Source organism: Pseudophryne corroboree, chromosome 3 (assembly GCF_028390025.1).
Source record: "Pseudophryne corroboree isolate aPseCor3 chromosome 3, aPseCor3.hap2, whole genome shotgun sequence".
In the NCBI taxonomy this organism is placed as follows: Eukaryota; Metazoa; Chordata; class Amphibia; order Anura; family Myobatrachidae; genus Pseudophryne; species Pseudophryne corroboree.
This window is the reverse complement of record NC_086446.1, coordinates 145,825,050-145,963,051: the sequence shown is the minus strand read 5'-3', so window position 1 is coordinate 145,963,051 and position 138,002 is coordinate 145,825,050. Positions and strand designations below refer to the sequence as shown.

Sequence of the window (138,002 nt, the reverse complement as noted above, 5' to 3'; positions counted from 1 at the left end):
TGAAATTCAAGCTGGAAAGATGATTTTAATATATCACTTGTACATTTTGTATTGCTCTTCTGATGACAATGTAGTTTGTTTTTGTCAATTACCATATTAATAATAGGGTAAAGAAAATTAAGTGGATTTTTAAAAGAAAACAATACTTTCAATATACTATTAAAACAAATTAAAATGGTAAAAGTTATTGTACTTTAATGAAAAATAAAAGAGCAAAAATATCAATCCCAGTTTTGGATTACTTTTATTAACAAAAAAAATGCATATAGCAGAGGATAGTTTTAATCTGCCTACCTCTGGGTTATGGGCCCAGCATGCTTCCATTGCAGTACTCTGCTGCACATGTAAGTGCAAGAGATCCTGAAGCACTCACTCATCATGGGAAAGTACCAATGTGTTTCTTCGTTGGTGGATGGAAGAAACATCTTACAAAAACTCTCCAGATTATTGACTTTTTAAAGTTTTTCTAGGAAACGTTTTAGATGAATGCTTATTAGCCTTTGTCAGTATGAACTTTTGCAAAGTGTCTCTGTGGCGCAATCAGTTAGTGTGTACGGCTATAAACCAAAAGGTGGGTGGTTCAATCCCACCCAGGGACGTAATTGACCTTGTTATCAGATTTTGGTGATCTTTAAGTAGACAAGTCAAAATTTCAAACCCCCTCTTATGGTGTAGGGTACCTGGCCTTCTCTGATGTAATCAGAGTTAGATTTGATTCAGTGATTTTATAAAAACAGCTAGGAAGCACAGTTTAGCAGTGGGTTGCAGAGAAAAAGAAATATGCTGGCAAAAAAATCCAATTGAGTGATTAAACAGCTCTTCATTTTCTGGCTTTATTTTTATGCTAACAAATTTGTTCTCTGAAAAGTGTCCACAAAGCCAAGTCTCTGATTAACACCTTTGTAAGGATGGTTTTTCACCTATTACTAAATTAAACTTGCTTCATTGGAAAGGCAGCAAGATGCATCCTCATTTCAATGTCTACTGAAATAATACAGGTTGACACCAGGAAACATTAACGCCACTGCATCCTTGCTGCTTTCTCATGTGGAAGTCTGTTTAATGTGAAAACAAGGTGATATCTAATTAGCACACAGGTAAGGAATTAAGAAAATCTTTATTTAAGGGTGAAAATGTTTCTCACAAAATCGTTGCTCCAATGCATCATTGAAATTCAAGCTGGAAAGATGATTTTAATATATCACTTGTACATTTTGTATTGCTCTTCTGATGACAATGTAGTTTGTTTTTGTCAATTACCATTTTAATAATAGGGTAAAGAAAATTAAGTGGATTTTTAAAAGAAAACAATACTTTCAATATACTATTAAAACAAATTAAAATGGTAAAAGTTATTGTACTTTAATGAAAAATAAAAGCGCAAAAATATCAATCCCAGTTTTGGATTACTTTAATTAACAAAAAAAATGCATATAGCAGAGGATAGTTTTAATCTGCCTACCTCTGGGTTATGGGCCCAGCATGCTTCCATTGCAGTACTCTGCTGCACATGTAAGTGCAAGAGATCCTGAAGCACTCACTCATCATGGGAAAGTACCAATGTGTTTCTTCGTTGGTGGATGGAAGAAACATCTTACAAAAACTCTCCAGATTATTGACTTTTTAAAGTTTTTCTAGGAAACGTTTTAAATGAATGCTTATTAGCCTTTGTCAGTATGTACTTTTGCAAAGTGTCTCTGTGGTGCAATCAGTTAGTGTGTACGGCTATAAACCAAAAGGTTGGTGGTTCAATCCCACCCAGGGACGTAATTGACCTTGTTATCAGATTTTGGTGATCTTTAAGTAGACAAGTCAAAATTTCAAACCCCCTCTTATGGTGTAGGGTACCTGGCCTTCTCTGATGTAATCAGAGTTAGATTTGATTCAGTGATTTTATAAAAACAGCTAGGAAGCACAATTTAGCAGTGGGTTGCAGAGAAAAAGAAATATGCTGGCAAAAAAAATCCAATTGAGTGATTAAACAGCTCTTAATTTTCTGGATTTATTTTTATGCTAACAAATTTGTTCTTTTAAAAGTGTCCACAAAGCCAAGTCTCTGATTAACACCTTTGTAGGGATGGTTTTTAACCTATTACTAAATTAAATTTGCTTCATTGGAAAGGCAGCAAGATGCATCCTCATTTCAATGTCTACTGAAATAATACGGGTTGACACAAGGAAACATTAACGCCACTGCATCCTTGCTGCTTTCTCATGTGGAAGTCTGTTTAATGTGAAAACAAGGTGATATCTAATTAGCACACAGGTAAGGAATTAAGAATATCTTTATTTAAGGGTGAAGATGTTTCTCACAAAATCGTTGCCCCAATGCATCATTGAAATTCAAGCTGGAAAGATGATTTTAATTTATCACTTGTACATTTTGTATTGCTCTTCTGGTGACAATGTAGTTTGTTTTTGTCAATTACCCTTTTAATAATAGGGTAAAGAAAATTAAGTGGATTTTTTAAAGAAAACGATACTGTCAATATACTATTAAAACAAATTAAAATGGTAAAAGTTATTGTACTTTAAGTAAAAATAAAAGAGCAAAAATATCAATCCCAGTTTTGATTACTTAAATTAACAAAAAAAAATGCATATAGCAAAGGATAGTTTCAATCTGCCTACCTCTGGGTTATGGGCCCAGCATGCTTCCATTGCAGTACTCTGCTGCACATGTAAGTGCAAGAGATCCTGAAGCACTCAGTCATCATGGGAAAGTACCAATGTGTTTCTTCGTTGGTTGATGGAAGAAAAATCTTACAAAAACTCTCCAGATTATTGACTTTTTAAAGTTTTTCTAGGAAACGTTTTAGATGAATGCTTATTAGCCTTTGTCAGTATGTACTTTTGCTAAGTGTCTCTGTGGCGCAATCAGTTAGTGTATATGGCTATTAACCAAAAGGTTGGTGGTTCAATCCCACCCAGGGACGTAATTGACCTTGTTATCAGATTTTGGTGATCTTTAAGTAGACAAGTCAAAATTTCAAACCCCCTCTTATGGTGTAGGGTACCTGGCCTTCTCTGATGTAATCAGAGTTAGATTTGATTCAGTGATTTTATAAAAACAGCTAGGAAGCACAATTTAGCAGTGGGTTGCAGAGAAAAAGAAATATGCTGGCAAAAAAATCCAATTGAGTGATTAAACAGCTCTTCATTTTCTGGCTTTATTTTTATGCTAACAAATTTGTTCTCTGAAAAGTGTCCACAAAGCCAAGTCTCTGATTAACACCTTTGTAAGGATGGTTTTTCACCTATTACTAAATTAAACTTGCTGAATTGGAAAGGCAGCAAGATGCATCCTCATTTCAATGTCTACTGAAATAATACAGGTTGACACCAGGAAACATTAACGCCACTGCATCCTTGCTGCTTTCTCATGTGGAAGTCTGTTTAATGTGAAAACAAGGTGATATCTAATTAGCACACAGGTAAGGAATTAAGAAAATCTTTATTTAAGGGTGAAAATGTTTCTCACAAAATCGTTGCCCCAATGCATCATTGAAATTCAAGCTGGAAAGATGATTTTAATATATCACTTGTACATTTTGTATTGCTCTTCTGGTGACAATGTAGTTTGTTTTTGTCAATTACCATTTTAATAATAGGGTAAAGAAAATTAAGTGGATTTTTAAAAGAAAACAATACTTTCAATATACTATTAAAACAAATTAAAATGGTAAAAGTTATTGTACTTTAATGAAAAATAAAAGAGCAAAAATATCAATACCAGTTTTGGATTACTTTAATTAACAAAAAAAATGCATATAGCAGAGGATAGTTTTAATCTGCCTACCTCTGGGTTATGGGCCCAGCATGCTTCCATTGCAGTACTCTGCTGCACATGTAAGTGCAAGAGATCCTGAAGCACTCACTCATCATGGGAAAGTACCAATGTGTTTCTTCGTTGGTTGATGGAAGAAACATCTTACAAAAACTCTCCAGATTATTGACTTTTTAAAGTTTTTCTAGGAAACGTTTTAGATGAATGCTTATTAGCCTTTGTCAGTATGTACTTTTGCTAAGTGTCTCTGTGGCGCAATCAGTTAGTGTATATGGCTATTAACCAAAAGGTTGGTGGTTCAATCCCACCCAGGGACGTAATTGACCTTGTTATCAGATTTTGGTGATCTTTAAGTAGACAAGTCAAAATTTCAAACCCCCTCTTATGGTGTAGGGTACCTGGCCTTCTCTGATGTAATCAGAGTTAGATTTGATTCAGTGATTTTATAAAAACAGCTAGGAAGCACAATTTAGCAGTGGGTTGCAGAGAAAAAGAAATATGCTGGCAAAAAAATCCAATTGAGTGATTAAACAGCTCTTCATTTTCTGGCTTTATTTTTATGCTAACAAATTTGTTCTCTGAAAAGTGTCCACAAAGCCAAGTCTCTGATTAACACCTTTGTAAGGATGGTTTTTCACCTATTACTAAATTAAACTTGCTTCATTGGAAAGGCAGCAAGATGCATCCTCATTTCAATGTCTACTGAAATAATACAGGTTGACACCAGGAAACATTAACGCCACTGCATCCTTGCTGCTTTCTCATGTGGAAGTCTGTTTAATGTGAAAACAAGGTGATATCTAATTAGCACACAGGTAAGGAATTAAGAAAATCTTTATTTAAGGGTGAAAATGTTTCTCACAAAATCGTTGCCCCAATGCATCATTGAAAGTCAAGCTGGAAAGATGATTTTAATATATCACTTGTACATTTTGTATTGCTCTTCTGGTGACAATGTAGTTTGTTTTTGTCAATTACCATTTTAATAATAGGGTAAAGAAAATTAAGTGGATTTTTAAAAGAAAACAATACTTTCAATATACTATTAAAACAAATTAAAATGGTAAAAGTTATTGTACTTTAATGAAAAATAAAAGAGCAAAAATATCAATCCCAGTTTTGGATTACTTTAATTAACAAAAAAAATGCATATAGCAGAGGATAGTTTTAATCTGCCTACCTCTGGGTTATGGGCCCAGCATGCTTCCATTGCAGTACTCTGCTGCACATGTAAGTGCAAGAGATCCTGAAGCACTCAGTCATCATGGGAAAGTACCAATGTGTTTCTTCGTTGGTTGATGGAAGAAACATTTTACAAAAACTCTCCAGATTATTGACTTTTTAAAGTTTTTCTAGGAAACGTTTTAGATGAATGCTTATTAGCCTTAGTCAGTATGTACTTTTGCTAAGTGTCTCTGTGGCGCAATCAGTTAGTGTATATGGCTATTAACCAAAAGGTTGGTGGTTCAATCCCACCCAGGGACGTAATTGACCTTGTTATCAGATTTTGGTGATCTTTAAGTAGACAAGTCAAAATTTCAAACCCCCTCTTATGGTGTAGGGTACCTGGCCTTCTCTGATGTAATCAGAGTTAGATTTGATTCAGTGATTTTATAAAAACAGCTAGGAAGCACAATTTAGCAGTGGGTTGCAGAGAAAAAGAAATATGCTGGCAAAAAAATCCAATTGAGTGATTAAACAGCTCTTCATTTTCTGGCTTTATTTTTATGCTAACAAATTTGTTCTTTGAAAAGTGTCCACAAAGCCAAGTCTCTGATTAACACCTTTGTAGGGATGGTTTTTAACCTATTACTAAATTAAATTTGCTTCATTGGAAAGGCAGCAAGATGCATCCTCATTTCAATGTCTACTGAAATAATACGGGTTGACACAAGGAAACATTAACGCCACTGCATCCTTGCTGCTTTCTCATGTGGAAGTCTGTTTAATGTGAAAACAAGGTGATATCTAATTAGCACACAGGTAAGGAATTAAGAAAATCTTTATTTAAGGGTGAAGATGTTTCTCACAAAATCGTTGCCCCAATGCATCATTGAAAGTCAAGCTGGAAAGATGATTTTAATATATCACTTGTACATTTTGTATTGCTCTTCTGGTGACAATGTAGTTTGTTTTTGTCAATTACCCTTTTAATAATAGGGTAAAGAAAATTAAGTGGATTTTTGAAAGAAAACTATACTGTCAATATACTATTAAAACAAATTAAAATGGTAAAAGTTATTGTACTTTAAGTAAAAATAAAAGAGCAAAAATATCAATCCCAGTTTTGATTACTTAAATTAACAAAAAAAAATGCATATAGCAAAGGACAGTTTCAATCTGCCTACCTCTGGGTTATGGGCTCAGCATGCTTCCATTGCAGTACTCTGCTGCACATGTAAGTGCAAGAGATCCTGAAGCACTCAGTCATCATGGGAAAGTACCAATGTGTTTCTTCGTTGGTTGATGGAAGAAACATCTTACAACAACTCTCCAGATTATTGACTTTTTAAAGTTTTTCTAGGAAACGTTCTAGATGTATGCTTATTAGACTTTGTCAGTAGGTACTTTTTGCAAAGTGTCTCTGTGGCGCAATCGGTTAGTGTGTCCAGCTACTAACCAAAAGGTTGGTGGTTCAATCCCACCCAGGGACGTAATTGACCTTGTTATCAGATTTTGGTGATCTTTAAGTAGACAAGTCAAAATTTCAAACCCCTTGTTATGGTGTAGGGTACCTGGCCTTCTCTGATGTAATCAGAGTAAGATTTGATTCATTGATTTTATAAAAACAGCTAGGAAGCACAATTTAGCAGTGGGTTGCAGAGAAAAATAAATATGCTGGCAAAAAAAATCCAATTGAGTGATTAAACAGCTCTTTATTTTCTGGCTTTATTTTTATGCTAACAAATTTGTTCTCTGAAAAGTGTCCACAAAGCCAAGTCTCTGATTAACACCTTTGTAGGGATGGTTTTTCACCTATTACTAAATTAAACTTGCTTCATTGGAAAGGCAGCAAGATGCATCCTCATTTCAATGTCTACTGAAATAACACAGGTTGACACCAGGAAACATTAACGCCACTGCATCCTTGCTGCTTTCTCATGTGGAAGTCTGTTTAATGTGAAAACAAGGTGATATCTAATTAGCACACAGGTAAGGAATTAAGAAAATCTTTATTTAAGGGTGAAGATGTTTCTCACAAAATCGTTGCCCCAATGCATCATTGAAATTCAAGCTGGAAAGATGATTTTAATATATCACTTGTACATTTTGTATTGCTCTTCTGGTGACAATGTAGTTTGTTTTTGTCAATTACCCTTTTAATAATGGGGTAAAGAAAATTAAGTGGATTTTTTAAAGAAAACTATACTGTCAATATACTATTAAAACAAATTAAAATGGCAAAAGTTATTGTACTTTAAGTAAAAATAAAAGAGCAAAAATATCAATCCCAGTTTTGATTACTTAAATTAACAAAAACAAATGCATATAGCAAAGGATAGTTTCAATCTGCCTACCTCTGGGTTATGCTTCCATTGCAGTACTCTGCTGCACATGTAAGTGCAAGAGATCCTGAAGCACTCACTCATCATGGGAAAGTACCAATGTGTTTCTTCGTTGGTTGATGGAAGAAACATCTTACAAAAACTCTCCAGATTATTGACTTTTTAAAGTTTTTCTAGGAAACGTTCTAGATGTATGCTTATTAGCCTTTGTCAGTATGCATTTTTACAAAGTGTCTCTGTGGCGCAATCGGTTAGTGTGTCTGGCTACTAACCAAAAGGTTGGTGGTTCAATCCCACCCAGGGACGTAATTGACCTTGTTATCAGATTTTGGTGATCTTTAAGTAGACAAGTCAAAATTTCAAACCCCCTGTTATGGTGTAGGGTACCTGGCCTTCTCTGATGTAATCAGAGTTAGATTTGATTCAGTGATTTTATAAAAACAGATAGGAAGCACAATTTAGCAGTGGGTTGCAGAGAAAAAGAAATATGCTGGCAAAAAAAATCCAATTGAGTGATTAAACAGCTCTTCATTTTCTGGCTTTATTTTTATGCTAACAAATTTGTTCTCTGAAAAGTGTCCACAAAGCCAAGTCTCTGATTAACACCTTTGTAGGGATGGTTTTTCACCTATTACTAAATTAAACTTGCTTCATTGGAAAGGCAGCAAGATGCATCCTCATTTCAATTTCTACTGAAATAATACAGATTAACACCAGGAAACATTAACGCCACTGCATCCTTGCTGCTTTCTCATGTGGAAGTCTGTTTAATGTGAAAACAAGGTGATATCTAATTAGCACACAGGTAAGGAATTAAGAAAATCTTTATTTAAGGGTGAAGATGTTTCTCACAAAATCGTTGCCCCAATGCATCATTGAGATTCAAGCTGGAAAGATGATTTTAATATATCACTTGTACATTTTGTATTGCTCTTCTGGTGACAATGTAGTTTGTTTTTGTCAATTACCCTTTTAATAATAGGGTAAAGAAAATTAAGTGGATTTTTTTTAAAGAAAACTATACTGTCAATATACTATTCAAACAAATTAAAATGGTAAAAGTTATTGTACTTCAAGTAAAAATAAAAGAGCAAAAATATCAATCCCAGTTTTGATTACTTAAATTAACAAAAAAAATGCATATAGCAAAGGATAGTTTCAATCTGCCTACCTCTGGGTTATGGGCCCAGCATGCTTCCATTGCAGTACTCTGCTGCACATGTAAGTACAAGAGATCCTGAAGCACTCACTCATCATGGGAAAGTACCAATGTGTTTCTTCGTTGGTTGATGGAAGAAACATTTTACAAAAACTCTCCAGATTATTGACTTTTTAAAGTTTTTCTAGGAAACGTTCTAGATGTATGCTTATTAGCCTTTGTCAGTATGTACTTTTTGCGAAGTGTCTCTGTGGCGCAATCGGTTAGTGTGTCCGGCTACTAACCAAAAGGTTGGTGGTTCAATCCCAACCAGGGACGTAATTGACCTTATCAGATTTTGGTGATCTTTAAGTAGACAAGTCAAAATTTCAAACCCCCTGTTATGATGTAGGGTACCTGGCCTTCTCTGATGTAATCAGAGTTAGAATTGATTCAGTGATTTTATAAAAACAGCTAGGAAGCACAATTTAGCAGTGGGTTGCAGAGAAAAAGAAATATGCTGGCAAAAAAAAATCCAATTGAGTGATTAAACAGCTCTTCATTTTCTGGCTTTATTTTTATGCTAACAAATTTGTTCTCTGAAAAGTGTCCACAAAGCCAAGTCTCTGATTAACACCTTTGTAGGGATGGTTTTTCACCTATTACTAAATTAAACTTGCTTCATTGGAAAGGCAGCAAGATGCATCCTCATTTCAATGTCTACTGAAATAATACAGGTTGACACCAGGAAACATTAACGCCACTGCATCCTTGCTGCTTTCTCATGTAGAAGTCTGTTTAATGTGAAAACAAGGTGATATCTAATTAGCACACAGGTAAGGAATTAAGAAAATCTTTATTTAAGGGTGAAGATGTTTCTCACAAAATCGTTGCCCCAATGCATCATTGAAATTCAAGCTGGAAATATGATTTTAATATATCACTTGTACATTTTGTATTGCTCTTCTGGTGACAATGTAGTTTGTTTTTGTCAATTACCCTTTTAATAATAGGGTAAAGAAAATTAAGTGGATTTTTTAAAGAAAACTATACTGTCAATATACTATTAAAACAAATTAAAATGGTAAAAGTTATTGTACTTTAAGTAATAATAAAAGAGCAAAAATATCAATCCCAGTTTTGATTACTTAAATTAACAAAAAAAAATGCATATAGCAAAGGATAGTTTCAATCTGCCTACCTCTGGGTTATGGGCCCAGCATGCTTCCATTGCAGTACTCTGCTGCACATGTAAGTGCAAGAGATCCTGAAGCACTCACTCATCATGGGAAAGTACCAATGTGTTTCTTCATTGGTTGATGGAAGAAACATCTTACAAAAACTCTCCAGATTATTGACTTTTTAAAGTTTTTCTAGGAAACGTTCTAGATGTATGCTTATTAGACTTTGTCAGTATGTACTTTTTGCAAAGTGTCTCTGTGGCGCAATCGGTTAGTGTGTCCGGCTACTAACCAAAAGGTTGGTGGTTCAATCCCAACCAGGGACGTAATTGACCTTGTTATCAGATTTTGGTGATCTTTAAGTAGACAAGTCAAAATTTCAAACCCCCTGTTATGGTGTAGGGTACCTGGCCTTCTCTGATGTAATCAGAGTAAGATTTGATTCAGTGATTTTATAAAAACAGCTAGGAAGCACAATTTAGCAGTGGGTTGCAGAGAAAAAGAAATATGCTGCCGAGAAAAAGAAATATGCTGCCAAAAAAAATCCAATTGAGTGATTAAACAGCTCTTCATTTTCTGTCTTTATTTTTATGCTAACAAATTTGTTCTTTGAAAAGTGTCCACAAAGCCAAGTCTCTGATTAACACCTTTGTAGGGATGGTTTTTCACCTATTACTAAATTAAACTTGCTTCATTGGAAAGGCAGCAAGATGCATCCTCATTTCAATGTCTACTGAAATAATACAGGTTGACACCAGGAAACATTAACGCCACTGTATCCTTGCTGCTTTCTCATGTGGAAGTCTGTTTAATGTGAAAACAAGGTGATATCTAATTAGCACACAGGTAAGGAATTAAGAAAATCTTTATTTAAGGGTGAAGATGTTTCTCACAAAATCGTTGCCCCAATGCATCATTGAAATTCAAGCTGGAAAGATGATTTTAATATATCACTTGTACATTTTGTATTGCTCTTCTGGTGACAATGTAGTTTGTTTTTGTCAATTACCATTTTAATAATAGGGTAAAGAAAATTAAGTGGATTTTTGAAAGAAAACAATACTGTCAATATACTATTAAAACAAATTAAAATGGTAAAAGTTATTGTACTTTAAGTAAAAATAAAAGAGCCGGAATATCAATCCCAGTTTTGGATTACTTTAATTAACAAAAAAAAAATGCATATAGCAAAGGATAGTTTCAATCTGCCTACCGCTGGGTTATGGGCCCAGCATGCTTCCATTGCTGTACTCTGCTGCACATGTAAGTGCAAGAGATCCTGAAGCACTCACTCATCATGGGAAAGTACCAATGTGTTTCTTCGTTGGTTGATGGAAGAAACATCTTACAAAAACTCTCCAGATTATTGACTTTTTAAAGTTTTTCTAGGAAACGTTTTAGATGAATGCTTATTAGCCTTTGTCAGTATGGACTTTTGCAAAGTGTCTCTGTGGCGCAATCAGTTAGTGTGCACGGCTATTAACCAAAAGGTTGGTGGTTCAATCCCACCCAGGGACGTAATTGACCTTGTTATCAGATTTTGGTGATCTTTAAGTAGACAAGTCAAAATTTCAAACCCCCTGTTATGGTGTAGGGTACCTGGCCTTCTCTGATGTAATCAGAGTTAGATTTGATTCATTGATTTTATAAAAACAGCTAGGAAGCACAATTTAGCAGTGGGTTGCAGAGAAAAATAAATATGCTGGCAAAAAAAATCCAATTGAGTGATTAAACAGCTCTTTATTTTCTGGCTTTATTTTTATGCTAACAAATTTGTTCTCTGAAAAGTGTCCACAAAGCCAAGTCTCTGATTAACACCTTTGTAGGGATGGTTTTTCACCTATTACTAAATTAAACTTGCTTCATTGGAAAGGCAGCAAGATGCATCCTCATTTCAATGTCTACTGAAATAATACAGGTTGACACCAGGAAACATTAACGCCACTGTATCCTTGCTGCTTTCTCATGTGGAAGTCTGTTTAATGTGAAAACAAGGTGATATCTAATTAGCACACAGGTAAGGAATTAAGAAAATCTTTATTTAAGGGTGAAGATGTTTCTCACAAAATCGTTGCCCCAATGCATCATTGAAATTCAAGCTGGAAATATGATTTTAATATATCACTTGTACATTTTGTATTGCTCTTCTGGTGACAATGTAGTTTGTTTTTGTCAATTACCCTTTTAATAATAGGGTAAAGAAAATTAAGTGGATTTTTTAAAGAAAACTATACTGTCAATATACTATTAAAACAAATTAAAATGGTAAAAGTTATTGTACTTTAAGTAATAATAAAAGAGCAAAAATATCAATCCCAGTTTTGATTACTTAAATTAACAAAAAAAAATGCATATAGCAAAGGATAGTTTCAATCTGCCTACCTCTGGGTTATGGGCCCAGCATGCTTCCATTGCAGTACTCTGCTGCACATGTAAGTGCAAGAGATCCTGAAGCACTCACTCATCATGGGAAAGTACCAATGTGTTTCTTCATTGGTTGATGGAAGAAACATCTTACAAAAACTCTCCAGATTATTGACTTTTTAAAGTTTTTCTAGGAAACGTTCTAGATGTATGCTTATTAGCCTTTGTCAGTATGTACTTTTTGCAAAGTGTCTCTGTGGCGCAATCGGTTAGTGTGTCCGGCTACTAACCAAAAGGTTGGTGGTTCAATCCCAACCAGGGACGTAATTGACCTTGTTATCAGATTTTGGTGATCTTTAAGTAGACAAGTCAAAATTTCAAACCCCCTGTTATGGTGTAGGGTACCTGGCCTTCTCTGATGTAATCAGAGTAAGATTTGATTCAGTGATTTTATAAAAACAGCTAGGAAGCACAATTTAGCAGTGGGTTGCAGAGAAAAAGAAATATGCTGCCAAAAAAAATCCAATTGAGTGATTAAACAGCTCTTCATTTTCTGTCTTTATTTTTATGCTAACAAATTTGTTCTTTGAAAAGTGTCCACAAAGCCAAGTCTCTGATTAACACCTTTGTAGGGATGGTTTTTCACCTATTACTAAATTAAACTTGCTTCATTGGAAAGGCAGCAAGATGCATCCTCATTTCAATGTCTACTGAAATAATACAGGTTGACACCAGGAAACATTAACGCCACTGTATCCTTGCTGCTTTCTCATGTGGAAGTCTGTTTAATGTGAAAACAAGGTGATATCTAATTAGCACACAGGTAAGGAATTAAGAAAATCTTTATTTAAGGGTGAAGATGTTTCTCACAAAATCGTTGCCCCAATGCATCATTGAAATTCAAGCTGGAAAGATGATTTTAATATATCACTTGTACATTTTGTATTGCTCTTCTGGTGACAATGTAGTTTGTTTTTGTCAATTACCATTTTAATAATAGGGTAAAGAAAATTAAGTGGATTTTTGAAAGAAAACAATACTGTCAATATACTATTAAAACAAATTAAAATGGTAAAAGTTATTGTACTTTAAGTAAAAATAAAAGAGCCGAAATATCAATCCCAGTTTTGGATTACTTTAATTAACAAAAAAAAAATGCATATAGCAAAGGATAGTTTCAATCTGCCTACCGCTGGGTTATGGGCCCAGCATGCTTCCATTGCTGTACTCTGCTGCACATGTAAGTGCAAGAGATCCTGAAGCACTCACTCATCATGGGAAAGTACCAATGTGTTTCTTCGTTGGTTGATGGAAGAAACATCTTACAAAAACTCTCCAGATTATTGACTTTTTAAAGTTTTTCTAGGAAACGTTTTAGATGAATGCTTATTAGCCTTTGTCAGTATGGACTTTTGCAAAGTGTCTCTGTGGCGCAATCAGTTAGTGTGCACGGCTATTAACCAAAAGGTTGGTGGTTCAATCCCACCCAGGGACGTAATTGACCTTGTTATCAGATTTTGGTGATCTTTAAGTAGACAAGTCAAAATTTCAAACCCCCTCTTATGGTGTAGGGTACCTGGCCTTCTCTGATGTAATCAGATTTGATTCAGTGATTTTATAAAAACAGCTAGGAAGCACAATTTAGCAGTGGGTTGAAGAGAAAAAGAAATATGCTGGCAAAAGAATCCAATTGGGAGATTAAACAGCTCTTTATTTTCTGGCTTTATTTTTATGCTAACAAATTTGTTCTCTGAAAAGTGTCCACAAAGCCAAGTCTCTGATTAACACCTTTGTAGGGATGGTTTTTCACCTATTACTAAATTAAACTTGCTTCATTGGAAAGGCAGCAAGATGCATCCTCATTTCAATGTCTACTGAAATAATACAGGTTGACACCAGGAAACATTAACGCCACTGCATCCTTGCTGCTTTCTCATGTGGAAGTCTGTTTAATGTGAAAACAAGGTGATATCTAATTAGCACACAGGTAAGGAATTAAGAAAATCTTTATTTAAGGGTGAAGATGTTTCTCACAAAATCGTTGCCCCAATGCATCATTGAAATTCAAGCTGGAAAGATGATTTTAATATATCACTTGTACATTTTGTATTGCTCTTCTGGTGACAATGTAGTTTGTTTTTGTCAATTACCCTTTTAATAATAGGGTAAAGAAAATTAAGTGGATTTTTTAAAGAAAACTATACTGTCAATATACTATTAAAACAAATTAAAATGGTAAAAGTTATTGTACTTTAAGTAAAAATAAAAGAGCAAAAATATCAATCCCAGTTTTGATTACTTAAATTAACAAAAAAAAATGCATATAGCAAAGGATAGTTTCAATCTGCCTACCTCTGGGTTATGGGCCCAGCATGCTTCCATTGCAGTACTCTGCTGCACATGTAAGTGCAGGAGATCCTGAAGCACTCACTCATCATGGGAAAGTACCAATGTGTTTCTTCGTTGGTGGATGGAAGAAACATCTTACAAAAACTCTCCAGATTATTGACTTTTTAAAGTTTTTCTAGGAAACGTTTTAGATGAATGCTTATTAGCCTTTGTCAGTATGTACTTTTGCAAAGTGTCTCTGTGGCGCAATCAGTTAGTGTGTACGGCTATAAACCAAAAGGTTGGTGGTTCAATCCCACCCAGGGATGTAATTGACCTTGTTATCAGATTTTGGTGATCTTTAAGTAGACAAGTCAAAATTTCAAACCCCCTCTTATGGTGTAGGGTACCTGGCCTTCTCTGATGTAATCAGAGTTAGATTTGATTCAGTGATTTTATAAAAACAGCTAGGTAGCACAATTTAGCAGTGGGTTGCAGAGAAAAAGAAATATGCTGGCAAAAAAATCCAATTGAGTGATTAAACAGCTCTTCATTTTCTGGCTTTATTTTTATGCTAACAAATTTGTTCTCTGAAAAGTGTCCACAAAGCCAAGTCTCTGATTAACACCTTTGTAGGGATGGTTTTTCACCTATTACTAAATTAAATTTGCTTCATTGGAAAGGCAGCAAGATGCATCCTCATTTCAATGTCTACTGAAATAATACGGGTTGACACCACGAAACATTAACGCCACTGCATCCTTGCTGCTTTCTCATGTGGAAGTCTGTTTAATGTGAAAACAAGGTGATATCTAATTAGCACACAGGTAAGGAATTAAGAAAATCTTTATTTAAGGGTGAAGATGTTGCTAACAAAATCGTTGCCCCAATGCATCATTGAAATTCAAGCTGGAAAGATGATTTTAATATATCACGTGTACATTTTGTATTGCTCTTCTGGTGACAATGTAGTTTGTTTTTGTCAATTACCATTTTAATAATAGGGTAAAGAAAATTAAGTGGATTTTTGAAAGAAAACAATACTGTCAATATACTATTAAAACAAATTAAAATGGTAAAAGTTATTGTACTTTAAGTAAAAATAAAAGAACCAAAATATCAATCCCAGTTTTGGATTACTTTAATTAACAAAAAAAAATGCATATAGCAGAGGATAGTTTCAATCTGCCTACCTCTGGGTTATGGGCCCAGCATGCTTCCATTGCAGTACTCTGCTGCACATGTAAGTGCAAGAGAACCTGAAGCACTCACTCATCATGGAAAAGTACCAATGTGTTTCTTCGTTGGTTGATGGAAGAAACATCTTACAAAAACTCTCCAGATTATTGACTTTTTAAAGTTTTTCTAGGAAACGTTCTAGATAAATGCTTATTAGCCTTTGTCAGTATGTACTTTTTGCAAAGTGTCTCTGTGGCGCAATCGGTTAGTGTGTTCGGCTATTAACCAAAAGGTTGGTGGTTCAATCCCACCCCGGGACGTAATTGACCTTGTGATCAGATTTTCCAGCGTGTTTTGTTTGCGCCTTTGCAAATGTCTTACATCGACAAACTTATTTAGTACTATTTTGCAAATAGGGTTAAATTGTTGCAACATTGTGTTCCCTAATTGCTTGATTTTTTAAATGCAACAATTGATAAAGACACCTGATAACTGCTCTGTGGAGTCTTATTTTGCGTCTACTTCTTATCTACATTTAATTCCCTACCTCTAATCAAGGCATTTTTAAATGCTGGGGTCTGCCAGGACGTGAGGCCTACCTAGACTTTAGATCTGAATTTGAATGTACTTGTGAACTAACTTAATTTCCTACTTCTAAATTCATTCCTAAATTCACTACTTACATGAATCCTGTAGTTGGGCATTTTGGGACTTCGATTGTGGGCATTGTTTTGTGTCCAGACCAGCAGCAGGTGGTGTGCATTTGCTGGAAAGGCATCGAAGACCTCCGATATGCTGCATCTCCTGATGTGTGTCTACCTCAAGTGACTGTCAGCAAATGCCTGCTAGATACCCCATTCCAAGCTGATTGTGACATCACGGAACATGCATCATAGAACAGGCATGCTAGAACATGGGTCTTCAACCTGCGACCCTCCAGCTGCTGTGGAACTACACATCCCAGCATGCCCTGCCTCAGTTTTAGCATACCTTAATAGCAAAACTGTGGCAGGGCATGCTGGGATGTGTAGTTTCACAGCAGCTGGAGGGCCACAGGATGAAGACCCATGTGCTAGAGCCAAGCCGCAGGTACATTGAATGCTAGCAAGCTGAATGTTTAAATCCTTTTTGTTCCGCAGCATTCCAATGCGGAAGATTCCATGGAACCAGAGATTATTCCATTGAGAAGGACATGCTGCCTGGATGACTGCACTGTGCAAATTAAGTCACGGAGCCAGTTGGCTTGTGGGTGGCTCTGGTGACTGGGTGGTTGGGTGGGCGGTGTGTCGGAGGTGGAGCACATGCAAATGAATGTGTATCATCCAGCTAGTGAGAGTGAAAACTCATGCAGGAGTGTGCCTGCTTGTCAGTGGGTTATGCACCTTGCCAGACGTCAAATCTACATGGAGCAGCTGGAGGGGACAAGAGCAGGTTTGCAAAATATAGATAGAAGAGCATATATGCTGGCACATTCTCCATGATTGTGTCAGCTTATGTTTTGGTGCACTGCACTTTCCTCCACTAAGTTTTAGCTATTTTGGTTAAACGCAAGTGTAGTTGCTTCTCGCCCTTTTGGCTGTGATCTTGTATCGTGGTTGAAGAGTCTGCTGGAGGGATTGTTTTCTTCATTGGCGAGAGACTGAAGATATTCCAGGATGGAAGGCTTGGGAACACTATCCGTTTTTAAGTTGTGGAAGAGTTGAAAGACCGGATTGGACTACATTCTATAGTAAAGGATATCTTTGTATTTATTGATCCTCCCTTTATATGTGTCTGTCTTTCAATAAAGCTTCGGGCTTGTGATTCCCTCACCCTCTTACACTCCACACCCATAGCCTTATTAACTGTTGTATTATTGTATTCCATTGAGAAGGACATGCTGCCTGGATGACTACACTGTGCAAATTAAATCACGGAGCCAGTTGGCTTGTGGGTGGCTCTGGTCACTGGGTGGTTGGGTGGGTGGTGTGTCGGAGGTGGAGCACATGCAAATGATTGTGTATCATCCAGCTAGTGAGAGAGAAAACTCATGCAGGAGTGTGCCTGCTTGTCAGTGGGTTATGCACCTTTCCAGACGTCAAATCTACATGGAGCAGCTGGAGAGGACAAGAGCAGGTTTGCAAAATATAGACAGAAGAGCTCTCCAGCCTAGTTTGCTGTCTGTTTCCACTTCTCTTTTCTTGAGCCGCTCCCTTCTATGCCCTTGCGCACTATCCTGACTTCTCCCATCTGCTTACATTGTGCCTTCCAACGCACAATGCGAACTACAGGTAGTGCTGCAGGGCCCACACCCTTTTACTTGCCATACAGAGCAGCTCTGGAGCTGTTACAGTGCCCAGCTTCTGCAAGAAATCAGCTTGAATGCTTCAGGGGCTGGGGCATAGCCAACATGAGCCCCACACCGAAGGAGGGTGGAGGTGTTTAATGCGAACTAGGGGTCATCCAAGCGCCACAAAAGGCCGCCATGCCCTGCATGCCCCTTTTCTCTTTTCATATGCAGACGAGGGTTGAAGCCAACTTTGACCCACTGCTTGGATGACATCACCATATGCAAATCCATCTGCTGCAGGCCTTCCCCCAGGAATGCTTGCACTAGTTGTTGCATTTGGTTTGTTGTTTGGGGGTGCTTCAGTATTAGGCAGCCTTCTGCCCTCCCATGTTCATCTGAAAATATGTGTTCTCCCTGCAGTTGTTGTCCCCAGATGAGAGTTCCCTTGTGCTGCCTCAGTTGAATCTTCTTTACTTGACAGAGATGTGCCTGAGCAGCGGCCCTCCCTAGCCCTATCCCAAATCATACTTATTTTGCATAGGAGATATCATGGTAATGAAGACTGTTATCCCAGGGTGAGGTTCATTCATTGCATTCTGGGTATGCTGACCCCTGTGATTTCCCCAAATGTGGGAAACTCGACTTCATTATTTGTGGTAGAGGGGGACTGTGTTTGTGCTTTCCTCTGGTCAGCTCTGGAAAAAGTCAGATTTATTTGTCTCAGATCTTCCTCTAGCCTTGTTCTTCTTTCGAGAGTTCCCTTGTGCTGACTCAGTTGGATCTCCTTCACTTGACAGGGAAGTGCCCGAGCAGCGACCCTACCCAGCTCTAGCCCAACTCCTACTTACCTGCCAGGTGAGATACTATGATCATGAAGGTGCTTCTCCCAGGGCAAGGCTCACCCATTGCACTCTGGGTGTGCTGCTCTTGCGATTTCCCCAAATGTGGGAAACTTGACTGCATAATTTGTGTTTCCCCTGGTCGGCTCTCGTATAATTCAGATCTCTTTGTCTCAGGTCTCTCTCCAGCCTAGTTTGCTGTCTGTTTCCACTTCTCTTTTCTTGAGCCGCTCCCTTCTATGCCCTTGTGCACTATCCCAGGATAATTATTGTAGCTGGTCTGCGGGTAACAGCTCTCAGATCCACTTCTAGAAAAAATGCAACAATGTAATTTGAGTGACAAACTGCAGAGATGAACCCTTTCTGTGACTGCTGCACAGGGATCACACAAACTCTATTCATAGGGCTGACTTCACTTAGGGGAGATGTTCTCGCCCCGCAAAGAAGTGCGAGTATATACCGCACTTACGGTACCATTGGATTTACAGATATTTTCTTGCAATACACTATGGGGGTCATTCTGAGTTGATTGCTCGCTAGCAGTTTTTAGCAGCCTTAAAACGGTGGAGTTAACATATCTCACGTGGAAGGTGGTCATGTTATTAGCCTTGGCTTCGGCTAGGCGAGTGTCGGAATTAGCGGCTTTGTCACATAAAAGCCCATATTTGGTGTTCCATGTGGATAGAGCGGAATTGCGGACCCATCCTCAATTCCTACCAAAAGTGGTCTCATCTTTTCATATGAACCAACCTATTGTGGTGCCTTTGGCTACGCGTGACTTGGAGGATTCCGAGTTACTTGATGTGGTCAGGGCTTTGAAAATTTACGTGGCCAGGACGGCTAGAGTCAGGAAAACTGAAGCGCTGTTTGTCCTGTATGCAACCAACAAGATTGGTGCCCCTGCTTCAAAGCAGGCTATTGCTCGCTGGATTTGTAACACGATTCAGCAAGCGCATTCTATGGCTGGATTGCAGTTACCGAAATCGGTCTAGGCCCATTCCACGAGGAAAGTGGGCTCTTCTTGGGCGGCTGCCCGAGGGGTCTCGGCACTACAGCTGTGTCAAGCTGCTACTTGGTCAGGTTCAAACACCTTTTCAAAATACTATAAGTTTGATACCCTGGCTGAGGAGGAACTCATGTTTGCTCAATCGGTGCTGCAGAGTCATCCGCACTCTCCCGCCCGTTTTGGAGCTTTGGTATAATCCCCATGTTCCTTACGGAGTCCCCAGCATCCTCTAGGACGTTAGAGAAAATAAGATTTTAAACCTACCGGTAAATCTTTTTCTCGTAGTCCGTAGAGGATGCTGGGCGCCCGTCCCAACTGCGGACTACTTCTGCAATACTTGTATATAGTTATTGCTTCAATAAGGGTTATGTTATAGTTGCATCGGTCCTGCACTGATGCTGCAGTATGTTGTTTTTTCGTACTTATAACTGGGTAGTTTATCACAAGTTATACGGTGTGATTGGTGTGGCTGGTATGAATCTTGCCCTGGATTAACAAAATCCTTTCCTCATACTGTCAGTCTCCTCTGGGCACAGTTTCTCTAACTGTGGCATAGAGGCGCATAGAGGGAGGAGCCAGTCCACACCCAGAACTAAAGTCTTTCTTAAAGTGCCCATGTCTCCTGCGGAGCCCGTCTATCCCCATGGTCCTTACGGAGTCCCCAGCACCCTCTACGGACTACGAGAAAAAGATTTACCGTAGGTTTAAAATCTTATTTTCTACTTTATTCTTTTCTATCCTAGTTTATTACGACCAACTCTCATCCAAGGAGTTTGATATTCTACTACCTGCATGCAATTTAAATTGCTTAAATTGTTTATATGGTTGATTTGTCCTTCACAACCCATAATCTGCAACTTGGATGTACTTGTGTCATTGAAAATCTTATAATAAAAATGTTTATATATTGAAAAAAAAAGTTATAAGACATATGCATTCAATATTTGAAGAAACAAAATAAAATAAAGCTATGTATTGGGTTTCACTAACAAGCACATTGGAAGACTTGACTACTGTTAAAAGACATGTATTACATGGTATAGAGCCACAAACCACAATGTAGTAAAATAAAAACAAACTTACATGTGTATCAAACCTATGTGAGGCTTACATTGATAGTGCAAGATCAACACTCTATCAACTGTGCAAACTAGACTGCACATAAATGCCATAAAATTTATCTGAGATTTTAGTAAATAAGGCCCGTTGCTGTCCGGGTCACACAGCCGTCACGCCCCGCCCCCATACGGTCCGGTCATGTCTGCGTTGTCCTGACTGTGCCCCCAAAATGGCGGCACAACGCCGCTGGCCCGACTCCTCCTGTCCAGTGACCGCCTCTGCCTGTCAATCAGGCAGAGGCGCTCACAGGGCAGAGATGCTGATCGCATCCTGGCATGTGCCGGTGCACTGTGGCACCAGCACACACGCACTTCAGACCTGATCTCCTGTTGTGTGAATATGCACAGCAGGGATCAGGTCTTAATTAGGCCCTATATACAGCTGTCAGTGAAGCAGTAATGTGCTGATGTCAGTGAAGCAGTGATGTGCTGCTGTCAGCGAGGCAGTGATGTGCTGCTGTCAGCGAGGCAGGGATGTGCTGCTATAAGTGAGGCAGGGATGTGCTGCCGTCAATGAGGCAGGGATGTGCTGCCGTCAATGTTGCAGGGATGTGTTGCTGTCAACGTTGCAGGGATGTGCTGCTGTCAGTGAAGCAGGAATGTGCTGCTGCAGTGAGGCAGAGATATGCTGCCCACTATCTCCCTATCACCCCTGCCTGAGTCACACACTTTCCCTGTCACCCCTGCCTCAGTTACCCACTATCTCCCAGTCACCGCTGCCTCAGTCAACCACTATACCTGCGACCCCTGCCTCAGTCACCCACTATCCCTGTCACCCCTGCCTCAGTCACCCACTGTCACCCTATCACCCCTGCTTCAGTCACCCACTATCCCTGTCAACCCTGCCTCAGTCTCTTACTGTCCCTGTCACCCCTGCCACAGTCATCCACTATCTCCCTATCATCCCTGCCTTATTCATTTATTATCCCTGTCACCCACTTTCTTCCCATACTTACCTAACCCCTTCCTATCACCCCTCCCTCAGTAACCCACTATCTCCCTGTCACCCCTGCCTCAGTCAACCACTATCACTGTCACCCCTGCATCAGTCACCCACTATCTCCCAGTCACCCCGGCTTCAGTCACCCACTATCTCCCACTCATACATGCTTCAGTCACCCACTATCTCCCAGTCATCCCTGCCTCAGTCACCTACTGACACCAGTGCAGATATTTCTGCTGCAGCCTCTCCACTCTCCAGCGTGAACGTCCTGACGACTGAGGAAATCCGCTTCCCAGTTGAGGACTCCGGGAATGAACACTGCCGATATTGCTGGCAGATGACGTTCTACCCAACTGAGGATTTTTGATACTTCCAGCTTTGCCATGCAGTTTCGAGTGCCGACTTGATGATTTGTGTACACTACCGTGGTGGCGTTGTCCGATTGTACTTGAACAGGCCTGTTCTGTACTAGAGGCAGGGCCAGTATCAATGAATTGAACACTGCCCACAATTCCAGAATGTTTATCGGGAGGAGAGATTCCTCCCTGGTCCACCGATGGTGAAGGGTCGTCATCACGGCCATGACCTTGGTGAATTTCTGAGGTGCCGTGGCCAAACCAGAAGGCAGGACCTGAAATCCAAAAACTAACCAGGCACAACACTGCTTAGCTTCCAACATCAGATGAGATTGGACATATCCAGTGTGATGCGGCTGTAGATGATTTTTGCTGTTTCTAACTTCTACATCAATGAATAAGTTTCAAAATAGAATGCATCAAGAGAACGGTGTTGGTAGTATAAAACTACCTACAGCACCTGGTATTCCTAGGTGGTCTCACATCCAAGAACAAACCAGGCCTAAGATCAGGTGATATTGGGCATATACAGTGTGGTGTGGCTGTAGATGAGCTTAGTGGTTTCTGTTAGAGTTCTTCTACTTCTAACTACTAGTACATAAATGAATAAGCGGCCGATTTATTAAACCCGGTGAAATTATAATTTGCATGGTGATAAAGTACCAGCCAATCAGCTCCTAATTGCCATGTCACAGGCTGGGTTTGAAAAATGACAGTTAGGAGCTGACTGGCTGGTACTTTATCACCTTGCACTTTATCAGTTCACCATCAGTTAATAGATCTGCCCCAATGTTTCAAAATGGAATGCATCAAGAGAACGGTGTTGGTATTGTAAAAATACACACAGCTCCTGGTATTTCCTGGTGGTCTCCCATCCAAGTACTAAAACCAGGACCAATACTGCTCAGCTTCCATGATCAGGAGAGATTGGGCAAATCCAGTGTGCTGTGGCTGTAGATGAGCTGGTGGTTTCTGTTAGAGCTTTTCTACTTCTAACTTCTGGTACATAAAAGAATACGTGTAAAAATTAAATGTACCAAGAAAAGGGTGTTGGTAGTTTAAAAACACCTAAAGAATCTGATAATACATGGATGGGAGACTGCTTGGTAGTAACAAAGTCCAATACTGCTTTGCTTCAAAGATCAAATGAGATTGGGCATATCCAGTGTGGTGTGGCTTTAGATAAGCTTTGTGGTTTCTGTTAGAGCTCTTCTACTTCTAACTACTGGTACATGGGCCCTCATTCCGAGTTGATCGCTCGGTAATTTTCATCGCATCGCAGTGAAATTCCGCTTAGTACGCATGCGCAATATTCGCACTGCGACTGCGCCAAGTAATTTAACAATGAAGATAGTATTTTTACTCACGGCTTTTTCTTCGCTCCGGCGATCGTAGTGTGATTGACAGGAAATGGGTGTTACTGGGCGGAAACACAGCGTTTTATGGGCGTGTGGATCAAAACGCTACCATTTCCGGAAAAAACGCAGGAGTGGCCGGAGAAACGGGGGAGTGTCTGGGCGAACGCTGGGTGTGTTTGTGACGTCAAACCAGGAACGACAAGCACTGAACTGATCGCAGATGCCGAGTAAGTCTGAAGCTACTCTGAAACTGCTAAGTAGTTTGTAATCGCAATATTGCGAATACATCGTTCGCAATTTTAAGAAGCTAAGATTCACTCCCAGTAGGCGGCGGCTTAGCGTGTGTAACTCTGCTAAAATCGCCTTGCGAGCGATCAACTCGGAATGAGGGCCATTAATGAATATGTATAAGGTTGTAGTTTATCCAATATGCCTTTACTACCTTACCTTACCTCCCCCCCCCTCCCCTCCCCTCCTTATTACTTCCTTTGTTCTCTCCTCCTCGTGTGTGCGTTATTTGTTTTCTCATACGTCCTAGAGGATGCTGGGATCACATTAAGAACCATGGGGTATAGACGGGATCCGCAGGAGACATGGGCACTTTAAGACTTTCAAAGGGTGTGAACTGTCTCCTCCCTCTATGCCCCTCCTCCAGACTCCAGTTTTAGAATTGTGCCCAGTGAGACTGGATGCACTACAGGGGAGCTCTACTGAGTTTCTCTGAAAAGACTTATGTTAGTTTTTCTTATTTTCAGGGAGGCTGCTGGCAACAGTCTCCCTGCTTCGTGGGACTTAGGGGAGAGAAGTATGACCAACTTCTAGTGAGTTCAATGGCTCTACTTCTGGCTGACAGGACACCATTAGCTCCTGAGGGTGCTGATCGCTGGGTACGCCTAGATGCCCACTCCCGTAGCCTGCCGTCACCCCCTTACAGAGCCAGAAGTCAGAAGACAGGCGAGTAGCAGAAGAACAGATGGCATTCTGAGGTACCACGCAGCGAGCGGAATGCTGTGCGCCATGCTCCCACACAAACACAGGCACTGCAGGGTGCAGGGCGTGGGGGGGGGCACCCTGGGCAGCATAAATTCCTCACAAAAGGCTGGCAAAAGTGGACATTAGTACCTGAGCACTGTCCTTACCCCACCAGCGTAATTAATTATTTGTTTCTGAGCGGGACAGAAGCGTGCCATTACAGCGGCGGGGCTTCTTCCTCACCTCACCAGCACATCTATAGAGCGTTACAAGTCTATCACTATAGAGTTTATTATTTCCCAGACTGTGTACTTTTGACGCTGGGTTGTGAGCTGAAAAATCCCATTTGTCCCTCTGACAGATTTACTGTAGGTCTATCCCCCATAAGCCTATGTGTCTGTGGGTACTTGGTACATGTGTGTCAACATGTCGGTGGCTGAATGTTTTTCCCAAGAGGAAACTATATTAGGAATGCAGACATATGATGGTGGCCCTGTTGGCACCACCAATAACTGACTGGGTGAAAGTTTCAGTAATATCAGAGTGAGGTTGGATAAATCTGTGTCCCAGACACAGACGTAGAGAAAAGATGTGATGTTCATGGCTATGCTTCTTTTGCCTCAGGCCCAGCAAAAATGTTATTTTGCCCAGTTACTACACACTGATACTGACTCGGATACTGATTCCTATGTCGACCATAATATTTCCTGATTAGATCCAATATTGGCAAGGAGCATTCAGTACATGATTGTGGATATTAAGGACATATTAACATCACCGAGGACCCTGCTGTTCCTGACAAAGGGGTCTATATGTATGTATATATAGATATATAATGAAAGCTGATGTAACGTTCCTCCATCTCTGTTTGAGAAAGTCTGGGCCAGCTCGACAAGATGGTTTCAAATCCCCAAAAGGTTTCCGGTTGTTTATTCATTTCCTGCCGCGGACAGAATAAAGTGGGAGTCACCCCCTGTTCTGCACGGGGCCCTGTCACAAATCCAGCGGATCGTATGCAGGAAGCTACATTATTTCTAGTTATGTAACCACGGGTACATTACTTAGACCTGCCATTACATGCGCATGGGTGAGTAGTAGTATTCAAGAATTGGTCGAATACCTTGTCATCCGATATAGATATCCTGGAGACATGGGATGCTCCTTACGTTGGATCATATCAAGGACACTGCAGCATACTTACGACTGCAAGGGATATAGGACTCTTGAGTTCACGGGCCAATTTCATGGCAGTCTCGGATAGGAGGGCATTGTGGATTCACCAAGGGAATGCTGATGCTGACTCCAAGAAGAAAGGGAGTCTCTTCCCTATGAAGGTGAAGCCTTGTTTGGCGACGGCCTAGTTAATTTGATCTCGGCAGCTCCCGCAGGTAAGTCAACCTTCTTGCCCTATGTTCCCTCTCAACGGATGAAGACGCATCATTATCTAACGCAGTCATTTTGGCCCAATAGATATGCAAGAAGTTAAGATTCTCCTTTCTTTGCAGGTAGAGGAAGGAGAAGAGGGAAGAGGTCTGTAGCCTCTTCAAGATCGCAGGAGCAGAGATCGTCCTCTGCTTCTGCCAAATCCACTGCATGACGCTGGGGCTCTCTTGCAGGAGCCCGCACCAGTGGGGGCACGTCTAAAACACTTCAGTCAGTTCTGGATTAATTTGGACCTGGACTCGTGGGTTTTACAAATAGTGTCCCAAGGGTACAAACTGGGGTTTCAAGACGTTCCCCCTCACCGATTGTTCAAATCGGCCTTAGTCAGCAGGGAGAAGGCTTTTATTCAAGCCTCTTCGCGGTCCCGAAGCCGGACGGCTCAGTCAGACCAATCTGAAATCCCTCAATTTCTACCTAAAGAAATTCAATTTCAAGATGGAATCTCTCAGGGTAGGGATCTCCAGTCCGGAGGAAGGAGATTTCATGGTTTTGGTAAACATAAGGATGCCTACTTACATGTTCCCGTTTAGCCACTGCATCAAGCTACCTGAGGTTTGCAATTCAGGATTGTCATTACCAATTTCAGACGTTGCCGTTTGGTCTGTCCACGGCTCCGAGGATTTTCACCAGGGTGATGGCGGAAATGATGGTTCTCCTTCGCAAGCAAGGAGTCACATTTATCCCGTACTTGGATGATCTCTTGATAAAGGCGAGATCCAGGGACCAGTTGTTGCAAAACATTGCACTCTCCCTGACAGTTCTTCAACAACATGGTTGGCTCCTAAACTTGCCAAAATCGCAGTTGGTCCCAATGACGCGGTTGTTGTTTTTGGGAGTGATACTGGACACAGAAGAGGTTTTCTTCCAGTGGAAAGGCTATGGAGATCCAGAGTCTGGTCAAACAAATTCTGAAACCAGCAAGAGTGTTAATCCATCAATGCATTCGGTTGCTGGGGAAGATGGTTGCGGCCTACGAGGCCATTCAGTTTGGCAGGTTCCATGCTAGAGTGTTCCAGTGGGACCTGTTGGACAAGTGGTCCGGATCCCACCTACACATGCACCGGAGGATAATCCTGTCTTCCAAGACCAGAATATCACTCCATTGGCGGCTGCACAGTTCTCACCTCCTAGAGGGGCGATGGTTCGGGATCCAGGACTGGATCCTAGGGACCACGGATGCAACCCTCCGAGGCTGGGGAGCAGTCACAAAGGGGGAAAACATCCAAGGAAGAATGTCAAGTCGGGAAAGTTGTCTTCACATAAATGTTCTGGAGTTAAGGGCCATTTAACAACTGCAGACACAGTACGCACTGGGACGGGTGCCCAGCATCTTCTACGGACTAAGAGAAAAGGATTTACCGGTAGGTATTAAAATCCTATTTTCTCTAACGTCCTAGAGGATGCTGGGGACTCCGTAAGGACCATGGGGATAGACGGGCTCCGCAGGAGACATGGGCACTTTAAGAAAGACTTTAGTTCTGGGTGTGCAGTGGCTCCTCCCTCTATGCCCCTTCTCCATACCTCAGTTTGATACTGTGCCCAGTGGAAACTGGGTGCTTTTCAGGAGCTCTCCTGAGCTTTCTGACAGAAAGTATTTTGTAAGGTTTTTAATTTTCAGGGAGCACTGCTGGCAACAGACACCCTGCATCAAGGGACTGAGGGGAGAGAAGCAGCCCTACTCTCTGAGTTGCAAGGTCCTGCTTCTTAGGCTACTGGACAAAATTAGCTCCAGAGGGATTGGTACGCAGGATCTCACCCTCGCCGTCCGTCCCAGAGCCGCGCCGCCGTCCCCCTCGCAGAGCCGGAAGATAGAAGCCGGGTGAGTATGAGAAGAAAAGAAAGACTTCAGCGGCGGCAGAAGATTTCATGATCTTCACTGAAGTAACGCACAGCACTGCAGCTGTGCGCCATTGCTCCCATACACCTCATATACTCTGGTCACTGTAAGGGTGCAGGGCGCAGGGGGGGCGCCCTGGGCAGCAATATAAACCTCTTTTTGCCAAAAATATAACAAATATACAGCTGGGCACTGTATATATGTATGAGCCCCCGCCAATTTTACAGTTTAAGCGGGACAGAAGCCCGCCGCCGAGGGGGCGGGGCTTCTCCCTCAGTACTCACCAGCGCCATTTTTTCTCCACAGTACCGCTGAGGAAGCTCCCCAGACTCTCCCCTGCTGAAACCACGGTAGACAAGAGGGTTGAAAAGAGGGGGGGGGGCACATAATTCGGCGCAAATTACATACAGCAGCACCACTGAGCAAACATTAAGTTACTGTGTTATTCCTGGGTTATATAGCGCTGGGGTGTGTGCTCATGTGCTGGCATACTCTCTCTCTATGTCTCTCCAAAGGGCCTTGTGGGGAAACTGTCTTCAGAAAAAGCATTCCCTGTGTGTGTGGTGTGTCGGTACACGTGTGTCGACATGTCTGAGGAAGAAGGCTATATTAGATAGGAGCGGGAGCAAATTAATGTGGTGTCTCCGCCGACAGCTGATTGGATGGATATGTGGAATGTTTTAAATGCTAGTGTAAACTAGTGATCAGCGGGTTCGGTTTCTCGGAATCTGAACCCGCCGAACTTCAGCTTTTTTTACACGGGGCCGAGCAGGCTCGGATCCTCCCGCCTTGCTCGGTTAACCCGAGCGCGCCCGAACGTCATCATCCCGCTGTCGGATTCTCGCGAGCCTCGGATTCTATCGCGAGACTCGGATTCTATATAAGGAGCCGCACGTCGCCGCCATTTTCACACGTGCATTGAGATTGATAGGGAGAGGACGTGGCTGGCGTCCTCTCCGTTTATAGAGAAGAGAGTAGAGAGTTAGAGACACTATTTAGTATTTACTAATTTTGGGGAGCATATTAGGACTGGAGTACTACTACTTGCTGATAGTGTGACCAGTGACCATTGACCACCAGTTTAATTAATCCGTTCTCTGCCTGAAAAAAAACGATACACAGTGTGACACAGTCACATACCATATCTGTGCTCAGCCTCAGTGTGCTGCATCATCATATGTAATACAGGTTGAGTATCCCTTATCCAAAATGCTTGGGACCAGAGGTATTTTGGATATCGGATTTTTCCGTATTTTGGAATAATTAGATACCATAATGAGATATCATGGTGATGGGACCTAAATCTAAGCACAGAATGCATTTATGTATCATATACACCTTATACAAACAGCCTGAAGGTAATTTTAGCCAATATTTTTTATAACTTTGTGCATTAAACAAAGTGTGTGTACATACACACAATTCATTTATGTTTCATATACACCTTATATACACAGCCTGAAGGTCATTTAATACAATATTATTAATAACTTTGTGTATTAAACAAAGTTTGTGTACATTGAGCCATCAAAAAACAAAGATTTCACTATCTCAGTCTCACTCAAAAAAGTCCGTATTTCGGAATATTCCGTATTTCGGAATATATGGATATGGGATACTCAACCTGTACTGTATATCTGACTGTGCTGAGTGCTCACTGCTCACACAGCTTAATTGTGGGGGAGACTGGGGAGCAGTTAGAGCAGGAGTACATAAATAATATATTTTAAGTACAGTGCACACTTTTGCTGCCAGAGTGCCACACTGCCAGTGTGACTGACCAGTGACCACACTGACCACCAGTATATTGTGATTGCCTGCTTAGGACGGAGTACTACTTGCTGATAGTGTGACCAGTGACCAGTGACCACCACCAGTTTAATTAATCCGTTCTCTGCCTGAAAAAAAACGATACACAGTGTGACACAGTCACATACCATATCTGTGCTCAGCCCAGTGTGCTGCATCATATGTAATACTGTATATCATTATCTGACTGTGCTGAGTGCTCACTGCTCACACAGCTTAATTGTGGGGGAGACTGGCGAGAAGTTATAGCAGGAGTACATATTTTAAGTACAGTGCACACTTTTGCTGCCAGAGTGCCACTGCCAGTGTGACTGACCAGTGACCACTGACCACCAGTATATTGTGATTGTCTGCTGACCACCAGTATATTGTGATTGTCTGCCTGAAAAAGTTAAACACTCGTCGTGTGGTGTTTTTATAAACGCATTCTGCAGACAGTGTCCAGCAGGTCCGTCATTACATAATATATACCTGTCCGGCTGCAGTACTAGTGTGATATATATATATATATATATTAATTTTATCTCATTATCATCCAGTCTATATTAGCAGCAGACACAGTACGGTAGTCCACGGCTGTAGCTACCTCTGTGTCGGCAGTCGCTCGTCCATCCATAATTGTATACCACCTACCCGTGGTTTTTTTTTTTTCTATCTTCTTGATACTAGTAGCTTACTTTAGGAGTCTGCAGTGCTGACAGACAGTGTCCAGCAGGTCCGTCATTACATAATATATACCTGTCCGGCTGCAGTACTAGTGTGATATATATATATATATATTTTAATTTTATCTCATTATCATCCAGTCTATATTAGCAGCAGACACAGTACGGTAGTCCACGGCTGTAGCTACCTCTGTGTCGGCAGTCGCTCGTCCATCCATAATTGTATACCACCTACCCGTGGTTTTTTTTTTCCTATCTTCTTGATACTAGTAGCTTACTTTAGGAGTCTGCAGTGCTGACAGACAGTGTCCAGCAGGTCCGTCATTACATAATATATACCTGTCCGGCTGCAGTACTAGTCTGATATATATATATATATTTTAATTTTATCTCATTATCATCCAGTCTATATTAGCAGCAGACACAGTACGGTAGTCCACGGCTGTAGCTACCTCTGTGTCGGCAGTCGCTCGTCATCCATAAGTATACTAGTATCCATCCATCTCCATTGTTTACCTGAGGTGCCTTTTAGTTGTGCCTATTAAAATATGGAGAACAAAAATGTTGAGGTTCCAAAAATAGGGAAAGATCAAGATCGACTTCCACCTCGTGCTGAAGCTGCTGCCACTAGTCATGGCCGAGACGATGAAATTCCATCGACGTCGTCTGCCAAGGCCGATGCCCAATGTCATAGTACAGAGCATGTAAAATCCAAAACACCAAATATCAGTAAAAAAAGGACTCAAAAATCTAAAATAAAATTGTCGGAGGAGAAGCGTAAACTTGCCAATATGCCATTTACCACACGGAGTGGCAAGGAACGGCTGAGGCCCTGGCCTATGTTCATGGCTAGTGGTTCAGCTTCACATGAGGATGGAAGCACTCAGCCTCTCGCTAGAAAAATTAAAAGACTCAAGCTGGCAAAAGCACAGCAAAGAACTGTGCGTTCTTCGAAATCCCAAATCCACAAGGAGAGTCCAATTGTGTCGGTTGCGATGCCTGACCTTCCCAACACTGGACGTGAAGAGCATGTGCCTTCCACCATTTGCACGCCCCCTGCAAGTGCTGGAAGGAGCACCCGCAGTCCAGTTCCTGATAGTCAGATTGAAGATGTCAGTGTTGAAGTACACCAGGATGAGGAGGATATGGGTGTTGCTGGCGCTGGGGAGGAAATTGACAAGGAGGATTCTGATGGTGAGGTGGTTTGTTTAAGTCAGGCACCAGGGGAGACACCTGTTGTCCGTGGGAGGAATATGGCCATTGACATGCCTGGTGAAAATACCCAAAAAATCAGCTCTTCGGTGTGGAAGTATTTCAACAGAAATGCGGACAACATTTGTCAAGCCGTGTGTTGCCTTTGTCAAGCTGTAATAAGTAGGGGTAAGGACGTTAACCACCTCGGAACATCCTCCCTTATACGTCACCTGCAGCGCATTCATAATAAGTCAGTGACAAGTTCAAAAACTTTGGGCGACAGCGGAAGCAGTCCACTGACCAGTAAATCCCTTCCTCTTGTAACCAAGCTCACGCAAACCACCCCACCAACTCCCTCAGTGTCAATTTCCTCCTTCCCCAGGAATGCCAATAGTCCTGCAGGCCATGTCACTGGTAATTCTGACGAGTCCTCTCCTGCCTGGGATTCCTCCGATGCATCCTTGCGTGTAACGCCTACTGCTGCTGGCGCTGCTGTTGTTGCTGCTGGGAGTCGATGGTCATCCCAGAGGGGAAGTCGTAAGACCACTTTTACTACTTCCACCAAGCAATTGACTGTCCAACAGTCCTTTGCGAGGAAGATGAAATATCACAGCAGTCATCCTGCTGCAAAGCGGATAACTGAGGCCTTGGCATCCTGGGTGGTGAGAAACGTGGTTCCGGTATCCATCATTACTGCAGAGCCAACTAGAGACTTGTTGGAGGTACTGTGTCCCCGGTACCAAATACCATCTAGGTTCCATTTCTCTAGGCAGGCGATACCGAAAATGTACACAGACCTCAGAAAAAGAGTCACCAGTGTCCTAAAAAATGCAGCTGTACCCAATGTCCACTTAACCACGGACATGTGGACAAGTGGAGCAGGGCAGGGTCAGGACTATATGACTGTGACAGCCCACTGGGTAGATGTATGGACTCCCGCCGCAAGAACAGCAGCGGCGGCACCAGTAGCAGCATCTCGCAAACGCCAACTCTTTCCTAGGCAGGCTACGCTTTGTATCACCGGTTTCCAGAATACGCACACAGCTGAAAACCTCTTACGGCAACTGAGGAAGATCATCGCGGAATGGCTTACCCCAATTGGACTCTCCTGTGGATTTTTGGCATCGGACAACGCCAGCAATATTGTGTGTGCATTAAATCTGGGCAAATTCCAGCACGTCCCATGTTTTGCACATACCTTGAATTTGGTGGTGCAGAATTATTTAAAAAACGACAGGGGCGTGCAAGAGATGCTGTCGGTGGCCAGAAGAATTGCGGGACACTTTCGGCGTACAGGCACCACGTACAGAAGACTGGAGCACCACCAAAAACGCCTGAACCTGCCCTGCCATCATCTGAAGCAAGAAGTGGTAACGAGGTGGAATTCAACCCTCTATATGCTTCAGAGGTTGGAGGAGCAGCAAAAGGCCATTCAAGCCTATACAATTGAGCACGATATAGGAGGTGGAATGCACCTGTCTCAAGCGCAGTGGAGAATGATTTCAACGTTGTGCAAGGTTCTGCTGCCCTTTGAACTTGCCACACGTGAAGTCAGTTCAGACACTGCCAGCCTGAGTCAGGTCATTCCCCTCATCAGGCTTTTGCAGAAGAAGCTGGAGACATTGAAGGAGGAGCTAAGACAGAGCGATTCCACTAGGCATGTGGGACTTGTGGATGGAGCCCTTAATTCGCTTAACAAGGATTCACGGGTGGTCAATCTGTTGAAATCAGAGCACTACATTTTGGCCACCGTGCTCGATCCTAGATTTAAAACCTACCTTGGATCTCTCTTTCCGGCAGACACAAGTCTGCTGGGGTTCAAAGACCTGCTGGTGAGAAAATTGTCAAGTCAAGCGGAACGCGACCTGTCAACATCTCCTCCTTCACATTCTCCCGCAACTGGGGGTGCGAGGAAAAGGCTCAGAATTCCGAGCCCACCTGCTGGCGGTGATGCAGGGCAGTCTGGAGCGACTGCTGATGCTGACATCTGGTCCGGACTGAAGGACCTGCCAACGATTACGGACATGTCGTCTACTGGCACTGCATATGATTCTCTCCCCATTGAAAGAATGGTGGAGGATTATATGAGTGACCGCATCCAAGTAGGCACGTCAGACGGTCCGTACTTATACTGGCAGGAAAAAGAGGCAATTTGGAGGCCCTTGCACAAACTGGCTTTATTCTACCTAAGTTGCCCTCCCACAAGTGTGTACTCCGAAAGAGTGTTTAGTGCCGCCGCTCACCTTGTCAGCAATCGGCGTACGAGGTTACATCCAGAAAATGTGGAGAAGATGATGTTCATTAAAATGAATTATAATCAATTCCTCCGTGGAGACATTGACCAGCAGCAATTGCCTCCACAAAGTACACAGGGAGCTGAGATGGTGGATTCCAGTGGGGACGAATTGATAATCTGTGAGGAGGGGGATGTACACGGTGATATATCGGAGGATGATGATGAGGTGGACATCTTGCCTCTGTAGAGCCAGTTTGTGCAAGGAGAGATTAATTGCTTCTTTTTTGGTGGGGGTCCAAACCAACCCGTCATTTCAGTCACAGTCGTGTGGCAGACCCTGTCACTGAAATGATGGGTTGGTTAAAGTGTGCATGTCCTGTTTATACAACATAAGGGTGGGTGGGAGGGCCCCAAGGACAATTCCATCTTGCACCTCTTTTTTCTTTAATTTTTCTTTGCGTCATGTGCTGTTTGGGGAGTATTGTTTTGAAGGGCCATCCTGCGTGACACTGCAGTGCCACTCCTAGATGGGCCAGGTTTTTGTGTCGGCCACTAGGGTCGCTTAGCTTACTCACACAGCTACCTCATTGCGCCTCTTTTTTTTCTTCTTTGCGTCATGTGCTGTTTGGGGAGTGTTTTTTGAAGGGCCATCCTGCGTGACACTGCAGTGCCACTCCTAGATGGGCCAGGTGTTTTTGTCGGCCACTAGGGTCGCTTAGCTTACTCACGCAGCTACCTCATTGCGCCTCTTTTTTTCTTTGCGTCATGTGCTGTTTGGGGAGTAGTTTTTTGAAGGGCCAGCCTGCGTGACACTGCAGTGCCACTCCTAGATGGGCCAGGTGTTTGTGTCGGCCACTAGGGTCGCTTAGCTTACTCACACAGCTACCTCATTGCGCCTCTTTTTTTCTTTGCGTCATGTGATGTTTGGGGGGGTGTTTTTTGGAAGGGCCATCCTGCGTGACACTGCAGTGCCACTCCTAGATGGGCCAGGTGTTTGTGTCGGCCACTTGGGTCATTGAGCTTAGTCACACAGCTACCTCATTGCGCCTCTTTTTTTCTTTGCGTCATGTGCTGTTTGGGGAGTGTTTTTTGGAAGGGCCATCCTGCGTGACACTGCAGTGCCACTCCTAGATGGGCCAGGTGTTTGTGTCGGCCACTTGGGTCGCTTAGCTTTGTCATCCAGCGACCTCGGTGCAAATTTTAGGACTAAAAATAATATTGTGAGGTGTGAGGTGTTCAGAATAGACTGAAAATGAGTGGAAATTATGGTTTTTGAGGTTAATAATACTTTGGGATCAAAATGACCCCCAAATTCTATGATTTAAGCTGTTTTTTAGGGTTTTTTGAAAAAAACACCCGAATCCAAAACACACCCGAATCCGACAAAAAAAATTCGGTGAGGTTTTGCCAAAACGTGTTCGAACCCAAAACACGGCCGCGGAACCGAACCCAAAACCAAAACACAAAATCTGAAAAATTTCAAGTGCACATCCCTAGTGTAAACTCATTGCACAAAAGATTAGACAAGGCTGAAGCTTCGGGACAGTCAGGGTCTCAACCCATGCCTGATCCTATGTCGCAGGGACTGTCAGGGTCTCATAAGCGCCCACTATCCCAGATTGTTGACACAGATACTGACACGGATTCTGACTCCAGTGTCGATTACGATGATGCAAAGTTACAGCCAAAATTGGCAAAATCCATTCGATATATGATTATGGCAATAAAAGATGTTTTGCACATCACAGAGGAACCCCCTGTCCCTGACAAGAGGGTACATATGTACAAGGGAAAGAAGCCTGAGGTAACCATTCCCCCCTCACACGAGCTGAACGAGTTATGTGAAAAAGCTTGGGAATCTCCAGATAAAAGACTGCAGATTTCCAAAAGGATTCTTATGGCGTATCCTTTCCCATCAATGGATAGGTTAAGATGGGAATCCTCCCCTAGGGTGGACAAAGCATTAACACGCTTATCCAAGAAGGTAGCCCTCCCGTCCCAGGATACGGCTACCCTCAAAGAGTCTGCTGACCGCAAACAGGAGATAACCCTGAAGTCCATTTATACACATTCGGGTACCTTACTCAGACCGGCAATTGCGTCGGCCTGGGTGTGTAGTGTTGTAGCAGCATGGACGGATACCTTATCTGAGGGGATTGATACCCTAGATAAGGATACTATTTTATTGACCCTGGGGCATATAAGAGATGCTGTCCTATATATGTGTGTATGCAAAGTACAGGTGGTGCTGCAGGGCTCACACCCTTTTACTTGTCTTGTAGAGCAACTCTGGAGCTGTTACTGGATCCATCTGCTGCAGGCCTTCCCCCAGGAATGCTTGCACTAGTTGTTGCATTTGGTTTGTTGTTTGGGGGTGCTTCAGTATTAGGCAGCCTTCTGCCCTCCCACATTCATCTGAAAATGTGTTCTCCCTGCAGTTGTTGTCCCCAGATGAGAGTTCCCTTGTGCTTCCTCAGTTGAATCTCCTTAACTTGACGGGGGTGTGCCCGAGCAGCCGCCCTCCACAGCCCTATCCCAACACATACTTATCTTGCATATGAGATCTCTTGATCATGAAGATAGTTCTCACAGGGTGAGGTTCATCCATTACATTTTAAAGTAGGAAGGTACAAATTACATATTCGAATTACATATATGTGCTGGATTCAAATGTTTTCTCCCCTTCCTTTCTCAATTGTGCCCATCAGCAGCTATTCTAATGTTGCTGCCAATGGTTGTGACACATTTTTTTCTTCTGTGGGGTACACTGGACTCCACAAGGATTCACATTGGGGTGTAGAGTAGGATCTTGATCTGAGGCACCAACAAGCTCAAAGCTTTTGACTGTTCCCAAGATACTCAGCGCCCCCTCCTCTATAACCTCGCTTCCATGAACAGGGAGCTCAGTTTGTAGTTGGTGCCTTCAGTAGCAGGCCACTTAACAGGGGGCTGCCTCAGGCATCCTATTCTTAGCTATTAGTTTTGACAAGAAAATAAGAACTTTTTTAATAAGAATCTACAAGGGCTGCAGCAGGCTAGGTCTAATAGATATATTTACAGCAGCTCCATCACTCCCAGCGGCACAGTATACTCCCGTGCCCCGGTTGCTGGGTCACTGCAGCGGAGGCTCCGGTTTCTTCCTAAGGTCAGTCACACACACACCGCCCTCCGGGATCACGAGGCCGCTGATGAAAGGGTGGTAAGGGGCTTCTGTGCCCACACTATACCGTGATCCAGCGTGGCTGTAGGGGGCGGGCCGTGTGCGCACTGGCGCGGACACTGATTACTGGGCAGCTGCTCCACTAGCCACCAGGGACAGTTAAGGAGCACGGCTCTGGGGGTTTTTCTCCTATATTAACCCCATTTTGTACTACCCGCAGTGCGTTGTGATAGGTAATAGGGCCTGATTCAGGTTGGATTGCAATCGCAATAAGCAATCCAACTGCAAAATTTGCTAAGAGCATACGCATCCGCCTGCAGATAATGCGATCGCCTCTGCCTGTCAATCGGTGCAGGGGGGGGGGGGGGGCGAGGGGGGTCAACAACACTCCATTTCCAAGTCGGAGATGGAGCGGTGCGGGGGCAGGGTTTCAATATTGGGTCGGCAACGGAGAAACAGGAGGCGTGGTCAGAGCGGCTGCATGACATCACATGGGCCGGACTCCGCCAGTGGAGCCCCAGCAACATGCAGTAGATTTTGTAGAGGCCGGGGAGGACTTCTGTTCCTGGGAACTAGCTGTGTTGTGCAGCTTTTTTCCTCTGCCCCTACCTCTGGCAAGAAAGGACGCACCTCGCACTTTCTTGTTTCTTTGTGACCGAAAGGACTGCATTTGATAATGCGGAGCTTTCTTATGCTGTGAGGGAACATAAGGTAAAAAAATTGATTTTCCAGCTGTAGCTGTGCGTGTTAATGCTTTGTCCATCCTAGGGGAGGATTCCCATCGTAACCTATCCGTTGATGGGAAAGGATACGCCATAAGAATCTTTTTGGAAATCTGCAGTCTTTTATCTGGAGATTCCCAAGCTTTTTCACATAACTCGTTCAGCTCGTGTGAGGGGGGAAAGGTTACCTCAGGCTTCTTTCCCTTGTACATATGTACCCTCTTGTCAGGGACAGGGGGTTCCTCTGTGATGTGCAAAACATCTTTTATTGCCATAATCCTATATCGAATGGATTTTGCCAATTTTGGCTGTAACTTTGCATCAACGTAATCGACACTGGAGTCAGAATCCGTGTCGGTATCTGTGTCAACAATCTGGGATAGTGGGCGCTTATGAGACCCTGACAGTCCCTGCGACATAGGATCAGGCATGGGTTGAGACCCTGACTGTCCCAAAGCTTCAGCCTTGTCTAATCTTTTGTGCAATGAGTTTACACTAGCATTTAAAACATTCCACATATCCATCCAATCAGGTGTCGGCGGAGACACCACATTCATTTGCTCCTGCTCCTCTCTAATATAGCCTTCTTCCTCAGACATGTCGACACACGTGTACCGACACACCACACACACAGGGAATGCTTTTTCTGAAGACAGTTTCCCCACAAGGCCCATTGGAGAGACAGAGAGAGAGAGTATGCCAGCACACACCCCAGCGCTATATAACCCAGGAATAACACAGTAACTTAATGTTTGTCCAGTAGCGCTGCTGTATGTAATTTGCGCCTAATTATGTGCCCCCCCTCTCTTTTCAACCCTCTTGTCTACCGTGGTATAAGCAGGGGAGAGTCTGGGCAGCTTCCTCTCAGCGGTGCTGTGGAGAAAAAATGGCGCTGGTGAGTGCTGAGGGAGAAGCCCCGCCCCCTCGGTTGCGGGCTTCTGTCCCGCTTAAACTGTAAAATTGGCAGGGGCTCATACATATACAGTGCCCAGCTGTATATATGTTATATTTTTGCCAAAAAGAGGTTTATATTGCTGCCCAGGGTGCCCCCCCTGCGCCCTGCACCCTTACAGTGACCGGAGTATGTGAGGTGTATGGGATCAATGGTGCACAGCTGCAGTGCTGTGCTTTACCTCAGTGAAGATCATGAACTCTTCTGCCGCCTCTGAAGTCTTCTTTTCTTCTCATACTCACCCGGCTTCTATCTTCTGAATCTGCGAGGGGGACGGCGGCGCGGCTCTGGGATGGACGGCGAGGGTGAGATCCTGCGTACCAATCCCTCTGGAGCTAATGGTGTCCAGTAGCCTAAGAAGCAGGACCTTGCAACTCAGAGAGTAGGGCTGCTTCTCTCCCCTCAGTCCCTCGATGCAGGGAGTCTGTTGCCAGCAGTGCTCCCTGAAAATTAAAAACTTAACAAAATACTTTCTGTCAGAAAGCTCAGGAGAGCTCCTGAAAAGCACCCAGTCTCCACTGGGCACAGTATCAAACTGAGGTATGGAGGAGGGGCATAGAGGGAGGAGCCAGTGCACACCCAGAACTAGAGTCTTTCTTAAAGTGCCCATGTCTCCTGCTATCCCCATGGTCCTTACGGAGTCCCCAGCATACTCTAGGACATTAGAGAAACTAGAATTTTAATACCTACCGGTAAATCCTTTTCTCTTAGTCCGTAGAGGATGCTGGGCACCCGTCCCAGTGTGTACTGTGTCTGCTGTTATTAAATGGCCCTTAACTCCAGAATATTTATGTGGAGACAACTTTCCTGACTTGACCATCTTCCTTGGACGTTTTCCCCATGTGTGACTGCTCCCCACCTCGAAAGGGTTGCATCCGTGGTCCCTAGGATCCAGTCCTGGATCCCGAACCATCGCCCCTCTAGGAGGTGAGAACTGTGCAGCCACCAATGGAGTGAGATTCTGGTCTTGGAAGACAGGATTATCCTCCGGTGCATGTGTAGGTGGGATCCGGACCACTTGTCCAACAGGTCCCACTGGAACACTCTGGCATGGAACCTGCCAAACTGAATGGCCTCGTAGGCCGCAACCATCTTCCCCAGCAACCGAATGCATTGATGGAATAACACTCTTGCTGGTTTCAGAATTAGTTTGACCAGACTCTGGATCTCCATAGCCTTTCCACTGGAGGAAAACCTCTTCTGTGTCCAGTATCACTCCCAAAAACAACAACCGCGTCATTGGGACCAACTGCGATTTTGGCAAGTTTAGGAGCCAACCATGTTGTTGAAGAACTGTCAGGGAGAGTGCAATGTTTTGCACCAACTGGTCCCTGGATCTCGCCTTTATCAGGAGAACATCCAAGTACGGGATAATTGTGACTCCTTGTTTGCGAAGGAGAACCATCATTTCCGCCATCACCCTGGTGAAAATCCTCGGAGCCGTGGACAGACCAAATGGCAACGTCTGAAATTAGTAATGACAATCCTGAATTGCAAACCTCAGGTAGCTTGATGCAGTGGCTAAATGGGAACATGTAAGTAGGCATCCTTTAAGTTTACCAAAACCATGAAATCTCCTTCCTCCGGACTGGAGATCACTACCGTGAGAGATTCCATCTTGAAATTGAATTTCTTTAGGTAGAAATTGAGGGATTTCAGATTTCAGATTGGTCTGACTGAGCCGTCCGGCTTCGGGACCACGAAGAGGCTTGAATAAAAACCTTCTCCCTGCTGACTAAGGCTGATTTGAACAATCGGTGAGGGGGAACGTCTTGAAACCCCAGTTTGTACCCTTGGGACACTATTTGTAAAACCCATGAGTCCAGGTCCGAATGAATCCAGAACTGACTGAAGAGTTTTAGACGTGCCCCCACTGGTGCGGGCACCTGCAAGAAAGCCCTAGCGTCATGCAGTGGATTTGGCAGAAGCAGAGGACAATCTCTGCTCCTGCAATCTTGAAGAGGCTACAGACCTCTTCCCTCTTCTCCTTCCTCTACCTGCAAAGAAAGGGGAATCTTAACTTCTTGCATATCTATTGGGCCGAAATGACTGCATCAGATAATGATGCGTCTTTATCCGTTGAGAGGGAACATAGTGCAAGAAGGTTGACTTACCTGCGGGAGCTGCCGAGATCAAATTAACTAGGCCGGCGCCAAACAAGGCTTCACCTTCATAGGGAAGAGACTCCCTTTCTTCTTGGAGTCAGCATCAGCATTTCCTTGGTGAATCCAGATATACAGGTAATGGGGGGAAGGGGATGTGTTCTGCACCAGCTATTAAATTCTAAATATTTGTATGAAGAGGCCCCAATAAATGTCCATCAGTTATATTAAATATTAATTGTAGGACGTTCGGGGGTGCTACCAGAGACAAGTAATGTTATGCAGGAAAGGAGAAGAGAAAAGAATGTCTCTTTTGCTGGCGCACAAATGATGATTTAAAAATTAACTTTTAATAAATTTGTTAAAATTGTCTAAACACGAAATAAAGTACAATAAGTTTGTATAATGTAATTATCATATATAATAAATGGAAATACATTTATTAATATCAAGGTTCGCTACCTGTGTTGTGTCTTTATTATTGATCCAAATTGACTATATCAATTAGTCTGATACTGAATTACTGGACACTATGTAATATTAGTTGAATGTATATTAGTAATTCACTTGACAAATGTCAGAACTTGGCAATAGTTCTACATATCATACACTTACAGCACTCTTTCCACAATATTTTCCCTTTATTCCAGATCAAATGGTATAATCCCCCACAGTAATTATTCCTGTTATAGTATAGTACAGTATGGTTGCTGGGAACGTCTTTAATGAAAAGAGAGGGAACATCTAATGTGTCTCCTTATGGGTAAAATACTTGCAAGCTAAGTGCTATGAATAGCATCAGCATGTAGATAAATGCTGAGTGTTAGGTGAGTAATGCAGATAAATAGGGATATCTAATAATTCTATAGAATAGTGGGTGAATTATTAGATATCCCTATTTATCTGCACCTCTAAGCACACTATTTGACTGTCCACACCCTGCTGTGCCTATTACCCATCTCCTCCACCACCCTCAACACTGACCCACACATCATTCACCCACAAAGATACAATAAAGGTAGTTTGGATAAATTAGCTAAATGAAATGGATTTAACCAATTTATCTAAATGACCATTTTTGGATGTTTTCCAGTGTTTGGGAGCAAATGGTCAATTGTCATTTGCTGCCACATATTAGCATAATTTTGTTTCAACTAGAAAAAATAAATGGACAGATAATCTAAGTGTGGATCCAGTTTAATGCTGATTTCAGAGCCAACTATAGACTTGATTGAGGTACTGTGTCCTCGGTACCAAATACCAATTAAAATAATATTGTGAGGTGTGAGGTGTTCAAAAAAGACTGAAAATGAGTGGAAATTATGGTTATTGAGGTTAATAATACTATGGGATCAAAATGACCCCCAAATTCTATGATTTAAGCTGTTTTTTAGGGTTTTTTGAAAAAAACACCCGAATCCAAAACACACCCGAATCCGACAAAAAAATTTCGGTGAGGTTTTGCCAAAACGCGTCCGAACCCAAAACACGGCCGCGGAACCGAACCCAAAACCAAAACACAAAACCCGAAAAATTTCCGGTGCACATCACTACTTAATTAGAACTTCGGTCAATGTGAATTAACCATTGGACTCAACCATGGTTATCCTTAAAACCCAGGGGTCTATTTAAGATCGATCTTAATCGATGTTGGGCTTCCAGGTTGAAAAAAACACACATTTACTAACATTTTAAAATTTATATAAAAAATCATCTGTTCGTAAATGCAGTGCACATGGTTTTGCCCAACTGCTAACAAAAATCCTGCTGCGATCAACTCAGAATTACCCCCCATGTGCACTGCAGGGAAGGCAGATTTAACATGTGCAGAGAGAGGCCCTCATTCCGAGTTGATCGCTCGCAAGCTGCTTTTAGCATCATTGCACACGCTAAGCCGCCGCCTACTGGGAGTGAATCTTAGCATCTTAAAATTGCGAAAGAAAGATTCGCAATATTGCGAAAAGACATCTCTGTGCAGTTTCTGAATAGCTCGAGACTTACTCTGCCAGTGCGATCAGTTCAGTGCTTGTCGTTCCTGGTTTGACGTCACAAACACACCCAGCGTTCGCCCAGACACTCCTCCGTTTCTCCAGCCACTCCCGCGTTTTTCCCAGAAACGGTAGCGTTTTTTCCCACACGCCCATAAAATGACCAGTTTCCGCCCAGAAACACCCACTTCCTGTCAATCACACTCCGATCACCAGAACGAAGAAAAAACCTCGTAATGCCGTGAGTAAAATTCCTAACTGTATAGCAAATTTACTTGGCGCAGTCACAGTGCGAACATTGCGCATGCGCAATAATCGGAAAATCGCTGCGATGCGAAGAAAATTACCGAGCGAACAACTCGGAATGACCACCAGAGTTAGATTTGGGTGTGGTGTGTTCAATCTGCAATCTGATTTGCAGTGTAAAAATAAAGCAGTCAGTATTTACCATGCACAGAAACAAATTAACTCACCCAAATCTAACTCTTTCAGCACATGTTATATCTGCCTCCCCTGCAGTACACATGGTTTTGCCCAACTGCTAACAAAATTCCTGCTGCGATCAACTTGGAATTACCCCCATCGATTGATGTTTTCACACTGCTCGTTCCAACCGCAAAAACTATGAAGAGGATGGGGGCATATACGCAGGGTCCATCCTGTGCATGTGCCTACATTTTCTCCGGGTGCCCCGCAGAAAATGCGAATGCCTCTGCCTGTCAATCAGTAGAGGGCGTACCTTCGCAGGTATATCGCGATCATGAGCCATGTCTCCCATTTTTGTCATTATAGGTGCTCTGTGAGCTGCTGACCATGCCCCAGCCCCTCTGTCTCCCGTGAATAGACATTGTGGCTTATTCAGACCAGATCGCTTCAATTTATTTTCACCCAGCGGGCAATCAGGTCTGCACTGCACATGCGTATGCGCCACAATGCGTAGGTGCGACGGTCCGGAGATCACAAGAAGATTGAGAAGAAGAGGGTGTTTGTGTGGGTGGCAACTGAATGTTTCTAGGGAGTGTCCGGAAAAACACTGGAGGGACCCGGCGTTTTGTGGGAGGATTTGTGACGTCACCTCAATGGCTGAGTAAGTGCTGAGCTGTGCAGCTCTTGTGCACATGTGATCACACACCTGCACAGCAAATTTTCCCTTCCGCTGTAGGCGTCAACTACCTGAGCACAGGGATGCAAAAAACACACCCTAGCGATCAGGTCTGAATTACCCACAATGTGCATATTTGCAGAGCAACAAGCTACAGGGAGCCTTCCACCCCCCCCTTCCCCATGACTATGGGACACTGGGGGGGGGGGGGGTTGTTTGGGTTAGCTGGACATTCCCAAAAAAGTGACTGTCCTGCAAAAATTGGGTTAGTTGGGAGGTATGTGCAAATACATTTATTGTTTTGCATGCAGGGTAAATACTGGCTTCTTTGACATTTAGCCACAAATGCTGCACAGTTGAATTACAGTATTACACTGCAATTAACAGTTATGCTAGGACATTCCTTCTCCCAAAATCTACCTCTCTCTGCATGTTACATCTGTCCCACAGTGGCGTGCGGTGAGGTCAGTGGCTAGTGAGGCACTACAGCCATAATGTCCGCTGAATTCTGCCGATGACCCTTAGCCAATGCCCGCTACTGCCTCTGAGCCGATACCCACTGCCACCGCCAATGGCTTACAAACTCTCCCACAATCAACTGACCCAGCCCTCCACCACTAATTTCTATCTCAGTCCGATGCCGCCAATGCCCTGCTCATTGTTCTTGTGATATATTATAAATTTTTAAAGAAAAAAAAAATGAGTGTTTGGGACTGGGAAGGGTGAGGGAGGAGGACATGAATGCACTTTTGTTGTCCAGGGCTTCCATTAACTTAAAGGAGAAGGGTCTGAATGGGTTAAAAAAAAATGTGTGAGGTCCCCCCTCCTTAGTATAACCAGCCTCTTTGAGCCGGTCCTGGTTATTTAAATACTGGGGGGAAAAATGGACAGAGGTTCCCCGTATTTAGACAACCAGCACCGGGCTCTTAGACGGGTCCTGGTTCCAAAAATACGTGGGACAAAAGATGTAGGGGTCCCCCATATTTTTAAAACCAGCACCGGGCTCCACTAGCCAAAGAGATAATGCCACAGACGGGGGACACTTTTATGTAGGTCCCTGCGGCCCTGGCATTACCCCTCCAACTAGTCACCCCTGGCCGGGGTTCCCTGGAGGAGTGGGGACCCCTTAAATCAAGAGGTTCCTCCCCTCGAGGCACCCAAGGGCCAGGGGTGAAGCCCGAGGCTGTCCCCAGCACCCCTGGGTGGTGGGTGCCGGGCTGATAGCCATAAGTGTAAAAAAAGAACATTGTTTTTTTGTTGTGGAAGTACAAGGCCCAGCAAGCCTCCCCCACTTGCTGGTACTTGGAGAACCTCAAGTACCAGCAGGCGGGGAAATAACGGGCTCGCTGGTACCTGTAGTTCTACAACAACAAAAAAATACCCAAATAAAAACACAAACACACACACCGTGACAGTAAAATTATTGAGACAGGCTGTAGCATGTGGATGCATGTAACCCTATAAAAGTGATGGATTGGGTGACTATTACAATACCCACTGTTGCTGTCTGAAAAATGATGGATTTATAGATTGCTCTGCCGAGATATGTTTTTTTTCTAAAATGCACCACAGGTATGGATGGATAGTATACTTGATGACACAGAGGTAGGTAGAGCAGTGGCCTACTGTACCGTACTGCTATATATTATATTATTTATTATTATTATTATCCTTTATTTATATGGCGCCACAAGGGTTCCGCAGCACCCAATTACAGAGTACATAAACAAATAATCAAACAGGAAAACAGCAACTTACAGTTGATGACAATATAGGACAAGTACAGGGTAAATAAACATAGCTACATCAGCAGATGACACTGGAATAAGTATCAGGTGGCAGAAGACTGCTGGATTTGGTGCAGCTGAAGATTATTAAAGTAAGAAAAGAGTAAGCACATGAGGGAAGAGGGCCCTGCTCGTGAGAGCTTACATTCTAAAGGGGAGGGGTAGACAGACAGGGGTGAGACAGATGGGGTACATAGAGAGCGTGGAACAGAGGTTTAGGATGAGATTTGGCTGGGTTTGGTGAAGAAGTGGGTCTTGAGAGCCCATTTGAAGTTTTGTAGAGAGGTGGAGAGTCTGAGGGGGAGAGGTAGGGAATTCCAGAGAAGTGGTGCAGCACGTGAAAAATCTTGGAGGTAGGAGTGGGAGGAAGTAATCCGTAGGCAGGAGAGTCGGCGTGCATTAGCAGAGCGAAGAGGACGGGTGGGAGTGTAAAGCGAGATAAGATCAGAGATGTAGATGGGAGAGGAGTGGTTAGGGGCTTTGTAAGCAAGTGTGAGAAGCTTGAAATGGATTCTGAAAGGGAAGGGGAGCCAGGGAAGGACTAGTAAGAGAGGAGAGGTGGACGTACTGCATTTGGTGAGGAAAATGAGCCGGGCAGCAGCATTGACGATATATTGGAGTGGAGAGAGGTATTTGTCAGGAATGCCAGTCAGGAGGAGATTACAGTAGTCCAGTCTGGAGATGACCAGTGAGTGGATAAGAGTCTTAGTAGCATCCTGGGTCAGAAAGGGTCTGATCCTGGAAATATTTTTTAGATGAAAACGGCAGGTTTGTAAGAGGTGCTGAATGTGTGGTTTGAAGGAGAGGGAGGAGTCAAGGATTACTCCAAGACAGCGCACTTGGGGGGTAGAGGAGATAGTAGTGCCATCAATAGATAATGAGATTGTAGGAGGTGAGGTTATGCGGGAGGGAGGGAAGATGATCAGCTCGATCTTAGACATGTTAAGTTTAAGAAAGCGCTGGGACATCCAGGAAGAGATAGCAGAGAGACAGTTGGAGATACGAGTGAGGAGAGTAGGGGAGAGGTCTGGAGAGGAAAGATAGATTTGAGTGTCATCAGCATAGAGATGATATTGGAAACCAAAAGAACTAATGAGCTTACCTAGTGAGGACGTATAGAGAGAGAAGAGGACCAAGGACAGAACCTTGGGGTACCCCTACAGTTAGTGGAAGTGAGGGGGAGGTGGAGTCATGAGAGGAGACAGAGAATGAACGGTCAGAAAGGTAGGACGACAACCAAGAGAGGGCAGTGTTACGCAGACCAATGGAGTGAAGGATTTGCAGTAGGAGAGGATGGTCCACAGTGTCAAAAGCAGCAGAGAGATCAAGTAGAATAAGTAGAGAGTAGTGTCCCTTAGATTTAGCAGCATGGAGGTCATTGCATACTTTTGTAAGGGCAGTTTCAGTGGAGTGGAGAGGACGGAAGCCAGACTGGAATGGGTCAAGCAGTGAGTGTGAGGAAAGAAAGGAAGTAAGGCGGTTGTAGACAATACGCTCAAGGAGTTTGGAGGCAAAAGGGAGAAGAGAGATGGGTCGGTAGTTGGAGAGAGTGTTTGGATCAAGGGTAGGTTTTTTAAGAATAGGAGAGATGAGAGCGTGGTTGAAGGCAGAGGGGACAGTGCCTGATGAGAGGGAGAGATTGAGAAGGTGGGAAAGATGGGAACAAGCAGAAGAAGAGATGTGGCAGAGGAGGCGGGAGGGGATAGGGTCAAGTGGGGAGGTGGTGAGGGGACAGGAACGAATGAGGGCCATGACTTCCTCTCCAGATGCATGGGAGAAAGATGACAGAGTTGGTGCGAGGGATGGGGAGGGTTGGTAAGGGATGGGAGAAGGCTGGTTACTGATAGTCTGGTGTGATGTGATGTCAGCTCTGGTAAAAGTCAGATTTCTTTGTCTCAGATCTTCCTCTAGCCTTGTTCTTATTTCGAGAGTTCCCTTGTGCTGCCTCAGTTGGATCTCCTTCACTTGACAGGGGGGTGCCCGAGCAGCGACCCTCCCCAGCTCTAGCCCAACTCCTACTAACCTGCCAGGTGAGATACTATAATCACGAAGGTGCTTCTCCCAGGGCAAGGCTCACCCATTGCACTCTGGGTGTGCTGCTCCTGCGATTTCCCCAAATGTGGGAAACTTGACTGCATAATTTGTGTTTCCCCTGGTCGGCTCTCGTATAATTCAGATCTCTTTGTCTCAGGTCTCTCTCCAGCCTAGTTTGCTGTCTGTTTCCACTTCTCTTTTCTTGAGCTGCTCCCTTCTATGCCCTTGCGCACTATCCTGACTTCTCCCGTCTGCTTACTTTGTGCCTTCCAACGCACAATGCGAACTACAGGTAGTGCTGCAGGTCCCACACCCTTTTATTTGCCTTACAGAGCAGCTCTGGAGCTGTTACAGTGCCCAGCTGCTGCAAGAAATCAGCTTGAATGCTTCGGGGCTGGGGCATAGCCAACATGAGCCCCACACCGAAGGAGGGTGGAGGTGTTTAATGCGAACTAGGGGTCATCCAAGCGCCGAAAAATGCTGCCATGCCCTGCACGCCCCTTTTCTCTTTTCATATGCAGACGAGGGTTGAAGCCAACTTTGACCCACTGCTTGGATGACATCACCATATGCAAATCCATCTGCTGCAGGCCTTCCCCCAGGAATGCTTGCACTAGTTGTTGCATTTGGTTTGTTGTTTGGGGGTGCTTCAGTATTAGGTAGCCTTCTGCCCTCCCATGTTCATCTGAAAATATGTGTTCTCCCTGCAGTTGTTGTCCCCAGATGAGAGTTCCCTTGTGCTGCCTCAGTTGAATCTCCTTTACTTGACAGAGATGTGCCTGAGCAGCGGCCCTCCCAAGCCCTATCCCAAATCATACTTATTTTGCATAGGAGATACCATGGTCATGAAGATTGTTCTCCCAGGGTGAGGTTCATTCATTGTATTCTGGGTATGCTGACCCGTATGATTTCCCCAAATGTGGGAAACTCGACTGCATTATTTGTGGTAGTGGGGGACTGTGTTTGTTCTTTCCTCTGGTCAGCTCTGGTAAAAGTCAGATTTATTTGTCTCAGATCTTCCTCTAGCCTTGTTCTTCTTTCGAGAGATTCCTTGTGCTGCCTCAGTTGGATCTCCTTCACTTGACAGGGGGGTGCCCGAGCAGCGACCCTCCCCAGCTCTAGCCCAACTCCTACTTACCTGCCAGGTGATATACTATGATCATGAAGGTGCTTCTCCCAGGGCAAGGCTCACTCATTGCACTCTGGGTGTGCTGCTCCTGTGATTTTTCCAAATGTGGGAAACTTGACTGCATAATTTGTTTTTCCCCTGGTCGGCTCTCGTATAATTCAGATCTCTTTGTCTCAGGTCTCTCTCCAGCCTAGTTTGCTGTCTGTTTCCACTTCTCTTTTCTTGAGCCGCTCCCTTCTATGCCCTTGCGCACTATCCTGACTTCTCCCGTCTGCTTAATTTGACTACAACCACCAATATATTCTGCTGCACTATATATATGCAAAGCTAATTCTGCTGGGTAATTACAACTGACTAAAACCACCAATATATTCTGCTGCACTATATCTATATTTGCAAAGCTAATTCTGCTGGGTAATTACAATTGACTACAACCACCAATATATTCTGCTGCACTATATCTATATATGCAAAGCTAATTCTGCTGAGTAATTACAATTGACTACAACCACCAATATATTCTGCTGCACTATATCTATATATGCAAAGCTAATTCTGCTAGGTAATGCAAATTGAAACATTATTGTATAGTATGTGATTTTGAAGTACTTTTTTAAAGTTTTGAATGATATAGACTCAGTTTAGTCTTTGTGGAATGCCTGGTTGTTGTTTTTAAGGTAATTTATTGCCTGGCATTTGAGGGGGTGGGGTGTGGTTACAGATTTCAATTATTGGTTTCACTTGTAATAGTCTTCTACTTAAGTCCAATGGTGTAGGCTGTGCAAAGCCATTTGGCTGTGCATTTATTGATCTAAGCGTGCATTTTTATCAAACCGTGATAAAATTGACACATAACAGCAGTGTTCAATCAGCGTTCAATCGAAGTGAAAAAGAAGGAAAACAGAAGCACACCAATCTAACAAAACAAAGAAAACTGAAGAACTAATAACAAATGTGAGTCACTTACTCCTCAGATCACTCACCTCCTGATTGTTGCATCTGATTACATAGCACAGAACTACCTTACTTGGACATTTCATAAACCATCCATTTCACCTACAAATGCCTGTATCTGTATTATTGTAATTTTGTTTTTTAAGCACAGCTGCACCAATGCAATTTTACCTGCAAACACTTAAAACATCTAACATAATTACCATTGCTTCTTAAACCTCTCACAATCCTTTCATTTCTTACACTCCAAATACTTTTCTGCACCCACTTTATCTACGCTTTTGACTCATTTCATACTAAATCTACACCCCTTGAGCCTACACAGCTTTTCTCACCTGCATTTCTGCAATTCTTCTGCTCGGATTGCCTTACAGTCTCCTCTCCTACTTCCACTTTCCCTCAACCTATTTACCTACTTAACACTATGTCAAGGTTTTCTTATACTCCCCACATCACTAAGTGTCTACCTAATAATGTATCTTTAGCCTTCCCCCCTAGTCTCCTCCACCTCCTCCTCTCTCCCCTCCTCTGTCTCCCCTCCATCCCTCTGTTTCCTTCCCCCACCTTTCCTGTTACCCCACTTTCATTCACCTCTGCCCCATGGTCCTGCTACCCCACAACTCAGCCCTGCTCCCTCTCTCCCTTCCCTGTCACCTCCCCACACCCCCATCCACATCACACTGACCTCCCTCCCTGCCCACCTCCTGCAGTTTCCCCTCCTAGCTCAGGCACCCGTACCATCACTACTCTCTCATCATCCCTGCCCTCAAAGTTAATCCCACCTCATCGCTACAGCAACCCTGAAAATCTAATTCACATCTCTCCCACAAACTCATACCCCCTATCCTGTGCCCTCTGGAATGCCAGATCTGTTTATAACAAACTGGTCCCCACTCATGACCTTTTCATTTCCAACTCCCTACACCTACTAGCCATTACTGAAACTTGGATTACGCCCTCTGACACTACTTCTGCTGCTGCTCTCTCTGCTGGGGGCCTTACATTCACACACACACCCCGACCTGGGGGTCGCCATGGGGGTGGTGTTGGGGTCCTTTTACCTTCTAGTTACTCCTACCAACTCATACCACCAGAACCATCCCTTATATTCTTTACATTTGAGGTCCACGCCATATGCCTCTTCCAACCAGTTTATCTTAGAGTAGCTGTCATTTACCGCCCCCCTGGCACTGCTTCCAAATTAATCGACAACTTTGCTTCCTGGCTTCCTCACTTCCTCTCTTCTGACATTCCCACCATTATCCTAGGCGATTTCAACATCCCTATTGACATCCCCACACAATCCCCTGCCTCTAAACTCCTTAACCTCACCTCTTCACTTGGTCTCTCCCAGTGGACCTCCTCACCCTCCCATGTGAATGGGAGCTCACTGGATCTGGTCTTCACTCACCGCTGTGATATTTCTGATTTTTCCAACTCCCCATTTCCCCTCTCTGACCACCACCTGCTCTCCTTTAACCTATCTCTCTCGACTTCCCCATCTCTACCTCCTAAGGCTACCATCACTAAGCGTAACATTGAAGCTATTGACACCACATTCCTTTCCTCCCTGTTTGACTCACTTCTCTCTCCTATTCTCTCTCTCTCATGCCCTGAACAAGCCACTTCCACATACAATGCTTCCCTTACTTCTGCTCTTGACTCTGTTGCTCCACCAACCACTATTCACCCTCACAAATTAACACCTCAACCCTGGCACACCAAATGCACCAGATATCTGCAAAAATGCTCACGTACGGCTGAGCGACACTGGAGGAAATCACGCTCTAAGGCAGACTTCCTCCATTTCAAACTTATGCTCTCATCCTTCAGTGCTGCCCTTTCTCTTGCTAAACAGTCATACTTCAAGAACCTCATCTCCTCCCAGTCTTCCAACCCCCGGCGCCTCTTTGCCACTCTCAACTCACTCCTCTGCCCACCTCCACCTCGTCTCCCTTCCTCACTCTCTGCTCTTGACTTTGCCACTTACTTCACATCCAAAATTGACTCCATACGTCAGGACATCACATCACACCAGACTATCAGTAACCAGCCTTCTCCCAACCCTTACCAACCCTCCCCATCCCTCGCACCAACTCTGTCATCTTTCTCCCATGCATCTGGAGAGGAAGTCATGGCCCTCATTCGTTCCTGTCCCCTCACCACCTCCCCACTTGACCCAATCCCCTCCCGCCTCCTTTGCCACCTCTCTTCTTCTGCTTTTTCCCATCTTTCCCACCTTCTCAATCTCTCCCTCTCATCAGGCACTGTCCCCTCTGCCTTCAAGCACGCTCTCATCTCTCCTATTCTTAAAAAACCTACCCTTGATCCAAACACTCTCTCCAACTACCGACCCATCTCTCTCCTCCCTTTTGCCTCCAAACTCCTTGAGCGTATTGTCTACAACCGCCTTACTTCCTTTCTTTCCTCACACTCACTGCTTGACCCATTCCAGTCTGGCTTCCGTCCTCTCCACTCCACTGAAACTGCCCTTACAAAAGTATGCAATGACCTCCATGCTGCTAAATCTAAGGGACACTACTCTCTACTTATTCTACTTGATCTCTCTGCTGCTTTTGACACTGTGGACCATCCTCTCCTACTGCAAATCCTTCACTCCATTGGTCTGCGTAACACAGCCCTCTCTTGGTTGTCGTCCTAACTTTCTGACCGTTCATTCTCTGTCTCCTCTCATGACTCCACCTCCCCCTCACTTCCACTAACTGTAGGGGTACCCCAAGGTTCTGTCCTTGGTCCTCTTCTCTTCTCTCTCTATACGTCCTCACTAGGTAAGCTCATTAGTTCTTTTGGTTTCCAATATCATCTCTATGCTGATGACACTCAAATCTATCTTTCCTCTCCAGACCTCTCCCCTACTCTCCTCACTCGTATCTCCAACTGTCTCTCTGCTATCTCTTCCTGGATGTCCCAGCGCTTTCTTAAACTTAACATGTCTAAGACCGAGCTGATCATCCTACCTCCCTCCCGCATAACCTCACCTCCTACAATCTCATTATCTATTGATGGCACTACTATCTCCTCTACCCCCCAAGTGCGCTGTCTTGGAGTAATCCTTGACTCCTCCCTCTCCTTCAAACCACACATTCAGCACCTCTCACAAACCTGCCGTTTTCATCTAAAAAATATTTCCAGGATCAGACCCTTTCTGACCCAGGATGCTACTAAGACTCTTATCCACTCTCTGGTCATCTCCAGACTGGACTGCTGTAATCTCTTCCTGACTGGCATTCCTGACAAATACCTCTCTCCACTCCAATCTATCCTCAATGCTGCTTCCCGGCTCATTTTCCTCACCAAACGCACTACGTCCACCTCTCCTCTCTTACTAGTTCTTCACTGGCTCCCCTTCCCTTTCAGAATCCATTTCAAGCTTCTCACACTTGCTTACAAAGCCCTCACCCACTCCTCTCCCATCTACATCTCTGATCTTATCTCGCTTTACACTCCCACCCGCCCTCTTCGCTCTGCTAATGCACACCGACTCCTGCCTACGGATTACTTCCTCCCACTCCTACCTCCAAGATTTTTCACGTGCTGCACCACTTCTCTGGAATTCCCTATCTCTCCCCCTCAGACTCTCCACCTCTCTACAAAACTTCAAACGGGCTCTCAAGACCCACTTCTTCACCAAACCCAGCCAAATCTCATCCTAAACCTCTGTTCCACGCTCTCTATGTACCCCATCTGTCTCACCCCTGTCTGTCTACCCCTCCCTTTTAGAATGTAAGCTCTCACGAGCAGGGCCCTCTTCCCTCATGTGCTTACTCTTTTCTTACTTTAATAATCTTCAGCTGCACCAAATCCAGCAGTCTTCTGCCACCTGATACTTATTCCAGTGTCATCTGCTGATGTAGCTATGTTTATTTACCCTGTACTTGTCCTATATTGTTGTCAACTGTAAATTGCTGTTTTCCTGTTTGATTATTTGTTTATGTACTCTGTAATTGGGCACTGCGGAACCCTTGTGGCGCCATATAAATAAAGGATAATAATAATAATAATAAATAATATAATATATAGCAGTACGGTACAGTAGGCCACTGCTCTACCTACCTCTGTGTCGTCAAGTATACTATCCATCCATACCTGTGGTGCATTTTAGAAAAAAACATGTCTCGGCAGAGCAATCTATAAATCCATAATTTTTCAGACAGCAACAGTGGGTATTGTAATAGTCACCCAATCCATCACTTTTATAGGGTTACATGCACCCACATGCTACAGCCTGTCTCAATAATTTTACTGTCACGGTGTGTGTGTTTGTGTTTTTATTTGGGTATTTTTTGTTGTTGTAGAACTACAGGTACCAGCAAGCCCGTTATTTCCCCGCCTGCTGGTACTTGAGGTTCTCCAAGTACCAGCAAGCGGGGGAGGCTTGCTGGGCCTTGTAGTTCCACAACAACAAAAACAATATTCTTTTTTTACACACATGGCTATCAGCCCGGCACCCACCACCCAGGGGTGCTGGGGACAGCCTCGGGCTTCACCTCTGGCCCTTGGGTGCCTCGAGGGGAGGAACCTCTTGATTTAAGGGGTCCCCACTCCTCCAGGGAACCCCGGCCAGGGGTGACTAGTTGGAGGGGTAATGCCAGGGCCGCAGGGACCTACATAAAAGTGTCCCCCGTCTGTGGCATTATCTCTCTGGCTAGTGGAGCCCGGTGCTGGTTTTAAAAATATGGGGGACCCCTACATCTTTTGTCCCACGTATTTTTGGAACCTGGACCGTTCTAAGAGCCCGGTGCTGGTTGTCTAAATACGGGGAACCCCTGTCCAATTTTCCCCCCAGTATTTAAATAACCAGGACCAGCTCAAAGAGCCCGAGGCTGGTTATACTAAGGAGGGGGGACCTCACGCATTTTTTTTAACCCATTCAGACCCTTCTCCTTTAAGTTAATGGAAGCCCTGGACAACAAAAGTGCATTCATGTCCTCCTCCCTCACCCTTCCCAGTCCCAAACACTCATTTTTTTTTCTTTAAAAATGTATAATATATAACAAGAACAATGAGCAGGCAGGCAGCGGGCATTGGCGGCATCGGACTGAGATAGAAATTAGTGGTGGAGGGCTGGGTCAGTTGATTGTGGGAGAGTTTGTAAGCCATTGACGGTGGCAGCGGGTATCGGCTCAGAGGCAGTAGCGGGCATTGGCTAAGGGTCATCGGCAGGATTCGGCGGAAATTATGGCTGTAGTGCCTCACTAGCCACTGACCTCACCGCACGCCACTGTGGGACAGATGTAACATGCAGAGAGAGGTAGATTTGGGAGGGGGAATGTCCTAGCATAACTGTTAATTGCAGTGTAATACTGTAATTCAGCTGTGCAGCATTTGTGGCTAAATGTCAAAGAAGCCAGTATTTACCCCGCATGCAAAACAATAAATGTATTTGAACATACCTCCCAACTATACCAATTTTTGCAGGACAGTCACTTTTTTGGGGAATGTCCAGCTAACAACCCCCCCCCCCTGTGGGGGCCGCAGTGTCCCATAGTCATGGGGAAGGGGGGGGGGTAATGGAAGGCTCCCTGTAGCTTGTTGCTCTGCAAATATGCACATTGTGGGTAATTCAGACCTGATCGCTAGGGTGTGTTTTTTGCATCCCTGTAATCAGGTAGTTGCCGCCTACAGCGGAAGGGAAAATTTGCTGTGCAGGTGTGTGATCACATGTGCACAAGAGCTGCACAGCTCAGCACTTACTCAGCCATTGAGGTGACGTCACAAATCCTCCCACAAAACGCCGGGTCCCTCCAGTGTTTTTCCGGACACTCCCTAGAAACATTCAGTTGCAACCCACACAAACACCCTCTTCTTGTCAATCTTCTTGTGATCTCCGGACCGTCGCACTTACGCATTGTGGCGCATACGCTTGTGCAGTGCAGACCTGATTGCCCGTTGGGTGAAAATAAATTGAAGCGATCTGGTCTGAATAAGCCTCAATGTCTATTCACGGGAGACAGAGGGGCTGGGGCATGGCCAGCAGCTCACAGAGCACCTATAATGACAAAAATGGGAGACATGGCTCATGATCGCGATATACCTGCGAAGGTACGCCCTCTACTGATTGACAGGCAGAGGCATTCGCATTTTCTGCGGGGCACCCGGAGAAAATGTAGGCACACGCACAGGATGGACCCTGCGTATATGCCCCAATCCTCTTCATAGTTTTTGCGGTTGGAACGCGTATTACGATCCAAACTGAATTAGGCCCTATGTCTTATATACACGAGCAGTGTGAAAATGGGGGTAATTCGATGGGGGTAATTCCAAGTTGATCGCAGCAGGAATTTTGTTAGCAGTTGGGCAAAACCATGTGTACTGCAGGGGAGGCAGATATAACATGTGCAGAAAGAGTTAGATTTGGGTGAGTTATTTTGTTTCTGTGCAGGGTAAATACTGACTGCTTTATTTTTACACTGCAAATTAGATTGCAGATTGAACACACCACACCCAAATCTAACTCTCTCTGCACATGTTAAATCTGCCTTCCCTGCAGTGCACATAGGTGGTCATTCCGAGTTGTTCGCTCGGTAATTTTCTTCGCATCGCAGCGATTTTCCGCTTAATGCGCATGCGCAATGTTCGCACTGCGACTGCGCCAAGTAAATTTGCTATGCAGTTAGGAATATTACTCATGGTTTTTTCATCGTTCTGGTGATCGTAATGTGATTGACAGGAAGTGGGTGTTTCTGGGCGGAAACAGACCGTTTTAGGGGCGTGTGGGAAAAAATGCTACCGTTTCTGGGAAAAACGCGGTAATGGCTGGAGAAACGGAGGAGTGTCTGGGCGAACGCTGGGTGTGTTTGTGACGTCAAACCAGGAACGACAAGCACTGAACTGATCGCACTGGCAGAGTAAGTCTCGAGCTACTCAGAAACTGCACAGAGATGTCTTATCGCAATAGTGCAAATCTTTCGTTCGCAATTTTAAGATGCTAAGATTCACTCCCAGTAGGCGGCGGCTTAGCGTGTGCAATGCTGCTAAAAGCAGCTTGCGAGCGAACAACTCGGAATGAGGGCCATGGGGGGTAATTCTGAGTTGATCGCAGCAGGATTTTTGTTAGCAGTTGGGCAAAACCATGTGCACTGCATTTACGAACAGATGATTTTTTATATAAATTTTAAAATGTTAGTAAATGTGTGTTTTTTTTTCAACCTGGAAGCCCAACATCGATTAAGATCGATCTTAAATAGACCCCTGGGTTTTAAGGATAACCATGGTTGAGTCCAATGGTTAATTCACATTGACCGAAGTTCTAATTAAGTCACCCGTGCTCAAGCATGATATCCTTAAAATCTGGATTGCAATGGCAGCATTTGGGAACTATGCCTAAGGGTTTAATTTTTACATTTATCCACTGACAATAAATCTACCTACAATATCCCTGTAACTGTTATGATTACAGTATTTCACTAAATAATTTAATTTGCTGAACCCTCTGTAAAAAGAAATATTAAGATGCTGTAATTCCCAGATGCAGCAAATTTGTTAGCTAGTGGGCAAAACCATGTGCACTGCAGGGATGGGGGGGGGGGGGGGGCAGATATAACATTTGCAGAGAGATTTAGGTGGGTTATATTGTTTGTGTGCAGGGTAAATACTGGCTGTTTTGTTTTTACACTGCAATGTAGATTTCAGTTTGAACACACCGCACCAAAATCTAACTCTCTCTGCACATATTATACACCCCCCCCCCTGCAGTGTACATGGTTTTAGCTAATAAATTTGCTGCTGTGATCAGATCTGAGTTAAGCCCTATGTATTTGGCACTGGCAAAGGGTTAGAGCCTTGCTGTAGAACTCACACCTTTCTTATCATGCATTGTAATATTTCCTATGTCCTGATGTTGTGCTCTCTGCTCCATCCAAGTAAACAGCAATGTAGCGTGGCTATCAAAGAGCGTGAAGATTGCAGATTTCCTGGGATTAATGCTAAAGAATGCTATTATAGAGGCTGCTGCTTTAATTCAAGTGTCACTGGGGTTAAATGGTGTTTTTACCTTAAAAACACAGGTAGAGTATACAGTACAGTGGTAGAGTGGGAGCATGTAGTGCTATTGATTACAGATTTGATGGAGCTTAAACATGGATAAGGTCCATAGCTATAAGAGTTTATCTTGTGTATCCTTTATTCTTAGTCATGGTCAGATAAGATTAGAAAATACCATTTAAGTGGAAATTTCCTGTTAGCTGTTTTAGCTAAATTGCACCAGTTAAAAAAAAAAAAAAAAACTAAGCTGCTGTAATTCCTGGATGTTTCCTTACTGCATCAACAGGAAGTGACAAGAAACAATGTAATGTGGAACCGTACAGCAGAAGGGATTGCGGCTACCCCACAATAAGTGCAGCGGAATGTAAGAAGAGGAATTGTTGCTTTGACTGCAGCATTCCCGGGGTTAACTGGTGTTTCTTCAAGTCACAAGGTATGGAGCTGCTGTATAGTTACTCGCAAGTCAGTAGTTGTATGATGCTCACACCTGTTAAGCTGGATACACACAGAATGCCCTACACAGGGGGTGAAATGAGCGCCCCCCCACCCCCCGTACGCTCAGCACACATCACGCTGTGCTGAGCGGGGGGAGAGATGTGTGCTGAGCAGTTCGCTCAGCACACATCTCTCCCCAAAATCGGTCCGTGAATACGGACCTTTAAACTGGATCCACACTTAGATTATCTGTCCATTTTTTTTTTCTAGTTGAAACAAAATTATGCTAATATGTGGCAGCAAATGACAATTGACCATTTGCTCACAAACACTGGAAAACATCCAAAAATGGTCATTTAGATAAATTGGTTAAATCCATTTCATTTAGCTAATTTATCCAAACTACCTTTATTGTATCTTTGTGGGTGAATGATGTGTGGGTCAGTGTTGAGGGTGGTGGAGGAGATGGGTAATAGGCACAGCAGGGTGTGGACAGTCAAATAGTGTGCTTAGAGGTTCAGAGTCATTGTATGAGACTCTGGCAACAGTGAACTGATGAGTCTGGTGTCCATAGGGTGGGACGCACTAACCTTTTTATGCTATTGAAATAGTTCTCCTCCTGACCGACGCAGTTCCTTGCTCCGAGGTTGGTGTATTGTCCTGTTGCAGCGCCTCTCCACTGTGGTCACAGTGAGCTGTGTGGTGTTGCTGGCGCATGTCAATCTCCCCCCAACCTCCCTCTGGCATTTCAGACCTACGTACGCATGATGGGATCTTGTATGATATGCGCGTGTGCTGTAGAGATGAAAGTGGCGGTGAGGAGGCAGATCGTGAGATGGGGAAACTTTGTGGACTGTTAGCGAAGGGGAGCACTGGGCAATCTGAGTTGCAAAGAGGGCAGCAGAAGAGGTTATTGCATGTGCACTGGTGACAGGTCCATCCTTGGTGGCTAGCCTCAGTGGTAAAGGGGTACATGAGCTAGTGTCCCTTGGTCAGCCATGTACCATGGCCACCTCCCTACCTCCTATATATTCTCCCAAATCTGTCACTTTGTTACGGTCTGCTGCTGGCACTGGTGTATCGTCCTGCAGATGCCGTCTCCGCCCATTGCTGTGACTTCCCCCAGAGTTAGCCACACAGAGTGACAGATCTGGGAAAATATATAGGAGATCATTACTTTCACTTGCAGCCTACCTTATTTTTTGCAGCCTAGCATGCTCCTGACCCCTTCTCTCACTAATACTTATACAACATTCATGAACTCATCTTAAGGTTTCTTTATTATTCAGTCACACTGTCTTGGATCCAAACCATTTCCTGTGGCATTGCAGTCAAACAATTGAGCTATTTACCCTTGCATAGAAAGGTATAATCTAAGCTAGAGAATTCTATTTGGAGCTCACCTTGTACTTTGTGAAGAAATAATCAGCATTGTGGCTGAGCAGATATATGGAGTGTGTGGCTGCACACTGCATTGATCTGCTGAGTTGCAATGCTAATAATTTTTTTTTGCAAAGTACCAATAGCTTCAAATAATGTTCACAATTTTTATGCAGGATCAAGTAGCTCAATGGGTAGGGTGTTTGATTAGAATTCAACAGGTTATAGGTTTGGTATAGGTATAGGTATGGTAGTTTGAGGTGTTATTTAATAAAGTGTGTTTATATATTAGTCACACATGGCTTACTTGTACAAATGGCATGTCACCAGTTAGTGCTGACTGCTGATATGCCATTTGCACAAGCAAGCCATGTGTGACTGTATATGCATTTAAGGAGGGCCCCCCGGCAATACCACAAACCATTGAGTGTCAAGTATACTAGATATATCTTCATATCTCATGTGCTTTCTCTGAGACCAATCTTGTTATGCCCCTTCCCCACGAGGCATGCGCCTTTTGTCCATATTGCAAAAATAGTGTGGGGGGGGGGGCATATAATTCTCTGTCACAGGGCACTAAAAAGTCTAGTTATGGCTCTGGTATGCATTATGTAATCTGGCAGACCATCTCTCCAACACTGGCTGATTGGAATAGAAATCCGGTTATCTATGTGAGCAAATGACCATCAACGATTTACTCTCAAACACTAGAAAATGGACAAAAATGGTCCCCTAAACAAATTGGTTAAATTTTGGGTTTAACCAATTTGTGTAATGACCATTTTTGACCACTTTTCTAGTGTTTGGGAGCAAATGGTTAATTGACATTTGCTCCTATACATTACCAGATTTTTATTCCATCCATCCAGACTGGATAGATAGCCTGACAGATAATTGTGTAGTGTACGCCCAGGATAACTGTCAGTTATGCTTTCTTTTATGATGGCACACAAATGGGTGGGCAGATCCAGGGCAAGCACTGCCCACTCATGCATAGTTGTCAACTGATGTGAAGTTCCAGGGGGCAATCTCAGTTATAAATAAAAGTATCTGGAAATTGTCCCTAGTTTAATAAAAAAAAAAAAAATTGATCAACTCCATTTATTTAGTATGATATCCCAGGTGATAGGATGCCGACATCTCAAACTACAATACCAAGGATTCAAACCTATAACCTGTTGAATTCTAATCAAACACCCTACCCATTGAGCTATTTGATCCTGCATAAAAATTGTGAACATTATATGAAGCTATTGGTACTTTGAAAAAAAAAGTATCAGCATTGCAACGCAGCAGATCCATGCAGTTTGCAGCCACACACTACATGTATCTGCTCAGCCACAATGCTGATTATTTCTTCACAAAGTACAAGGTGAGCTCCAAATAGAATTCTCTATCTTAGAATTATACCTTTCTATGCCAAACTTAGAAGTCGGGCCCCCCACCCTGGGATCCCCCAGAGGGAGGCCCGCCCCGTCATGCGGCAGGCTTGTCCGTTTTGGAAGCAGGCTGACGGGCAGCCCAGGCTTGCTTCAGTCTGGGCTTGGCAGGTCTGGAAGCATGAGCTTGCTTTGGGTATGCCTGACCATGGGTACGCTTTACCTGGAGGATGAAAGGGCCAAGGAAAAGTACTTTTAGCCTTCTACGTGGTAGGAGTCATACTAGGTAGGCAAGTTGTTTTAGCAGTAGCCAGATCAGCTACAATCTTATTGAGGTCTTCTCCAAAGAGAGTGTCTCCCTTGATAGGAAGCACCTCCAGGGTTTTCTTGGAATCCATATCCACCGACCAGGATCTCAACCAGCTGTATAAAGTATTACCTTGGAACTGGCTCTCCACTCCCCATTATCTGGTTATCATGACTTCCTCCGCCAGTTTCCAGACTCGCTTGCTGAAGCTCGGCCACTTCTTCCTAGCAGCAGGCTCCTGGATCACTGGGCAGCAGAGGTGCTTGGGAGCCGGATGGGGGAGGAGCAATAAGGCAGGCAGCCTTTGGCACACACACACACACACACACACACACACCAAAAAAGAACATATCCCAGTTTAACATAACGCTATGTGGTGCAAGGTATGGAGCTGGTCACTTGTATCAGACCTCTGACATTTGCCTTTTCACCCATATTGCATACTTTTTCTTGCAGGTTGTGTCTTAATTCAAGAAGTGTTCTAAGTACTTCAGCTTAGTATCTTTACTGACCCCTCTTTACCCCACACTACATAACTGACCCCTCTATACCCTACACTACATCACTGACCTTTCTATAACCATCACTGCATTACTGACCCCTCTTTACAGTACACTGACCTCTATATACCTGCTAGTACATCCCTGATGCCTATATTCCCTACGCTACATCCCTGACACCTCTATTCCCTACGCCACATCCCTGATGCCTCTATTCCCTACGCCACATCCCTGACGCCTCTATTCCCTACGCCACATCCCTGACGCCTCTATTCCCTACGCCACATCCCTGACGCCTCTATTTCCTACGCTACATCCCTGACGCCTCTATTCCCTACGCCACATCCATGACGCCTCTATTCCCTACGCCACATCCCTGACGCCTCTATTCCCTACGCCACATCCCTGACGCCTCTATTCCCTACGCTACATCCCTGACGCCTCTATTCCCTACGCTACATCCCTGACGCCTCTATACAGTACAATGCATTACTGATCCCTCTAGACCATACATCCTCATTACATCAGAGAGTTAGTGAAACACTGGAAAAAATAAGGGTATAAGTGGACTACAGAAACTGATGCTCTAAACAAAGGAGAGAGAGAGAGAGAGAGAGAGAGAGTAAAGCACAAGGGAAAGTGGGCAATTGGAACACCATAGAGAGAGGAGAGATAGAAATGCCTGAAAAAGTAAAGGGGGTTGGGTATGGCATCCGGCGCTCGGGATTCCAGAGGTCACATGATCCCCAATCCTAATACTAACCCTCTGGGGGGGTGGCGGATAGGGCTAACCCTCAGGGGGTGGCAGCTAGGGCTACCCCCCCCCCTCCTAGTGCCTTCCCTTACACCACCTCCCCTGGTCCGACTCCTAACCCTCCCTCCAATACTCACCTTCGGGATGTTGGCTGTCTGTGTGCCGGCACCAGTCTCCCAAGTGGTGTCAGGATTCCAACATCGGTCAAATGACCGCCGGTATACCATCTGCCGGGATGGTAAATGTATCCTGAGGACAGGTAGTGAGTGTGGAGGGATAGGTGGTTCAGTAAAATGTAATGGCTCAAACTGCGATCATTCACTGATAAATTGATTTATAGCTCTCCCTTTTTAACCATTGCAATTATAAAAGCAATGTTTTTTTAAACTTTTAAATAAAGCTTGTTAGCATCCCCAGCACACTGTATATGCTGGGAGATGTAGTTCTCAATATGAAAACATTTAATTACTGTATGAACTCTAATCCCACAACTGAAACCTGGATGGTGCTCCTGGCAAGTGACATCCTGGCCAAGGGGTAGATACGCCCCTGAGGGTCAGGGCCAGCAACAGAAATCTTGGGCCCCAGTACACAGATATCTCTGGGGCCCCCTTAAGCCCCCCTTAACTTGGCAGAGGGATCTTTAAAAAAAAAATGGAGCCTTTGACTCGGACCGTCAGTGAGGCCGGCAGGTGGTTTTCATACTGGGCTATCCAGCTCTTCGGTGGCGGTGGCAGGGACATTCAGAAAAGGGCCAGCACAGCAACATGCATAATAATGGCAATACAGTATGGACAACAGGGACTGGACAAAGTGATGGGGTAAAAGGAGGAGGGAGGGTTTAGTTGGCCTGTTGACACTGCAGCATACTTACGACTGCAAGGGATATAGGACTCTTGAGTTCACGGGCCAATTTCATGGCAGTCTCGGATAGGAGGGCATTGTGGATTCACCAAGGGAATGCTGATGCTGACTCCAAGAAGAAAGGGAGTCTCTTCCCTATGAAGGTGAAGCCTTGTTTGGCGACGGCCTAGTTAATTTGATCTCGGCAGCTCCCGCAGGTAAGCCAACCTTCTTGCCCTATGTTCCCTCTCAACGGATGAAGACGCATCATTATCTACCGCAGTCATTTTGGCCCAATAGATATGCAAGAAGTTAAGATTCCCCTTTCTTTGCAGGTAGAGGAAGGAGAAGGAAGAGGTCTGTAGCCTCTTCAAGATCGCAGGAGCAGAGATTGTCCTCTGCTTCTGCCAAATCCACTGCGTGACGCTGGGGCTTTCTTGCAGGAGCCCACACCAGTGGGGGCACGTCTAAAACTCTTCAGTCAGTTCTGGATTCATTCGGACCTGGACTCGTGGGTTTTACAAATAGTGTCCCAAGGGTACAAACTGGGGTTTCAAGACGTTCCCCCTCACCGATTGTTCAAATCGGCCTTAGTCAGCAGGGAGAAGGTTTTTATTCAAGCCTCTTCGTGGTCCCGAAGCCGGACGGCTCAGTCAGACCAATCTAAATTCTGAAATCCCTCAATTTCTTCCTAAAGAAATTCAATTTCAAGATGGAATCTCTCAGGGTAGTGATCTCCAGTCCGGAGGAAAGAGATTTCATGGTTTTGGTAGACATAAAGGATGCCTACTTACATGTTCCCATTTAGCCACTGCATCAAGCTACCTAAGGTTTGCAATTCAGGATTGTCATTACCAATTTCAGACATTGCCGTTTGGTCTGTCCACGGCTCCGAGGATTTTCACCAGGGTGATGGCGGAAATGATGGTTCTCCTTCGCAAGCAAGGAGTCACAATTATCCCGTACTTGGATGATCTCCTGATAAAGGTGAGATCCAGGGACCAGTTGGTGCAAAACATTGCACTCTCCCTGACAGTTCTTCAACAACATGGTTGGCTCCTACACTTGCCAAAATCGCAGTTGGTCCCAATGACGCGGTAGTTGTTTTTGGGAGTCATACTGGACACAGAAGAGGTTTTCTTCCAGGGGAAAGGCTATGGAGATCCAGAGTCTGGTCAAACAAATTCTGAAACCAGCAAGAGTGTTAATCCATCAATGCATTCGGTTGCTGGGGAAGATGGTTGTGGCCTACGAGGCCATTCAGTTTGGCAGGTTCCATGCTAGAGTGTTCCAGTGGGACCTGTTGGACAAGTGGTCCGGATCCCACCTACACATGCACCGGAGGATAATCCTGTCTTCCAAGACCAGAATCTCACTCCATTGGTGGCTGCACAGTTCTCACCTCCTAGAGGGGCGATGGTTCGGGATCCAGCACTGGATCCTACGGACCACAGATGCAACCCTCCGAGGCTGGGGAGCAGTCACACAGGGGGAAAACGTCCAAGGAAGATGGTCAAGTCAGGAAAGTTGTCTCCACATAAATGTTCTGGAGTTAAGGGCCATTTAATAACTGCAGACACAGTACGCACTGGGACGGGTGCCCAGCATCCTCTACAGACTAAGAGAAAAGGATTTACCGGTAGGTATTAAAATCCTAGTTTCTCTAACGTCCTAGAGGATGCTGGGGACTCCGTAAGGACCAAGGGGATAGACGGGCTCCGCAGAGTTCATGATCTTCACTGAGGTAACGCACAGCACTGCAGCTGTGCGCCATTGCTCCCATACACCTCACATACTCCGGTCACTGTAAGGGTGCAGGGCGCAGGGGGGGCACCCTGGGCAGCAATATAAACCTCTTTTTGGCAAAAATATAACATATATACAGCTGGGCACTGTATATATGTATGAGCCCCCGCCAATTTTACAGTTTAAGCGGGACAGAAGCCCGCCGCCGAGGGGGCGGGGCTTCTCCCTCAGCACTCACCAGAGCCATTTTTTCTCCAGAGCACCGCTGAGAGGAAGCTCCCCGGACTCTCCCCTGCTTATACCACGGTAGAGAAGAGGGTTGAAAAGAGGGGGGGGGCACAAAATTCGGCGCAAATTACATACAGCAGCGCTACTGGACAAACATTAAGTTATTGTGTTATTCCTGGGTTATATAGCGCTGGGGTGTGTGCTGGCATACTCTCTCTCTGTCTCTCCAAAGGGCCTTGTGGGGAAACTGTCTTCAGAAAAAGCATTCCCTGTGTGTGTGGTGTGTCGGTACACGTGTATCGACATGTCTGAGGAAGAAGGCTATATTAGAGAGGAGCGGGAGCAAATGAATGTGGTGTCTCCGCTGACACCTGATTGGATGGATATGTGGAATGCTTTAAATGCTAGTGTAAACTCATTGTACAAAAGATTAGACAAGGCTGAAGCTTTGGGACAGTCAGGGTCTCAACCCATGCCTGATCCTATGTTGCAGGGACTGTCAGGGTCTCATAAGCGCCCACTATCCCAGATTGTTGACACAGATACCGACATGGATTCTGACTCCAGTGTCGATTACGATGATGCAAAGTTACAGCCAAAATTGGCAAAATCCATTCGATATATGATTATGGCAATAAAAGATGTTTTGCACATCACAGAGGAACCCCCTGTCCCTGACAAGAGGGTACATATGTACAAGGGAAAGAAGCCTGAGGTAACCTTTGAGGGGGTCACACGAGCTGAACGAGTTATGTGAAAAAGCTTGGGAATCTCCAGATAAAAGACTGCAGATTTCCAAAAGGATTCTTATGGCGTATCCTTTTCCATCAACGGATAGGTTACGATGGAAATCCTCCCCTAGGATGGACAAAGCATTAACACGCACAGCTACAGTTGGAAAATCAAATTTTTTACCTTATGTTCCCTCAAAGCATAAGAAAGCTCCGCATTATCAAATGCAGTCCTTTCGGTCACAAAGAAACAAGAAAGTGCGAGGTGCGTCCTTTCTTGCCAGAGGTAGGGGCAGAGGAATAAAGCTGCACAACACAGCTAGTTTCCAGGAACAGAAGTCCTCCCCGGCCTCTACAAAATCTACCTCATGACGCTGGGGCTCCACTGGCAGAGTCCGGCCCATGTGATGTCATGCAGCTGCTCTGACCACACCTCCTGTTTCTCCGTTGCCGACCCCATTTTGAAACCATGCCCCCGCACCGCTCCATCTCCGACTTGGAAATGGAGTGTTGTTGACCCCCCTCCCACCCCCCTCTTCACCGATTCACAGACAGAGGCGATCGCATTATCTGCGGGGTGTCGCAGAAAATGCAGGCGGATGCGTATGCTCTTAGCAGTTTTTGCAGTTGGATTGCGATCCAACCTGAATCAGGCCCCATTACCTATCACAATGCACTGCGGGTAGTACAAAATGGGGTTAATATAGGAGAAAAAACCCCAACCTTAACTGTCCCTGGTGGCTAGTGGAGCGGCTGCCCAGTAATCAGTGTCCACGCCAGTGCGCACACGGCCCGCCCCCATCAGCGGCCTCGTGATCCCGGAGGGTGGTGTGTGTGTGACTGACCTTAGGAAGAAACCGGAGCCTCCGCTGCAGTGACCCAGCAACCGGGGCACGGGAGTATACTGCACCATTGGGAGTGATGGAGCTGCAGTAAAGAAGTCTATTAGACCTAGCCTGCTGCAGCCCTTGTAGATTCTTATAAAAAAAGTTCTTCTTTTCTTGCCAAAATTAATAGCTAAGAATAGGCTGCCTGAGGCATCCCCCTGTTAAGTGGCCTGCTACTGAAGGCACCAACTACAAACTGAGCTCCCTGTTCATGGAAGCGAGGTTATAGAGGAGGGGGCGCTGAGCATCTTGGGAACAGTCAAAAGCTTTGAGCCTGTTGGTGCCTCAGATCAAGATCCTACTCTACACCCCAATGTGAATCCTTGTGGAGTCCAGTGTACCCCACAGAAGAAATTAATGTGTCACACCCATTGGCAGCAACATTAGAATAGCTGCTGATGGGCACAATTGAGAAAGGAAGGGGGGAAAACATTTGAATCCAGCACATATATGTAATTTGAATATGTAATTTGTACCTTCCTACTTTAAAATGTAATGGATGAACCTCACCCTGTGAGAACTATCTTCATGATCAAGAGACCTCATATGCAAGATAAGTATGTGTTGGGATAGGGCTGTGGAGGGCGGCTGCTCGGGCACACCCCTGCAAGTTAAGGAGATTCAACAGAGGCAGCACAAGGGAACTCTCATCTGGGGACAACAACTGCAGGGAGAACACATTTTCAGACGAATGTGGGAGGGCAGAAGGCTGCCTAATACTGAAGCACCCCCAAACAACAAACCAAATGCAGCAACTAGTGCAAGCATTCCTGGGGGAAGGCCTGCAGCAGATGGATTTGAATATGGTGATGTCATCCAAGCAGTGGGCATAGTTGGCTGCAACCCTCGTCTGCATATGAAAAGAGAAAAGGGTCACGCAGGGCATGGCGGCCTTTGTGGGGTTGCGCTTGGATGACGCCTAAATCGCTTTATACACCCCCACCCCCCATCAGTGTGGGCTCATGTTGGCCATGCCCCAGCCCCTGAAGCATTCAAGCTGATTTCTTGCAGCAGCTGGACCCAGTAACAGCTCCAGAGTTGCTCTACAAGACAAGTAAAAGGGTGTGAGCCCTGCAGCACCACCTGTAGTTTGCATACACACATATATAGGACAGCATCTCTTATATGCCCCAGGGTCAATAAAATAGTATCCTTATCTAGGGTATCCATCCCCTCAGATAAGGTATCCGTCCATGCCGCTACAGCACTACACACCCAGGCCGACGCAATTGCCGGTCTGAGTAAGGTACCTGAATGTGTATAAATGGACTTCAGGGTAATCTCCTGTTTGCGGTCAGCAGACTCTTTGAGGGTAGCCGTATACTGGGACGGGAGGGCTACCTTCTTGGATAAGCGTGTTAATGCTTTGTCCACCCTAGGGGAGGATTCCCATCGTAACCTATCCATTGATAGGAAAGGATACGCCATAAGAATCCTTTTGGAAATCTGCAGTCTTTTATCTGGAGATTCCCAAGCTTTTTCACATAACTCGTTCAGCTCGTGTGACCCCCTCAAAGGTTACCTCAGGCTTTTTTCCCTTGTACATATGTACCCTCTTGTCAGGGACAGGGGATTCCTCTCTGATGTGCAAAACATCTTTTATTGCCATAATCATATATCGAATGGATTTTGCCAATTTTGGCTGTAACTTTGCATCATCGTAATCGACACTGGAGTCAGAATCCGTGTCGGTATCTGTGTCAACAATCTGGGATAGTGGGCGCTTATGAGACCCTGACAGTCCCTGCAACATAGGATCAGGCATGGGTTGAGACCCTGACTGTCCCAAAGCTTCAGCCTTGTCTAATCTTTTGTGCAATGAGTTTACACTAGCATTTAAAACATTCCACATATCCATCCAATCAGCTGTCGGTGGAGACACCACATTCATTTGCTCCTGCTCCTCTCTAATATAGCCTTCTTCCTCAGACATGTCGACACACGTGTACCGACACACCACACACACAGGGAATGCTTTTTCTGAAGACAGTTTCCCCACAAGGCCCTTTGGAGAGACAGAGAGAGAGTATGCCAGCACACACCCCAGCGCTATATAACCCAGGAATACACAGTAACTTAATGTTTGCCCAGTAGTACTGCTGTATGTAATTTGCGCCGAATTATGTGCCCCCCCCCCCCTCTTTTCAACTCTCTTGTCTACTATGGTATAAGCAGGGGAGAGTCCGGGGAGCTTCCTCTCAGCGGTGCTGTGAAGAAAAAATGGCGCTGGTGAGTGCTGAGGGAGAAGCCCCGCACCCTCGGCGGCGGGCTTCTGTCCCGCTTAAACTGTAAAATTGGTGGGGGCTCATACATATATATAGTGCCCAGCTGTATATGTGTTATATTTTTGCCAAAAAGAGGTTATATTGCTGCCCAGGTGCCCCCCCCCCCCCTGCGCCCTGCAGTGACTGGAGTGTGTGAGCTGTATGGGAGCAATGGCGCACAGCTGCAGTGCTGTGCGTTACTTCAGTGAAGATCATGAAGTCTTCTGCCACCTCTGAAGTCTTCTTTTCTTCTCATACTCACCCGGCTTCTATCCTCCGGCTCTGCAAGGGGGACGGAGGCGCGGCTCTGGGACGGGACGGCGATGGTGAGATCCTGCGTACCAATCCCTCTGGAGCTAATGGTGTCCAGTAGCCTAAGAAGCAGGACCTTGCAACTCAGAGTAGGGCTGCTTCTCTCCCCTCAGTCCCTCGATGAGGGAATCTGTTGCCAGCAGTGCTCCCTGAAAATTAAAAACCTAACAAAATACTTTGTCAGAAAGCTCAGGAGAGCTCCTGAAAGCATCCAGTCTCCACTGGGCACAGTATCAAACTGAGGTCTGGAGGAGGGGCATAAAGGGAGGAGCCAGTGTACACCAAGAACTAAAGTCTTTCTTAAAGTACCCATGTCTCCTGCGGAGCCTGTCTATCCCCATGGTCCTTACGGAGTCCCCAGCATCCTCTAGGACGTTAGAGAAAATAGGATTTTAATACCTACCGGTAAATCCTTTTCTCTTAGTCCGTAGAGGATGCTGGGCGCCCGTCCCAGTGCGTACTGTGTCTGCAGTTATTAAATGGCCCTTAACTCCAGAATATTTATGTGGAGACAACTTTCCTGACTTGACCATCTTCCTTGGATGTTTTCCCCTGTGTGACTGCTCCCCAGCCTCGGAGGGTTGCATCCGTGGTCCCTAGGATCCAGTCCTGGATCCCGAACCATTGCCCCTCTAGGAGGTGAGAACTGTGCAGCCACCAATGGAGTGAGATTCTGGTCTTGGAAGACAGGATTATCCTCCGGTGCATGTGTAGGTGGGATCCGGACCACTTGTCCAACAGGTCCCACTGGAACACTCTGGCATGGAACCTGCCAAACTGAATGGCCTCGTAGGCCGCAACCATCTTTCCAAGCAACAGAATGCATTGATGGATTAACACTCTTGCTGGTTTTAGAATTTGTTTGACCAGACTCTCGATCTCCATAGCCTTTCCACTGGAAGAAAGCCTCTTCTGTGTCCAGTATGACTCCCAAAAACAACAACCGCGTCATTGGGACCAACTGCGATTTTGAATAGAACCTCACCCTGGGAGAACAATCTTCATGACCATGGTATCTCCTATGCAAAATAAGTATGATTTGGGATAGGGCTGGGGAGGGCCGCTGCTCAGGCACATCTCTGTCAAGTAAAGGAGATTCAACTGAGGCAGCACAAGGGAACTCACATCTGGGGACAACAACTGCAGGGAGAACACATATTTTCAGATGAACATGGGAGGGCAGAAGGCTGCCTAATACTGAAGCACCCCCAAACAACAAACCAAATGCAACAACTAGTGCAAGCATTCCTGGGGGAAGGCCTGCAGCAGATGGATTTGCATATGGTTGTGTCATCCAAGTAGTGGGTCAAAGTTGGCTTCAACCCTCGTCTGCATATGAAAAGAGAAAAGGGGCGTGCAGGGCATGGCGGCCTTTTGCGGCGCTTGGATGACCCCTAGTTCACATTAAACACCCCCACCCTCCTTCGGTGTGGGGCTCATGTTGGCAATGCCCCAGCCCCTGAAGCATTCAAGCTGATTTCTTGCAGCAGCTTGGCACTGTAACAGCTCCAGAGCTGCTCTGTAAGGCAAGTAAAAGGGTGTGGGCCCTGCAGCACTACCTGTAGTTCGCATTGTGCGTTGGAAGGCACAAAGTAAGCAGACAGGAGGAGAAGTCAGGATAGTGCACAAGGGTATAGAAGGGAGGGGCTCAAAAAAAAAGAAGTGGAAACAGACAGCAAACTAGGCTGGAGAGAGACCTGAGACAAAGAGATCTGAATTATATGAAAGCCGACCAGTGGAAACACAAATTATGCAGTCAAGTGTCCCACATTTGGGGAAATCGCAGGAGCAGCACACCCAGAGTGCAATGGGTGAGCCTTGCCCTGGGAGAAGCACCTTCCTGATCATAGTATCTCACCTGGCAGGTAAGTAGGAGTTGGGCTAGAGCTGGGGAGGGTCGCTGCTCGGGCACCCCCCTGTCAAGTGAAGGAGATCCAACTGAGGCAGCACAAGGGAACTCTCGAAAGAAGAACAAGGCTAGAGGAAGATCTGAGACAAAGAAATCTGACTTTTACCAGAGCTGACCAGAGGAAAGCACAAACACAGTCCCCCACTACCACAAATAATGCAGTCGAGTTTCCCACATTTGGGGAAATCACAGGGGTCAGCATACCCAGAATGCAATGAATGAACCTCACCCTGGGAGAAGAATCTTCATGACCATGGTATCTCCTATGCAAAATAAGTATGATTTGGGATAGGGCAGGGGAGGGCCGCTGCTCAGGCATATCTCTGTCAAGTAAAGGAGATTCAACTGAGGCAGCACAAGGGAACTCTCATCTGGGGACAACAACTGCAGGGAGAACACATATTTTCAGATGAACATGGGAGGGCAGAAGGCTGCCTAATACTAAAGCACCCCCAAACAACAAACCAAATGCAACAACTAGTACAAGCATTCCTGGGGGAAGGTTTGCAGAAGACGCATTTGCATACAGTGATGTCATCCAAGCAGTGGGCCAAAGTTGGCTGGAACCCTCATCTGCATATGAAAAGAGAAAAGGGGTATGCAGGGCATGGCGGCCTTTTGCTGCGCTTGGATGACCCTTAGTTCGCATTAAATACCCCCACCCTCCTTTGGTGTGGGGCTCATGTTGGCAATGCCCCTGCCCCTGAAGCATTCAAGCTGATTTCTTGCAGCAGCTTGGCACTGTAACAGCTCCAGAGCTGCTCTGTAAGGCAAGTAAAAGGGTGTGGGCCCTGCAGCACTACCTGTAGTTCGCATTGTGTGTTGGAAGGCACAAAGTAAGCAGACGGGAGAAGTCAGGATAGTGCGCAAGGGCATAGAAGGGAGCGGCTCAAGAAAAGAGAAGTGGAAACAGACAGCAAACTAGGCTGGAGAGAAACCTGAGAAAAAGAGATCTGAATTATACGAGAGCCGACCAGGGGAAACACAAATTATGCAGTCAAGTGTCCCACATTTGGGGAAATCGCAGGAGCAGCACACCCAGAGTGCAATGGGTGAGCCTTGCCCTGGGAGAAGCACATTCATGATCATAGTATCTCACCTGGCAGGTAAGTAGGAGTTGGGCTAGAGCTGGGGAGGGTCGCTGCTCAAGCACCCCCCTGTCAAGTGAAGGAGATCCAACTGAGGCAGCACAAAGGAACTCTCGAAAGAAGAATAAGGCTAGAGGAAGAAATGAGACAAAGAAATCTGACTTTTACCAGAGCTGACCAGAGGAAAGCACAAACACAGTTCCCCACTACCACAAATAATGCAGTCAAGTTTCCCACATTTGGGGAAATCACAGGGGTCAGCATACCTAGAATGCAATGAATGAACCTCACCCTGGGAGAACAATCTTCATGACCATGGTATCTCCTATGCAAAATAAGTATGATTTGGGATAGGGCTGGGGAGGGCCGCTGCTCAGGCACATCTCTGTCAAGTAAAGGAGATTCAACTGAGGCAGCACAAGGGAACTCTCATCTGGGGACAACAACTGCAGGGAGAACACATATTTTCAGATGAACATGGGAGGGCAGAAGGCTGCCTAATACTGAAGCACCCCCAAACAACAAACCAAATGCAACAACTAGTGCAAGCATTCCTGGGGGAAGGCCTGCAGCAGATTGATTTGCATATGGTTATGTCATCCAAGCAGTGGGTCAAAGTTGGCTTCAACCCTCGTCTGCATATGAAAAGAGAAAAGGGGCGTGCAGGGCATGGCGGCCTTTTGCGGCGCTTGGATGACCCCTAGTTCGTATTAAACACCTCCACCCTCCTTCGGTGTGGGGCTCATGTTGGCTATGCCCCAGCCCCTTAAGCATTCAAGCTGATTTCTTGCAGCAGCTGGGCACTGTAACAGCTCCAGAGCTGCTTTGTAAGGCAAGTAAAAGGGTGTGGGCCCTGCAGGACTACCTGTAGTTTGCATTGTGCATTGGAAGGCACAAAGTAAGCAGACAGGAGAAGTCAGGATAGTGCGCAAGGGCATAGAAGGGAGCGGCTCAAGAAAAGAGAAGTGGAAACAGACAGCAAACTAGGCTGGTGAGAGACCTGAGACAAAGAGATCTGAATTATACGAGAGCCGACCAAGGGAAACAAAAATTATGCAGTCAAGTTTCCCACATTTGGGTAAATCGCAGGAGCAGCACACCCAGAGTGCAATGGGTGAGCCTTGCCCTGGGAGAAGCACCTTCATGATCATAGTATCTCACCTGGCAGGTAAGTAGGAGTTGGGCTAGAGCTGGGGAGGGTCGCTGCTCGGGCACCCCCCTGTCAAGTGAAGGAGATCCAACTGAGGCAGCGCAAGGGAACGCTCGAAAGAAGAACAAGGCTAGAGGAAGATCTGAGACAAAGAAATCTGACTTTTACCAGAGCTGACCAGAGGAAAGCACAAACACAGTCCCCCACTACCACAAATAATGCAGTCGAGTTTCCCACATTTGGGGAAATCACAGGGGTCAGCATACATAGAATGCAATGAATGAACCTCACCCTGGGAGAACAATCTTCATGACCATGGTATCTCCTATGCAAAATAAGTATGATTTGGGATAGGGCTGGGGAGGGCCGCTGCTCAGGCACATCTCTGTCAAGTAAAGGAGATTCAACTGAGGCAGCACAAGGGAACTCTCATCTGGGGACAACAACTGCAGGGAGAACACATATTTTCAGATGAACATGGGAGGGCAGAAGGCTGCCTAATACTGAAGCACCCCCAAACAACAAACCAAATGCAACAACTAGTACAAGCATTCCTGGGGGAAGGCCTGCAGCAGATGGATTTGCATATGGTGATGTCATCCAAGCAGTGGGTCAAAGTTGGCTTCAACCCTCGTCTGCATATGAAAAGAGAAAAGGGGTGTGCAGGGCATGGCGGCCTTTTGCGGCGCTTGGATGACCCCTAGTTCGCATTAAACACCTCCACCCTCCTTCGGTGTGGGGCTCATGAGTGCTATGCCCCAGCCCCTTAAGCATTCAAGCTGATTTCTTGCAGCAGCTGGGCACTGTAACAGCTCCAGAGCTCCTCTGTAAGGCAAGTAAAAGGGTGTGGGCCCTGCAGCACTACCTGTAGTTCGCATTGTGCGTTGGAATGCACAAAGTAAGCAGACGGGAAAAGTCAGGATAGTGCGCAAGGGCATAGAAGGGAGCGGCTCAAGAAAAGAGAAGTGGAAACAGACAGCAAACTAGGCTGGAGAGAGACCTGAGACAAAGAGATCTGAATTATACGAGAGCCGACCAGGGGAAACACAAATTATGCAGTCAAGTGTCCCACATTTGGGGAAATCGCAGGAGCAACACACCCAGAGTGCAATGGGTAAGCCTTGCCCTGGGAGAAGCACCTTCATGATCATAGTATCTCACTTGGCAGGTAAGTAGGAGTTGGGCTAGAGCTGGGGAGGGTCGCTGCTCGGGCACCCCCCTGTCAAGTGAAGGAGATCCAACTGAGACAGCACAAGAGAACTCTCAAAAGAAGAACAAGGCTAGAGGAAGATCTGAGGCAAAGAAATCTGACTTTTACCAGAGCTGACCAGAGAAAAGCACAAACACAGTCCCCCACTACCACAAATAATGCAGTCGAGTTTCCCACATTTGGGGAAATCACAGGGGTCAGCATACCCAGAATGCAATGAATGAACCTCACCCTGGGAGAACAATCTTCATGACCATGGTATCTCCTATGCAAAATAAGTATGATTTGGGATAGGGCTGGGGAGGGCCGCTGCTCAGGCACATCTCTGTCAAGTAAAGGAGATTCAACTGAGGCAGCACAAGGGAACTCTCATCTGGGGACAACAACTGCAGGGAGAACACATATTTTCAGATGAACATGGGAGGGCAGAAGGCTGCCTAATACTGAAGCACCCCCAAACAACAAACCAAATGCAACAACTAGTGCAAGCATTCCTGGGGGAAGGCCTGCAGCAGATGGATTTGCATATGGTTCTGTCATCCAAGCAGTGGGTCAAAGTTGGCTTCAACCCTCGTCTGCATATGAAAAGAGAAAAGGGGCGTGCAGGGCATGGCGGCCTTTTGCGGCGCTTGGATGATCCCTAGTTCGCATTAAACACCTCCACCCTCCTTCGGTGTGGGGCTCATGTTGGCTATGCCCCAGCCCCTTAAGCATTCAAGCTGATTTCTTGCAGCAGCTGGGCACTGTAACAGCTCCAGAGCTGCTCTGTAAGGCAAGTAAAAGGGTGTGGGCCCTGCAGCACTACCTGTAGTTCGCATTGTGCGTTGGAATGCACAAAGTAAGCAGACGGGAGAAGTCAGGATAGTGCGCAAGGGCATAGAAGGGAGCGGCTCAAGAAAAGAGAAGTGGAAACAGACAGCAAACTAGGCTGGAGAGAGACCTGAGACAAAGAGATCTGAATTATACGAGAGCCGACCAGGGGAAACACAAATTATGCAGTCAAGTGTCCCACATTTGGGGAAATCGCAGGAGCAACACACCCAGAGTGCAATGGGTAAGCCTTGCCCTGGGAGAAGCACCTTCATGATCATAGTATCTCACTTGGCAGGTAAGTAGGAGTTGGGCTAGAGCTGGGGAGGGTCGCTGCTCGGGCACCCCCCTGTCAAGTGAAGGAGATCCAACTGAGACAGCACAAGAGAACTCTCAAAAGAAGAACAAGGCTAGAGGAAGATCTGAGGCAAAGAAATCTGACTTTTACCAGAGCTGACCAGAGAAAAGCACAAACACAGTCCCCCACTACCACAAATAATGCAGTCGAGTTTCCCACATTTGGGGAAATCACAGGGGTCAGCATATCCAGAATGCAATGAATGAACCTCACCCTGGGAGAACAATCTTCATGACCATGGTATCTATTATGCAAAATAAGTATGATTTGGGATAGGGCTGGGGAGGGCCGCTGCTCAGGCACATCTCTGTCAAGTAAAGGAGATTCAACTGAGGCAGCACAAGGGAACTCTCATCTGGGGACAACAACTGCAGGGAGAACACATATTTTCAGATGAACATGGGAGGGCAGAAGGCTGCGTAATACTGAAGCACCCCCAAACAACAAACCAAATGCAACAACTAGTGCAAGCATTCCTGGGGGAGGGCCTGCAGCAGATGGATTTGCATATGGTGATGTCATCCAAGCAGTGGGTCAAAGTTGGCTTCAACCCTCGTCTGCATATGAAAAGAGAAAAGGGGCGTGCAGGGCATGGCGGCCTTTTGCGGCGCTTGGATGACCCCTAGTTCGCATTAAACACCTCCACCCTCCTTCGGTGTGGGGCTCATGTTGGCTATGCCCCAGCCCCTTAAGCATTCAAGCTGATTTCTTGCAGCAGCTGGGCACTGTAACAGCTCCAGAGCTGCTTTGTAAGGCAAGTAAAAGGGTGTGGGCCCTGCAGGACTACCTGTAGTTTGCATTGTGCATTGGAAGGCACAAAGTAAGCAGACGGGAGAAGTCAGGATAGTGCGCAAGGGCATAGAAGGGAGCGGCTCAAGAAAAGAGAAGTGGAAACAGACAGCAAACTAGGCTGGTGAGAGACCTGAGACAAAGAGATCTGAATTATACGAGAGCCGACCAAGGGAAACAAAAATTATGCAGTCAAGTTTCCCACATTTGGGTAAATCGCAGGAGCAGCACACCCAGAGTGCAATGGGTGAGCCTTGCCCTGGGAGAAGCACCTTCATGATCATAGTATCTCACCTGGCAGGTAAGTAGGAGTTGGGCTAGAGCTGGGGAGGGTCGCTGCTCGGGCACCCCCCTGTCAAGTGAAGGAGATCCAACTGAGGCAGCGCAAGGGAACGCTCGAAAGAAGAACAAGGCTAGAGGAAGATCTGAGACAAAGAAAACTGACTTTTACCAGAGCTGACCAGAGGAAAGCACAAACACAGTCCCCCACTACCACAAATAATGCAGTCGAGTTTCCCACATTTGGGGAAATCACAGGGGTCAGCATACATAGAATGCAATGAATGAACCTCACCCTGGGAGAACAATCTTCATGACCATGGTATCTCCTATGCAAAATAAGTATGATTTGGGATAGGGCTGGGGAGGGCCGCTGCTCAGGCACATCTCTGTCAAGTAAAGGAGATTCAACTGAGGCAGCACAAGGGAACTCTCATCTGGGGACAACAACTGCAGGGAGAACACATATTTTCAGATGAACATGGGAGGGCAGAAGGCTGCCTAATACTGAAGCACCCCCAAACAACAAACCAAATGCAACAACTAGTACAAGCATTCCTGGGGGAAGGCCTGCAGCAGATGGATTTGCATATGGTGATGTCATCCAAGCAGTGGGTCAAAGTTGGCTTCAACCCTCGTCTTCATATGAAAAGAGAAAAGGGGTGTGCAGGGCATGGCGGCCTTTTGCGGCGCTTGGATGACCCCTAGTTCGCATTAAACACCTCCACCCTCCTTCGGTGTGGGGCTCATGAGTGCTATGCCCCAGCCCCTTAAGCATTCAAGCTGATTTCTTGCAGCAGCTGGGCACTGTAACAGCTCCAGAGCTCCTCTGTAAGGCAAGTAAAAGGGTGTGGGCCCTGCAGCACTACCTGTAGTTCGCATTGTGCGTTGGAATGCACAAAGTAAGCAGACGGGAAAAGTCAGGATAGTGCGCAAAGGCATAGAAGGGAGCGGCTCAAGAAAAGAGAAGTGGAAACAGACAGCAAACTAGGCTGGAGAGAGACCTGAGACAAAGAGATCTGAATTATACGAGAGCCGACCAGGGGAAACACAAATTATGCAGTCAAGTGTCCCACATTTGGGGAAATCGCAGGAGCAACACACCCAGAGTGCAATGGGTAAGCCTTGCCCTGGGAGAAGCACCTTCATGATCATAGTATCTCACTTGGCAGGTAAGTAGGAGTTGGGCTAGAGCTGGGGAGGGTCGCTGCTCGGGCACCCCCCTGTCAAGTGAAGGAGATCCAACTGAGACAGCACAAGAGAACTCTCAAAAGAAGAACAAGGCTAGAGGAAGATCTGAGGCAAAGAAATCTGACTTTTACCAGAGCTGACCAGAGAAAAGCACAAACACAGTCCCCCACTACCACAAATAATGCAGTCGAGTTTCCCACATTTGGGGAAATCACAGGGGTCAGCATACCCAGAATGCAATGAATGAACCTCACCCTGGGAGAACAATCTTCATGACCATGGTATCTATTATGCAAAATAAGTATGATTTGGGATAGGGCTGGGGAGGGCCGCTGCTCAGGCATATCTCTGTCAAGTAAAGGAGATTCAACTGAGGCAGCACAAGGGAACTCTCATCTGGGGACAACAACTGCAGGGAGAACACATATTTTCAGATGAACATGGGAGGGCAGAAGGCTGCGTAATACAGAAGCACCCCCAAACAACAAACCAAATGCAACAACTAGTGCAAGCATTCCTGGGGGAGGGCCTGCAGCAGATGGATTTGCATATGGTGATGTCATCCAAGCAGTGGGTCAAAGTTGGCTTCAACCCTCGTCTGCATATGAAAAGAGAAAAGGGGCGTGCAGGGCATGGCGGCCTTTTGCGGCGCTTGGATGACCCCTAGTTCGCATTAAACACCTCCACCCTCCTTCGGTGTGGGGCTCATGTTGGCTATGCCCCAGCCCCTTAAGCATTCAAGCTGATTTCTTGCAGCAGCTGGGCACTGTAACAGCTCCAGAGCTGCTTTGTAAGGCAAGTAAAAGGGTGTGGGCCCTGCAGCACTACCTGTAGTTTGCATTGTGCATTGGAAGGCACAAAGTAAGCAGACGGGAGACGTCAGGATAGTGCGCAAGGGCATAGAAGGGAGCGGCTCAAGAAAAGAGAAGTGGAAACAGACAGCAAACTAGGCTGGAGAGAGACCTGAGACAAAGAGATCTGAATTATACGAGAGCCGACCAAGGGAAACAAAAATTATGCAGTCAAGTTTCCCACATTTGGGGAAATCGCAGGAGCAGCACACCCAGAGTGCAATGGGTGAGCTTTGCCCTGGGAGAAGCACCTTCATGATCATAGTATCTCACCTGGCAGGTAAGTAGGAGTTGGGCTAGAGCTGGGGAGGGTCACTGCTCGGGCACCCCCCTGTCAAGTGAAGGAGATCCAACTGAGGCAGCGCAAGGGAACTCTCGAAAGAAGAACAAGGCTAGAGGAAGATCTGAGACAAAGAAATCTGACTTTTACCAGAGCTGACCAGAGGAAAGCACAAACACAGTCCCCCACTACCACAAATAATGCAGTCGAGTTTCCCACATTTGGGGAAATCACAGGGGTCAGCATACCCAGAATGCAATGAATGAACCTCACCCTGGGAGAACAATCTTCATGACCATGGTATCTCCTATGCAAAATAAGTATGATTTGGGATAGGGCTGGGGAGGGCCGCTGCTCAGGCACATCTCTGTCAAGTAAAGGAGATTCAACTGAGGCAGCACAAGGGAACTCTCATCTGGGGACAACAACTGCAGGGAGAACACATATTTTCAGATGAACATGGGAGGGCAGAAGGCTGCCTAATACTGAAGCACCCCCAAACAACAAACCAAATGCAACAACTAGTGCAAGCATTCCTGGGGGAAGGCCTGCAGCAGATGGATTTGCATATGGTTCTGTCATCCAAGCAGTGGGTCAAAGTTGGCTTCAACCCTCGTCTGCATATGAAAAGAGAAAAGGGGCGTGCAGGGCATGGCGGCCTTTTGCGGCGCTTGGATGACCCCTAGTTCGCATTAAACACCTCCACCCTCCTTCGGTGTGGGGCTCATGTTGGCTATGCCCCAGCCCCTTAAGCATTCAAGCTGATTTCTTGCAGCAGCTGGGCACTGTAACAGCTCCAGAGCTGCTCTGTAAGGCAAGTAAAAGGGTGTGGGCCCTGCAGCACTACCTGTAGTTCGCATTGTGCGTTGGAATGCACAAAGTATGCAGACGGGAGAAGTCAGGATAGTGCGCAAGGGCATAGAAGGGAGCGGCTCAAGAAAAGAGAAGTGGAAACAGACAGCAAACTAGGCTGGAGAGAGACCTGAGACAAAGAGATCTGAATTATACGAGAGCCGACCAGGGGAAACACAAATTATGCAGTCAAGTGTCCCACATTTGGGGAAATCGCAGGAGCAACACACCCAGAGTGCAATGGGTAAGCCTTGCCCTGGGAGAAGCACCTTCATGATCATAGTATCTCACTTGGCAGGTAAGTAGGAGTTGGGCTAGAGCTGGGGAGGGTCGCTGCTCGGGCACCCCCCTGTCAAGTGAAGGAGATCCAACTGAGACAGCACAAGAGAACTCTCAAAAGAAGAACAAGGCTAGAGGAAGATCTGAGGCAAAGAAATCTGACTTTTACCAGAGCTGACCAGAGAAAAGCACAAACACAGTCCCCCACTACCACAAATAATGCAGTCGAGTTTCCCACATTTGGGGAAATCACAGGGGTCAGCATACCCAGAATGCAATGAATGAACCTCACCCTGGGAGAACAATCTTCATGACCATGGTATCTATTATGCAAAATAAGTATGATTTGGGATAGGGCTGGGGAGGGCCGCTGCTCAGGCACATCTCTGTCAAGTAAAGGAGATTCAACTGAGGCAGCACAAGGGAACTCTCATCTGGGGACAACAACTGCAGGGAGAACACATATTTTCAGATGAACATGGGAGGGCAGAAGGCTGCGTAATACTGAAGCACCCCCAAACAACAAACCAAATGCAACAACTAGTGCAAGCATTCCTGGGGGAGGGCCTGCAGCAGATGGATTTGCATATGGTGATGTCATCCAAGCAGTGGGTCAAAGTTGGCTTCAACCCTCGTCTGCATATGAAAAGAGAAAAGGGGCGTGCAGGGCATGGCGGCCTTTTGCGGCGCTTGGATGACCCCTAGTTCGCATTAAACACCTCCACCCTCCTTCGGTGTGGGGCTCATGTTGGCTATGCCCCAGCCCCTTAAGCATTCAAGCTGATTTCTTGCAGCAGCTGGGCACTGTAACAGCTCCAGAGCTGCTTTGTAAGGCAAGTAAAAGGGTGTGGGCCCTGCAGCACTACCTGTAGTTTGCATTGTGCATTGGAAGGCACAAAGTAAGCAGACGGGAGACGTCAGGATAGTGCGCAAGGGCATAGAAGGGAGCGGCTCAAGAAAAGAGAAGTGGAAACAGACAGCAAACTAGGCTGGAGAGAGACCTGAGACAAAGAGATCTGAATTATACGAGAGCCGACCAAGGGAAACAAAAATTATGCAGTCAAGTTTCCCACATTTGGGGAAATCGCAGGAGCAGCACACCCAGAGTGCAATGGGTGAGCTTTGCCCTGGGAGAAGCACCTTCATGATCATAGTATCTCACCTGGCAGGTAAGTAGGAGTTGGGCTAGAGCTGGGGAGGGTCACTGCTCAGGCACCCCCCTGTCAAGTGAAGGAGATCCAACTGAGGCAGCGCAAGGGAACTCTCGAAAGAAGAACAAGGCTAGAGGAAGATCTGAGACAAAGAAATCTGACTTTTACCAGAGCTGACCAGAGGAAAGCACAAACACAGTCCCCCACTACCACAAATAATGCAGTCGAGTTTCCCACATTTGGGGAAATCACAGGGGTCAGCATGCCCAGAATGCAATGAATGAACCTCACCCTGGGAGAACAATCTTCATGACCATGGTATCTCCTATGCAAAATAAGTATGATTTGGGATAGGGCTGGGGAGGGCCGCTGCTCAGGCACATCTCTGTCAAGTAAAGGAGATTCAACTGAGGCAGCACAAGGGAACTCTCATCTGGGGACAACAACTGCAGGGAGAACACATATTTTCAGATGAACATGGGAGGGCAGAAGGCTGCCTAATACTGAAGCACCCCCAAACAACAAACCAAATGCAACAACTAGTGCAAGCATTCCTGGGGGAAGGCCTGCAGCAGATGGATTTGCATATGGTTCTGTCATCCAAGCAGTGGGTCAAAGTTGGCTTCAACCCTCGTCTGCATATGAAAAGAGAAAAGGGGCGTGCAGGGCATGGCGGCCTTTTGCGGCGCTTGGATGACCCCTAGTTCGCATTAAACACCTCCACCCTCCTTCGGTGTGGGGCTCATGTTGGCTATGCCCCAGCCCCTTAAGCATTCAAGCTGATTTCTTGCAGCAGCTGGGCACTGTAACAGCTCCAGAGCTGCTCTGTAAGGCAAGTAAAAGGGTGTGGGCCCTGCAGCACTACCTGTAGTTCGCATTGTGCGTTGGAATGCACAAAGTAAGCAGACGGGAGAAGTCAGGATAGTGCGCAAGGGCATAGAAGGGAGCGGCTCAAGAAAAGAGAAGTGGAAACAGACAGCAAACTAGGCTGGAGAGAGACCTGAGACAAAGAGATCTGAATTATACGAGAGCCGACCAGGGGAAACACAAATTATGCAGTCAAGTGTCCCACATTTGGGGAAATCGCAGGAGCAACACACCCAGAGTGCAATGGGTAAGCCTTGCCCTGGGAGAAGCACCTTCATGATCATAGTATCTCACTTGGCAGGTAAGTAGGAGTTGGGCTAGAGCTGGGGAGGGTCGCTGCTCGGGCACCCCCCTGTCAAGTGAAGGAGATCCAACTGAGACAGCACAAGAGAACTCTCAAAAGAAGAACAAGGCTAGAGGAAGATCTGAGGCAAAGAAATCTGACTTTTACCAGAGCTGACCAGAGAAAAGCACAAACACAGTCCCCCACTACCACAAATAATGCAGTCGAGTTTCCCACATTTGGGGAAATCACAGGGGTCAGCATACCCAGAATGCAATGAATGAACCTCACCCTGGGAGAACAATCTTCATGACCATGGTATCTATTATGCAAAATAAGTATGATTTGGGATAGGGCTGGGGAGGGCCGCTGCTCAGGCACATCTCTGTCAAGTAAAGGAGATTCAACTGAGGCAGCACAAGGGAACTCTCATCTGGGGACAACAACTGCAGGGAGAACACATATTTTCAGATGAACATGGGAGGGCAGAAGGCTGCGTAATACTGAAGCACCCCCAAACAACAAACCAAATGCAACAACTAGTGCAAGCATTCCTGGGGGAGGGCCTGCAGCAGATGGATTTGCATATGGTGATGTCATCCAAGCAGTGGGTCAAAGTTGGCTTCAACCCTCGTCTGCATATGAAAAGAGAAAAGGGGCGTGCAGGGCATGGCGGCCTTTTGCGGCGCTTGGATGACCCCTAGTTCGCATTAAACACCTCCACCCTCCTTCGGTGTGGGGCTCATGTTGGCTATGCCCCAGCCCCTTAAGCATTCAAGCTGATTTCTTGCAGCAGCTGGGCACTGTAACAGCTCCAGAGCTGCTTTGTAAGGCAAGTAAAAGGGTGTGGGCCCTGCAGCACTACCTGTAGTTTGCATTGTGCATTGGAAGGCACAAAGTAAGCAGACGGGAGACGTCAGGATAGTGCGCAAGGGCATAGAAGGGAGCGGCTCAAGAAAAGAGAAGTGGAAACAGACAGCAAACTAGGCTGGAGAGAGACCTGAGACAAAGAGATCTGAATTATACGAGAGCCGACCAAGGGAAACAAAAATTATGCAGTCAAGTTTCCCACATTTGGGGAAATCGCAGGAGCAGCACACCCAGAGTGCAATGGGTGAGCTTTGCCCTGGGAGAAGCACCTTCATGATCATAGTATCTCACCTGGCAGGTAAGTAGGAGTTGGGCTAGAGCTGGGGAGGGTCACTGCTCGGGCACCCCCCTGTCAAGTGAAGGAGATCCAACTGAGGCAGCGCAAGGGAACTCTCGAAAGAAGAACAAGGCTAGAGGAAGATCTGAGACAAAGAAATCTGACTTTTACCAGAGCTGACCAGAGGAAAGCACAAACACAGTCCCCCACTACCACAAATAATGCAGTCGAGTTTCCCACATTTGGGGAAATCACAGGGGTCAGCATACCCAGAATGCAATGAATGAACCTCACCCTGGGAGAACAATCTTCATGACCATGGTATCTCCTATGCAAAATAAGTATGATTTGGGATAGGGCTGGGGAGGGCCGCTGCTCAGGCACATCTCTGTCAAGTAAAGGAGATTCAACTGAGGCAGCACAAGGGAACTCTCATCTGGGGACAACAACTGCAGGGAGAACACATATTTTCAGATGAACATGGGAGGGCAGAAGGCTGCCTAATACTGAAGCACCCCCAAACAACAAACCAAATGCAACAACTAGTGCAAGCATTCCTGGGGGAAGGCCTGCAGCAGATGGATTTGCATATGGTTCTGTCATCCAAGCAGTGGGTCAAAGTTGGCTTCAACCCTCGTCTGCATATGAAAAGAGAAAAGGGGCGTGCAGGGCATGGCGGCCTTTTGCGGCGCTTGGATGACCCCTAGTTCGCATTAAACACCTCCACCCTCCTTCGGTGTGGGGCTCATGTTGGCTATGCCCCAGCCCCTTAAGCATTCAAGCTGATTTCTTGCAGCAGCTGGGCACTGTAACAGCTCCAGAGCTGCTCTGTAAGGCAAGTAAAAGGGTGTGGGCCCTGCAGCACTACCTGTAGTTCGCATTGTGCGTTGGAATGCACAAAGTAAGCAGACGGGAGAAGTCAGGATAGTGCGCAAGGGCATAGAAGGGAGCGGCTCAAGAAAAGAGAAGTGGAAACAGACAGCAAACTAGGCTGGAGAGAGACCTGAGACAAAGAGATCTGAATTATACGAGAGCCGACCAAGGGAAACAAAAATTATGCAGTCAAGTTTCCCACATTTGGGGAAATCGCAGGAGCAGCACACCCAGAGTGCAATGGGTGAGCTTTGCCCTGGGAGAAGCACCTTCATGATCATAGTATCTCACCTGGCAGGTAAGTAGGAGTTGGGCTAGAGCTGGGGAGGGTCACTGCTCGGGCACCCCCCTGTCAAGTGAAGGAGATCCAACTGAGGCAGCGCAAGGGAACTCTCGAAAGAAGAACAAGGCTAGAGGAAGATCTGAGACAAAGAAATCTGACTTTTACCAGAGCTGACCAGAGGAAAGCACAAACACAGTCCCCCACTACCACAAATAATGCAGTCGAGTTTCCCACATTTGGGGAAATCACAGGGGTCAGCATACCCAGAATGCAATGAATGAACCTCACCCTGGGAGAACAATCTTCATGACCATGGTATCTCCTATGCAAAATAAGTATGATTTGGGATAGGGCTGGGGAGGGCCGCTGCTCAGGCACATCTCTGTCAAGTAAAGGAGATTCAACTGAGGCAGCACAAGGGAACTCTCATCTGGGGACAACAACTGCAGGGAGAACACATATTTTCAGATGAACATGGGAGGGCAGAAGGCTGCCTAATACTGAAGCACCCCCAAACAACAAACCAAATGCAACAACTAGTGCAAGCATTCCTGGGGGAAGGCCTGCAGCAGATGGATTTGCATATGGTTCTGTCATCCAAGCAGTGGGTCAAAGTTGGCTTCAACCCTCGTCTGCATATGAAAAGAGAAAAGGGGCGTGCAGGGCATGGCGGCCTTTTGCGGCGCTTGGATGACCCCTAGTTCGCATTAAACACCTCCACCCTCCTTCGGTGTGGGGCTCATGTTGGCTATGCCCCAGCCCCTTAAGCATTCAAGCTGATTTCTTGCAGCAGCTGGGCACTGTAACAGCTCCAGAGCTGCTCTGTAAGGCAAGTAAAAGGGTGTGGGCCCTGCAGCACTACCTGTAGTTCGCATTGTGCGTTGGAATGCACAAAGTAAGCAGACGGGAGAAGTCAGGATAGTGCGCAAGGGCATAGAAGGGAGCGGCTCAAGAAAAGAGAAGTGGAAACAGACAGCAAACTAGGCTGGAGAGAGACCTGAGACAAAGAGATCTGAATTATACGAGAGCCGACCAGGGGAAACACAAATTATGCAGTCAAGTGTCCCACATTTGGGGAAATCGCAGGAGCAACACACCCAGAGAGCAATGGGTGAGCCTTGCCCTGGGAGAAGCACCTTCATGATCATAGTATTTAACCTGGCAGGTAAGTAGGAGTTGGGCTAGAGCTGGGGAGGGTCGCTGCTCGGGCACCCCCCTGTCAAGTGAAGGAGATCCAACTGAGACAGCACAAGAGAACTCTCAAAAGAAGAACAAGGCTAGAGGAAGATCTGAGGCAAAGAAATCTGACTTTTACCAGAGCTGACCAGAGAAAAGCACAAACACAGTCCCCCACTACCACAAATAATGCAGTCGAGTTTCCCACATTTGGGGAAATCACAGGGGTCAGCATACCCAGAATGCAATGAATGAACCTCACCCTGGGAGAACAATCTTCATGACCATGGTATCTCCTATGCAAAATAAGTATGATTTGGGATAGGGCTGGGGAGGGCCGCTGCTCAGGCACATCTCTGTCAAGTAAAGGAGATTCAACTGAGGCAGCACAAGGGAACTCTCATCTGGGGACAACAACTGCAGGGAGAACACATATTTTCAGATGAACATGGGAGGGCAGAAGGCTGCCTAATACTGAAGCACCCCCAAACAACAAACCAAATGCAACAACTAGTACAAGCATTCCTGGGGGAAGGTCTGCAGAAGACGCATTTGCATACAGTGATGTCATCCAAGCAGTGGGCCAAAGTTGGCTGGAACCCTCATCTGCATATGAAAAGAGAAAAGGGGTATGCAGGGCATGGCGGCCTTTTGCGGCGCTTGGATGACCCTTAGTTCGCATTAAACACCCCCACCCTCCTTCGGTGTGGGGCTCATGTTGGCTATGCCCCAGCCCCTTAAGCATTCAAGCTGATTTCTTGCAGCAGCTGGGCACTGTAACAGCTCCAGAGCTGCTTTGTAAGGCAAGTAAAAGGGTGTGGGCCCTGCAGCACTACCTGTAGTTTGCATTGTGCATTGGAAGGCACAAAGTAAGCAGACGGGAAAAGTCAGGATAATGCGCAAGGGCATAGAAGGGAGCGGCTCAAGAAAAGAGAAGTGGAAACAGACAGCAAACTAGGCTGGAGAGAGACCTGAGACAAAGAGATCTGAATTATACAAGAGTCGACCAAGGGAAACAAAAATTATGCAGTCATGTTTCCCACATTTGGGGAAATCGCAGAGTGCAATGGGTAAGCCTTGCCCTGGGAGAAGCACCTTCATGATCATAGTATCTCACTTGGCAGGTAAGTAGGAGTTGGGCTAGAGCTGGGGAGGGTCGCTGCTCGGGCACCCCCCTGTCAAGTGAAGGAGATCCAACTGAGACAGCACAAGAGAACTCTCAAAAGAAGAACAAGGCTAGAGGAAGATCTGAGGCAAAGAAATCTGACTTTTACCAGAGCTGACCAGAGAAAAGCACAAACACAGTCCCCCACTACCACAAATAATGCAGTCGAGTTTCCCACATTTGGGGAAATCACAGGGGTCAGCATACCCAGAATGCAATGAATGAACCTCACCCTGGGAGAACAATCTTCATGACCATGGTATCTCCTATGCAAAATAAGTATGATTTGGGATAGGGCTGGGGAGGGCCGCTGCTCAGGCACATCTCTGTCAAGTAAAGGAGATTCAACTGAGGCAGCACAAGGGAACTCTCATCTGGGGACAACAACTGCAGGGAGAACACATATTTTCAGATGAACATGGGAGGGCAGAAGGCTGCCTAATACTGAAGCACCCCCAAACAACAAACCAAATGCAACAACTAGTACAAGCATTCCTGGGGGAAGGCCTGCAGCAGATGGATTTGCATATGGTGATGTCATCCAAGCAGTGGGTCAAAGTTGGCTTCAACCCTCGTCTGCATATGAAAAGAGAAAAGGGGTGTGCAGGGCATGGCGGCCTTTTGCGGCGCTTGGATGACCCCTAGTTCGCATTAAACACCTCCACCCTCCTTCGGTGTGGGGCTCATGAGTGCTATGCCCCAGCCCCTTAAGCATTCAAGCTGATTTCTTGCAGCAGCTGGGCACTGTAACAGCTCCAGAGCTCCTCTGTAAGGCAAGTAAAAGGGTGTGGGCCCTGCAGCACTACCTGTAGTTCGCATTGTGCGTTGGAATGCACAAAGTAAGCAGACGGGAAAAGTCAGGATAGTGCGCAAGGGCATAGAAGGGAGCGGCTCAAGAAAAGAGAAGTGGAAACAGACAGCAAACTAGGCTGGAGAGAGACCTGAGACAAAGAGATCTGAATTATACGAGAGCCGGCCAGGGGAAACACAAATTATGCAGTCAAGTGTCCCACATTTGGGGAAATCGCAGGAGCAACACACCCAGAGTGCAATGGGTAAGCCTTGCCCTGGGAGAAGCACCTTCATGATCATAGTATCTCACTTGGCAGGTAAGTAGGAGTTGGGCTAGAGCTGGGGAGGGTCGCTGCTCGGGCACCCCCCTGTCAAGTGAAGGAGATCCAACTGAGACAGCACAAGAGAACTCTCAAAAGAAGAACAAGGCTAGAGGAAGATCTGAGGCAAAGAAATCTGACTTTTACCAGAGCTGACCAGAGAAAAGCACAAACACAGTCCCCCACTACCACAAATAATGCAGTCGAGTTTCCCACATTTGGGGAAATCACAGGGGTCAGCATACCCAGAATGCAATGAATGAACCTCACCCTGGGAGAACAATCTTCATGACCATGGTATCTATTATGCAAAATAAGTATGATTTGGGATAGGGCTGGGGAGGGCCGCTGCTCAGGCACATCTCTGTCAAGTAAAGGAGATTCAACTGAGGCAGCACAAGGGAACTCTCATCTGGGGACAACAACTGCAGGGAGAACACATATTTTCAGATGAACATGGGAGGGCAGAAGGCTGCGTAATACTGAAGCACCCCCAAACAACAAACCAAATGCAACAACTAGTGCAAGCATTCCTGGGGGAGGGCCTGCAGCAGATGGATTTGCATATGGTGATGTCATCCAAGCAGTGGGTCAAAGTTGGCTTCAACCCTCGTCTGCATATGAAAAGAGAAAAGGGGCGTGCAGGGCATGGCGGCCTTTTGCGGCGCTTGGATGACCCCTAGTTCGCATTAAACACCTCCACCCTCCTTCGGTGTGGGGCTCATGTTGGCTATGCCCCTGCCCCTTAAGCATTCAAGCTGATTTCTTGCAGCAGCTGGGCACTGTAACAGCTCCAGAGCTGCTTTGTAAGGCAAGTAAAAGGGTGTGGGCCCTGCAGCACTACCTGTAGTTTGCATTGTGCATTGGAAGGCACAAAGTAAGCAGACGGGAGACGTCAGGATAGTGCGCAAGGGCATAGAAGGGAGCGGCTCAAGAAAAGAGAAGTGGAAACAGACAGCAAACTAGGCTGGAGAGAGACCTGAGACAAAGAGATCTGAATTATACGAGAGCCGACCAAGGGAAACAAAAATTATGCAGTCAAGTTTCCCACATTTGGGGAAATCGCAGGAGCAGCACACCCAGAGTGCAATGGGTGAGCTTTGCCCTGGGAGAAGCACCTTCATGATCATAGTATCTCACCTGGCAGGTAAGTAGGAGTTGGGCTAGAGCTGGGGAGGGTCACTGCTCGGGCACCCCCCTGTCAAGTGAAGGAGATCCAACTGAGGCAGCGCAAGGGAACTCTCGAAAGAAAAACAAGGCTAGAGGAAGATCTGAGACAAAGAAATCTGACTTTTACCAGAGCTGACCAGAGGAAAGCACAAACACAGTCCCCCACTACCACAAATAATGCAGTCGAGTTTCCCACATTTGGGGAAATCACAGGGGTCAGCATACCCAGAATGCAATGAATGAACCTCACCCTGGGAGAACAATCTTCATGACCATGGTATCTCCTATGCAAAATAAGTATGATTTGGGATAGGGCTGGGGAGGGCCGCTGCTCAGGCACATCTCTGTCAAGTAAAGGAGATTCAACTGAGGCAGCACAAGGGAACTCTCATCTGGGGACAACAACTGCAGGGAGAACACATTTTCAGATGAACATGGGAGGGCAGAAGGCTGCCTAATACTGAAGCACCCCCAAACAACAAACCAAATGCAACAACTAGTGCAAGCATTCCTGGGGGAAGGCCTGCAGCAGATGGATTTGCATATGGTTCTGTCATCCAAGCAGTGGGTCAAAGTTGGCTTCAACCCTCGTCTGCATATGAAAAGAGAAAAGGGGCGTGCAGGGCATGGCGGCCTTTTGCGGCGCTTGGATGACCCCTAGTTCGCATTAAACACCTCCACCCTCCTTCGGTGTGGGGCTCATGTTGGCTATGCCCCAGCCCCTTAAGCATTCAAGCTGATTTCTTGCAGCAGCTGGGCACTGTAACAGCTCCAGAGCTGCTCTGTAAGGCAAGTAAAAGGGTGTGGGCCCTGCAGCACTACCTGTAGTTCGCATTGTGCGTTGGAATGCACAAAGTAAGCAGACGGGAGAAGTCAGGATAGTGCGCAAGGGCATAGAAGGGAGCGGCTCAAGAAAAGAGAAGTGGAAACAGACAGCAAACTAGGCTGGAGAGAGACCTGAGACAAAGAGATCTGAATTATACGAGAGCCGACCAGGGGAAACACAAATTATGCAGTCAAGTGTCCCACATTTGGGGAAATCGCAGGAGCAACACACCCAGAGAGCAATGGGTGAGCCTTGCCCTGGGAGAAGCACCTTCATGATCATAGTATTTAACCTGGCAGGTAAGTAGGAGTTGGGCTAGAACTGGGGAGGGTCGCTGCTCGGGCACCCCCCTGTCAAGTGAAGGAGATCCAACTGAGACAGCACAAGAGAACTCTCAAAAGAAGAACAAGGCTAGAGGAATATCTGAGACAAAGAAATCTGACTTTTACCAGAGCTGACCAGAGGAAAGCACAAACACAGTCCCCCCACTACCACAAATAATGCAGTCGAGTTTCCCACATTTGGGGAAATCACAGGGGTCAGCATACCCAGAATGCAATGAATGAACCTCACCCTGGGAGAACAATCTTCATGACCATGGTATCTCCTATGCAAAATAAGTATGATTTGGGATAGGGCTGGGGAGGGCCGCTGCTCAGGCACATCTCTGTCAAGTAAAGGAGATTCAACTGAGGCAGCACAAGGGAACTCTCATCTGGGGACAACAACTGCAGGGAGAACACATATTTTCAGATGAACATGGGAGGGCAGAAGGCTGCCTAATACTGAAGCACCCCCAAACAACAAACCAAATGCAACAACTAGTACAAGCATTCCTGGGGGAAGGTCTGCAGAAGATGCATTTGCATACAGTGATGTCATCCAAGCAGTGGGCCAAAGTTGGCTGGAACCCTCATCTGCATATGAAAAGAGAAAAGGGGTATGCAGGGCATGGCGGCCTTTTGCGGCGCTTGGATGACCCTTAGTTCGCATTAAACACCCCCACCCTCCTTCGGTGTGGGGCTCATGTTGGCTATGCCCCAGCCCCTTAAGCATTCAAGCTGATTTCTTGCAGCAGCTGGGCACTGTAACAGCTCCAGAGCTGCTTTGTAAGGCAAGTAAAAGGGTGTGGGCCCTGCAGCACTACCTGTAGTTTGCATTGTGCATTGGAAGGCACAAAGTAAGCAGACGGGAAAAGTCAGGATAATGCGCAAGGGCATAGAAGGGAGCGGCTCAAGAAAAGAGAAGTGGAAACAGACAGCAAACTAGGCTGGAGAGAGACCTGAGACAAAGAGATCTGAATTATACAAGAGTCGACCAAGGGAAACAAAAATTATGCAGTCATGTTTCCCACATTTGGGGAAATCGCAGGAGCAGCACACCCAGAGTGCAATGGGTGAGCCTTGCCCTGGGAGAAGCACCTTCATGATCATAGTATCTCACCTGGCATGTAAGTAGGAGTTGGGCTAGAGCTGGGGAGGGTCGCTGCTCGGGCACCCCCATGTCAAGTGAAGGAGATCCAACTGAGGCAGCGCAAGGGAACTCTCGAAAGAAGAACAAGGCTAGAGGAAGATCTGAGACAAAGAAATCTGACTTTTACCAGAGCTGACCAGAGGAAAGCACAAACACAGTCCCCCACTACCACAAATAATGCAGTCGAGTTTCCCACATTTGGGGAAATCACAGGGGTCAGCATACCCAGAATGCAATGAATGAACCTCACCCTGGGAGAACAATCTTCATGACCATGGTATCTCCTATGCAAAATAAGTATGATTTGGGATAGGGCTGGGGAGGGCCGCTGCTCAGGAACATCTCTGTCAAGTAAAGGAGATTCAACTGAGGCAGCACAAGGGAACTCTCATCTGGGGACAACAACTGCAGGGAGAACACATATTTTCAGATGAACATGGGAGGGCAGAAGGCTGCCTAATACTGAAGCACCCCCAAACAACAAACCAAATGCAACAACTAGTACAAGCATTCCTGGGGGAAGGCCTGCAGCAGATGGATTTGCATATGGTGATGTCATCCAAGCAGTGGGTCAAAGTTGGCTTCAACCCTCGTCTGCATATGAAAAGAGAAAAGGGGTGTGCAGGGCATGGCGGCCTTTTGCGGCGCTTGGATGACCCCTAGTTCGCATTAAACACCTCCACCCTCCTTCGGTGTGGGGCTCATGAGTGCTATGCCCCAGCCCCTTAAGCATTCAAGCTGATTTCTTGCAGCAGCTTGGGCACTGTAACAGCTCCAGAGCTCCTCTGTAAGGCAAGTAAAAGGGTGTGGGCCCTGCAGCACTACCTGTAGTTCGCATTGTGCGTTGGAATGCACAAAGTAAGCAGACGGGAAAAGTCAGGATAGTGCGCAAGGGCATAGAAGGGAGCGGCTCAAGAAAAGAGAAGTGGAAACAGAGAGCAAACTAGGCTGGAGAGAGACCTGAGACAAAGAGATCTGAATTATCTCAGAGCCGACCAGGGGAAACACAAATTATGCAGTCAAGTGTCCCACATTTGGGGAAATCGCAGGAGCAACACACCCAGAGTGCAATGGGTAAGCCTTGCCCTGGGAGAAGCACCTTCATGATCATAGTATCTCACTTGGCAGGTAAGTAGGAGTTGGGCTAGAGCTGGGGAGGGTCGCTGCTCGGGCACCCCCCTGTCAAGTGAAGGAGATCCAACTGAGACAGCACAAGAGAACTCTCAAAAGAAGAACAAGGCTAGAGGAAGATCTGAGGCAAAGAAATCTGACTTTTACCAGAGCTGACCAGAGAAAAGCACAAACACAGTCCCCCACTACCACAAATAATGCAGTCGAGTTTCCCACATTTGGGGAAATCACAGGGGTCAGCATACCCAGAATGCAATGAATGAACCTCACCCTGGGAGAACAATCTTCATGACCATGGTATCTCCTATGCAAAATAAGTATGATTTGGGATAGGGCTGGGGAGGGCCGCTGCTCAGGCACATCTCTGTCAAGTAAAGGAGATTCAACTGAGGCAGCACAAGGGAACTCTCATCTGGGGACAACAACTGCAGGGAGAACACATATTTTCAGATGAACATGGGAGGGCAGAAGGCTGCGTAATACTGAAGCACCCCCAAACAACAAACCAAATGCAACAACTAGTGCAAGCATTCCTGGGGGAGGGCCTGCAGCAGATGGATTTGCATATGGTGATGTCATCCAAGCAGTGGGTCAAAGTTGGCTTCAACCCTCGTCTGCATATGAAAAGAGAAAAGGGGCGTGCAGGGCATGGCGGCCTTTTGCGGCGCTTGGATGACCCCTAGTTCGCATTAAACACCTCCACCCTCCTTCGGTGTGGGGCTCATGTTGGCTATGCCCCAGCCCCTTAAGCATTCAAGCTGATTTCTTGCAGCAGCTGGGCACTGTAACAGCTCCAGAGCTGCTTTGTAAGGCAAGTAAAAGGGTGTGGGCCCTGCAGCACTACCTGTAGTTTGCATTGTGCATTGGAAGGCACAAAGTAAGCAGACGGGAGACGTCAGGATAGTGCGCAAGGGCATAGAAGGGAGCGGCTCAAGAAAAGAGAAGTGGAAACAGACAGCAAACTAGGCTGGAGAGAGACCTGAGACAAAGAGATCTGAATTATACGAGAGCCGACCAAGGGAAACAAAAATTATGCAGTCAAGTTTCCCACATTTGGGGAAATCGCAGGAGCAGCACACCCAGAGTGCAATGGGTGAGCTTTGCCCTGGGAGAAGCACCTTCATGATCATAGTATCTCACCTGGCAGGTAAGTAGGAGTTGGGCTAGAGCTGGGGAGGGTCACTGCTCGGGCACCCCCCTGTCAAGTGAAGGAGATCCAACTGAGGCAGCGCAAGGGAACTCTCGAAAGAAAAACAAGGCTAGAGGAAGATCTGAGACAAAGAAATCTGACTTTTACCAGAGCTGACCAGAGGAAAGCACAAACACAGTCCCCCACTACCACAAATAATGCAGTCGAGTTTCCCACATTTGGGGAAATCACAGGGGTCAGCATACCCAGAATGCAATGAATGAACCTCACCCTGGGAGAACAATCTTCATGACCATGGTATCTCCTATGCAAAATAAGTATGATTTGGGATAGGGCTGGGGAGGGCCGCTGCTCAGGCACATCTCTGTCAAGTAAAGGAGATTCAACTGAGGCAGCACAAGGGAACTCTCATCTGGGGACAACAACTGCAGGGAGAACACATTTTCAGATGAACATGGGAGGGCAGAAGGCTGCCTAATACTGAAGCACCCCCAAACAACAAACCAAATGCAACAACTAGTGCAAGCATTCCTGGGGGAAGGCCTGCAGCAGATGGATTTGCATATGGTTCTGTCATCCAAGCAGTGGGTCAAAGTTGGCTTCAACCCTCGTCTGCATATGAAAAGAGAAAAGGGGCGTGCAGGGCATGGCGGCCTTTTGCGGCGCTTGGATGACCCCTAGTTCGCATTAAACACCTCCACCCTCCTTCGGTGTGGGGCTCATGTTGGCTATGCCCCAGCCCCTTAAGCATTCAAGCTGATTTCTTGCAGCAGCTGGGCACTGTAACAGCTCCAGAGCTGCTCTGTAAGGCAAGTAAAAGGGTGTGGGCCCTGCAGCACTACCTGTAGTTCGCATTGTGCGTTGGAATGCACAAAGTAAGCAGACGGGAGAAGTCAGGATAGTGCGCAAGGGCATAGAAGGGAGCGGCTCAAGAAAAGAGAAGTGGAAACAGACAGCAAACTAGGCTGGAGAGAGACCTGAGACAAAGAGATCTGAATTATACGAGAGCCGACCAGGGGAAACACAAATTATGCAGTCAAGTGTCCCACATTTGGGGAAATCGCAGGAGCAACACACCCAGAGTGCAATGGGTAAGCCTTGCCCTGGGAGAAGCACCTTCATGATCATAGTATCTCACTTGGCAGGTAAGTAGGAGTTGGGCTAGAGCTGGGGAGGGTCGCTGCTCGGGCACCCCCCTGTCAAGTGAAGGAGATCCAACTGAGACAGCACAAGAGAACTCTCAAAAGAAGAAAAAGGCTAGAGGAAGATCTGAGGCAAAGAAATCTGACTTTTACCAGAGCTGACCAGAGAAAAGCACAAACACAGTCCCCCACTACCACAAATAATGCAGTCGAGTTTCCCACATTTGGGGAAATCACAGGGGTCAGCATACCCAGAATGCAATGAATGAACCTCACCCTGGGAGAACAATCTTCATGACCATGGTATCTATTATGCAAAATAAGTATGATTTGGGATAGGGCTGGGGAGGGCCGCTGCTCAGGCACATCTCTGTCAAGTAAAGGAGATTCAACTGAGGCAGCACAAGGGAACTCTCATCTGGGGACAACAACTGCAGGGAGAACACATATTTTCAGATGAACATGGGAAGGCAGAAGGCTGCGTAATACTGAAGCACCCCCAAACAACAAACCAAATGCAACAACTAGTGCAAGCATTCCTGGGGGAGGGCCTGCAGCAGATGGATTTGCATATGGTGATGTCATCCAAGCAGTGGGTCAAAGTTGGCTTCAACCCTCGTCTGCATATGAAAAGAGAAAAGGGGCGTGCAGGGCATGGCGGCCTTTTGCGGCGCTTGGATGACCCCTAGTTCGCATTAAACACCTCCACCCTCCTTCGGTGTGGGGCTCATGTTGGCTATGCCCCAGCCCCTTAAGCATTCAAGCTGATTTCTTGCAGCAGCTGGGCACTGTAACAGCTCCAGAGCTGCTTTGTAAGGCAAGTAAAAGGGTGTGGGCCCTGCAGCACTACCTGTAGTTTGCATTGTGCATTGGAAGGCACAAAGTAAGCAGACGGGAGACGTCAGGATAGTGCGCAAGGGCATAGAAGGGAGCGGCTCAAGAAAAGAGAAGTGGAAACAGACAGCAAACTAGGCTGGAGAGAGACCTGAGACAAAGAGATCTGAATTATACGAGAGCCGACCAAGGGAAACAAAAATTATGCAGTCAAGTTTCCCACATTTGGGGAAATCGCAGGAGCAGCACACCCAGAGTGCAATGGGTGAGCTTTGCCCTGGGAGAAGCACCTTCATGATCATAGTATCTCACCTGGCAGGTAAGTAGGAGTTGGGCTAGAGCTGGGGAGGGTCACTGCTCAGGCACCCCCCTGTCAAGTGAAGGAGATCCAACTGAGGCAGCGCAAGGGAACTCTCGAAAGAAGAACAAGGCTAGAGGAAGATCTGAGACAAAGAAATCTGACTTTTACCAGAGCTGACCAGAGGAAAGCACAAACACAGTCCCCCACTACCACAAATAATGCAGTCGAGTTTCCCACATTTGGGGAAATCACAGGGGTCAGCATACCCAGAATGCAATGAATGAACCTCACCCTGGGAGAACAATCTTCATGACCATGGTATCTCCTATGCAAAATAAGTATGATTTGGGATAGGGCTGGGGAGGGCCGCTGCTCAGGCACATCTCTGTCAAGTAAAGGAGATTCAACTGAGGCAGCACAAGGGAACTCTCATCTGGGGACAACAACTGCAGGGAGAACACATATTTTCAGATGAACATGGGAGGGCAGAAGGCTGCCTAATACTGAAGCACCCCCAAACAACAAACCAAATGCAACAACTAGTGCAAGCATTCCTGGGGGAAGGCCTGCAGCAGATGGATTTGCATATGGTTCTGTCATCCAAGCAGTGGGTCAAAGTTGGCTTCAACCCTCGTCTGCATATGAAAAGAGAAAAGGGGCGTGCAGGGCATGGCGGCCTTTTGCGGCGCTTGGATGACCCCTAGTTCACATTAAACACCTCCACCCTCCTTCGGTGTGGGGCTCATGTTGGCTATGCCCCAGCCCCTTAAGCATTCAAGCTGATTTCTTGCAGCAGCTGGGCACTGTAACAGCTCCAGAGCTGCTCTGTAAGGCAAGTAAAAGGGTGTGGGCCCTGCAGCACTACCTGTAGTTCGCATTGTGCGTTGGAATGCACAAAGTAAGCAGACGGGAGAAGTCAGGATAGTGCGCAAGGGCATAGAAGGGAGCGGCTCAAGAAAAGAGAAGTGGAAACAGACAGCAAACTAGGCTGGAGAGAGACCTGAGACAAAGAGATCTGAATTATACGAGAGCCGACCAGGGGAAACACAAATTATGCAGTCAAGTGTCCCACATTTGGGGAAATCGCAGGAGCAACACACCCAGAGTGCAATGGGTAAGCCTTGCCCTGGGAGAAGCACCTTCATGATCATAGTATCTCACTTGGCAGGTAAGTAGGAGTTGGGCTAGAGCTGGGGAGGGTCGCTGCTCGGGCACCCCCCTGTCAAGTGAAGGAGATCCAACTGAGACAGCACAAGAGAACTCTCAAAAGAAGAACAAGGCTAGAGGAAGATCTGAGGCAAAGAAATCTGACTTTTACCAGAGCTGACCAGAGAAAAGCACAAACACAGTCCCCCACTACCACAAATAATGCAGTCGAGTTTCCCACATTTGGGGAAATCACAGGGGTCAGCATACCCAGAATGCAATGAATGAACCTCACCCTGGGAGAACAATCTTCATGACCATGGTATCTATTATGCAAAATAAGTATGATTTGGGATAGGGCTGGGGAGGGCCGCTGCTCAGGCACATCTCTGTCAAGTAAAGGAGATTCAACTGAGGCAGCACAAGGGAACTCTCATCTGGGGACAACAACTGCAGGGAGAACACATATTTTCAGATGAACATGGGAGGGCAGAAGGCTGCGTAATACTGAAGCACCCCCAAACAACAAACCAAATGCAACAACTAGTGCAAGCATTCCTGGGGGAGGGCCTGCAGCAGATGGATTTGCATATGGTGATGTCATCCAAGCAGTGGGTCAAAGTTGGCTTCAACCCTCGTCTGCATATGAAAAGAGAAAAGGGGCGTGCAGGGCATGGCGGCCTTTTGCGGCGCTTGGATGACCCCTAGTTCGCATTAAACACCTCCACCCTCCTTCGGTGTGGGGCTCATGTTGGCTATGCCCCAGCCCCTTAAGCATTCAAGCTGATTTCTTGCAGCAGCTGGGCACTGTAACAGCTCCAGAGCTGCTTTGTAAGGCAAGTAAAAGGGTGTGGGCCCTGCAGCACTACCTGTAGTTTGCATTGTGCATTGGAAGGCACAAAGTAAGCAGACGGGAGACGTCAGGATAGTGCGCAAGGGCATAGAAGGGAGCGGCTCAAGAAAAGAGAAGTGGAAACAGACAGCAAACTAGGCTGGAGAGAGACCTGAGACAAAGAGATCTGAATTATACGAGAGCCGACCAAGGGAAACAAAAATTATGCAGTCAAGTTTCCCACATTTGGGGAAATCGCAGGAGCAGCACACCCAGAGTGCAATGGGTGAGCTTTGCCCTGGGAGAAGCACCTTCATGATCATAGTATCTCACCTGGCAGGTAAGTAGGAGTTGGGCTAGAGCTGGGGAGGGTCACTGCTCGGGCACCCCCCTGTCAAGTGAAGGAGATCCAACTGAGGCAGCGCAAGGGAACTCTCGAAAGAAGAACAAGGCTAGAGGAAGATCTGAGACAAAGAAATCTGACTTTTACCAGAGCTGACCAGAGGAAAGCACAAACACAGTCCCCCACTACCACAAATAATGCAGTCGAGTTTCCCACATTTGGGGAAATCACAGGGGTCAGCATACCCAGAATGCAATGAATGAACCTCACCCTGGGAGAACAATCTTCATGACCATGGTATCTCCTATGCAAAATAAGTATGATTTGGGATAGGGCTGGGGAGGGCCGCTGCTCAGGCACATCTCTGTCAAGTAAAGGAGATTCAACTGAGGCAGCACAAGGGAACTCTCATCTGGGGACAACAACTGCAGGGAGAACACATATTTTCAGATGAACATGGGAGGGCAGAAGGCTGCCTAATACTGAAGCACCCCCAAACAACAAACCAAATGCAACAACTAGTGCAAGCATTCCTGGGGGAAGGCCTGCAGCAGATGGATTTGCATATGGTTCTGTCATCCAAGCAGTGGGTCAAAGTTGGCTTCAACCCTCGTCTGCATATGAAAAGAGAAAAGGGGCGTGCAGGGCATGGCGGCCTTTTGCGGCGCTTGGATGACCCCTAGTTCGCATTAAACACCTCCACCCTCCTTCGGTGTGGGGCTCATGTTGGCTATGCCCCAGCCCCTTAAGCATTCAAGCTGATTTCTTGCAGCAGCTGGGCACTGTAACAGCTCCAGAGCTGCTCTGTAAGGCAAGTAAAAGGGTGTGGGCCCTGCAGCACTACCTGTAGTTCGCATTGTGCGTTGGAATGCACAAAGTAAGCAGACGGGAGAAGTCAGGATAGTGCGCAAGGGCATAGAAGGGAGCGGCTCAAGAAAAGAGAAGTGGAAACAGACAGCAAACTAGGCTGGAGAGAGACCTGAGACAAAGAGATCTGAATTATACGAGAGCCGACCAGGGGAAACACAAATTATGCAGTCAAGTGTCCCACATTTGGGGAAATCGCAGGAGCAACACACCCAGAGAGCAATGGGTGAGCCTTGCCCTGGGAGAAGCACCTTCATGATCATAGTATTTAACCTGGCAGGTAAGTAGGAGTTGGGCTAGAACTGGGGAGGGTCGCTGCTCGGGCACCCCCCTGTCAAGTGAAGGAGATCCAACTGAGACAGCACAAGAGAACTCTCAAAAGAAGAACAAGGCTAGAGGAATATCTGAGACAAAGAAATCTGACTTTTACCAGAGCTGACCAGAGGAAAGCACAAACACAGTCCCCCCACTACCACAAATAATGCAGTCGAGTTTCCCACATTTGGGGAAATCACAGGGGTCAGCATACCCAGAATGCAATGAATGAACCTCACCCTGGGAGAACAATCTTCATGACCATGGTATCTCCTATGCAAAATAAGTATGATTTGGGATAGGGCTGGGGAGGGCCGCTGCTCAGGCACATCTCTGTCAAGTAAAGGAGATTCAACTGAGGCAGCACAAGGGAACTCTCATCTGGGGACAACAACTGCAGGGAGAACACATATTTTCAGATGAACATGGGAGGGCAGAAGGCTGCCTAATACTGAAGCACCCCCAAACAACAAACCAAATGCAACAACTAGTACAAGCATTCCTGGGGGAAGGTCTGCAGAAGACGCATTTGCATACAGTGATGTCATCCAAGCAGTGGGCCAAAGTTGGCTGGAACCCTCATCTGCATATGAAAAGAGAAAAGGGGTATGCAGGGCATGGCGGCCTTTTGCGGCGCTTGGATGACCCTTAGTTCGCATTAAACACCCCCACCCTCCTTCGGTGTGGGGCTCATGTTGGCTATGCCCCAGCCCCTTAAGCATTCAAGCTGATTTCTTGCAGCAGCTGGGCACTGTAACAGCTCCAGAGCTGCTTTGTAAGGCAAGTAAAAGGGTGTGGGCCCTGCAGCACTACCTGTAGTTTGCATTGTGCATTGGAAGGCACAAAGTAAGCAGACGGGAAAAGTCAGGATAATGCGCAAGGGCATAGAAGGGAGCGGCTCAAGAAAAGAGAAGTGGAAACAGACAGCAAACTAGGCTGGAGAGAGACCTGAGACAAAGAGATCTGAATTATACAAGAGTCGACCAAGGGAAACAAAAATTATGCAGTCATGTTTCCCACATTTGGGGAAATCGCAGGAGCAGCACACCCAGAGTGCAATGGGTGAGCCTTGCCCTGGGAGAAGCACCTTCATGATCATAGTATCTCACCTGGCATGTAAGTAGGAGTTGGGCTAGAGCTGGGGAGGGTCGCTGCTCGGGCACCCCCATGTCAAGTGAAGGAGATCCAACTGAGGCAGCGCAAGGGAACTCTCGAAAGAAGAACAAGGCTAGAGGAAGATCTGAGACAAAGAAATCTGACTTTTACCAGAGCTGACCAGAGGAAAGCACAAACACAGTCCCCCACTACCACAAATAATGCAGTCGAGTTTCCCACATTTGGGGAAATCACAGGGGTCAGCATACCCAGAATGCAATGAATGAACCTCACCCTGGGAGAACAATCTTCATGACCATGGTATCTCCTATGCAAAATAAGTATGATTTGGGATAGGGCTGGGGAGGGCCGCTGCTCAGGAACATCTCTGTCAAGTAAAGGAGATTCAACTGAGGCAGCACAAGGGAACTCTCATCTGGGGACAACAACTGCAGGGAGAACACATATTTTCAGATGAACATGGGAGGGCAGAAGGCTGCCTAATACTGAAGCACCCCCAAACAACAAACCAAATGCAACAACTAGTACAAGCATTCCTGGGGGAAGGCCTGCAGCAGATGGATTTGCATATGGTGATGTCATCCAAGCAGTGGGTCAAAGTTGGCTTCAACCCTCGTCTGCATATGAAAAGAGAAAAGGGGTGTGCAGGGCATGGCGGCCTTTTGCGGCGCTTGGATGACCCCTAGTTCGCATTAAACACCTCCACCCTCCTTCGGTGTGGGGCTCATGAGTGCTATGCCCCAGCCCCTTAAGCATTCAAGCTGATTTCTTGCAGCAGCTTGGGCACTGTAACAGCTCCAGAGCTCCTCTGTAAGGCAAGTAAAAGGGTGTGGGCCCTGCAGCACTACCTGTAGTTCGCATTGTGCGTTGGAATGCACAAAGTAAGCAGACGGGAAAAGTCAGGATAGTGCGCAAGGGCATAGAAGGGAGCGGCTCAAGAAAAGAGAAGTGGAAACAGAGAGCAAACTAGGCTGGAGAGAGACCTGAGACAAAGAGATCTGAATTATCTCAGAGCCGACCAGGGGAAACACAAATTATGCAGTCAAGTGTCCCACATTTGGGGAAATCGCAGGAGCAACACACCCAGAGTGCAATGGGTAAGCCTTGCCCTGGGAGAAGCACCTTCATGATCATAGTATCTCACTTGGCAGGTAAGTAGGAGTTGGGCTAGAGCTGGGGAGGGTCGCTGCTCGGGCACCCCCCTGTCAAGTGAAGGAGATCCAACTGAGACAGCACAAGAGAACTCTCAAAAGAAGAACAAGGCTAGAGGAAGATCTGAGGCAAAGAAATCTGACTTTTACCAGAGCTGACCAGAGAAAAGCACAAACACAGTCCCCCACTACCACAAATAATGCAGTCGAGTTTCCCACATTTGGGGAAATCACAGGGGTCAGCATACCCAGAATGCAATGAATGAACCTCACCCTGGGAGAACAATCTTCATGACCATGGTATCTCCTATGCAAAATAAGTATGATTTGGGATAGGGCTGGGGAGGGCCGCTGCTCAGGCACATCTCTGTCAAGTAAAGGAGATTCAACTGAGGCAGCACAAGGGAACTCTCATCTGGGGACAACAACTGCAGGGAGAACACATATTTTCAGATGAACATGGGAGGGCAGAAGGCTGCCTAATACTGAAGCACCCCCAAACAACAAACCAAATGCAACAACTAGTACAAGCATTCCTGGGGGAAGGCCTGCAGCAGATGGATTTGCATATGGTGATGTCATCCAAGCAGTGGGCCAAAGTTGGCTGGAACCCTCATCTGCACATGAAAAGAGAAAAGGGGTATGCAGGGCATGGCGGCCTTTTGCATTGTGCGTTGGAATGCACAAAGTAAGCAGACGAGAGAAGTCAGGATAGTGCGCAAGGGCATAGAAGGGAGCGGCTCAAGAAAAGAGAAGTGGAAACAGACAGCAAACTAGGCTGGAGAGAGACCTGAGACAAAGAGATCTGAATTATACGAGAGCCGACCAAGTTCAATCCCACCCAGGAACGTAATTGACCTTGTTATCAGATTTTGGTGATCTTTAAGTAGACAAGTCAAAATTTCAAACCCCCTCTTATGGTGTAGGGTACCTGGCCTTCTCTGATGTAATCAGAGTTAGATTTGATTCAGTGATTTTATAAAAACAGCTAGGAAGCACAATTTAGCAGTGGGTTGCAGAGAAAAAGAAATATGCTGGCAAAAAAATCCAATTGAGTGATTAAACAGCTCTTCATTTTCTGGCTTTATTTTTATGCTAACAAATTTGTTCTCCTGAAAAGTGTCCACAAAGCCAAGTCTCTGATTAACACCTTTGTAAGGATGGTTTTTCACCTATTACTAAATTAAACTTGCTTCATTGGAAAGGCAGCAAGATGCATCCTCATTTCAATGTCTACTGAAATAATACGGGTTGACACCAGGAAACATTAACGCCACTGCATCCTTGCTGCTTTCTCATGTGGAAGTCTGTTTAATGTGAAAACAAGGTGATATCTAATTAGCACACAGGTAAGGAATTAAGAAAATCTTTATTTAAGGGTGAAGATGTTGCTAACAAAATCGTTGCCCCAATGCATCATTGAAATTCAAGCTGAAAAGATGATTTTAATATATCACTTGTACATTTTGTATTGCTCTTCTGGTGACAATGTAGTTTGTTTTTGTCAATTACCATTTTAATAATAGGGTAAAGAAAATTAAGTGGATTTTTGAAAGAAAACAATACTGTCAATATACTATTAAAACAAATTAAAATGGTAAAAGTTATTGTACTTTAAGTAAAAATAAAAGAACCAAAATATCAATCCCAGTTTTGGATTACTTTAATTAACAAAAAAAAAATGCATATAGCAAAGGATAGTTTCAATCTGCCTACCTCTGGGTTATGGGCCCAGCATGCTTCCATTGCAGTACTCTGCTGCACATGTAAGTGCAAGAGAACCTGAAGCACTCACTCATCATGGAAAAGTACCAATGTGTTTCTTCGTTGGTTGGTGGAAGAAACATCTTACAAAAACTCTCCAGATTATTGACTTTTTAAAGTTTTTCTAGGAAACGTTCTAGATAAATGCTTATTAGCCTTTGTCAGTATGTACTTTTTGCAAAGTGTCTCTGTGGCGCAATCGGTTAGTGTGTTCGGCTATTAACCAAAAGGTTGGTGGTTCAATCCCACCCAGGGACGTAATTGACCTTTTGATCAGATTTTGGTGATCTTTAAGTAGACAAGTCAAAATTTCAAACCCCCTGTTATGGTGTAGGGTACCTGGCCTTCTCTGATGTAATCAGAGTTAGATTTGATTCAGTGATTTTATAAAAACAGCTAGGAAGCACAATTTAGCAGTGGGTTGCAGAGAAAAAGAAATATGCTGGCAAAAAAATCCAATTGAGTGATTAATAGAGATGAGCGGGTTCGGTTCCTCGGAATCCGAACCCGCCCGAACTTCAGCTTTTTTTACACGGATCCGAGCGACTCGGATCTTCCCGCCTTGCTCGGTTAACCCGAGCGCGCCCGAACGTCATCATGACGCTGTCGGATTCTCGCGAGGCTCGGATTCTATCGCGAGACTCGGATTCTATATAAGGAGCCGCGCGTCGCCGCCATTTTCACACGTGCATTTAGATTGATAGGGAGAGGACGTGGCTGGCGTCCTCTCCATTTAGATTAGAAGAGAGAGAGTGAGATTGAGACAGAGACACTTGATTTACTGGAGCTTAGGAGTACTAGAGAGTGCAGAGTTTACTAGTGACTGACCACTGACCAGTGACCACCAGTGCAGTTTTATTTAATATAATCCGTTCTCTGCCTGAAAAAAAACGATACACAGTGACTCAGTCACATACCATATCTGTGCTCAGCCCAGTGTGCTGCATCATCTATGTATAATATCTGACTGTGCTCACACAGCTTAATTGTGGGGGAGACTGGGGAGCAGTTATAGGTTATAGCAGGAGCCAGGAGTACATACATATTATTAAAATTAAACAGTGCACACTTTTGCTGCAGGCAGGAGTGCCACTGCCAGTGTGACTGACCAGTGACCTGACCACACTGACCACCAGTATAGTATACTATATTGTGATTGCCTGAAAAAGTTAAACACTCGTCGTGTGACTTGTGTGGTGTTTTTTTATTCTATAAAAAACTCATTCTGCTGACAGACAGTGTCCAGCAGGTCCGTCATTATATAATATATACCTGTCCGGCTGCAGTAGTGATATATATATATTTTTTATATCATTATTTATCATCCAGTCGCAGCAGACACAGTACGGTAGTTCACGGCTGTAGCTACCTCTGTGTCGGCACTCGGCAGTCCATCCATAATTGTATACCACCTACCCGTGTTTTTTTTTTCTTCTTTATACATACTACATCTCATTATCATCCAGTCTATATTAGCAGCAGACACAGTACAGTACGGTAGTCCACGGCTGTAGCTACCTCTGTGTCGGCACTCGGCAGTCCATCCATAATTGTATACCACCTACCCGTGGTTTTTTTTTCTTTCTTCTTTATACATACTACATCTCATTATCAACCAGTCTATATTAGCAGCAGACACAGTACAGTACGGTAGTCCACGGCTGTAGCTACCTCTGTGTCGGCACTCGGCAGTCCGTCCATAATTGTATACCACCTACCCGTGGTTTTTTTTTCTTTCTTCTTTATACATACTACATCTCATTATCATCCAGTCTATATTAGCAGCAGACACAGTACAGTACGGTAGTCCACGGCTGTAGCTACCTCTGTGTCGGCACTCGGCAGTCCGTCCATAATTGTATACCACCTACCCGTGGTTTTTTTTTCTTTCTTCTTTATACATACTACATCTCATTATCAACCAGTCTATATTAGCAGCAGACACAGTACAGTACGGTAGTCCACGGCTGTAGCTACCTCTGTGTCGGCACTCGGCAGTCCATCCATAATTGTATACCACCTACCCGTGGTTTTTTTTTCTTTCTTCTTTATACATACTACATCTCATTATCAACCAGTCTATATTAGCAGCAGACACAGTACAGTACGGTAGTCCACGGCTGTAGCTACCTCTGTGTCGGCACTCGGCAGTCCATCCATAATTGTATACCACCTACCCATGGTTTTTTTTTCTTTCTTCTTTATACATACTACATCTCATTATCATCCAGTCTATATTAGCAGCAGACACAGTACAGTACGGTAGTCCACGGCTGTAGCTACCTCTGTGTCGGCACTCGGCAGTCCATCCATAATTGTATACCACCTATCCGTGGTTTTTTTTTTCTTCTTTATACATACTACATCTCATTATCATCCAGTCTATATTAGCAGCAGACACAGTACAGTACGGTATTCCACGGCTGTAGCTACCTCTGTGTCGGCACTCGGCAGTCCATCCATAATTGTATACCACCTACCCGTGGTTTTTTTTTCTTTCTTCTTTATACATACTACATCTCATTATCAACCAGTCTATATTAGCAGCAGACACAGTACAGTACGGTAGTCCACGGCTGTAGCTACCTTTGTGTCGGCACTCGGCAGTCCGTCCATAATTGTATACCACCTACCCGTGGTTTTTTTTTCTTTCTTCTTTATACATACTACATCTCATTATCATCCAGTCTATATTAGCAGCAGACACAGTACAGTACGGTAGTCCACGGCTGTAGCTACCTCTGTGTCGGAACTCGGCAGTCCGTCCATAATTGTATACCACCTACCCGTGTTTTTTTTTTCTTTCTTCTTTATACATACTACATCTCATTATCAACCAGTCTATATTAGCAGCAGACACAGTACAGTACGGTAGTCCACGGCTGTAGCTACCTCTGTGTCGGCACTCGGCAGTCCATCCATAATTGTATACCACCTACCCGTGTTTTTTTTTTCTTTCTTCTTTATACATACTACATCTCATTATCAACCAGTCTATATTAGCAGCAGACACAGTACAGTACGGTAGTCCACGGCTGTAGCTACCTCTGTGTCGGCACTCGGCAGTCCATCCATAATTGTATACCACCTACCCGTGGTTTTTTTTTCTTTCTTCTTTATACATACTACATCTCATTATCAACCAGTCTATATTAGCAGCAGACACAGTACAGTACGGTAGTCCACGGCTGTAGCTACCTCTGTGTCGGCACTCGGCAGTCCATCCATAATTGTATACTAGTATCCATCCATCTCCATTGTTTACCTGAGGTGCCTTTTAGTTGTGCCTATTAAAATATGGAGAACAAAAATGTTGAGGTTCCAAAATTAGGGAAAGATCAAGATCCACTTCCACCTCGTGCTGAAGCTGCTGCCACTAGTCATGGCCGAGACGATGAAATGCCAGCAACGTCGTCTGCCAAGGCCGATGCCCAATGTCATAGTACAGAGCATGTCAAATCCAAAACACCAAATATCAGTAAAAAAAGGACTCCAAAACCTAAAATAAAATTGTCGGAGGAGAAGCGTAAACTTGCCAATATGCCATTTACCACACGGAGTGGCAAGGAACGGCTGAGGCCCTGGCCTATGTTCATGGCTAGTGGTTCAGCTTCACATGAGGATGGAAGCACTCAGCCTCTCGCTAGAAAACTGAAAAGACTCAAGCTGGCAAAAGCACCGCAAAGAACTGTGCGTTCTTCGAAATCCCAAATCCACAAGGAGAGTCCAATTGTGTCGGTTGCGATGCCTGACCTTCCCAACACTGGACGTGAAGATCATGCGCCTTCCACCATTTGCACGCCCCCTGCAAGTGCTGGAAGGAGCACCCGCAGTCCAGTTCCTGATAGTCAGATTGAAGATGTCAGTGTTGAAGTACACCAGGATGAGGAGGATATGGGTGTTGCTGGCGCTGGGGAGGAAATTGACAAGGAGGATTCTGATGGTGAGGTGGTTTGTTTAAGTCAGGCACCCGGGGAGACACCTGTTGTCCGTGGGAGGAATATGGCCGTTGACATGCCTGGTGAAAATACCCAAAAAATCAGCTCTTCGGTGTGGAAGTATTTCACCAGAAATGCGGACAACATTTGTCAAGCCGTGTGTTCCCTTTGTCAAGCTGTAATAAGTAGGGGTAAGGACGTTAACCACCTCGGAACATCCTCCCTTATACGTCACCTGCAGCGCATTCATAATAAGTCAGTGACAAGTTCAAAAACTTTGGCCGACAGCGGAAGCAGTCCACTGACCAGTAAATCCCTTCCTCTTGTAACCAAGCTCACGCAAACCACCCCACCAACTCCCTCAGTGTCAATTTCCTCCTTCCCCAGGAATGCCAATAGTCCTGCAGGCCATGTCACTGGCAATTCTGACGAGTCCTCTCCTGCCTGGGATTCCTCCGATGCATCCTTGCGTGTAACGCCTACTGCTGCTGGCGCTGCTGTTGTTGCTGCTGGAAGTCGATGGTCATCCCAGAGGGGAAGTCGTAAGCCCACTTGTACTACTTCCAGTAAGCAATTGACTGTCCAACAGTTCTTTGCGAGGAAGATGAAATATCACAGCAGTCATCCTGCTGCAAAGCGGATAACTGAGGCCTTGACAACTATGTTGGTGTTAGACGTGCGTCCGGTATCCGCCGTTAGTTCACAGGGAACTAGACAATTTATTGAGGCAGTGTGCCCCCGTTACCAAATACCATCTAGGTTCCACTTCTCTAGGCAGGCGATACCGAGAATGTACACGGACGTCAGAAAAAGACTCACCAGTGTCCTAAAAAATGCAGTTGTACCCAATGTCCACTTAACCACGGACATGTGGACAAGTGGAGCAGGGCAGGGTCAGGACTATATGACTGTGACAGCCCACTGGGTAGATGTATGGACTCCCGCCGCAAGAACAGCAGCGGCGGCACCAGTAGCAGCATCTCGCAAACGCCAACTCTTTCCTAGGCAGGCTACGCTTTGTATCACCGCTTTCCAGAATACGCACACAGCTGAAAACCTCTTACGGCAACTGAGGAAGATCATCGCGGAATGGCTTACCCCAATTGGACTCTCCTGTGGATTTGTGGCATCGGACAACGCCAGCAATATTGTGTGTGCATTAAATATGGGCAAATTCCAGCACGTCCCATGTTTTGCACATACCTTGAATTTGGTGGTGCAGAATTTTTTAAAAAACGACAGGGGCGTGCAAGAGATGCTGTCGGTGGCCAGAAGAATTGCGGGACACTTTCGGCGTACAGGCACCACGTACAGAAGACTGGAGCACCACCAAAAACTACTGAACCTGCCCTGCCATCATCTGAAGCAAGAAGTGGTAACGAGGTGGAATTCAACCCTCTATATGCTTCAGAGGTTGGAGGAGCAGCAAAAGGCCATTCAAGCCTATACAATTGAGCACGATATAGGAGGTGGAATGCACCTGTCTCAAGTGCAGTGGAGAATGATTTCAACGTTGTGCAAGGTTCTGATGCCCTTTGAACTTGCCACACGTGAAGTCAGTTCAGACACTGCCAGCCTGAGTCAGGTCATTCCCCTCATCAGGCTTTTGCAGAAGAAGCTGGAGACATTGAAGGAGGAGCTAACACGGAGCGATTCCGCTAGGCATGTGGGACTTGTGGATGGAGCCCTTAATTCGCTTAACAAGGATTCACGGGTGGTCAATCTGTTGAAATCAGAGCACTACATTTTGGCCACCGTGCTCGATCCTAGATTTAAAACCTACCTTGGATCTCTCTTTCCGGCAGACACAAGTCTGCTGGGGTTGAAAGACCTGCTGGTGAGAAAATTGTCAAGTCAAGCGGAACGCGACCTGTCAACATCTCCTCCTTCACATTCTCCCGCAACTGGGGGTGCGAGGAAAAGGCTCAGAATTCCGAGCCCACCCGCTGGCGGTGATGCAGGGCAGTCTGGAGCGACTGCTGATGCTGACATCTGGTCCGGACTGAAGGACCTGACAACGATTACGGACATGTTGTCTACTGTCACTGCATATGGTTCTCTCAACATTGAAAGAATGGTGGAGGATTATATGAGTGACCGCATCCAAGTAGGCACGTCACACAGTCCGTACTTATACTGGCAGGAAAAAGAGGCAATTTGGAGGCCCTTGCACAAACTGGCTTTATTCTACCTAAGTTGCCCTCCCACAAGTGTGTACTCCGAAAGAGTGTTTAGTGCCGCCGCTCACCTTGTCAGCAATCGGCGTACGAGGTTACATCCAGAAAATGTGGAGAAGATGATGTTCATTAAAATGAATTATAATCAATTCCTCCGGGGAGACATTGACCAGCAGCAATTGCCTCCACAAAGTACACAGGGAGCTGAGATGGTGGATTCCAGTGGGGACGAATTGATAATCTGTGAGGAGGGGGATGTACACGGTGATATATCGGAGGATGATGATGAGGTGGACATCTTGCCTCTGTAGAGCCAGTTTGTGCAAAGAGAGATTAATTGCTTCTTTTTTGGGGGGGGTCCAAACCAACCCGTCATATCAGTCACAGTCGTGTGGCAGACCCTGTCACTGAAATGATGGGTTGGTTAAAGTGTGCATGTCCTGTTTTGTTTATACAACATAAGGGTGGGTGGGAGGGCCCAAGGACAATTCCATCTTGCACCTCTTTTTTCTTTTATTTTTCTTTGCGTCATGTGCTGTTTGGGGAGGGTTTTTTGGAAGGGACATCCTGCGTGACACTGCAGTGCCACTCCTAGATGGGCCCGGTGTTTGTGTCGGCCACTAGGGTCGCTTATCTTACTCACACAGTCAGCTACCTCATTGCGCCTCTTTTTTTCTTTGCGTCATGTGCTGTTTGGGGAGGGTTTTTTGGAAGGGACATCCTGCGTGACACTGCAGTGCCACTCCTAGATGGGCCCGGTGTTTGTGTCGGCCACTAGGGTCGCTTATCTTACTCACACAGTCAGCTACCTCATTGCGCCTCTTTTTTTCTTTGCGTCATGTGCTGTTTGGGGAGGGTTTTTTGGAAGGGACATCCTGCGTGACACTGCAGTGCCACTCCTAGATTGGCCCGGTGTTTGTGTCGGCCACTAGGGTCGCTTATCTTACTCACACAGTCAGCTACCTCATTGCGCCTCTTTTTTCTTTGCGTCATGTGCTGTTTGGGGAGGGTTTTTTGGAAGGGACATCCTGCGTGACACTGCAGTGCCACTCCTAGATGGGCCCGGTGTTTGTGTCGGCCACTAGGGTCGCTTATCTTACTCACACAGCTACCTCATTGCGCCTCTTTTTTTCTTTGCGTCATGTGCTGTTTGGGGAGGGTTTTTTGGAAGGGACATCCTGCGTGACACTGCAGTGACACTCCTAGATGGGCCCGGTGTTTGTGTCGGCCACTAGGGTCGCTTATCTTACTCACACAGCTACCTCATTGCGCCTCTTTTTTTCTTTGCGTCATGTGCTGTTTGGGGAGGGTTTTTTGGAAGGGACATCCTGCGTGACACTGCAGTGCCACTCCTAGATGGGCCCGGTGTTTGTGTCGGCCACTAGGGTCGCTTATCTTACTCACACAGCGACCCCGGTGCAAATTTTAGGACTAAAAATAATATTGTGAGGTGTGAGGTATTCAGAATAGACTGAAAATGAGTGGAAATTATGGTTTTTGAGGTTAATAATACTTTGGGATCAAAATGACCCCCAAATTCTATGATTTAAGCTGTTTTGTAGGGTTTTTTGAAAAAAACACCCGAATCCAAAACACACCCGAATCCGACAAAAAAAATTCGGTGAGGTTTTGCCAAAACGCGGTCGAACCCAAAACACGGCCGCGGAACCGAACCCAAAACCAAAACACAAAACCCGAAAAATTTCCGGCGCTCATCTCTAGTGATTAAACAGCTCTTCATTTTCTGGCTTTACTTTTATGCTAACAAAGTTGTTCTCTGAAAAAAGTGTCCACAAAGCCAAGTCTCTGATTAACACCTTTGTAGGGATGGTTTTTCACCTATTACTAAATTAAACTTGCTTCATTGGAAAGGCAGCAAGAAACACTAGACTAATTGGAGGTGCGCCCTAAAGCAAATTACAATGTTAGGATTAGGGGGTTCGGAAAGACCTCTAGTGTATACTGTCACGATCCGGGTATCTGGACGCCATAACTTACCTTTCAGATGCCTCCTAAGGCTGGCTCAGCGCTCCAGGACCGGATCCCATCTGTTATTCTGATGTCCCCATTCCTGCCTCCTCTCCTGTCACTCTGAGACGCTGTCACAGCGGCGCCATGTTACATCTTGAATGGCATCTCCCGCGGCCTCCGCCGCCGTCCCTGAGTTTCTGCATGCAGGATGTCAGAGTGGCGCTTATGTCAGCCGCGGCCTCCGCTGTTGCCCGCGTGGTTCAAATGTGCACTCATCAGTCTGGCGTCTCCTGTTTACTGTGGCCGGCGCCGCCATTGCTGTTAAAGTTCCCACATGGATTATCAAACCAATCTTCCCTCCAAGTGTCTGCATGGGCGCAGCCATGTTGGATTCTGTCACCTGTTCATTTCCACCAATCCGATGTTTCCATTGTAATCTGCATAATTGCCTAGCCAATCCCTTCCTTGCTGCAGGTATAAGTATTCTGTGCCTGAGCAAGGAAGGCGTCAGTGATTTGGTTGTCAAACCTAGTTCCAGTTTGTCTCTCTCCCGTGGTTGTTTTCCAGGTTCCAGTTACCATCTCCAAACCTCCACTAAAGAGACCCGCTCTAGTCTACCACCTGCGGTGCAGCCTGACTCTCCAGTCCTCTGGGACTCATCTGTTTCCAGTTACAGATTTACCTGCTTCCAGCCTAGCTTCCAGCAGAGATCAGCTCTTCTTAAAGTGCCGGTATCATTTCCGCAGATTACCACTCACCACCGGCACTATTATTTCACCGCTCTCAAACTCCATATATCAATCATATTTCATCGCTCTCAAGCTTCATTTATTATTTGGCTGGTTCCATCCAGCAATCCACTCCGTGCTTACATCAGTCTGGTTTCAGCCAGTACCCACAGCAGCCATTTTATCCACAGCAGCCCAGCTTTTCCTGGAACACCAGCTAGTATGATCCTGGGCTATCTCCATTGCTACAGTCGGGCCTAGTAAGGACTTTCCAACTAGAAGATAATAAGAACTGTCTCATACTACCAGAGCCCTGTGGTCCTTGCCCTCCTGTAGTACCCAGGAACTGTATTATTTCTCTGCTGATTTTATGTTTCTCTTTTATTACTGCTGTGATGCATGGAGTTTGTCAAAATAAACATCATTGACTTTTATCCTGGTTGTCGTGGGCACGCCTTCGGGCAATTCTTCTACATTTAACTTACATGTCCAGGGGTCTGATACAACCTCCCAGGTTCCACTACACCTCAGCCCCTACAACTGAGGCTGCCTCCAGTCAGCTCAGGCCCTCAGTTGTGACATATACACTGTATATACATTTTAAGATAGGAAGGTACAAATTACATATTCACATTGCATCTATGGGCTGGATTCAAATGTCCCTTTCCTCCCTCAATCGTGCCCGTCAGCAGCTATTCTATTCTATATAAGGAGCCACGCGTCGCCGCCATTTTCACTTGTGCATTGGAGATGATAGGGAGAGGACGTGCAGCGTTTTCTCAGTTTCTGTGTTCAGTGTGCTGCAAATATCTGTGCTCAGTGTGCTTGCAAATATCTGTGCTCAGTGTGCTGAAAATATCTACGTTCTCTGCCTGAAAAATGCTCCATATCTGTGCTGCATTGTATTATATAGTATGAGGACAGGGCAGAATTTTGCTGACCACCAGTATATAATAATTAGCAGTACGGTACAGTAGGCCACTGCTCTACCTACCTCTGTGTCGTCAAGTATACTATCCATCCATACCTGTGGTGTATTTTAGTAGTTGTGCGCAGTATATATAGTAGGAGGACAGGGCAGAATTTTGCTGACCACCAGTATATAATATATAGCAATACGGTACAGTAGGCCACTGCTCTACCTACCTCTGTGTCGTCAAGTATACTATCCATCCATACCTGTGGTGTATTTTAGTAGTTGTGCGCACTATATATAGTAGGAGGACAGTGCAAAATTTTGCTGACCACCAGACTTCTACTTAAGTCCAATGGTGTAGGATGTGCAAAGCTGTTTGGCTGTGCATTTATTGATCTAAGCATGCATTTTTATCAAAGCGTGATAAAATTGACACATAACGCAGCGTTCAATCAGCGTTAATTTATCTTCAGCTGATATCGATTGTGAATTGACGTTTCTTCTCTTCTTGTCACCTACAGGTAATTACAATTGACTACAACCACCAATCTATTCTGCTGCACTATATCTATATATGCAAAGCTAATTCTGCTGGGTAATTACAATTGACTACAACCACCAATCTATTCTGCTGCACTATATCTATATATGCAAAGCTAATTCTGCTGGGTAATGCAAATTGAAACATTATTGCATAGTATGTGATTTTGAAGTACTTTTTTAAAGTTTTGAATGATATAGACCCAGTTTAATCTTTGTGGAATGCCTGGTTGTTGTTTTTAAGGTAATTTATTGCCTGGCATTTGAGGGGGTGGGGTGTGGTTACAGATTTCAATTATTGGTTTCACTTGTAATAGTCTTCTACTAAAGTCCAATGGTGTAGGCTGTGCAAAGCCATTTGGCTGTGCATTTATTGATCTAAGCGTGCATTTTTATAAAAGCGTGATAAAATTGACACATAACAGCAGTGTTCAATTAGCGTTCAATCGAAGTGAAAAAGAAGGAAAACAGAAGCACACCAATCTAACAAAACAAAGAAAACTGAAGAACTAATAACAAATGTGAGTCACTTACTCCTCAGATCACTCACCTCCTGATTGTTGCATCTGATTACATAGCACAGAACTACCTTACTTGGACATTTCATAAACCATCCATTTCACCTACAAATGCCTGTATCTGTATTATTGTAATTTTGTTTTTTAAGCACAGCTGCACCAATGCAATTTTACCTGCAAACACTTAAAACATCTAACATAATTACCATTGCTTCTTAAACCTCACACAATCCTTTCATTTCTTACACTCCAAATACATTTCTGCACCCACTTTATCTACGCTTTTGACTCATTTCATACTAAATCTACACCCCTTGAGCCTACACTGCTTTTCTCACCTGCATTTCTACAATTCTTCTGCTCGGATTCCCTTACAGTCTCCTCTCCTACTTCCACTTTCCCTCAACCTATTTACCTACTTAACACTATGTCAATGCTTTCTTATACTCCCCACATCACTCAGTGTCTACCTAATAATGTATCTTTATCCTTCCCCCCTAGTCTCCTCCACCTCCTCCTCTGTCTCCCCTCCATCCCTCTGTTTCCTTCCCCCACCTTTCCTGTTACCCCACTTTCATTCACCTCTGCCCCATGGTCCTGCTACCCCACAACTCAGCCCTGCTCCCTCTCTCCCTTCCCTGTCACCTCCCCACACCCCCATCCACATCACACTGACCTCCCTCCCTGCCCACCTCCTGCAGTTTCCCCTCCTATCTCAGGCACCCGTACCATCACTACTCTCTCATCCCTGCCCTCAAAGTTAATCCCACCTCATCGCTACAGCAACCCTGAAAATCTAATTCACATCTCTCCCACAAACTCATACCCCCTATCCTGTGCCCTCTGGAATGCCAGATCCGTTTGTAACAAACTGGTCCCCACTCATGACCTTTTCATTTCCAACTCCCTACACCTACTAGCCATTACTGAAACTTGGATTACGCCCTCTGACACTACTTCTGCTGCTGCTCTCTCTGCTGGGGGCCTTACATTCACACACACACCCCCCGACCTGGGGGTCGCCATGGGGGTGGTGTTGGAGTCCTTATACCTTCTAGTTACTCCTACCAACTCATACCACCAGAACCATCCCTTATATTATCTACATTTGAGGTCCACTCCATATGTCTCTTCCAACCAGTCCATCTTAGAGTAGCTGTCATTTACCGCCCCCCTGGCACTGCTTCCAAATTCATCGACAACTTTGCTTCCTGGCTTCCTCACTTCCTCTCTTCTGACATTCCCACCATTATCCTAGGCGATTTCAACATCCCTATTGACATCCCCACACAATCCCCTGCCTCTAAACTCCTTAACCTCACCTCTTCACTTGGTCTCTCCCAGTGGACCTCCTCACCCTCCCATGTGAATGGGAGCTCACTGGATCTGGTCTTCACTCACCGCTGTGATATTTCTGATTTTTCCAACTCCCCATTTCCCCTCTCTGACCACCACCTGCTCTCCTTCAACCTATCTCTCTCGACTTCCCCATCTCAACCTCCTAAGGCTACCATCACTAAGCGTAACATTGAAGCTATTGACACCACATTCCTTTCCTCCCTGTTTGACTCACTTCTCTCTCCTATTCTCTCTCTCTCTCATGCCCTGAACAAGCCACTTCCTCATACAATGCTTCCCTTACTTCTGCTCTTGACTCTGTTGCTCCACCAACCACTGTTCACCCTCGCAAATTAACACCTCAACCCTGGCACACCAAATGCACCAGATATCTGCAAAAATGCTCACGTACTGCTGAGCGACACTGGAGGAAATCACGCTCTAAGGCAGACTTCCTCCATTTCAAACTTATGCTCTCATCCTTCAGTGCTGCCCTTTCTCTTGCTAAACAGTCATACTTCAAGAACCTCATCTCCTCCCAGTCTTCCAACCCCCGGCGCCTCTTTGCCACTCTCAACTCACTCCTCTGCCCACCTCCACCTCGTCTCCCTTCCTCACTCTCTGCTCTTGACTTTGCCACTTACTTCACATCCAAAATTGACTCCATACGTCAGGACATCACATCACACCAGACTATCAGTAACCAGCCTTCTCCCATCCCTTACCAACCCTCCCCATCCCTCGCACCAACTCTGTCATCTTTCTCCCATGCATCTGGAGAGGAAGTCATGGCCCTCATTCGTTCCTGTCCCCTCACCACCTCCCCACTTGACCCTATCCCCTCCCGCCTCCTCTGCCACATCTCTTCTTCTGCTTGTTCCCATCTTTCCCACCTTCTCAATCTCTCCCTCTCATCAGGCACTGTCCCCTCTGCCTTCAAGCACGCTCTCATCTCTCCTATTCTTAAAAAACCTAACCTTGATCCAAACACTCTCTCCAACTACCGACCCATCTCTCTTCTCCCTTTTGCCTCCAAACTCCTTGAGCGTATTGTCTACAACCGCCTTACTTCCTTTCTTTCCTCACACTCACTGCTTGACCCATTCCAGTCTGGCTTCCGTCCTCTCCACTCCACTGAAACTGCCCTTACAAAAGTATGCAATGACCTCCATGCTGCTAAATCTAAGGGACACTACTCTCTACTTATTCTACTTGATCTCTCTGCTGCTTTTGACACTGTGGACCATCCTCTCCTACTGCAAATCCTTCACTCCATTGGTCTGCGTAACACTGCCCTCTCTTGGTTGTCGTCCTACCTTTCTGACCGTCATTCTCTGTCTCCTCTCATGACTCCACCTCCCCCTCACTTCCACTAACTGTAGGGGTACCCCAAGGTTCTGTCCTTGGTCCTCTTCTCTCTCTATACGTCCTCACTAGGTAAGCTCATTAGTTCTTTTGGTTTCCAATATCATCTCTATGCTGATGACACTCAAATCTATCTTTCCTCTCCAGACCTCTCCCCTACTCTCCTCACTCGTATCTCCAACTGTCTCTCTGCTATCTCTTCCTGGATGTCCCAGCGCTTTCTTAAACTTAACATGTCTAAGACCGAGCTGATCATCTTCCCTCCCTCCCGCATAACCTCACCTCCTACAATCTCATTATCTATTGATGGCACTACTATCTCCTCTACCCCCCAAGTGCGCTGTCTTGGAGTAATCCTTGACTCCTCCCTCTCCTTCAAACCACACATTCAGCACCTCTCACAAACCTGCCGTTTTCATCTAAAAAATATTTCCAGGATCAGACCCTTTCTGACCCAGGATGCTACTAAGACTCTTATCCACTCACTGGTCATCTCCAGACTGGACTACTGTAATCTCCTCCTGACTGGCATTTCTGACAAATACCTCTCTCCACTCCAATCTATCCTCAATGCTGCTGCCCGGCTCATTTTCCTCACCAAATGCACTACGTCCACCTCTCCTCTCTTACTAGTCCTTCACTGGCTCCCCTTCCCATTCAGAATCCATTTCAAGCTTCTCACACTTGCTTACAAAACCCTCACCCACTCCTCTCCCATCTACATCTCTGATCTTATCTCGCTTTACACTCCCACCCGTCCTCTTCGCTCTGCTAATGCACGCCGACTCTCCTGCCTACGGATTACTTCCTCCCACTCCTACCTCCAAGATTTTTCATGCGCTGCACCACTTCTCTGGAATTCCCTACCTCTCCCCCTCAGACCTCTCTACAAAACTTCAAATGGGCTCTCAAGACCCACTTCTTCACCAAACCCAGCCAAATCTCATCCTAAACCTCTGTTCCACACTCTCTATGTACCCCATCTGTCTCACCCCTGTCTTTCTACCCCTCCCCTTTAGAATGTAAGCTCTCATGAGCAGGGCCCTCTTCCCTCATGTGCTTACTCTTTTCTTACTTTAATAATCTTCAGCAGCACCAAATCCAGCAGTCTTCTGCCACCTGATACTTATTCCAGTGTCATCTGCTGATGTAGCTATGTTTATTTACCCTGTACTTGACCTATATTGTCATCAACTGTAAGTTGCTGTTTTCCTGTTTGATTATTTGTTTATGTACTCTGTAATTTGGTGCTGCGGAACCCTTGTGGCGCCATATAAATAAAGGATAATAATAATAAATAATATAATATATAGCAGTACGGTACAGTAGGCCACTGCTCTACCTACCTCTGTGTCGTCAAGTATACTATCCATCCATACCTGTGGTGCATTTTAGAAAAAAAACATATCTCGGCAGAGCAATCTATAAATCCATCATTTTTCAGACAGCAACAGTGGGTATTGTAATAGTCACCCAATCCATCACTTTTATAGGGTTACATGCATCCACATGCTACAGCCTGTCTCAATAATTTTACTGTCACGGTGTGTGTGTTTGTGTTTTTATTTGGGTATTTTTTGTTGTTGTAGAACTACAGGTACCAGCGAGCCCGTTATTTCCCCGCCTGCTGGTACTTGAGGTTCTCCAAGTACCAGCAAGCGGGGGAGGCTTGCTGGGCCTTGTAGTTCCACAACAAAAAAACAATATTCTTTTTTTACACATATGGCTATCAGCCCGTCGCCCACCACCCAGGGGTGCTGGGGACAGCCTCGGGCTTCACCCCTGGCCCTTGGGTGCCTCGAGGGGAGGAACCTCTTGATTTAAGGGGTCCCCACTCCTCCAGGGAACCCCGGCCAGGGGTGACTAGTTGGAGGGGTAATGCCAGGGCCGCAGGGACCTACATAAAAGTGTCCCCTGGCTGTGGCATTATCTCTCTGGCTAGTGGAGCCCGGTGCTGGTTTTAAAAATATGGGGGACCCCTACATCTTTTGTCCCACGTATTTTTGGAACCAGGACCCGTCTAAGAGCCCGGTGCTGGTTGTCTAAATACGGGGAACCTCTGTCCAATTTTTCCCCCAGTATTTAAATAACCAGGACCGGCTCAAAGAGGCTGGTTATACTAAGGAGGGGGGACCTCACACATTTTTTTTAACCCATTCAGACCCTTCTCCTTTAAGTTAATGGAAGCCCTGGACAACAAAATTGCATTCATGTCCTCCTCCCTCACCCTTCCCAGTCCCAAACACTCATTTTTTTTCTTTAAAAATGTATAATATATCACATGAGCAGGCAGGCAGCGGGCATTGGCGGCATCGGACTGAGATAGAAATTAGTGGTGGAGGGCTGGGTCAGTTGATTGTGGGAGAGTTTGTAAGCCATTGGCGGTGGCAGTGGGTATCGGCTCAGAGGCAGTAGCGGGCATTGGCTAAGGGTCATCGGCAGGATTCGGCGGACATTATGGCTGTAGTGCCTCACTAGCCACTGACCTCACCGCACGCCACTGTGGGACAGATGTAACATGCAGAGAGAGGTAGATTTTGGGAGAAGGAATGTCCTAGCATAACTGTTAATTGCAGTGTAATACTGTAATTCAACTGTGCAGCATTTGTGGCTAAATGTCAAAGAAGCCAGTATTTACCCTGCATGCAAAACAATAAATGTATTTGCACATACCTCCCAACTAACCCAATTTTTGCAGGACAGTCACTGTTTTTGGGAATGTCCAGCTAACCCAAACAACCCCCCCCCCCCCCAGTGTCCCATAGTCATGGGGAAGGGGGGGGGGGGTGGAAGGCTCCCTGTAGCTTGCACATTGTGGGTAATTCAGACCTGATCGCTAGGGTGTGTTTTTTGCATCCCTGTGATCAGGTGGTTGCCGCCTACAGCGGAAGGGAAAATTTGCTGTGCAGGTGTGTGATCACATGTGCACAAGAGCTGCACAGCTCAGCACTTACTCAGCCATTGAGGTGACGTCACAAATCCTCCCACAAAACGCCGGGTCCCTCCAGTGTTATTCCGGACACTCCCTAGAAACATTCAGTTGCCACCCACACAAACACCCTCTTCTTGTCAATCTTCTTGTGATCTCCGGACCGTCGCACCTACGCATTGTGGCGCATACGCATGTGCAGTGCAGACCTGATTGCCCGCTGGGTGAAAATAAATTGAAGCGATCTGGTCTGAATAAGCCCCAATGTCTATTCACGGGAGACAGAGGGGCTGGGGCATGGTCAGCAGCTCACAGAGCACCTATAATGACAAAAATGGGAGACATGGCTCATGATCGCGATATACCTGCGAAGGTACGCCCTCTACTGATTGACAGGCAGAGGCATTCGCATTTTCTGCGGGGCACCCGGAGAAAATGTAGGCACATGCACAGGATGGACCCTGCGTATATGCCCCCATCCTCTTCATAGTTTTTGGGGTTGGAACGAGCAGTGTGAAAACATCAATCGATGGGGGTAATTCCAAGTTGATCGCAGCAGGAATTTTGTTAGCAGTTGGGCAAAACCATGTGCACTGCATTTACGAACAGATGATTTTTTATATAAATTTTAAAATGTTAGTAAATGTGTGTTTTTTTCAACCTGGAAGCCCAACATCGATTAAGATCGATCTTAAATAGACCCCTGGGTTTTAAGGATAACCATGGTTGAGTCCAATGGTTAATTCACATTGACCGAAGTTCTAATTAAGTAGTGATGTGCACCGGAAATTTTTCGGGTTTTGGTTTTGGGTTCGGTTCCGCGGCCGTGTTTTGGGTTCGGACGCGTTTTGGCAAAACCTCACCGAAATTTTTTTGTCGGATTCGGGTGTGTTTTGGATTCGGGTGTTTTTTTCAAAAAACCCTAAAAAACAGCTTAAATCATAGAATTTGGGGGTAATTTTGATCCCATAGTATTATTAACCTCAATAACCATAATTTCCACTCATTTTCAGTCTTTTTTGAACACCTCACACCTCACAATATTATTTTAATTGGTATTTGGTACCGGGGACACAGTACCTCAATCAAGTCTATAGTTGGCTCTGAAATCAGCATTAAACTGGATCCACACTTAGATTATCTGTCCAATTTTTTTTTCTAGTTGAAACAAAATTATGCTAATATGTGGCAGCAAATGACAATTGACCATTTGCTCCCAAACACTGGAAAACATCCAAAAATGGTCATTTAGATAAATTGGTTAAATCCATTTCATTTAGCTAATTTATCCAAACTACCTTTATTGTATCTTTGTGGGTGAATGATGTGTGGGTCAGTGTTGAGGGTGGTGGAGGAGATGGGTAATAGGCACAGCAGGGTGTGAACAGTCAAATAGTGTGCTTAGAGGTGCAGATAAATAGGGATATCTAATAATTCACCCACTATTCTGTAGAATTATTAGATATCCCTATTTATCTGCATTACTCACCTAACACTCAGCATTTATCTACATGCTGATGCTATTCATAGCACTTAGCTTGCAAGTATTTTACCCATAAGGAGACACATTAGATGTTCCCTCTCTTTTCATTAAAGACGTCCCCAGCAACCATACTGTACTATACTACAACAGGAATAATTACTGTGGGGGATTATACCATTTGATCTGGAATAAAGGGAAAATATTGTGGAAAGAGTGCTGTAAGTGTATGATATGTAGAACTATTGCCAGGTTCTGACATTTGTCAAGTGAATTACTAATATACATTCAACTAATATTACATAGTGTCCAGTAATTCAATATCAGACTAATTGATATAGTCAATTTGGATCAATAATAAAGACACAACACAGGTAGCGAACCTTGATATTAATAAATGTATTTCCATTTATTATATATGGTAATTACATTATACAAACTTATTGTACTTTATTTCGTGTTTAGACAATTTTAACAAATTTATTAAAAGTTAATTTTTAAATCATCATTTGTGCGCCAGCAAAAGAGACATTCTTTTCTCTTCTCCTTTCCTGCATAACATTACTTGTCTCTGGTAGCACCCCCGAACGTCCTACAATTAATATTTAATATAACTGATGGACATTTATTGGGGCCTCTTCATACAAATATTTAGAATTTAATAGCTGGTGCAGAACACATCCCCTTCCCCCCATTCCCTGTATATCTGGATTCACCAAGGAAATGCTGATACTGACTCCAAGAAGAAAGGGAGTCTCTTCCCTATGAAGGTGAAGCCTTGTTTGGCGACGGCCTAGTTAATTTGATCTCGGCAGCTCCCGCAGGTAAGTCAACCTTCTTGCACTATGTTCCCTCTCAACGGATAAAGACGCATCATTATCTGATGCAGTCATTTCGGCCCAATAGATATGCAAGAAGTTAAGATTCCCCTTTCTTTGCAGGTAGAGGAAGGAGAAGAGGGAAGAGGTCTGTAGCCTCTTCAAGATTGCAGGAGCAGAGATTGTCCTCTGCTTCTGCCAAATCCACTGCATGACGCTAGGGCTTTCTTGCAGGAGCCCGCACCAGTGGGGGCACGTCTAAAACTCTTCAGTCAGTTCTGGATTCATTCGGACCTGGACTCATGGGTTTTATAAATAGTGTCCCAAGGGTACAAACTGGGGTTTCAAGACGTTCCCCCTCACCGATTGTTCAAATCAGCCTTAGTCAGCAGGGAGAAGGTTTTTATTCAAGCCGCTTCGTGGTCCCGAAGCCGGACTGCTCAGTCAGACCAATCTGAAATCTGAAATCCCTCAATTTCTACCTAAAGAAATTCAATTTCAAGATGGAATCTCTCACGGTAGTGATCTCCAGTCCGGAGGAAGGAGATTTCATGGTTTTGGTAAACTTAAAGGATGCCTACTTACATGTTCCCATTTAGCCACTGCATCAAGCTACCTGAGGTTTGCAATTCAGGATTGTCATTACTAATTTCAGACGTTGCCATTTGGTCTGTCCACGGCTCCGAGGATTTTCACCAGGGTGATGGCGGAAATGATGGTTCTCCTTCGCAAGCAAGGAGTCACAATTATCCCGTACTTGGATGTTCTCCTGATAAAGGCGAGATCCAGGGACCAGTTGGTGCAAAACATTGCACTCTCCCTGACAGTTCTTCAACAACATGGTTGGCTCCTAAACTTGCCAAAATCGCAGTTGGTCCCAATGACGCGGTTGTTGTTTTTGGGAGTGATACTGGACACAGAAGAGGTTTTCCTCCAGTGGAAAGGCTATGGAGATCCAGAGTCTGGTCAAACAAATTCTGAAACCAGCAAGAGTGTTAATCCATCAATGCATTCGGTTGCTGGGGAAAATGGTTTTGGCCTACGAGGCCATTCAGTTTGGCAGGTTTCATGCCAGAGTGTTCCAGTGGGACCTGTTGGACAAGTGGTCCGGATCCCACTTACACATGCACCGGAGGATAATCCTGTCTTCCAAGACCAGAATCTCACTCCATTGGTGGCTGCACAGTTCTCACCTCCTAGAGGGGCGATGGTTCGGGATCCAGGACTGGATCCTAGGGACCACGGATGCAACCCTTTCGAGGTGGGGAGCAGTCACACAGGGGGAAAACGTCCAAGGAAGATGGTCAAGTCGGGAAAGTTGTCTCCACATAGATGTTCTGGAGTTAAGGGCCATTTAATAACAGCAGACACAGTACACACTGGGACGGGTGCCCAGCATCCTCTACGGACTAAGAAAAAAAGGATTTACCGGTAGGTATTAAAATTCTAGTTTCTCTAATGTCCTAGAGAATGCTGGGGACTCCGTAAGGACCATGGGGATAGACGGGTTCCGCAGGAGACATGGGCACTTTAAGAAAGACTTTAGTTCTGGGTGTGCACTGGCTCCTCCCTCTATGCCCCTCCTCCATACCTCAGTTTGATACTGTGCCCAGTTGAGACTGGGTGCTTTTCAGGAGCTCTCCTGAGCTTTCTGACAGAAAGTATTTTGTTAGGTTTTTAATTTTCAGGGAGCACTGCTGGCAACAGACTCCCTGCATCGAGGGACCGAGGGGAGAGAAGCAGCCCTACTCTCTGAGTTGCAAGGTCCTGCTTCTTAGGCTACTGGACACCATTAGCTCCAGAGGGATTGCTACGCAGGATCTCACCCTCGCCGTCCGTCCCAGAGCCGTGCCGCCGTCCCCCTCGCAGATTCAGAAGATAGAAGCCGGGTGAGTATGAGAAGAAAAGAAGACTTCAGAGGCGGCAGAAGAGTTCATGATCTTCACTGAGGTAACGCACAGCACTGCAGCTGTGCACCATTGCTCCCATACACCTCACATACTCCGGTCACTGTAAGGGTGCAGGGCGCAGGGGGGGCGCCCTGGGCAGCAATATAAACCTCTTTTTGGCAAAAATATAACATATATACAGCTGGGCACTGTATATGTATGAGCCCCTGCCAATTTTACAGTTTAAGCGGGACAGAAGCCCGCCGCCGAGGGGGCGGGGCTTCTCCCTCAGCACTCAGCAGCGCCATTTTTTCTCCACAGCACCGCTGAGAGGAAGCTGCCCGGACTCTCCCCTGCTTATACCATGGTAGACAAGAGGGTTGAAAAGAGAGGGGGGGCACATAATTCGGCGCAAATGACATACAGCAGCGCTACTGGACAAACATTAAGTTACTGTGTTATTCCTGGGTTATATAGCGCTGGGGTGTGTGCTGGCATACTCTCTCTCTCTGTCTCTCCAATGGGCCTTGTGGGGAAACTGTCTTCAGAAAAAGCATTCCCTGTGTGTGTGGTGTGTCGGTACACGTGTGTCGACATGTCTGAGGAAGAAGGCTATATTAGAGAGGAGCGGGAGCAAATGAATGTGGTGTCTCCACCGACACCTCATTGGATGGATATGTGGAATGTTTTAAATGCTAGTGTAAACTCATTGCACAAAAGATTAGACAAGGCTGAAGCTTTGGGACAGTCAGGGTCTCAACCCATGCCTGATCCTATGTCGCAGGGACTGTCAGGGTCTCATAAGTGCCCACTATCCCAGATTGTTGACACAGATACCGACACGGATTCTGACTCCAGTGTCAATTACGTTGATGCAAAGTTACAGCCAAAATTGGCAAAATCCATTCGATATAGGATTATGGCAATAAAAGATGTTTTGCACATCACAGGGGAACCCCCTGTCCCTGACAAGAGGGTACATATGTACAAGGGAAAGTAGCCTGAGGTAACCTTTCCCCCCTCACACGAGCTGAACGAGTTATGTGAAAAAGCTTGGGAATCTCCAGATAAAAGACTGCAGATTTCCAAAAGGATTCTTATGGCGTATCCTTTCCCATCAACGGATAGGTTACGATGGGAATCCTCCCCTAGGATGGACAAAGCATTAACACGCACAGCTACAGCTGGAAAATCAAATTTTTTACCTTATGTTCCCTCACAGCATAAGAAAGCTCTGCATTATCAAATGCAGTCCTTTCGGTCACAAAGAAACAAGAAAGTGCGAGGTGCGTCCTTTCTTGCCAGAGGTAGGGGCAGAGGAAAAAAGATGCACAACACAGCTAGCTCCCAGGAACAGAAGTCCTCCCCGGCCTCTACAAAATCTACTGCATGACGCTGGGGCTCCACTGGCGGAGTCCGGCCCATGTGATGTCATGCAGCCGCTCTGACCACGCCTCCTGTTTCTCCGTTGCCGACCCAATATTGAAACCCTGCCCCCGCACCGCTCCATCTCCGACTTGGAAATGGAGTGTTGTTGACCCCCCTCCCCCCCCTGCACCGATTGACAGGCAGAATCGATCGCATTATCTGCAGGCGGATGCGTATGCTCTTAGCAATTTTTGCAGTTGGATTGCTTATTGCGATTGCAATCCAACCTGAATCAGGCCCTATTACCTATCACAATGCACTGCGGGTAGTACAAAATGGGGTTAATATAGGAGAAAAACCCCCAGAGCTGTGCTCCTTAACTGTCCCTGGTGGCTAGTGGAGCAGCTGCCCAGTAATCAGTGTCCACGCCAGTGCGCACACGGCCCGCCCCCTACAGCCACGCTGGATCACGGTATAAAGTGGGCACAGAAGCCCCTTACCACCCTTTCATCAGCGGCCTCGTGATCCCGGAGGGCGGTGTGTGTGTGACTGACCTTAGGAAGAAACCGGAGCCTCCGCTGCAGTGACCCAGCAACCGGGGCACTGGAGTATACTGTGCCGCTGGGAGTGATGGAGCTGCAGTAAATATGTCTATTAGACCTAGCCTGCTGCAGCCCTTGTAGATTCTTATTAAAAAAGTTCTTCTTTTCTTGTCAAAATTAATAGCTAAGAATAGGATGCCTGAGGCAGCCCCCTGTTAAGTGGCCTGCTACTGAAGGCACCAACTACAAACTGAGCTCCCTGTTCATGGAAGCGAGGTTATAGAGGAGGGGGCGCTGAGTATCTTGGGAACAGTCAAAAGCTTTGAGCTTGTTGGTGCCTCAGATCAAGATCCTACTCTACACCCCAATGTGAATCCTTGTGGAGTCCAGTGTACCCCACAGAAGAAAAAAATGTGTCACAACCATTGGCAGCAACATAAGAATAGCTGCTGATGGGCACAATTGAGAAAGGAAGGGGGGAAAACATTTGAATCCAGCACATATATGTAATTCGAATATGTAATTTGTACCTTCCTACTTTAAAATGTAATGGATGAACCTCACCCTGTGAGAACTATCTTCATGATCAAGAGATCTCATATGCAAGATAAGTATGTGTTGGGATAGGGCTGTGGACAGAGCCGGATTAAGGGGGGGTCACAGGGGGTCAGTACCCCAGGCCCTCTAATCTTAGGGGGCCCCCCTGACCGACGATCATCAGCGCTGCTGAAAGATGTTTTTTTTTTTTTTTTTCATTTCATTCGTTTAAAAAGTCAGGAGCCCGTAGCTTCGACACATTGGTATACCGTGACCTTGTATATAGTTTTTTTTTTTTTAAATAAAATCTGATTGCCCCTGCCTTTTTTTTTACCAGGGGGAAAAAAAAGTAAAATCTATCTATCATATAGTGGGGGCGGCACTCAATGGACTTCATAACGCAAATACTAACGTATTAGAACTTTATTCCTTCATCAGAGTTCACTGATGAAGGCTTAATGTTCCGAAACGTTAGTGCTGTACATGTGGTTGGTACAGTGATTTTTGTTTGCCTCATGATGTCCGTTGAGTGCCGCCTCCACTATGTCTGCTATTAAATCCTTATGGGCCATTGTAAATATTGTTGAGAGTGCCGGGCACTGCTGCATCTGTATATGTATGTAACTATATATATATATATATATATATATATATATATATATATATATATATATATCTATATCCTACAGTACATACATGTACGGAAACCCCCAACAAAAATCCTGCGTTTGCCACTGCCCCAGCTAGAGCTGTCCTGCCTCTGACACAACCGCCCCCTGCTGTCTTGCACACTGAAGTCATTCTGCATCGCTGAGTGGCAGCACGAAGGGTTACGCAGCTACTGTACAGTGTACAGCAGTAGCAGACCACACCTCCTCCCAGCGTCTCTCTGAGGAGAGACAGACCAAGCGGATTGAAGCAGAGAATGAACAGACCTCTGACTGCAGCTGATAAAAAGTGGCAAAGGTCAAACAAGTAAAGAAATCTGGATTTTGAAAAGGCGAGTGCCAATCCCACACAGTGTCATCTTCTGTGTGAATGTATGCAGGGCCGGTTCCGGGGCTTCTGGCGCCCCGGGCGGCATTGGGGGTGTGTGGCTTCATACAGGGGGCGTGCATTTACGCCCCCTGTACAGACTGGAATGATGCGCGGTGCGCGATGACATCATCGCGCACCGCACAGTAAAGGACCTCTCCACGAAGGGAAACTAGACGCGTACGCGTCTAGTTTCCCTTCCCAGAGGAAGGCGGCGCCCCGGGCAAAAGTCCTGCTTGCCCGTGGCAAGATCCGCTACTGAATGTATGCCATGAAGTGTGTATGTCAGTAAGTGTGTCAGTGTGTGTTTTTGTGTCAGTAAGTGTGTTAGTGTGTGCATGTCAGTAGGTTTGTGTGTCAGTAAGAGGTATCAGCCAATAAGTGGTGTCTATGTCAGACAGTCAGTCAGTCAGTCGTATCTGTGTGAATAAGTGTGTTGTGTGTGTCAGTAAGGGGTATCTGTGTTAGTAAGTTTTCTCTGTCAGTAAGGTGTGCCTGTAGATATGTATGATAATGTGTCAGTAAATAGTGTCAGTAGGGGATATCTGTCAGTAAGTGGACTCTGTGTCAATAAGTGTGTGTTTCAGTAAGTGTTTGTGTCAGTAAGGGTTGTCAGTAAATGTTTGTATCAGTAACTTGTATCTGTATCACTAAGGGGTGGCTCTAAGTATGCATATGCCAGTAAGTGGTGTGTAAGTAAGGTGTGTTTGTCTGTGTCAGTAAGGGTGTCTGTCAGTAAGCGGTGTCTGTGTCATTAAGTGTATGTGTGTCAGTGTTTGTATCAGTAAGATGCGTCTGTGACATGTCAGTAAGTGGTATCTGTCAGTAAGAGGTGTCCATGTCAGTAAGGCAGTGTGTGTGTGCAGCTATGGGGGCAGTATGTATGTGTTCAGCTATGGGGGCAGTATGTGTGTGTGTGTGTGTGTGTGTGTGTGTGTGTGTGTGTGTGTGTGTGTGTGAAACTGCATTCAATCGAGGGAGGGGGGACCTACACTGATGGTCTAAATCTGGCTCTGGATGTGGGTACAGCGAATTGCTGTAGTGGGAGGAGCAGGCACACACATAATGGACATTACCAGGGGGGTAGTTCTGATAAGAGGGCCCCCCTATCTAAAGTACCCCAGGCCCCCTGAAGGCTTAATCCGGCCCTGGCTGTGGAGGGCGGCTGCTCGGGCACACGCCCGTCAAGTTAAGGAGATTCAACTGAGGAAGCACAAGGGAACTCTCATCTGGGGACAACAACTGCAGGGAGAACACATTTTCAGATGAATGTGGGAGGGCAGAAGGCTGCCTAATACTGAAGCACCCCCAAACAACAAACCAAATGCAACAACTAGTGCAAGCATTCCTGGGGGAAGGCCTGCAGCAGATGGATCCAATAACAGCTCCAGAGTTGCTCTACAAGACAAGTAAAAGGGTGTGAGCCCTGCAGCACCACCTGTACTTTGCATACACACATATAGGACAGCATCTCTTATATGCCCCAGGGTCAATAAAATAGTATCCTTATCTAGGGTATCCATCCCCTCAGATAAGGTATCCGTCCATGCTGCTACAGCACTACACACCCAGGCCGACGCAATTGCCGGTCTGAGTAAGGTAGCCGAATGTGTATAAATGGACTTCAGGGTTATCTCCTGTTTGCGGTCAGCAGACTCTTTGAGGGTAGCCGTATCCTGGGACGGGAGGGCTACCTTCTTGGATAAGCGTGTTAATGCTTTGTCCACCCTAGGGGAGGATTCCCATCTTAACCTATCCATTGATGGGAAAGGATACGCCATAAGAATCCTTTTGGAAATCTGTAGTCTTTTATCTGGAGATTCCCAGGCTTTTTCACATAACTCGTGTGAGGGGAAAAGGTTACCTCAGGCTTCTTTCCCTTGTACATATGTACCCTCTTGTCAGGGACAGGGGGTTCCTCTGTGATGTGCAAAACATCTTTTATTGCCATAATCCTATATCGAATGGATTTTGCCAATTTTGGCTGTAACTTTGCATCATCGTAATCGACACTGGAGTCAGAATCCGTGTCAGTATCTGTGTCAACAATCTGGGATAGTGGGCGCTTATGAGACCCTGACAGTCCCTGCGACATAGGATCAGGCATGGGTTCAGACCCTGACTGTCCCGAAGCTTCAGCCTTGTCTAATCTTTTGTGCACTGAGTTTACACTAGCATTTAAAACATTCCACATATCCATCCAATCAGCTGTCGCAGAGACACCACATTAATTTGCTCCCGCTCCTCTCTAATATAGCCTTCTTCCTCAGACATGTCGACACACATGTACCGACACACCACACACACAGGGAATGCTTTTTCTGAAAACAGTTTCCCCACAAGGCCCTTTGGAGAGACAGAGAGAGAGTATGCCAGCACACACCCCAGCGCTATATAACCCAGGAATAACACAGTAACTTAATGTTTGCCCAGTAGTGCTGCTGTATGTAATTTGCGCCGAATTATGTGCCCCCCCCCCTCTTTTCAACCCTCTTGTCTACCGTGGTTTCAGCAGGGGAGAGTCTGGGGAGCTGCCTCAGCGGTGCTGTGGAGAAAAAATGGCGCTGGTGAGTGCTGAGGGAGAAGCCCCGCCCCCTCGGCGGCGGGCTTCTGTCCCGCTTAAACTGTAAAATTGGCGGGGGCTCATACATATATACAGTGCCCAGCTGTATATATGTTATATTTTTTCCAAAAAGAGGTTTATATTGCTGCCCAGGGTGCCCCCCCTGCGCCCTGCACCCTTACAGTGACCGGAGTATGTGAGGTGTATGGGAGCAATGGCGCACAGCTGCAGTGCTGTGCGTTACTTCAGTGAAGATCATGAAGTCTTCTGCCACCGCTGAAGTCTCTTTTCTCATACTCACCCGGCTTCTATCTTCTGGCTCTGCGAGGGGGACGGCGGCGCGGCTCTGGGACGGACGGCGAGGGTGAGATCCTGCGTACCAATCCCGCTGGAGCTAATGGTGTCCAGTAACCTAAGAAGCAGGACCTTGCAACTCAGAGAGTAGGGCTGCTTCTCTCCCCTCAGTCCCTCGATGCAGGGAGTCTGTTGCCAGCAGTGCTCCCTGAAAATTAAAAAACAAACAAAATACTTTCTGTCAGAAAGCTCAGGAGAGCTCCTGAAAAGCACACAGTTTCCACTGGGCACAGTATCAAACTGAGGTATGGAGGAGGGGCATAGAGGGAGGAGCCACTGCACACCCAGAACTAAAGTCTTTCTTAAAGTGCCCATGTCTCCTGCGGAGCCCGTCTATCCCCATGGTCCTTACGGAGTCCCCAGCATCCTCTAGGACGTTAGAGAAACTAGGATTTTAATACCTACCGGTAAATCCTTTTCTCTTAGTCCGTAGAGGATGCTGGGCACCCGTCCCAGTGCGTACTGTGTCTGCAGTTATTAAATGGCCCTTAAATCCAGAACATTTATGTGGAGACAACTTTCCCGACTTGACCATCTTCCTTGGATGTTTTCCCCCTGTGTGACTGCTCCCCAGCCTCGGAGGGTTGCATCCGTGGTCCCTAGGATCCAGTCCTGGATCCCGAACCATCGCCCCTCTAGGAGGTGAGAACTGTGCAGCCGCCAATGGAGTGATATTCTGGTCTTGGAAGACAGGATTATCCTCCGGTGCATGTGTAGGTGGGATCCGGACCACTTGTCCAACAGGTCCCACTGGAACACTCTAGCATGGAACCTGCCAAACTGAATGGCCTCGTAGGCCGCAACCATCTTCCCCAGCAACCGAATGCATTGATGGATTAACACTCTTGCTGGTTTCAGAATTTGTTTGACCAGACTCTGGATCTCCATAGCCTTTCCACTGGAAGAAAACCTCTTCTGTGTCCAGTATCACTCCCAAAAACAACAACCGCGTCATTGGGACCAACTGCGATTTTGGCAAGTTTAGGAGCCAACCATGTTGTTGAAGAACTGTCAGGGAGAGTGCAATGTTTTGCAACAACTGGTCCCTGGATCTCGCCTTTATCAAGAGATCATCCAAGTACGGGATAATTGTGACTCCTTGCTTGCGAAGGAGAACCATCATTTCCGCCATCACCCTGGTGAAAATCCTCGGAGCCGTGGACAGACCAAACGGCAACGTCTGAAATTGGTAATGACAATCCTGAATTGCAAACCTCAGGTAGCTTGATGCAGTGGCTAAACGGAACATGTAAGTAGGCATCCTTATGTCTACCAAAACCATGAAATCTCCTTCCTCCGGACTGGAGATTCCTACCCTGAGAGATTCCATCTTGAAATTTAATTTCTTTAGGTAGAAATTGAGGGATTTCAGATTTCAGATTGGTCTGACTGAGCCTTCCGGCTTCGGGACCACGAAGAGGCTTGAATAAAAGCCTTCTCCCTGCTGACTAAGGCCGATTTGAACAATCGGTGAGGGGGAACGTCTTGAAACCCCAGTTTGTACCCTTGGGACACTATTTGTAAAACCCACGAGTCCAGGTCCAAATTAATCCAGAACTGACTGAAGTGTTTTAGACGTGTCCCCACTGGTGTGGGCTCCTGCAAGAGAGCCCCAGCGTCATGCAGTGGATTTGGCAGAAGCAGAGGACGATCTCTGCTCCTGCGATCTTGAAGAGGCTACAGACCTCTTCCCTCTTCTCCTTCCTCTACCTGCAAAGAAAGGGGAATCTTAACTTCTTGCATATCTATTGGGCCAAAATGACTGCGTTAGATAATGATGCGTCTTCATCCGTTGAGAGGGAACATAGGGCAAGAAGGTTGACTTACCTGCGGGAGCTGCCGAGATCAAATTAACTAGGCCGTCGCCAAACAAGGCTTCACCTTCATAGGGAAGAGACTCCCTTTCTTCTTGGAGTCAGCATCAGCATTCCCTTGGTGAATCCACAATGCCCTCCTATCCGAGACTGCCATGAAATTGGCCCGTGAACTCAAGAGTCCTATATCCCTTGCAGTCGTAAGTATGCTGCAGTGTCCTTGATATGATCCAACGTAAGGAGCATCCCATGTCTCCAGGATATCTATATCGGATGACAAGGTATTCGACCAATTCTTGAATACTACTACTCACCCATGCGCATGTAATGGCAGGTCTAAGTAATGTACCCGTGGTTACATAACTAGAAATAATGTAGCTTCCTGCATACGATCCGCTGGATTTGTGACAGGGCCCCGTGCAGAACAGGGGGTGATTCCCACTTTATTCTGTCCGCAGCAGGAAATGAATAAACAACCGGAAACCTTTTGGGGATTTGAAACCATCTTGTCGAGCTGGCCCAGACTTTCTCAAACAGAGATGGAGGAACGTTACATCAGCTTTCATTATATATCTATATATACATACATATAGACCCCTTTGTCAGGAACAGCAGGGTCCTCAGTGATGTTAATATGTCCTTAATATCCACAATCATGTACTGAATGCTCCTTGCCAATATTGGATCTAATCAGGAAATATTATGGTCGACATAGGAATCAGTATCTGAGTCAGTATCAGTGTGTAGTAACTGGGCAAAATAACATTTTTGCGGGGCCTGAGGGAAAAGAAGCATAGCCATGAACATCACATCTTTTCTCTACGTCTGTGTCTGGGACACAGATTTATCCAACCTCACTCTGCTATTACTGAAACTTTCACCCAGTCAGTTATTGGTGGTGCCAACAGGGCCACCATCATATGTCTGCATTCCTAATATAGTTTCCTCTTGGGAAAAACATTCAGCCACCGACATGTTGACACACATGTACCAAGTACCCACAGACACATCGGCTTATGGGGGATAGACCTACAGTAAATCTGTCAGAGGGACAGATGGGATTTTTCAGCTCACAACCCAGCGTCAAAAGTACACAGTCTGGGAAATAATAAACTCTATAGTGATAGACTTGTAACGCTCTATAGATGTGCTGGTGAGGTGAGGAAGAAGCCCCGCCGCTGTAATGGCACGCTTCTGTCCCGCTCAGAAACAAATAATTAATTACGCTGGTGGGGTAAGGACAGTGCCCAGGCACTAATGTCCACTTTTGCCAGCCTTTTGTGAGGAATTTATGCTGCCCAGGGTGCCCCCCCCCCCCCCAACGCCCTGCACCCTGCAGTGCCTGTGTTTGTGTGGGAGCATGGCGCACAGCATTCCGCTCGCTGCGTGGTACCTCAGAATGCCATCTGTTCTTCTGCTACTCGCCTGTCTTCTGACTTCTGGCTCTGTAAGGGGGTGACGGCAGGCTACGGGAGTGGGCATCTAGGCGTACCCAGCGATCAGCACCCTCAGGAGCTAATGGTGTCCTGTCAGCCAGAAGTAGAGCCATTGAACTCACTAGAAGTTGGTCATACTTCTCTCCCCTAAGTCCCACGAAGCAGCCTCCCTGAAAATAAGAAAAACTAACATAAGTCTTTTCAGAGAAACTCAGTAGAGCTCCCCTGTAGTGCATCCAGTCTCACTGGGCACAATTCTAAAACTGGAGTCTGGAGGAGGGGCATAGAGGGAGGAGACAGTTTACACCCTTTGAAAGTCTTAAAGTGCCCATGTCTCCTGCGGATCCCGTCTATACCCCATGGTTCTTAATGTGATCCCAGCATCCTCTAGGACGTATTAGAAAACAAATAACGCACACACGAGGAGGAGAGAACAAAGGAAGCTATAAGGAGGGGAGGGGAGGGGAGGGGGGGGGGAAGGTAAGGTAGTAAAGGCATATTGGATAAACTACAACCTTATACATATTCATTAATGTACCAGTAGTTAGAAGTAGAAGAGCTCTAACAGAAACCACAAAGCTTATCTAAAGCCACACCACACTGGATATGCCCAATCTCATTTGATCTTTGAAGCAAAGCAGTATTGGACTTTGTTACTACCAAGCAGTCTCCCATCCATGTATTATCAGATTCTTTAGGTGTTTTTAAACTACCAACACCCTTTTCTTGGTACATTTAATTTTTACACATATTCTTTTATGTACCAGAAGTTAGAAGTAGAAAAGCTCTAACAGAAACCACCAGCTCATCTACAGCCACAGCACACTGGATTTGCCCAATCTCTCCTGATCATGGAAGCTGAGCAGTATTGGTCCTGGTTTTAGTACTTGGATGGGAGACCACCAGGAAATACCAGGAGCTGTGTGTATTTTTACAATACCAACACCGTTCTCTTGATGCATTCCATTTTGAAACATTGGGGCAGATCTATTAAGCCTGGTGAACTGATAAAGTGCAAGGTGATAAAGTACCAGCCAGTCAGCTCCTAACTGTCATTTTTCAAACCCAGCCTGTGACATGGCAATTAGGAGCTGATTGGCTGGTACTTTATCACCATGCAAATTATCATTCCACCAGGTTTAATAAATCGGCCGCTTATTCATTTATGTACTAGTAGTTAGAAGTAGAAGAACTCTAACAGAAACCACTAAGCTCATCTACAGCCACACCACACTGTATATGCCCAATATCACCTGATCTTAGGCCTGGTTTGTTCTTGGATGTGAGACCACCTGGGAATACCAGGTGCTGTAGGTAGTTTTATACTACCAACACCGTTCTCTTGATGCATTCTATTTTGAAACTTATTCATTGATGTAGAAGTTAGAAACAGCAAAAATCATCTACAGCCGCATCACACTGAATATGTCCAATCTCATCTGATGTTGGAAGCTAAGCAGTGTTGTGCCTGGTTAGTTTTTGGATTTCAGGTCCTGCCTTCTGGTTTGGCCACGGCACCTCGGAAATTCACCAAGGTCATGGCCGTGATGACGACCCTTCACCATCGGTGGACCAGGGAGGAATCTCTCCTCCCGATAAACATTCTGGAATTGCGGGCAGTGTTCAATTCATTGATACTGGCCCTGCCTCTAGTACAGAACAGGCCTGTTCAAGTACAATCGGACAACGCCACCACGGTAGTGTACACAAATCATCAAATCGGCACTCGAAACTGCATGGCAAAGCTGGAAGTATAAAAAAATCCTCAGTTGGGTAGAACGTCATCTGCCAGCAATATCGGCAGTGTTCATTCCCGGAGTCCTCAACTGGGAAGCGGATTTCCTCAGTCGTCAGGACGTTCACGCTGGAGAGTGGAGAGGCTGCAGCAGAAATATCTGCACTGGTGTCAGTAGGTGACTGAGGCAGGGATGACTGGGAGATAGTGGGTGACTGAAGCATGTATGAGTGGGATATAGTGGGTGACTGAAGCCGGGGTGACTGGGAGATAGTGGGTGACTGATGCAGGGGTGACAGTGATAGTGGGTGACTTAGGCAGGGGTGACAGGGAGATAGTGGGTTACTGAGGGAGGGGTGATAGGAAGGGGTTGGGTAAGTATGGGAAGAAAGTGGGTGACAGGGATAATAAATGAATAAGGCAGGGATGATAGGGAGATAGTGGATGACTGTGGCAGGGGTGACAGGGACAGTAAGAGACTGAGGCAGGGGTGACAGGGATAGTGGGTGACTGAGGCAGGGGTCGCAGGTATAGTGGTTGACTGAGGCAGCGGGGACTGGGAGATAGTGGGTAACTGAGGCAGGGGTGACAGGGAAAGTGTGTGACTCAGGCAGGGGTGATAGGGAGATAGTGGGCAGCATATCTCTGCCTCACTGCAGCAGCACATTCCTGATTCACTGACAGCAGCACATCCCTGCAACGTTGACAGCAACACATCCCTGCAACATTGACGGCAGCACATCCCTGCCTCATTGACGGCAGCACATCCCTGCCTCACTTATAGCAGCACATCCCTGCCTCGCTGACAGCAGCACATCACTGCCTCGCTGACAGCAGCACATCACTGCTTCACTGACAGCAGCACATCACTGCTTCACTGACAGCAGAACATCCCTGCCTCACTGGCAGCAGCACATCCCTGCTTTACTGACAGCTGTATATAGGGCCTAATTAAGACCTGATCCCTGCTGTGCATATTCACACAACAGGAGATCAGGTCTGAAGTGCGTGTGTGCTGGTGCCACAGTGCACCGGCACATGCCAGAGATGCGATCAGCATCTCTGCCCAGTGAGCGCCTCTGCCTGATTGACAGGTAGAGGCGGTCACTGGGCAGGAGGAGTCGGGCCAGCGGCGTTGTGCCGCCATTTTGGGGGCACAGTCAGGACAACGCAGACATGACCGGACCGTATGGGGGCGGGGCCGTGACGGCTGTGTGACCCGGACAGCAACGGGCCTTATTTACTAAAATCTCAGATAAATTTTATGGCATTTATGTGCAGTCTAGTTTGCACAGTTGATAGAGTGTTGATCTTGCACTATCAATGTAAGCCTCACATAGGTTTGATACACATGTAAGTTTGTTTTTATTTTACTACATTGTGGTTTGTGGCTCTATACCATGTAATGCATGTCTTTTAACAGTAGTCAAGTCTTCCAATGTGCTTGTTAGTGAAACCCAATACATAGCTTTATTTTATTTTGTTTCTTCAAATATTACATAGTAACATAGTAACATAGTAACATAGTATCTGAGGTTGAAAAAAGACAATTGTCCATCGAGTTCAACCTATTTGTGGTGTCCTATGCATGATGATTTTACTAAAATTTCTGACTGATGCTGCTGTCAGCCATTACATTTTATCCCTATTTATAGTAACTATAATGCATGACTATGCACCATACCCCTGGATATCCTTATCCAATAGGAATTTATCTAACCCATTCTTAAAGGTGTTGACAGATTCCGCCATTACAACTCCCTCGGGCAGGGAATTCCAAACACGTATTGTCCTTACCGTGAAAAAGCCTTTACGCTGTATTGTGCGGAATCTCCTCTCCTCTAACCTGAGCGAGTGTCCACGAGTCCTCTGTGTTGATCTAACCAGAAACAGGTCCCGCGCAAGCTCTGTGTATTGTCCCCTTATATATTTGTAGATGTTGATCATATCCCCTCTTAGTCTCCGCTTTTCCAATGTAAACATGCCTAGTCTTTCAAGCCTTTCCTTGTATTCCATCATCTCCATGCCCTTAATTAGTTTGGTCGCCCTCCTCTGTACCTTTTCAAGCTCCAGGATATCCTTTTTGTAGTACGGTGCCCAGAACTGTACACAGTATTCA

At 46.3% G+C, this 138,002-nt stretch overlaps 59 non-coding genes and 2 pseudogenes across 59 annotated transcripts; 6 read left to right on the top strand and 55 right to left on the bottom strand.

The window, feature by feature from the left end:
- Positions 1–7,525: 7,525 nt before the first annotated feature.
- Positions 7,526–7,599, top strand: TRNAS-ACU (transfer RNA serine (anticodon ACU)). The gene has a single exon. It is a non-coding gene; the product is annotated as a tRNA-Ser (tRNA).
- Positions 7,600–18,276: 10,677 nt separating this feature from the next.
- Positions 18,277–18,440, top strand: LOC134899191 (U1 spliceosomal RNA). Its single transcript, XR_010172872.1, has one exon. It is a non-coding gene; the product is annotated as a U1 spliceosomal RNA (small nuclear RNA).
- A 152-nt stretch (positions 18,441–18,592) lies between these two features.
- LOC134899310 (U1 spliceosomal RNA) lies at positions 18,593–18,755 on the top strand. The gene has a single exon (XR_010172989.1). It is a non-coding gene; the product is annotated as a U1 spliceosomal RNA (small nuclear RNA).
- A 28,601-nt stretch (positions 18,756–47,356) lies between these two features.
- Positions 47,357–47,519, top strand: LOC134899410 (U1 spliceosomal RNA). The gene has a single exon (XR_010173086.1). It is a non-coding gene; the product is annotated as a U1 spliceosomal RNA (small nuclear RNA).
- A 670-nt stretch (positions 47,520–48,189) lies between these two features.
- Positions 48,190–48,353, top strand: LOC134899030 (U1 spliceosomal RNA). The gene has a single exon (XR_010172716.1). It is a non-coding gene; the product is annotated as a U1 spliceosomal RNA (small nuclear RNA).
- Positions 48,354–48,505: 152 nt separating this feature from the next.
- LOC134899633 (U1 spliceosomal RNA) lies at positions 48,506–48,668 on the top strand. The gene has a single exon (XR_010173285.1). It is a non-coding gene; the product is annotated as a U1 spliceosomal RNA (small nuclear RNA).
- Positions 48,669–70,938: 22,270 nt separating this feature from the next.
- On the bottom strand, positions 70,939–71,101 carry LOC134899353 (U1 spliceosomal RNA). The gene has a single exon (XR_010173032.1). It is a non-coding gene; the product is annotated as a U1 spliceosomal RNA (small nuclear RNA).
- A 152-nt stretch (positions 71,102–71,253) lies between these two features.
- On the bottom strand, positions 71,254–71,417 carry LOC134898841 (U1 spliceosomal RNA). The gene has a single exon (XR_010172531.1). It is a non-coding gene; the product is annotated as a U1 spliceosomal RNA (small nuclear RNA).
- Positions 71,418–72,088: 671 nt separating this feature from the next.
- On the bottom strand, positions 72,089–72,251 carry LOC134899372 (U1 spliceosomal RNA). Its single transcript, XR_010173049.1, has one exon. It is a non-coding gene; the product is annotated as a U1 spliceosomal RNA (small nuclear RNA).
- A 152-nt stretch (positions 72,252–72,403) lies between these two features.
- LOC134899010 (U1 spliceosomal RNA) lies at positions 72,404–72,567 on the bottom strand. Its single transcript, XR_010172697.1, has one exon. It is a non-coding gene; the product is annotated as a U1 spliceosomal RNA (small nuclear RNA).
- Positions 72,568–73,238: 671 nt separating this feature from the next.
- Positions 73,239–73,401, bottom strand: LOC134899228 (U1 spliceosomal RNA). The gene has a single exon (XR_010172909.1). It is a non-coding gene; the product is annotated as a U1 spliceosomal RNA (small nuclear RNA).
- A 152-nt stretch (positions 73,402–73,553) lies between these two features.
- On the bottom strand, positions 73,554–73,717 carry LOC134898890 (U1 spliceosomal RNA). Its single transcript, XR_010172578.1, has one exon. It is a non-coding gene; the product is annotated as a U1 spliceosomal RNA (small nuclear RNA).
- Positions 73,718–74,388: 671 nt separating this feature from the next.
- Positions 74,389–74,551, bottom strand: LOC134899529 (U1 spliceosomal RNA). Its single transcript, XR_010173201.1, has one exon. It is a non-coding gene; the product is annotated as a U1 spliceosomal RNA (small nuclear RNA).
- Positions 74,552–74,703: 152 nt separating this feature from the next.
- LOC134898801 (U1 spliceosomal RNA) lies at positions 74,704–74,867 on the bottom strand. Its single transcript, XR_010172492.1, has one exon. It is a non-coding gene; the product is annotated as a U1 spliceosomal RNA (small nuclear RNA).
- Positions 74,868–75,538: 671 nt separating this feature from the next.
- On the bottom strand, positions 75,539–75,701 carry LOC134899528 (U1 spliceosomal RNA). Its single transcript, XR_010173200.1, has one exon. It is a non-coding gene; the product is annotated as a U1 spliceosomal RNA (small nuclear RNA).
- Positions 75,702–75,853: 152 nt separating this feature from the next.
- Positions 75,854–76,017, bottom strand: LOC134899033 (U1 spliceosomal RNA). The gene has a single exon (XR_010172719.1). It is a non-coding gene; the product is annotated as a U1 spliceosomal RNA (small nuclear RNA).
- Positions 76,018–76,688: 671 nt separating this feature from the next.
- On the bottom strand, positions 76,689–76,851 carry LOC134899227 (U1 spliceosomal RNA). The gene has a single exon (XR_010172908.1). It is a non-coding gene; the product is annotated as a U1 spliceosomal RNA (small nuclear RNA).
- Positions 76,852–77,003: 152 nt separating this feature from the next.
- Positions 77,004–77,167, bottom strand: LOC134898889 (U1 spliceosomal RNA). The gene has a single exon (XR_010172577.1). It is a non-coding gene; the product is annotated as a U1 spliceosomal RNA (small nuclear RNA).
- Positions 77,168–77,838: 671 nt separating this feature from the next.
- Positions 77,839–78,001, bottom strand: LOC134899527 (U1 spliceosomal RNA). Its single transcript, XR_010173199.1, has one exon. It is a non-coding gene; the product is annotated as a U1 spliceosomal RNA (small nuclear RNA).
- Positions 78,002–78,153: 152 nt separating this feature from the next.
- Positions 78,154–78,317, bottom strand: LOC134899094 (U1 spliceosomal RNA). The gene has a single exon (XR_010172779.1). It is a non-coding gene; the product is annotated as a U1 spliceosomal RNA (small nuclear RNA).
- Positions 78,318–78,988: 671 nt separating this feature from the next.
- LOC134899261 (U1 spliceosomal RNA) lies at positions 78,989–79,151 on the bottom strand. Its single transcript, XR_010172942.1, has one exon. It is a non-coding gene; the product is annotated as a U1 spliceosomal RNA (small nuclear RNA).
- Positions 79,152–79,303: 152 nt separating this feature from the next.
- LOC134898777 (U1 spliceosomal RNA) lies at positions 79,304–79,467 on the bottom strand. Its single transcript, XR_010172467.1, has one exon. It is a non-coding gene; the product is annotated as a U1 spliceosomal RNA (small nuclear RNA).
- A 671-nt stretch (positions 79,468–80,138) lies between these two features.
- Positions 80,139–80,301, bottom strand: LOC134899525 (U1 spliceosomal RNA). The gene has a single exon (XR_010173197.1). It is a non-coding gene; the product is annotated as a U1 spliceosomal RNA (small nuclear RNA).
- A 152-nt stretch (positions 80,302–80,453) lies between these two features.
- Positions 80,454–80,617, bottom strand: LOC134899093 (U1 spliceosomal RNA). The gene has a single exon (XR_010172778.1). It is a non-coding gene; the product is annotated as a U1 spliceosomal RNA (small nuclear RNA).
- Positions 80,618–81,288: 671 nt separating this feature from the next.
- LOC134899259 (U1 spliceosomal RNA) lies at positions 81,289–81,451 on the bottom strand. Its single transcript, XR_010172940.1, has one exon. It is a non-coding gene; the product is annotated as a U1 spliceosomal RNA (small nuclear RNA).
- A 152-nt stretch (positions 81,452–81,603) lies between these two features.
- LOC134898779 (U1 spliceosomal RNA) lies at positions 81,604–81,767 on the bottom strand. The gene has a single exon (XR_010172469.1). It is a non-coding gene; the product is annotated as a U1 spliceosomal RNA (small nuclear RNA).
- Positions 81,768–82,438: 671 nt separating this feature from the next.
- On the bottom strand, positions 82,439–82,601 carry LOC134899524 (U1 spliceosomal RNA). The gene has a single exon (XR_010173196.1). It is a non-coding gene; the product is annotated as a U1 spliceosomal RNA (small nuclear RNA).
- A 152-nt stretch (positions 82,602–82,753) lies between these two features.
- LOC134899092 (U1 spliceosomal RNA) lies at positions 82,754–82,917 on the bottom strand. The gene has a single exon (XR_010172777.1). It is a non-coding gene; the product is annotated as a U1 spliceosomal RNA (small nuclear RNA).
- A 671-nt stretch (positions 82,918–83,588) lies between these two features.
- On the bottom strand, positions 83,589–83,751 carry LOC134899258 (U1 spliceosomal RNA). Its single transcript, XR_010172939.1, has one exon. It is a non-coding gene; the product is annotated as a U1 spliceosomal RNA (small nuclear RNA).
- Positions 83,752–83,903: 152 nt separating this feature from the next.
- On the bottom strand, positions 83,904–84,067 carry LOC134898776 (U1 spliceosomal RNA). The gene has a single exon (XR_010172466.1). It is a non-coding gene; the product is annotated as a U1 spliceosomal RNA (small nuclear RNA).
- A 671-nt stretch (positions 84,068–84,738) lies between these two features.
- LOC134899257 (U1 spliceosomal RNA) lies at positions 84,739–84,901 on the bottom strand. Its single transcript, XR_010172938.1, has one exon. It is a non-coding gene; the product is annotated as a U1 spliceosomal RNA (small nuclear RNA).
- A 152-nt stretch (positions 84,902–85,053) lies between these two features.
- LOC134898774 (U1 spliceosomal RNA) lies at positions 85,054–85,217 on the bottom strand. Its single transcript, XR_010172464.1, has one exon. It is a non-coding gene; the product is annotated as a U1 spliceosomal RNA (small nuclear RNA).
- Positions 85,218–85,888: 671 nt separating this feature from the next.
- LOC134899652 (U1 spliceosomal RNA) lies at positions 85,889–86,051 on the bottom strand. Its single transcript, XR_010173303.1, has one exon. It is a non-coding gene; the product is annotated as a U1 spliceosomal RNA (small nuclear RNA).
- Positions 86,052–86,203: 152 nt separating this feature from the next.
- On the bottom strand, positions 86,204–86,367 carry LOC134898800 (U1 spliceosomal RNA). Its single transcript, XR_010172491.1, has one exon. It is a non-coding gene; the product is annotated as a U1 spliceosomal RNA (small nuclear RNA).
- A 971-nt stretch (positions 86,368–87,338) lies between these two features.
- LOC134898799 (U1 spliceosomal RNA) lies at positions 87,339–87,502 on the bottom strand. The gene has a single exon (XR_010172490.1). It is a non-coding gene; the product is annotated as a U1 spliceosomal RNA (small nuclear RNA).
- Positions 87,503–88,173: 671 nt separating this feature from the next.
- Positions 88,174–88,336, bottom strand: LOC134899547 (U1 spliceosomal RNA). The gene has a single exon (XR_010173218.1). It is a non-coding gene; the product is annotated as a U1 spliceosomal RNA (small nuclear RNA).
- Positions 88,337–88,488: 152 nt separating this feature from the next.
- On the bottom strand, positions 88,489–88,652 carry LOC134899091 (U1 spliceosomal RNA). The gene has a single exon (XR_010172776.1). It is a non-coding gene; the product is annotated as a U1 spliceosomal RNA (small nuclear RNA).
- Positions 88,653–89,323: 671 nt separating this feature from the next.
- Positions 89,324–89,486, bottom strand: LOC134899256 (U1 spliceosomal RNA). Its single transcript, XR_010172937.1, has one exon. It is a non-coding gene; the product is annotated as a U1 spliceosomal RNA (small nuclear RNA).
- A 152-nt stretch (positions 89,487–89,638) lies between these two features.
- On the bottom strand, positions 89,639–89,802 carry LOC134898773 (U1 spliceosomal RNA). The gene has a single exon (XR_010172463.1). It is a non-coding gene; the product is annotated as a U1 spliceosomal RNA (small nuclear RNA).
- Positions 89,803–90,471: 669 nt separating this feature from the next.
- LOC134899651 (U1 spliceosomal RNA) lies at positions 90,472–90,634 on the bottom strand. Its single transcript, XR_010173302.1, has one exon. It is a non-coding gene; the product is annotated as a U1 spliceosomal RNA (small nuclear RNA).
- Positions 90,635–90,786: 152 nt separating this feature from the next.
- LOC134898706 (U1 spliceosomal RNA) lies at positions 90,787–90,951 on the bottom strand. The gene has a single exon (XR_010172398.1). It is a non-coding gene; the product is annotated as a U1 spliceosomal RNA (small nuclear RNA).
- Positions 90,952–91,622: 671 nt separating this feature from the next.
- Positions 91,623–91,785, bottom strand: LOC134899466 (U1 spliceosomal RNA). The gene has a single exon (XR_010173143.1). It is a non-coding gene; the product is annotated as a U1 spliceosomal RNA (small nuclear RNA).
- A 152-nt stretch (positions 91,786–91,937) lies between these two features.
- On the bottom strand, positions 91,938–92,101 carry LOC134898772 (U1 spliceosomal RNA). The gene has a single exon (XR_010172462.1). It is a non-coding gene; the product is annotated as a U1 spliceosomal RNA (small nuclear RNA).
- Positions 92,102–92,794: 693 nt separating this feature from the next.
- On the bottom strand, positions 92,795–92,936 carry LOC134899567 (U1 spliceosomal RNA; annotated as a pseudogene).
- A 152-nt stretch (positions 92,937–93,088) lies between these two features.
- LOC134898798 (U1 spliceosomal RNA) lies at positions 93,089–93,252 on the bottom strand. The gene has a single exon (XR_010172489.1). It is a non-coding gene; the product is annotated as a U1 spliceosomal RNA (small nuclear RNA).
- Positions 93,253–93,923: 671 nt separating this feature from the next.
- Positions 93,924–94,086, bottom strand: LOC134899255 (U1 spliceosomal RNA). Its single transcript, XR_010172936.1, has one exon. It is a non-coding gene; the product is annotated as a U1 spliceosomal RNA (small nuclear RNA).
- A 152-nt stretch (positions 94,087–94,238) lies between these two features.
- Positions 94,239–94,402, bottom strand: LOC134898771 (U1 spliceosomal RNA). The gene has a single exon (XR_010172461.1). It is a non-coding gene; the product is annotated as a U1 spliceosomal RNA (small nuclear RNA).
- Positions 94,403–95,071: 669 nt separating this feature from the next.
- On the bottom strand, positions 95,072–95,234 carry LOC134899523 (U1 spliceosomal RNA). Its single transcript, XR_010173194.1, has one exon. It is a non-coding gene; the product is annotated as a U1 spliceosomal RNA (small nuclear RNA).
- A 152-nt stretch (positions 95,235–95,386) lies between these two features.
- LOC134899090 (U1 spliceosomal RNA) lies at positions 95,387–95,550 on the bottom strand. Its single transcript, XR_010172775.1, has one exon. It is a non-coding gene; the product is annotated as a U1 spliceosomal RNA (small nuclear RNA).
- A 671-nt stretch (positions 95,551–96,221) lies between these two features.
- LOC134899254 (U1 spliceosomal RNA) lies at positions 96,222–96,384 on the bottom strand. Its single transcript, XR_010172935.1, has one exon. It is a non-coding gene; the product is annotated as a U1 spliceosomal RNA (small nuclear RNA).
- A 152-nt stretch (positions 96,385–96,536) lies between these two features.
- Positions 96,537–96,700, bottom strand: LOC134898770 (U1 spliceosomal RNA). Its single transcript, XR_010172460.1, has one exon. It is a non-coding gene; the product is annotated as a U1 spliceosomal RNA (small nuclear RNA).
- A 671-nt stretch (positions 96,701–97,371) lies between these two features.
- On the bottom strand, positions 97,372–97,534 carry LOC134899522 (U1 spliceosomal RNA). The gene has a single exon (XR_010173193.1). It is a non-coding gene; the product is annotated as a U1 spliceosomal RNA (small nuclear RNA).
- A 152-nt stretch (positions 97,535–97,686) lies between these two features.
- LOC134899089 (U1 spliceosomal RNA) lies at positions 97,687–97,850 on the bottom strand. Its single transcript, XR_010172774.1, has one exon. It is a non-coding gene; the product is annotated as a U1 spliceosomal RNA (small nuclear RNA).
- A 671-nt stretch (positions 97,851–98,521) lies between these two features.
- On the bottom strand, positions 98,522–98,684 carry LOC134899253 (U1 spliceosomal RNA). Its single transcript, XR_010172934.1, has one exon. It is a non-coding gene; the product is annotated as a U1 spliceosomal RNA (small nuclear RNA).
- A 152-nt stretch (positions 98,685–98,836) lies between these two features.
- On the bottom strand, positions 98,837–99,000 carry LOC134898768 (U1 spliceosomal RNA). Its single transcript, XR_010172458.1, has one exon. It is a non-coding gene; the product is annotated as a U1 spliceosomal RNA (small nuclear RNA).
- A 671-nt stretch (positions 99,001–99,671) lies between these two features.
- On the bottom strand, positions 99,672–99,834 carry LOC134899650 (U1 spliceosomal RNA). The gene has a single exon (XR_010173301.1). It is a non-coding gene; the product is annotated as a U1 spliceosomal RNA (small nuclear RNA).
- Positions 99,835–99,986: 152 nt separating this feature from the next.
- LOC134898705 (U1 spliceosomal RNA) lies at positions 99,987–100,151 on the bottom strand. The gene has a single exon (XR_010172397.1). It is a non-coding gene; the product is annotated as a U1 spliceosomal RNA (small nuclear RNA).
- A 671-nt stretch (positions 100,152–100,822) lies between these two features.
- LOC134899465 (U1 spliceosomal RNA) lies at positions 100,823–100,985 on the bottom strand. Its single transcript, XR_010173142.1, has one exon. It is a non-coding gene; the product is annotated as a U1 spliceosomal RNA (small nuclear RNA).
- Positions 100,986–101,137: 152 nt separating this feature from the next.
- Positions 101,138–101,301, bottom strand: LOC134898767 (U1 spliceosomal RNA). Its single transcript, XR_010172457.1, has one exon. It is a non-coding gene; the product is annotated as a U1 spliceosomal RNA (small nuclear RNA).
- Positions 101,302–101,994: 693 nt separating this feature from the next.
- On the bottom strand, positions 101,995–102,136 carry LOC134899566 (U1 spliceosomal RNA; annotated as a pseudogene).
- A 152-nt stretch (positions 102,137–102,288) lies between these two features.
- LOC134898796 (U1 spliceosomal RNA) lies at positions 102,289–102,452 on the bottom strand. The gene has a single exon (XR_010172487.1). It is a non-coding gene; the product is annotated as a U1 spliceosomal RNA (small nuclear RNA).
- Positions 102,453–138,002: the final 35,550 nt, after the last annotated feature.